A 120839-nucleotide genomic window follows, 5' to 3' on the forward strand; every position below is an offset into this window, starting at 1 on the left:
AGAAATAAATTATCAAAGGGTCGTATTGTAATAAATCAAATTTTATGGGTAAAAAAAAACTTAAAAAAACGAAATTTGCCGGTATGATTTCAACCCATGTGTGGTATTTATAAATGGTAACTCAAGTAGTACTTTATTTTAAAAGGGGTTTTTAATTGAATTTCGAGAATTAGGTTTTGCGCTGCGAAAATTCTTTTATTTCCTTTTTTTAAAACATTTTTTCTTAATTTAACTAAAGGGAAATTTAAAAACTTTTTTTTTTTTTCGTGCCAATTAAAATTTTTTTTTAATGTTTAAAATATTTTTTGTCAATTTTTTGGTTTCCTCTGCGTCACTTTAGAAAAAAAATTTTGGAACGTAAAACGGTTATATAAATCTAGTACAAAAAGGGATTATAATATAGGGGAAAGGGAAATTTTACTCTAGTTTAGATTAAATGACTGATAGTGAAAAGAACAAGCAATAATAAAAAGGCAGCTCTGAAAAACGGCGCTTAAATTCAAGTGGATATTATGGAAAAGAATGTTAAGAAATCTCAGACATGGGACACAAAATTTAAAGTCGATATATAGTGGATATTGTTTTATGGTTGGCAAGGTATTGTTTTTCTTTTTAATAATTTTTATGTTATATCTCTTTCCCTTTATTGAAATCGTTTTTTATTTTATCATAATGTGCCGATAATACGTATTAACACGTAAGTTATTTTTATGAATGAATATTTCGTTGTAAAACTACATGTATAACTTGAAGTTCGATAAATGTTCCTCATTTTTTTTATAAAAAGGGAAATATTTCATTTACGCTATCCCAATTGAAAGGCGAATTATGTATTGAAAATTTTGCGACATTTATTGAATTTTACTTAAACATTAATAAGTAAATACACATCTAATTAGTAGTTTGTTCGTTGCATTATCTTTATTTTAGCATCAATATAACTAAGTTTGCTCAAATATTATTAAAATTATTATTATGAACATCATTTTTGATTGATGATGTAGATCTTGAAAAATGATGGTGGTTTTGATTTGTGTATGTCAACACATGCATCATCAAAACTTTTAACTTTGTCAGCCTAAAAGGTAGAATCGTTTCTTACCTTAAATGGTATCTACAATTTTCGTAATAAACGAGTCAAGTTATTAAAGAACATTGGCGATACTTTTGCTGATGTTAAAGAAGTACAAGTATTCTAAGTTCGAAACATTTTAACAATCATGGAAAAATTATGTTATCCATCATACATACCCTACACAAACACTTCACATCATGTAAACTGATACTGGTATATTAAAAATATTATCAGTCAAGATTATTTATGAATTGTTTTGACAGGCGTAGTTATGTTTAACTAAACAATAAAATGAACTAATAAAATGATGCACTATCATCATTTATAGAAATGTTAACATTACTGAAAGTGTCATCATCAAATATATCACTTAAATTTCGAATTCGTAAATTTTGTATCATTTTGCAAAACAATTAGCTAACCCCATCGATTAATAGATAATGCTGAAATTTGAAAAAAAGAAAGAAAACAACAATGTTCATCATCACTTGTTTGCAAAACAAATACGGACGATTTCTTAAAGGCACATAATGCCTCAGAAACGAATACATTTTACTGCTTTAAAAAGGGAAAACATAAACTGTATTACATTTAAATAATGGTTTTAGATCATGTTAAACGGTTATTACCTGAAGAAACTAGCGCTACATGTGAAATAATTTGTCATAAAAATGGTAAATAAAGTAGAATTTTGACTTACTTACAAAAAACTAAATCACTATAACTGTACTCATTGCCAAAAATAAACAGAAGAAAAAAATGGATCAGGTAATAGGCCAACGAATAGCTCTTTGGAACAATAAAATTTCACCCAAAATAACAAGCTTTTGAGAAAATAAAAAAGAAGCATTTCTGAAGCATTATGGGCCTTTAACAAACGCAAGTCATGTAATGAATTTCCTGATAGTTTTATATTACCAAGTCAGCAACACCAGGACGCGATTATTGCGTGTATGGCAGAAGACATATTTAGTTTACTAAATCAAAAAAAAAAAAAAATAAATAAAAAAATAAAAAAATAAAATAAAAAAAAACAAAAAAAAAAAAAACGAGACTAAACGATACAAATCATAAGGTCAAGTCGGTCTTTTTGATTTTGAAATTTGAACACATGTTTTTTTGCAGTGTAAGTGTCTTAGTGATATAAAGTAACAACAAGACATCATAAGTCGTGGGAATTTTTCTATCATCTTCTTAAACAGCTGAGCGATGCAATAATAACAACTGACATTCTGAACCGTTATGACAAAGAACTTATTATGTCCTAAATAAGAAATCTTAATATGCACGTCTAAATATTGATAACTGAATTAATAAAATTAATTAATTTAGTCATTTCTGAATTAGTAACTTTTGTTACACGTATGTTCTGAGCTGAGTAGTTTCCCTAAATTATACAGTTGCAATTTATTTACATATGGAAACAGGATATTGTACTAAATGCAACATGTATCAATAACTCATTATTCACTGGTTGAGAAGTTATTGTTTACCTCAATATTATTGTATTTGTTTATCCATCAAATTTAGATCAATTATGCAATCTTGTCAATAAATAAATAAATCAATATAAATCAAAATAGAAATGAGAATTTAGCTAAAGTTATTAATTGGTCTATTTATAAGAGAAGCTCTAACAGTTCATTATCTATAAGTATGTCTTTGTTTCTATATACTTGCTTTACACATACTGTCATATCAATAATTTTTATATAAATTTTGGAACTACATACTATTCTGTTTTCATGCATTGCAAATATGATATATCCGCTATCATAACTATAAGATGAGCATGTATTTGTTTCTATTTCTTGATGTGACTTGGGTTTAAAAAGGGCCCAATTTTTAAAAAAATTAGGGCGTTAAATTTGCCCCATTTATGTCGCTACGATCTAGAAAAACAAAATTCCCTTTCAAACCCTTGACTTTTTTCAGAGGGGAAATTTTTTTTAAGTATCTAACAATTTTATTTAAAATTTTTTCTTTTTAAGGAATTTAAAAAAAGAACTTTTAAAAATTTTAATATAAATTTTTTTCAATCGGATGAGCCCGGGGGAAAAAACTGTTTTTCTTAAATTTTCTCAAGATGAATTTTTTTAAAACATGTTTTTAAAATTGGCAAAAAAATTCACATTTATTTTTCATGCCTGATCCTCACATTAAACCTTACATTAAATCTTTGTAGTGGTATTGCTGACATGATTGAGTTCATTAAATCACGAAAAAAAAATATCAAAAATGCCATTAAGAGGTCATGCCTGCACACATTTATCAGATAAACTTCTTTCAACACAAGATGCACTTGACGATAACAAAACGGAAAAGAAAAACAAAAGGTCTAATTAAATTGAATGCAAGACTTCTGTCGACAAATGTATTGTTTGACTGCCGTTTAAACATGATCCAAATTCGCGATAAGTGCAATACTAACCTAAATACAATGCTTGAAATAGAATGTTGTCGGACCTGGCCCGGCTTTCACTAACGTTCTCAAACTGAGATATATCTCAATTAAGATTGTCTCAGTATTGACTGAGATTCTTACTCACCTGAGAAATATCTCAAGTTGGCTTTCACTAAACTTTTTCTCAACATTTGAGAATTTTCTCAACTGAGGACTGTTGTTTTTTTTTCGCAAGACATAAGCGGCTATCTTAGTGTACATTGTTGATGGGCTTCTATGACTAAAACATAGAGTGTTCCTTTTTGTTACGTAGTAATATCATGTATTTATTAATATAATTGCTGTTTTGATGTAAGATGACGCAACAGGAAATGTTTTGTATATTTATTACATTAAGATATATATATATTTTTTTTGTTTTATTTAAAAAGAACAACAACAAGAAATAATGACAAAAACAACAAAAAGCAATTGCAAATTATTGAATATTTGAATGCTTATGAAAATGAGTTATCAAGAATGAATGTACATCAAAAGAAAACAAAATCATTTTCAGTATGATAATTGTGACGTCATAATTTCATGACGTCATGAATTAGAGCGCATGATGTCACCCACAATAATCAGTCAATATATTACTAAATATATGAAAATTGTAGGAATTTTTTAATTGCCAAAAAGGTCAATTATGTTTTATTTATCAAAATAACCCATGCAAAAGGTCAAAAAATACCCCTGAGAATAATAAATTTAGCTTCACTGAGACATAATCTGAGACAGCCAAACCTTGTCTCAATATATCTGAGAAAAATCTCAAATCTTAAGTTGAGATTTTTCTCAATATTTTTTAGTGAAAGCCAAACTGAGAAAAATCTCAATCTCAATTTCTGATTTGAGAAAAATCTCAGATTTGAGCTGAGATTTTCTCTTTGAGAATGTTAGTGAAAGCCGGGCCAGGTCTGTTTATCCTGTTTAACGTCTTTGATGCACAGTCTCTGTTACGTCATTAGATCATTGTATCAAGCATACGTTGCTTTTATTTGTCGGTTTCAAAAAGCCTACTCCCTTTAAGATTGTATTATTAAAACGTGACAAATGCAATGATGTGCACGTGTGTAAGACTATTTCTGGCCTAATGCTATTTTTCAGTACATACACGAGATTTTCATATTGTTTTACACATATTTTGTGAAAGTTTTTTTTTAAGTATACTTTTTGCGCACAGGAATTTCATACATGTACATATTTAAAGACATAATGATAATTATGTTCCCTAATTAAATATACAACTGTTTATCACAATTAAATGACTTCACGCTAGTACATGTAGTAATATAATTTATCGGATAATTATCGAACATGCTATCGCCTAGATAGGGGAGCTCGGTATAGTTTCTATTATAAGTCAAACATATATTCAATGAAATTAAGGCTAACCTATGCAGCATCTGTCCTTTTTGCACGCAGGAATAAATATATTTTTATGAATTTTAACAAAAATTCTTCTTATCTGGTTTATCTGTGTGTAATTTTCTTTAAAAAAGCGAAATATGAAGGGGTCAAGAACTTCAAACTAAACATCTTGATCTATAACTTGACCTATAAAATCTGAGCTATATATACCTATACTGACATGTTCTTCATATTTACATTTCAGTTGCAATTCCGACGCTGTTTCTATTTCTGCAAGGTAGACCATATGAGGATGGATTTTTCTGCGACGACAGGCGTCTTAGTTACCCATACAAACCTGATACAATTTCTACAACAGAGTTGATCTTAGCCGGTTGTCTAACGGCAATAGCTGTAGTAAGTAGTTATTAATTTTGATATTCAAATAATGACTTAAACATTCTCTTCAAAGCAGTTTTACTTTTTTTTTCAAGATTTTTTTCTTCTCAAATTTAATTTTCGCATGTGGCGTGTTAGATATACAGTAGTAGTAATTAGTAATTGCACTTAGATTTAAAACAAGCACATAAATAATTTGTTAACTGCATAATTGTAAATGCTTAAAATTTTAAACTTCAGATATCCCCAAATATCTGTTTTAAAGAATTCCACGGGTGATAATGCAAAGACTGAAAATTCTTCACTAATAGCCCCATGTCTCTATGTCTTTGCTATCGTAGTCAAAATGGAAGCTTCCATAATCGCGACGAATGAGTTACAGAACATTCAACACGGTTTATACTAATATGATGTCATACTATTTACTTCATACCCTTGTTCATTGAACAATCATTTCTTTTTCGCTACAGATAATATTCACAGAAGTCTTGAATCATCTAGATAAGAAATGCCGGCGACCATGCCAGCCTGTCGATGAAATAACTTTTTGCATTAAGTTGTGTGTTTTCCCTTTGTGGGCTTTGTTTATGGAGCTTGGGGGAAAGAGGTTTTTAAAAAAACCAGTGGGCATACTCAGACCTTTTTCTTCCCCTTTTTGTAACCCCAAAGTTAAACCCAAACTTTATGCCCGGGGTAACTCATTTAAATCTTTACTGTATAAATTTTTTAATGTCTTGTTTACGAACGTTATTTTTTTTATTGATATTAATTAATTTCATATTTGAATAATCAACAAACATTTCTAAATAAATCTGTCACCCACGTGTGAACGTGAACTATCACCCAGTGACGATTTAAATTATTGGCATCCATACAACTTCACAATCTTTTAATTGTATGTGTGACGTAAAAATTTGAAAAAAAATTGTACAAATGTAGTTATTTTACCTTTTGTTTTAGATTAAGTAGTAGATATTTTATGAGAAATGAGATCACCATTAAAACCTTATCGAATGCCCTTTCCACTATGTAAATGTTCAATGATATACTTTGTATTAGATAATCATATGTTGAATTCTGCTGAGACAGGTAGGTGCAAGCGGACGTGGACGGTAGCTTGTAATTACCACTACCGTAAATAAACAGGCTCAATCAAACTGAGCATGCAACAATTTCAATTTTGCCGTGTTTGGATGTCTTAAGAGATCCTGTTTATCTCTATTGTATAATTGTGAGCTTTGCTAGTACCTTCATCTTTCCAAATGTTTCAAAAAATCAATTTTTTTTTTTAAAACAAAATTTTTTTGGGGTTTTTCAACTAACCCCTTTTTTGTGGGTATATATCGACTCACTGAAAGGGAAATGATTATGGTGAAAATATTTTTGCGGCAAAGCCGACAATCTTTTCCCTTTTCCGGTCACAGCTTTTCCTTACTTTCGACATTTTTTTGTGAAAAGTATTTATTTTTTTTAATTAATTAATGTTATTCAAAGGGTCAGACATTTTTTTTTTGGCTATATTGCTTCTATTTTATAAAACCCTAGGTTTTTTGTACTACAATTTAAATCAAACATTATATTTTTAATAAAACAAACCCAACGTATTTTTTTTTTGGGACAACCCAAAATTATGCTTTAAAATTTCCCATATTTCAAAATAAAAAACAAATTATAACGTTATATTTTGGGAGAAAAATATCAAAAAAAACTTACTCTTATTCTGACAGCATCATCATTTAGAAATAAACTAATGAATTCTTTCTTTTGTTTTGTACAGATATATATTCAAGCACGCCTGCAAATAAAATTTTCCCGGATTCTTAAGATCTTTCTCCAAAGCGGGTTGATATTCGCTTCCTTAATTTGCGGCATTGGTCGTGTCACGGACAACAAACATCACCCATCTGATGTCATAGCAGGTTTTGTTTTAGGCATCACCGTTGCTGTATTTGTGGTAAGCATTATAAAGTTTTAAACGAATTTCTCTACTTTATCATACGGATTTAGGATAAAAAACTACTGAGTTGCCTTACCTTATCATTACGCACGTATCTTGGAAACTAGCCTGCACGATCCGCTCAAAGAATATAACAGCAAACCTAGAAGTATACAAATTGATTCTCGATATTTATATTTGCAGTGTTAAACAGCTGGACGAAATATCTTCAATATTTCCTGTGAAAATGATGACGACCTCTCTACAAAGTTCCCGCAGAATCACGTGATTGTTGTCTTGCTTATGACCAGACATCAAGATGCGGAACCAAAACATCCCCTTCCCTTTACTGCCAAAATGAAGTTATATCCAACGTTTAATATAGCGGACTAGATACATTGACGCCTTCACTTAAACCAGTTCCAAGTAAAAACACTCCAACAATTGTCTATACAAGTTAAACCAATTCGGATTTAGAGGATTTTTGAGAACTTTCATTATTGACACTACAAGAGTGTTTGATATTTATTTAAATGCAGCTGAATTTAAAGGTTGTATTACTCTTAGTTTAACCTTTATAACATTGATTGAATATATGTTAAACATTCAAAAGGAATTCAATTGTGCGAACAGTTTCTTCTATGTAAACTATATTAATTGTGAAGAAGATATTGCTGTATTAATGGCTACAAGAGAAGAAAAAGAAATAAGGATAAACTGTGTTTTGTGTAGATGTATAAAATCGCATTTGAGTTGTGCAATTGCATAAACAAATAACATATACATTTCTTTTGTCAAAAACCCTGCATTTTTTTGCATTTTATTTTTTTTAGTCATATTCTGTTTTATATGTGTTTCGATGAAGATTGCGATTTTTAGAAAAGTACTAAATTTATATAGTTGAGAAATCATAAATCAAAAATTTTTTTTACCAATATACCAAATTTTACAATATTTTGGGTATAGAAATTTGATTTCATTTGAGTAGTACTCCCCAGTATTCGAAAATTTAAACAAAATTATTCATTTTTGAAGTCCTGTAATGACTGCTGTGTTACATGTAATGTTTTCATAAAAAATAATTAAATATTTTTAGTAAAAAAAACAATTTAAACCAAATTTTTTTTTAAATGAAAACCTTTTTACAAAGACAAATGTTTTTAGAATTGGAGGCCTTATACAAAGACAGATATATTTTTCTAAAACAAAGACAAATGGTTTTAAAAGTTGAGGCCTTATACAAAGTCAATCGACTGTCATTTTACAACGTCTTGGCGATTGACGTCACCAACGTCCTTGAAAATGTCTTTTTTTCTGTCTCTCCCTTACTTGTTTTCTATTTCTCTATTATTCTTTCTTAATCATTTAAGCTAATCAAAAAATGTGCTGTGGCTTTCTGGAACTTTTCCCTTGATAGCCATAATCTTTTCTACGTTTTAAACAGTTTCTCGTCTTATATGTGACAAATCTTTCCTATTGATCGATTTTCGAGACATTCCGACGACATAGTTTTAACGCGAGTATTTCATCAACATGTGACGTTTGAATTGTGATTGTAAATATAAATATGGTTTAAATGAAGTCATTTATACTGACAACGTCAAAGATATGGTACATGACGTTTTGGCGTATTTTGAAATCTAAATGTTCTATATTGTAAAATACACGCAGCATAAAGCGCCTGATGTCAAGACGAATTTACGCACTGCGCCGGGTGTGCGTTACCATGGTTTTTGAATTCGCTGTTACGGACAAGCTATTTGCGTTATCAGATTAGCTATAGTATCAGTTAACAGGTATTGTTTTCCGATTAAGTTTGATATATAACAATATGATGTCTGACATTAAAACCTTGTCAGACTGTAAGTGATGCTTGCGACTCGGATGACACATCTATTCCAACATCTAAAACTGTCTATGTGTACAGAATCTGATAAAGTTCAAACTGAGATATACGAGTATAAGCAAGTTGTAAAGGATAAAACACTTTTACTAAAACTTTCATTCTTTGCATAATTTTCACCACGGATTTTCCGTTGTAATTATTAGAACAAACACAGAAGCTTTATTTTATTTGTTTAGGTTCCGTTACCTTTCATTAGATATTAGAAACAACAGCAACCCAAATTCTAAGCAGGTTTGAAATTATGTAAATTATAAAATAACATCAAAGCAATCTATTTATAAATAACACATACTTGTATATACATGTATATGATGCACACAAACATGTTTATTGGGTTTATAAATGTTTATCCTCCACAATTGATCAGAAGTGAGATACTGAAACTGCTTTGCCCGTCGGTCTGTAAATCGTTCTGTGTGGAATCTTTCTGCAGAAGCATGAGAAGACCCTACTGTTTTAATGTGGAGAAAATCTTTTTAAATTAGTGACTAATGAAAAAATATTAAAAAATATTGCCTGTTTTTGTTCGGTCGTACACTAAACACGGAGTGCTCTTTTTTATTAATAAACACCCAAACATGTTTTTATTTCATATTTTTGTAAGGCATATCAGCAAATGTCAACATATAATTTTTATACAAAGGTTATATCTAAGTCAGAAGCGTGCATCACTCATTGTACAGATAGATATCAGTTGCAAATATTTAGATTATCTTGTCACCAAGACATGCATATGTTGATCAATATACGATCACAAACTGGCGGGATGATAGAATTATGTGAGATATCAGATTTGATGTAAATCAGGTAATGAAAAGCAAAGTATACGTTCTTCACACTTAAAACCTTCAAAATATCGGAGAATCACTTCGCTTTTACAAGCTTTAAACCGTACTAAAACTTATATTCTATTCAGAACGTCTCTGAAATTTGACTTTTTTTCCTATTTGATAGGTCTTACTGTCGTGCAAGACTCCAACTTTGCCGTTGTATGCGTTTGCCGGAGTTCCATTGTGTCAACTGATAATAAAGATTTTACATTACTTACAGCCGGATATGAATATGCTAAGTCAAACCGAGCATGTTGTCATGAGGTCGACCACTAAGGTTTCTATTTAAACATGTGTATATCAGATTATATGCACTTCTCATTAATTACACTGTAACATTCAAAACAACTCTAAAACACTCCTTTCTGATTCACCAGTAACAATGAAATTTTCTTAAAACATTCATTGAAAATTAGCTTAGATATATAGCTACCTCTGTATATGTATTTAAAGGTACTCCACTGAGGTACGACCGAATGTCACAAAAAAAAAGTAAAATTTCACGAACCGATAATTTTTTGTTACCTGCATGTTAGGGACATTCAAACAGAATCAGTGATACATTGATATGTGTTCTTTGGATTGGCAAGTCGTTTGAAATACATATTTCCTCCAATTTTGTGGGAAAAGCGTTTAAACACCTTTCAGTTTGCAAATCTGAATAAAAACAACGGTCACGTGATGATTCTCGGGATGACTAAAAAGCGAAACGGAGAATTTTTTGTGTATCGGCAGCAACGAAAGTGCGAAAGTGGAATATACCAACAATCCATAAATTTAAAAGCAAATTATGGGTTTGTTTGTTAAATTTCTTGTTGTTCACATATTTTCTTGTGAGAAAAATCGTTCAAAAGCTATTTCAATATATTTAAAGCATTACATTGTTGTCATCATGTTTTTTTTTCTCCATTACAATGATGAATTTAGCTAAACGTACGGAGTTGGAAACTGACATACACAAATTTTACAAATATTCTATGTTAATTTGAGAGCTTTCGTGTAATTATTAAATATTATGTATTAACTTTGTAATGGTTAAAATAGCATGATATCTAGGCTAAGAAAATTTACTTTGTCAATCAGTGTAATGGGTCCTATTTCAAAGATCACTTTGGTTTATCTGACACCCGTTCAGGAAAAAAAACTTCGTAATACCTTTTATACAACGAACATGAACTTGAGTATTGTAAGAATAAAAAAAATCACACGCACACACAGAATGATATTCCAGAGATTTCTCTTTAACTCTGATCAAAGCACTGAAAGCACTGGCTAAATAGAGAACGAATCCGGCCTCATTATAGGACATTTAGGCTTCAACTTTATTAGTTAATATTTCTTATGTATGTCTAGTGCATATAATTAAAATTCTATAAGAAAAAATCGATCTCCTTTGCTAGATAGATCTGAAATTTAATATTTAATCATTTTACAAATACATGTACATACTTGCATATTTATCCGCATTGGATGTAAACTTTGTTGATGAGAAGATTACTACGTTTTGATCTAGACATTCAAAACTATAGGTAATTGATACCTGTTTCATGCACATGGTAAACATTATCAAGAAGGTCGGAAAAGAGTTACAATCTGGCTCTATTAATATTATTATTATCATTACTGATTTAGCAGATATCCTGATAAATTTAATTTCTTTCTTATTGTAATTAAGGCCTCCGTACTAGTGATGGTCAATTGAGCTGTGCTTTAATGTTACCAATATATTGAAGCTTCCGGTGGAAAGAAATTGAGAGCGTTATAAAAGTAAAAAAAAGGAAAACTGGAATAAAGACAATCAAGGCGATGGCAACGTTCACAGGACGCAGCCCCCGACACAGTCAAGCTTCCACAGCAGGGTTAATGCCGTGACTAGTGAAATAAACTTAAAACTGATTATATAGTTGTTGTTATTTAAACCCTAACTTTCTTTCAAATTAAACGAAACAAACAAAATTATGATACTTGCAAGACAAATGTGAAGGCCAGGTAAGTAAAAGTAACTTTAAGAATTCAGTAAGGCATTATTAACCTCACCTCATACAACAACCATTGCTTAAAACTACTATGTTTATAATACTTCCAACTCATAGACGGTATACAAACTTGGGAAAGGCAATGCATATCTTAACCATTGTTTTTACTCCTTATAGCCTGTTTATCATGGCATACTCATTGTTAATAGTTTTGTAAATATTTTGATAAAAAAGGTCAGGTTCATTTCCCGACTATTTTGAAAACCCGAGTGACTGGTTTCAAAAACTGCAATGGCTATATATTGATCGGATGCATTTCATGCATAAATTAGTTAGGAAGAAGAACCCTGCTTTTCTTGCTTTATAGCACTAAAACCTTTACTTTTCCCTACTTTTGTCTCTTCTTTCTTCTGTTTTTCATATTTTTTTTGTTTAGTCTTTTTATTTACCACTTGAAAGCCTGAAATTCAATTTTTTATTGATAATTTAGCTGTGGTCCTTTGTTGCTTGGTCGTGTGGGTGTTGCATTCATTGAATGTTACCATTCTTTTTGTATTTCTGATCGAAGATCAGGAAATACAAAGCTAACATTCAATCTCTGACACAGCGGTTTCACGACAAACCTAACAACAAGCAGTTCTTAAAACAGCTGAAAACTAGCGATTTAAAAGAAAGAAATATTTTCATTTTGTTACAAGTATCCAACAAATTACAACACATTCAAAGTTTAAAAGTAGCTTTGGGTTATAGAATTGTCAATGAATGCGCATTCACAAATTTCGCGGATGAATATCATTTTAATCAATGAAAATGCTATTTAAAGCGATTTCAAGAGCGTATTTCACAAATATATCTGACTGTCGAGTAGTGGAATATATACATGTCGGACTGTTTCGGCGAGAAGATTTTTGTTAAATTATTTACATCAATGTTAAACAACAGGTTTATCTTGAACAAAAAACCTCGAAATTAACCCGAAATGCAATGGAAAATCTAAATTTAGTATTACTTGATTTTATTCAGGCATTGTTCGTATATCTTCTCCGTGGTGCAAGGGTAACGCGCTCGTTTAGTGTGTCTGGGGTTCAAATCCAATTCAAGGCAATTATTTTTTTATAAAGTTTCTTTGTTAAGAAAATAGCCACGATATGCAATGATAAAGTGTGGCTGTCATAAAAATGAACATAAATGATTTTTGATGCAACTCTAGTCATGCAAAACTCCATATGTATCAAACTCTAGTACCAAGCAAGAAGAATTATAGTACATAAAAATAAACTTATACAGGAAAATGATAAAGTTATACAGTGCAATTTAGATTGCAAAGGTCAGAAAATACCACAGAGCTTGCTGCCTTTTGATTTATCTTGTTTTTCGTATGTATGTTCTGGAGATTAGGTGGGTGGTTCTCGTTTAAGATTTATAAGATTGTGTATTAAAAGCCTTTGTAAATTGTTTCGGAAATACTGGATATCGTTTTGAAAATTTATAGAGCTACTTAAGTATTTTATACACATGAACGAAAAATTTCACAGTAACAGGAATTTAAAATAATTCCTAAGTATTTCGGTTATAGTGATTATACCGTAATCAAACGTTAAAGGTCTCCTAAGAAATGTTCTTTGGAATTAAGTACTAAGTGTAAGCACTAGAACATTAACCACCAGATTGCTTGCAAAATATTTATCGGCAGGATAAATTGGTTCACAAAACATGATTTTTCACAGTCATGATCAAATGAACAGACTGTCATTTTCTTCCTGTTACCGAAAGATACGAACAGACTGTCATTTTCTTCCTGTTACCGAAAAATACACACCAGTAAGATTTTAAGTAGAAGACACGTCACTGACAGAATGTTCTTAATATTTGAATAGAAAAGAATTTGCTAAAGCCAATTTATGAAAGAGAAATCGGGGATGCTACTTATTAAATTATTTGCCCATAAAAGAGGTTTTATTTTACTCGTTTAGATTATAATCAAAAACAAAAGTCTCAAAAAGCAAAGGTTAGCTGATATTAAGATGTAAACCGCGACATATAAAATTAATTTACCTGAGAAACTGGAGTGAAAATGTGTTAGTTTATCCGGGTTTTTCTTCAGTGCCTTCAGCACTTTGATCTTATCTGTAGTACAAGTAAACTATATCGTTTTCACTGAAAAATCATTAAATTCTAAACAAGTTTCTAATAGAATCATAAACATTCATTGTATCATAGTTTGAAGACTTTTCTGTTGAAAACGTGTCAGAGTTAAATCGAATTCATATACATGCACAGTGCGTAACTGGAGTGCAGGTAATAGTTCCCAACACTCCAGAGCATGCCCATTGATGTACTCAATCTTTTTTTTGTGTGTGTGGGGGGTGCTTTTTGTGGAATAACGATAGAAATGCCACATTCAGAAGCTGGTTCATAGGTTTTTTTCTGGGGTTTCATAACAACAGGGAACGTGCATTTAATTTTGCCTATTGTATGAATATGATGTAATTGTGTGTGGAACGTGTATGTACGATCCTATCAAGATAGCCTACGAAACGTCACTCATTACATACACAGATGCCCGTTTGTGACAGAAACAATTTTGCAAAGGGGGCACCTGAGTTCTTACTCCCTCAGTAAAACTGAAGAGTCGCCAAAATGACCTACACAGTTCTGTGTGACGTAACCCCCACTCCATCCCAAAAACAAACAGACATGTCATTAACTGTATTTGATTTAAATACGTTATAGATAGCGTTAAATACTTTTATAAGTGTGATTACACTGTGCTCGTTATAGTATATATAACACCGATGCATTATGTTTGTCTTAGAATATTGAAATTGAAACTGAAATGTCAATGTACATGTATATAATATCTTTCCGTTTTGTCTAGCAAATGTCCGCTTCGCTGGCGTTTGATTTTTCAAGACAACGAAATTGCTACCTTGATTATCTTTTATACAGTTTTTCTTCGTTATACTCAAGTTATATAAACATGATAGGTTAGAGTGTTGAGAAAAAATCAATAGACTTTTTTACCCCCGTTTACTCTGTTGTTCCAAAAATGTCCGTTACGTATTTTAGTTATACCCGATGAATTGTGGGTAACTTCTGTACATGTCTGGGAAAACCAACTTTCATTTTTGCATCAAAAGCTAATGTGAAAATGCATTTTCTAGCATAATTGTTGTTAGAGGGTTGGTTAAAGTGTAAGTTATTGTTATTTTAGTCATACTATTGTGATTTGTGAGGAAATTTGTTTACATTTTTTTTGGACACCAAATTACCTGTCAGACCTCAGTGTAGCCCCTTTAATATTAATCTGTTATTCAGCATATTTCCAAAAATCTAAAATATAGAATTTCAAATATGCAAATGACGTTATAGCACTCGAAAATGTTATAAAGATAATCCTTATCATGTGATTGCTGTTACACTGAGGTGAAACACGCTTTGACAAAAAAAAGGGTTTTAATTTTCTTGATGCAATTTTAAGATTTTTCGTTCTCTTATCTTAGATGACACTCTCGGAATTTGCAATTAGGTATTTTCTTAATGTGATAAAAATGTTTATTTGTTCCAGATATTTCAGATACTTCGAATTGCCTATTTGAAAGCGTATAAAATTCTTTCAATGACAAACATAAGCTAATATAATACTTTTGATCACAACTTAATTACTTGAATATTTGAATTGATGAAAGTAATAAATATCGCTGTATTTTCTAGTCTAAGAATTCTATCTAAGTCTATACCTGTCAATAACCATACTACATTGTGAGGAATTTATGTGGAAGATTTGCCATTGTCTATTAAGACTAACAAAACAGTGGACTACTCTATTAGTCTTCCGTGTATACTTTAATAAAAGACTTTTTCTTTCTTTTCGAAATGTAAATATAACAGATATCCTAAAACAAATGGTTGACAACTTATATATACAGTTATTTATGGTATATAGAGGATGTTCTAGTTTTTCCGACGAATATAAATACGAGATTTATTTTCATCGAGTTGCATGGAAATAAGTATTTCACGAGAGGCGGAAACCACGACTGATACATATATTATATGCCCCATATAGACACCAGTAAAAGTACGGAATACATTTTCACTGCAAAGAAAAATAAATTTGTACAGTGAAAATATAGGATATAAAAAATGCAATTTATTTCATCAATATTTCCCTGATAAGTTAATTTCATTGATAAGTTAATTATCAATAATTACATTACTTATTTTAGAATCGATACTTTAGCTACATGATATTTTCGAACACAAATTGTTGACGTTAAAAAGGACCTCAGATTATCACCGATATTGAACAATTAACTGACTTGTGATCAACAAATCATTTGTGTGGTTATCAGCAAGTTACAGACTATTTATTTATAGAAGGTTATATCTATGTCAGAAGCGTGTAACACCCATTCTGTAGATTTATATCAGTTGCAAATATTTAGATTATCTCGTCAATATAGACATAGATACGTTATTCATTTTACGATCGCAAACTACTGAGATGATTGAATTATGTAACTTTCAAGATTTTAGATTTTTTTTGAAAGCTAAAAATACTTGAATTAATTATCTTATGCTATTGTAGATACATCTACAAATACAATTATAGTTTTCATGTCATATTGCATTTAGTAGTATAATAAGGAATATTTATTATTTCAATTTTCAATCAATAGGGAGGTTTCCAATTTAATACTATAGTTTCTGTTAAATTTAGATCTTTTTGGCTCTAGACTAGCTGAAAAAGGTAGCAAAATAACACTATAAACAATTTGCAGTTGTTTTATCTATGAACAAGTATGTAAAGACTGAAGATAAACAAACAAACATAATTGTTTGTATCTTGTTTTGAATATTTTGTGTTTGATATCATAAAACTTATTTTAAGAAATTGATTGTATCACGCTCGTCAAGTCAAAACAGCACGCCTAGTGTTACACATCTGCAGTTTGATGCTTTCATAACTTGACTATTTTTTATCATTACATCTTTTTTCGGTTTCAATCTCAGTCGGTTTATCCTTTTTTCTCAGCTCCGCAAAACGTTTGTCTGTCAAAATGTTTTCAAGATAAGGTGATATCATTGTTCAAATTCGTACAATTTTTTTTTTGTAAAGACAGACGTATATATTTAGATTGTGTCATCAACACAAACAGTTTTGATGATCATCATATGATCTAAACCTGTTGAGATGATAAAACAGTATTTGTAATCAGTTTTTATTTTTTAAACATTTTCTTATATCTTAATGTCGATTTCATAAAGTGAAGCATCTATTTTAGCTATTGGTATCTGCATTTTGACTTTGTGTGTGTGTGTGTTTTTTACACTAGAAATACATCTTTGAAATATATATTTAATATTGTAACTGATATTCTCCAATCATCAGGTAATATCAAAGTAAGAAGCTGGTAACACGAGTTTGAGTTTGGATGGATGTAAAACTATATAATCGTTATTGTTATTTATGCTGCTTTTAAGTATGCACTGCTTTGAATAGGTTTGAATTCATAACATAAGATTCGAGTCTGCAGTTCTTTTGTTATTTTGCTGTGATTAATGCTTCCGAGGGATCACTTTGTTTCCAGATTTTTTTTACTTTACTGACAATCTAGAGTGCACACTTGAATCGCTGGTGAAGTTCTCTTGCTTCTCTATTCTACTTCATATGTAGGTGTCTGTTATTGTTGTTTCAAGTATTTATAAAACAATAGGTTATGAGGAGAGTTTATTAAGAACGAATCAAGTATACGATATTGTTATTTTTCTTTTTCAAAACCCATTTCAGAATTGCAATAAATAACCACGCAATACAGAAATTACGATAAAAAACAACAATTACAGCCCGGAAGAAAACGCGATTCAATGTAAAATGTATCTGCAAAACATAAAAAAAAGAAAACCAACAAAAATAACTCCCTGCAATCCAATGAGATCAGGCATATCTGTAGAAGTAAAAGTTTCCTCGTCTCTGTAAAAAAATGATATCTTTGCAAATTTGGCCAAGATCAAAATGTGGTATTTTCAACATAAATTGACACATACGTTGAAAGAAAAGGGGAGATATCTTTCATTGTAGAAGATAGTCTTGTTGATAACTTTTGGAAGGAAAAACAAAATACCGAAGTTACATTTTATAAATTTAGTTTACAATCTGTAGGATATGTATTGACATAAAGGTAGGAGTTTAAAAAATCGTTAAACGATATGCACACCTTTTTAAGCATTTTAATTTGCACTTTACTATGACATGATATTATACTATAACGAGATGTGTCAAAATAAAAAACACGCAATCCAAAAACCCATGTAATTATAAAATGTTATGTTGAAATACATATGATATGACTCGAAATCAACAGAAAATAGAACTGGCACTGGAAAAATCTGGAAAAGTCTGATCCCATGAAAATTGCTCATTCGGGTTGATTGAGACTGTACATGGGGGTTATAAAAAAAGCAACATCCCTTACCCACCCCCTCTATCACTGGCAGTGGCACAATTTGTGGGACAGCACGATGGTGGTTATAATCCTTATCCTGCTGCAACTGAAAGCGATTAACATTAGCCACCAGTATGGGACAAGGACACTATGCTCATCAGTTAAGTCTGCATAGGCTCTATACTATTTGTTAATAACCCTGTTATTTCTAAAATTATCATGGACACAAAGTGCCAGGGATATTACCTTTTCAATGTACTTTTTCCAAATGGTATTTGGATATGGCTTTCCTTTCTTTAATTGCTTACACCTTCAAATTAAATTTGGTATAAATCTACATAGATCTTGAGTTTTATTCAGAATAGTTTATCTAAATTTATATTTAATCATTTGCTACATTATATAGCAGATTTCTTCATGTATCAGAAGTGCGTTTTTTGCAAACGAAGGTTTTGTATCCTTCTTATTTTGTTCTTGACATACTTTTTCTAGTGAAGTTCAACAGATAATTGCCAGAATACTTCACAAATTAGCTAAACCTATCATTCTGGTATGCCTTGTAAGTAACTTATCATATTTCGCCCCATTCTACCTACTGCAAATAAACGTTCTTGACATTCGTCAATATAGTAACTTAAAAGACAAGTGATTTTTTATCTGTACAAATGACATAATTATGAAATGTAAATTACATCCTAACCTGGCATTTGGGGTATTACATTGATGTCGCATGTACTGGCAAACGAACGTTCATGTTAGCATTGTTGAAATCATACAACAGTCAAATCAATTTTATTTGACATCTTCAGATATAATTGATATACATTATACTAGAAGTAAAGCATGACATATAATTGTAATTTATAATTTAATATTAAAAGCTTTATACATGTACATGCATATAAGGCAGAAAAATGTTTTTTTTTACTAAAAATTTCTTTGCTTCTTCATAGACACGTGCATATATTAGTTTTATTGTTTGATATTCTTATTAAAACTAAATGAATTTGTTTATAAAAGCCAAAATAGAATAGGATATATTTTGACTTGTACATGGTACATAATCATAGAAAAATATACACTACATTGATCAAAACAATACATTTACAATGAAACAATTATCATATCTTACAACAAAGCAATATCAGATAAACATTTATATGCCGTTAATTGTTATCTAAAAGGTGATTTCAAATCAATCAAAATAGATATCATGTTGTTGATAATGAAAAGTTGTGTACGTAACTAGATGTACATTGCACGACAGATGGTTCAAATAAACATTAAAAACGAAATTCTTAAAGAAAGCCAAACATGGCATCAGTTATCATGGAACCTTCAATGTGACACGTTAGTATTTTTACATAAAAAGCGGCGCTTTACAATTTACAACCGACGGAACTAAATAAAAGTGGAATTTTGAAAGGGGATCCGAGGTTATGAAGCCTAAATTTCACATAATAAAACATTTTTAACCATTGTAAATCTGTGTGATATACATGGTAAGAAGTGGGATAAAAAGATGAATTTTTCTAAGCACAATGATTCATGTATCTGCGTCAAACATACTGGATAGATTTATCATTTAAAATAATATGAAGATTACATACTACTGGATAGATTTATCATTTAAAAATAATATGAAGATTACATACTACTGGATAGATTTATCATTTAAAATAATATGAAGATTACATACTACTGGATAGATTTATCATTTAAAAATAATATGAAGATTACATACTACTGGATAGATTTATCATTTAAAAATAATATGAAGATTACATACTACTGGATAGATTTATCATTTAAAAATAATATGAAGATTACATACTACTGGATAGATTTATCATTTAAAAATAATATGAAGATTACATACTTAATTAACAGTGACATTTCTGTATAACAGTTCCTGCTTTTTTACATTAGAGCTCAAATAAGACAAAAAGTAGAACCTATATTTGTAAAGGTGCATTGACTTTCTATAATTTTAAAATTTAGTGTTTTACTTCATGTTTGGTTAAAGCAGTATTTATTTCATATAATGCAAATATATACAAATATGATACAACACACATTTTATAAAACAGGATTTAAAAGGAAGTCAAAGACTTAATATGTAGATTTCACTCCTGTAAATTGTAAAAGTAAAGCAAATTATAATGTAAAAACACGTACAAGTACACCGGTTACTAACATGAAATAACTACATAATTACACATAGAAATTCTTCATATTTTATCACCCTCAAAAGCAAACATTGATTGAGAAAAACTTATGTTTATTTAAACGAAATACGAAATACTGCACGCGGGTCAATATTATATAATATCATCTCAGGTCAACAAATGTTACCATTTTGATATTTGATATTTTGATTTTAGTATAATTGCAGTTCAGTCCCGTGGGAAACAAACTGTTTAATATTATTATCTGAGGGAAGTTTTTGAATAAACAATTACATTACAAACTTCAATGAATACATATTACATATTTTAGAGTTAATGAGTAAATCAGACATTTATCAGAACCTTTCAAATATACCAAAGCGTAAGTACAGACTTACTTGAAAAATGTATAATTTATTGAAATCAAATATTAAACCCCTTTGGAATGCCAGTGATCTTAAAGTGGAAAATTATGAAATGTATTCCTTTCTTAATTTCCCATATTAAATCATACTGGAAATAATTTTCTCGATGTCCCATCCCCTGTAACGCTCGATAGATAACCTTCAAACTGTGAGCAGTCTTCCATTTTACTATTACATAATGCTTTTTTTTTCATAAAATCATTCATTTATTAAAATCCTTACATGAGCCAGTTAACGAAAGAGGAAACAAAGTCATAAAAGTGAGAAATTATTAATAATTTTATTGTAGTCTTTATTTACAGATGATCATTCAAAGACAGATTGACTCTGTTCATACGTTTTGATACACGATAAATTAATAATCATAAGTATTGTTAAAATATAGTTTATTGTTTGTTTCATAACTGTGGTGGGGTAGGGGTCTACAGCATTGATGGTATAGTAGCAGATTTTGTGCCAACTTCTATATCTGTATAGAACATCTAGACGAAGCTGATACATTGATACTCAAGGCGTTTTTTTGCATATTGATGGGTCAATAAGATTGCAAAAGGAATTCCATTAGATCGCCGGAAATATCCATTACTTAGATTGCTGCTGACCAACTATCAATACTGATATCATTGAACAATTGGAACAATTGGAACTCAAAAAGTATAAACACGAAAATCCTGTACATTTTTAGAAACATTTAAATATCTATTAAACCTTAATATTTTGTCGAGAAAAATATTTATTTTAATGCCAATTTTGGTTGAATGCGTAACAATAGTGGGTAAAAAACTGGTCAAATCTAGAAAAGTAAAAGGTCAACATACGACTGCTATCCAGTGAAATCATGGCTAATTCAAATAGGATTGTTTGCTTTCGGTTTTACGTCACACCGACACAGTATATGTCATATGGCGACGTTCCAGCTTTACTGGTGGAGGAAGACCACAGGTGCCATTCCGTGCATTATTTCAGGCACGAACGGACACCTGACTAGAACCACCGGCGTTCCGTAAGCTAGCTGGATTCAAATAGGAGGTGAATTCAAATACTGTCTATTATTGTATACAGTAATCAAGTTATTTCTTGAAAAATGATAGGATATTCTGTCTAAATTTAGGATTGAAAGTGAAGTAAATCAATGGATTAAAGACGTTATTCAGAAGAGGCAACATTAGAATAAACTGAAGAGCAGAATCGAAATTATATTCTATGTCTGTGTTTAAAACTGACCTGATGACAACACGTATATAGAGATAGGGCATGTGGCAAAGAATATACGAGACTGTGACCGTAAACATCATCATTGTTAGCTTTGTTTCAGATGGATTCTTAGCTGTTGTAAACTTTTGAAACCCCCTCTTGGTTGATTGAACAATATTTGTGTTAAATATTGTCGATATCTCTTGTTGTTTCTTTTCTTGGTTATCGGCGCTGTCACTTTCAGTACTATCGATGCCACTATCTGCGTTTGAATAACTGTCTTTGACGTCTGTTTCATTTACATCAGTTTTCAAGGGACAGGGTTTCATATCGACTTTCTTACAGATGTTTGTATTCTTCAATTTCCATTTGTTCATTGACTTTCTCCGTATTTTAAGGTCAAAGATGATCTTCGAATACGTTATAAAAAAGGTTATTAGTACCACCATGAATATAAGGCAATCTACAAAATAAAATGCAAGTCCAATTTGTTTAATAACACCAACATCAGTGTCGATAGAACAGTAAAATGTCTGAATTGAAGCATTTTCGTAAGGCAACGTAACGTTTACCTTAAGAATTTTTTGAGTTGCCAAAAGTCTTGTTGACCAAATAAGCGTGAAAACAACCAAACTGCTTCCGATATATTTGATTTTGGAAACTGCAATCTGCCTACCAAACGGTCTGCAAATCTTTCTGTATCTATCAATTGCGATTGTCCACGAGAGTAAGAGAGAAAGGGCCCCACTCCACATAATACCAAAATGCGTAAGCTTGCAAAGAATATCTAAAGTATAACCAATATTCTGTATCTTCTCGTAAATTAACGGAAAACCAAAAACACAGGTAGTTGCATCCGCTGACGCTGTATACTGAATAAATAAACTCGATACAGTGCGTTTTGTATGATTCCTGTAGAATAACACAGTCAAAATATTACCGATTAAGCCGACTATTAATAAAATCCCGACCACTATCGTAACAGGGAGAATGCGCTCATAAATTTGCTTTTGAGTCCGTAAAAACAGCTCATCTGACGTGTTAACGTTGACACTCATCTGTAAGAGAAGAAAATTACCGAGGTCAAAATAACATAAAGATTTGTAAAATGCTCGTAGCAGAGTAAATAGCTTTAAATGTAAAAAATATTGATAAATTTCTGCAATAAAATATTTAACCAAAAGGTGAGATCCTTTTATGAATGGCTATCCTATGAATACCACTCATTTTTGTCTGCACTTCTTTTAATTAAAGACGCTCACATAATATATCCTTAGGTTATGTAAGTGTACGTTGCATACTAAAACTAACCAGTTATCATTTAACATTACTTCAAAAGAGTCTAAAAATCCATGAAGTACTTTCCATTGTAAGTAAAAAAACCGACAATTTATAGTTTTGTTCAAATCCCGAATAATGAGCAATACTTTATGATCAGAAAATATCATAACACTTTTTAAATCTCACAGAATGACCATTCTTGCAAAGAATTAAGTTAAAAAAACTACTATTCCACCATTAATTATTGTGTAAATGCGTGAATCATCTAGGAAAGATTTGCAAACAGATTTTCTGTAAAACTGTATATAAGCCTGCCAAACTTTAAAAAATCCATTCCGTATTTAATTTCTATTCTAGATTAATGAAAAAGTAAAACCTACCGTTCTATCCTTTATCCAGAAAAAATGAAATCATAAGAACACCAAAGTATTCCTATTTTGAAAGTAACAGAATGTTTTTGTATATACAATTTGCAATTTATATTTGCTTCTTCAACCGTTGCATACCTTGTTGTTAGTTTTGTTATGATAAATGCTTTCGGGGGATCACTTTGTTTCCAGATTTTTTCTTACAAATTCAATTTTAGATAAAGGTTTGCGCACGTTTCCGAATAGATTAAACAAACATAACATTCAAAGGAAATGAAACGCAGTGGGTTGACATTAAGTATTTTGTTGTGCTGTTTAAACACAAAATTGATTTCAATAAATTTTCAATTTCATTTTATTTGCAATAACTTAAAATAATTTAGTTTCAAAAGTTGGTAAAATAATTAAAACAAAAAAGAAGCATTGAATGGAATGGAAACAAATTACTGTGATGCATGGTATACTAAATATGAAGAACATACTATTGTTGGTAAGCTGATAAACAAGCAAATTTAACAATTGGAACTTGATGGTATTAATCGATCAGGCCCGTCTTTAACTAACGTTTTCAAACTGAGACATATCTCAAATTAGGAACTGGGATCCTTACATGTGAAAAATGCAAAGTAAGTTTTCACTGAACTTTTTCAACACTTAAGTTTTTTTGACTTTCTGTTTTTTCAGGTTTGAAATAAATTAAAATATATTGCTTTACGAAAGAAATCAAGGAAGTAAAATTGATATTTTACATAATTATTTGCTAAAGAAACTGACATGTTTCTTTAGCAAAACAGACCATTTGTTCTGTCACAATAACCAAACATACCGGAAATATACCACTGAAATTTCCATTCAGCTTCACTGAAACATTAATTGAGACATCTAAACCCTTGTCAAAATATATCTGTTTGAAATAAAGTCTCAAATTGTAATTCAACTCATTCTATACTGTAACAGTAGCATTGTTTATTTTTTCGAACGCAACCACAGAAAAATAGGTTTAAATGCCACCAGAAAAATAGGTTTAAATGGTAATTTACTTTTACAAACGTTTCTAACACAAAAGACGTTTTGTACCTTTTAATATTGCAGGCATGCTAAATTATCGAATTTGCAAACTTTGAAATCGATAAAAGTATAAGCTACTATAGAAGATAAAACTGCAATACAGTGTTTGGGGATATATATGACTATATGCCTATCCAGTTACGGTCAAGGGAAGCACAAAAGCATCAATAAGAAACTACACTACTTGAAGTATTGGCCGAACATCATCCACCTGTCTGCCCGAAAATAATCCTCCATCTTGAAAATTCTATACTCTAACCGGAACGTATGCGCACGTACTTGAATTATATATCTGACATGTAAAGTTTCCGTCAAATCGCATTTTATGATTTTCGCTTTTGAAAATTTATCACATTTAATAACTGAACCGTTAATGAAATAACTAATTAAAAATGATATTAAAATGGGTAGAACAGATCCAATACTAGCGTAATATAATTAACATGCTGCGCCCAGCCGTCCTAGCTATCTACGTGTATAATTGTAAATTTCTTACGTTCAACTCTAATGCTTAATGCGCCTGCTCTTAGAATCATTAAAGATATTATTATAAATATTAAAATTGAAATCACTCACATCATGCGTTGCAGTATGAAATAAAATATGATCGAATTTATAGACATGAAGAAAGAGTTTTTATCAATGTATACCAGAGTTTTTGTGATCAGTTTGACATCATTTGCTTATTAGACTTGTTAAAACTATAAACATTTTATTATTCAATTGCAAATATAAATGAGTAAATAGATGAAATAGGTATATGATAAAGTAAATACATCAACTTTTTTATAAATGAAAATATAAATAAACATAAAGGGTAAATCCCTCTAGAATATTGACTTCAACAGTATCTATGAATCCTGAAGTTTCGCTTTCATTTAGTATATTCATAAATGATCATTTATAATGCAGCAACGGGAAATCACTATCAAATTTTAAACACTGAATGTATCGCAAATCTAAGCCGCCATAGAAACCAGTTCATGTGTTAACTTTTAACGCTTGTCGTTCATTGGATATTTTTATTACATGTATTATTTAGATATATTTGATTCTCTATTTACTTTTATTTTGCATCTTTATTTAATTTAATTAATTTAGTCTTAAGTCCCCCGAACAACTATTTCTTCTATTCCTCAAGAACATCTGTATTTGGTACCGTTTCCAAAAGTATATTCATTGGCCATATATTGGCCATATATTTTACACTGTCCTTTGCTTCATTTGCTTCATTGCAATTAGAATAATTACAGTGATTTAGTATTTTGTACGGAAGTCATAATACTACTATATTAACATTTTTATACTTTTCCCGGGCACTAGGGAATTACATGTATTCCCGGGGCACTTTAAAGGGGGGGTTTAAAATTTTAAGTTTTTTTAAACAGGGGCAAAACTCTTTATCAATAATTAAAGTATATTGTAACAACTATTTTTGACATTTGAAAACGATAAGCGTTATAATTACTAGGCATAGTGTTCCTTTAAATCGATGATCAAGGGCTCTCTTAACGGTTGTGTTAGAATCACATATTTTAATTACATTACTTTATTGTCGCAAAATCAATTATGAACTATTATTATGAATGTATGATTGATAAGACGTATAGTACACAAAAAATTGTAAGACCTTTTAATGTTATTATAACAGCTTTGTTATTTTTCAAATTATTTACATAAATGCAAAACATTTATCTTTTTTGAAATTAAGATCGCTGTTTCTACGATTGGTTTTTAAAACGAATTCGAATATAACATCACTCACTGACATACATATGTAATTACAATGCAAATGGCAACCGTCTGGCTACTCCAAATTTTATGGATTATTCAATTTCTTTGCGTTGTATTCAAGCATTGCAAACAAATACATTTTCTCCGCTTCTTTACTTATTAGACAATTAGACAATAGAAAAATAATGCACTTTAAATCTTGAGTTATGTAAATTTAGGCGTGTATATATTTTCTCAAGTTTTCTATTATGGTGAGATGGGCTTAATTTGTAAGGTGATTTCTATTGATCTCTATATTATTTCTATCATAATATTCCTTCCATTATCTGTCTCTTTTTCCTAGTAATGTTTTTTTTCTATTTATCAAACTGTTTAATTGTTTGAAGATAAATACTAAGTCTGATATATTTCCGTCGACACTCCAATTTTTGCATTTATCAGCTTGCTCATTCCCGGAAAGACTTTTTGACTAAGAACCCATACTAGTGCTGCTTTACAAACTCGGAACAATTCTTTAAGTACAGTCTGATTTTTAAAGTAACTTGATTTAATTTGCTGTAGAATACTCAAACGTTTTGTAAATATTTCTGTTTTGTCATACCTTTTGCTTTTACTATTTCTATGGCTTTATTGATTGCAGTCATTCCGTGTGAATAAATAGATACGTATTTTTTATTTTATGCCCAACAGGGTGATCATATAGCTGCAGCTTTGTTCGTCTTTCTGCCCGTCCGCTTTTCTTGTCCGGGACATTACTGAAACAACAACAACATGAAACTTTGTAGATATATAGGTCTCATTAAGTAGATAAGCAACACAAGAACCGTAACTCTACTTTGCCTATTTTTGGAGTGATTGCCCTTTGTTTATTTTAATACCTTGAACTTTGTCCGGACATATCTCTAACATTTTAAGATATATCAGCATGAAACTTTGTAGATCTCATTGGGTAAAAGTGCAGTGCAATATAAACATGTCCTGTCTTCTGTCTAGAGTTATTGTCATTTGTTCATTTATTCACTTTAAACATTGGATAGATGAGCAGTGAAAAGAACCGTGACTTTGCATTGCTTTATCTTTGAGTTATTGCCTTTTGCAATGTTTTCACTTTGAACTTTGTCGGGAACTTGACTGTAAAACTACAACAGCTTTCAACAGGAAAATAAATCGGTAGATAGATCTCATTAAGTTAAAGTGCAGTGCAAAGAACATTAACTCTGTCCTATCTAAGTTTGGAGTTATTGCACTTTGAACTTTGTCCGGGACATAACTCTGAAACTACAAAAGGTATACTTTTCTGTGTCTTAAACCTATTCGGGGACAATCACCTAGTACAACCGGCTCTTGTTTATTTTGATTCCCTTGATTATATTTCCAATATTTGTCGTATTCAATTATTCTCGCACCTGTTGCACCAGAATTTGGGTCTTTACTGCCATCTGTATAAGTGTGAAAATGGTCCGCTTAGAATTAAGGTACTTACTTACATTAAGGCCTTAGCTGATATAACTATGCAAGTTCTTTAAATAGTATGTGCAGTTATACTAAAACGATTTATATTCTAAAATTAATGTAATTACTTCCAATGTAAATGTTTATAATATAATTATGAAAGTGTGCACATTGTATAATGCGTTTCAAACGACATTTTATTATCAAGCAAACGTTTCTGAAAACAAAAGACTAACTTTTTGTACGTTTAATTTTTGTAGGCATGCTTAATTATCGAATTTTCAAACTGTGAAATCCATAAAAGTATGCGCTAATATAGAAGATAGATAAAACTGCAGTACAGTGTCTGATGATATATATGACTAGATGCCGATCAATTCCGGTCAAGCGAAGCACAAAAACATCAATAAGAAACTACACTACTTGTAGAATTGGCCGAACACAAATCACCCACCTGTCTTACCAAAAATAATCCTCAATATTGAAAAATCTATACTGTAAACGGAGCGCGATATAAAACCTTTAAGTATGCGCACGTACTTGAAGTTCATATATGACACGTAAAGTTTCCGTTAAATCGCATTTTACGTTTCGGTGTTTCGCTATTGAACATTTATCATCATATATCACGTTTCAAACGACATTTTATTATCAAGCAAAATTCACTATCACATTCGCTTAAATTAAAGAATATTTGCTCGTTGCCTTATTTCTGCTTTTTTAGATATGCCTTTGATGAATTTGCTATAAATACTTTTCTCCATATAGGTAACATAAAAAACAACACTTAATCACATTAACCATTTCGTTAGTCATCGTGAAAGCTTTTTTTAAAACCTGTCATTATAAAATGAAAATATTTTCCCTCTAAATAAATGATTTATATATTAATCAAGTTTTATAATTGATGTTGTTGTTTTTTTCCAAATATATTACAACTATTCATACACCTCATATAATGCAGTCATCTCCATAGTTTACAATCTAATCTAAATATTTGCAAGCGATATAATTTTACACGCTTCTGACACACTGACACAGATATGACCTGTTATATAACTATGTTGATACACGCAGGACACATTTCCGAATAAGATCAAGATAAAGCGTGTAGTATCAATGAACCAGTAGGTTCTATAACAAATATAACGATTTAAATTAAAAAAACAACAAAAAAACAAAACAAAAAAAACAAAACAGAAAAGCAAACTTTACTTACTTAAATGGGAACCAAAAAAAAGCAAAAAAAAAAAAAGGAGACGAGAAAACGCAGCTTTTCGCAAACAGAATGCTCAGCAGTTCCAAGTGATATCAACTTTGATACGTTTAACATATTTTGTATTTTAATATGTAAGTAATTTGTAGTTGTTTTTATTGTAACAAAACAGTAGTGTTATATTTCCTGTTTTGCTGATAATGTTTTGGCCAATACGATGTTGAGAGGATATTGTGGCAAAAAATTATTATAAATTATTCACTTGAATCCTTTCTTTGTGTGTGAAAAGAACTTAGGATTGTTTATATCAAACCACCTATTAGCCCCGCAGTAGTTTCAGATTCATCAAGGGAATTCTGATTCGTTCATACTATAAACAACCTGCTACAAGCTTGACCATCACTGGCTATGCTCAATTTCCCATTCGTGCCTATTCGGGTTCCCATTTGTGCCTGAAATAAACCACGACGGACCATCCTAGGACTTCTTTCATAACCATTTAGTGACGTTTAACAGTAATTTAGTTTTGATAGTTGTCAGAATACATCACTAATTAGCTGAAACTGTCATTCTGATATGCTTTGTCAGAAACTCTTCCTACTACATCTCATTGTACAGAATAATCAAGCAATCTAGTTACATAATAGAGTCAATGACATATATCTGTATCCATGACATAAATTAACATCTTTATCTGGCATTTGGTATTTTACTGATGTCCCATGGTCTAACTGGCATTGTTGAAATCATAGAGTAAAAGAAACCATATTATCTGACAATTTAAGATATTATTTATATTCGTAATACATACGTATACCCGGTGAGGATGTAAAAAATGACATGATATTGTACATTTATTATTGAATACGAAAAAGATTATTTATCAGACAGCAAAACGTTGCAAGCACCGGCTTATGCAGCATTCATAATTTAACATGTGGACCTGTGCAATTTTGATTTTTCAAACATTCGCAGATGTTTTCATATAACGTTATCACGGAAGCTTTAATGTGACACGTTAGTGCCATTGCAGGTACCCTATATATACATTTATCTAGTTTTATTTAATTATTTAGTCTCAATTATATACATAACATATATAACACCTATTAGAAAAACTGTATACAAACATGCATGCAACCATACAGAAAGAATTTAAGACTTTACAAATTGTTTAAAATATAAAGATACATCTTCATAATAAATCACTCATAATCATTGCCAATCTGTCTCATTTACATGAAACAGAGTGGAAGAAAAAAAGAAAATTTATCTATATAAATCTACGTCTAAAATAGGTAAAATGGACACAGGTATCATTTTAAATAAATTAATATAAAAATACATATTTATTTGACAGATCAACGTAATTTCTTTAAAATGTTCACATTTTACAGTTCAGCTCAATAAGACAAAAAATAGAGCGTATTTGTGTGAAGGTGTAACAGACTTTCCATTTCAAAATAATGTTTTGAAAGTCATATTTTATCACTCTGAAAAGCAAACAATGATTGACAAAAACTATGTTTATTTTAGCGGACTATAAAATAGTGCACTAGAGTCAAAAGCTATAATATCACTTTAGGTCACCAATGTTTCCATTTTTATATTTGATATCTTGATTTTGTTATTGAAGTTCAATCCTGCGGGAAACAAACTGCTCAATATTATCTGAAAGACTTTTATTAATCAACATTTGTAAACATTAAAAATTTAAATGAATATATATGACATGTTGTTAAGTAAATAAAGGAGTAAATCACTTATTTTTCAGAACGTTACTCTACAGAGTGAAATACTCGATAAAGATAAATATTTTTTTAAGACCATTATGCTCCCGAAATACTTTCGTTTTTATTTCCAAAAAGGTTTAATTTTGTGTGTTCTTTTATAATTTCCTGGCAAATTACCTGAACCATCTGTTTTCTTTACTTTTTTGTTTTGCTTTTTTTGGCAATTAGTACAGTTATAGTGAGGAAGCATTTTGTATGGACGTCAAAATACTAACTGTTTTACATTTTGCTTTTACATTACACATAAGTCTTGAATTTTTTTTTATGAATGTATAGATCAGTTTGACATTATTTGCTTATAAGATCTTTAAATTTATTTTTGATATCATTTTTTTTTTTTATTTTAATGGGCCTCTTTATAAATTTTAAAGACCCCGAAATAGAATCATTTTATTTCTAAAAAAAAAACAACAACAACAAAAACAAAAAAAACAACAGCTTACTTATTTCCGGTTCAGTTAACTCATTTGCTAATATATTAAACCATCCTTTGTTGCTTCTTTTTGCTTCTTTTGCAATTGGAATGATTATAATAGTGCTAGTATTTGTATGGAACGCAAAAAACTACAATGCCTACCTTTATGCCATATTACTGCACGTTAAGTGGTACTTTTTAGCTCATGTTACATGTAACATATTCTAAATCCATTATGTAAGTGGTATTAAACACACATTGTTGACCTTTGTAAACAATATATAGAAGGCCATGGTTTTAGATGCATTATGTCCTTCCTGGTCTCTCACTCTCTCTCTCTCCCTCTCTCTCTCTGGTCGTATTACAAAAATAAAAACTACAAAAAAACCACGTCAAATGGAAGCAGATTTGTTTCCCTTTGCTTTTGTATGGAGTATTTTCATTGGTCCGAGGTATTCATGTGACCAATGCAAATACTCAATTTGAAAACAATCTGCTGCGCCATTTTACTTTCATTTTGGATCGAGAATTTGACATGTAGGAAAAAAGGTGCGTTATAGTTTTATATGATGCTTTGATTGGACAATTATTACAAATAATAATTTGATTTTATCATATTTAAATACGCAATACAAATACTGTGAATTCAGTGTGTTTTAGTCGTGTGAGTTACACCGAAACAGTGCAATGAGATCTCTTCCGAGGTTCATTTGTTAATAGTTTGGGCTTGAATATTACTTGCTACGTATAATCAGCGATGGTGCTAGTGTTGTTTTCTTAAAGAGTATTTATTTATCTAAGATTTGACACCAAGATTGGTGAAAATTTGATGAATATATGCGCTGAAAATCGAGATGCTAGGGATTTTTCTATACAAAATGAAAGTAGAGTAAAATACCTTTATAATTTTTTAGAGTCATAATTTTTGTCAATACTTATGATGTTTTGATGATGTTTAAGGGTTTTGGGTTGTATAGGAGGAACGGGGGTATAGTGTAAGTCATGGCCACACGACGTTTGCCTGTGTATTTAAGGATATTTTCAATCAATTACATAAGCATGCAATGATAGTGAACAGCCTGTTATGAACTTTGTACATTTGTACGTTGAATTCATCAATTTCATCAATTTGATTAACGAATATTCACAGAGGTTTCAAATAAAGAACAAGGTTATTAGAAGATTGGATATCAGCAGATATTGATCTCGACTTTGAAAAGAAATTAACTATAGCCTAATTTTTGTTGTTTGTGAAAAAGTTAATGCTTTATCTAAATGTAACTGGTCACTTAGTTGCAATAATATTAATTACTTTATTGTTTGTAAGCACTCTCTGGCATCATATGGAAATGACGAAATTTTTTAAAGCAGTATATTCTGCTACATGCATTTTCGTTATAGGTTATGCTACATAAAACCTTTTTTCGATTTAATAGGATTAAAGTATCACATAGAGTGATTTCTTATATCGAAAGTTTGTCTCGATGTTTATTTATTAATAGTTGCTTATGTTGCAGGACCAGATATTCAAAACATGTAGTGTGGATAAATGTCCGGTAAGTATATGCTGGACTTCATCGGACATGCTTTTTATCTCTCATGAACATACTTAATGAACGCTATTTTTCAATCAAATATACTCAATACAATCAAATGCATTTACTACAGTTTAGATAATGTGAAGTACGAATCTTACAGATGTTAAGGTTTTGTGCAAGACGGAGCAAACAAGAATGCCACATGATTTTCCTAAATGAATTCTGTGTAATATTACATTTGATACAGTATTTACCTGTTCGACAGTTTAACCGCTGCGAATGAACTGAAGTACAAACCAATTTGGCATGGAATGAGAGAAGAAAAACTTTCTGGTTAATTAATGATTCAATTTAGCAGCATTTATGTCTTTTCATTAGGAATTAACATGTGTTAAACACAATAAGATTTAAAACAAAACGAGGTTTTTGTTTGAAATGATGTCATATTGGTGTGTTCAACATTTACTGTATCAGCAAGTATGATCAACTTAATGTAACCTTTTGCTATAAATATGCATTATATAAATCAGTAAATCAGTTTATATTGCCTAGTAAATAAAGACTTTGACTTTAGTCATTCGCTCTGTCATGTGAACAGTTATACGGTTGATACGACTCTCAATATTTAAAAGAGCCAACTGGATTTAATCAGGTTTATTCAAATGATGATAATTATATAACTTCGCATCTCTTTGCTTTTGACATAACGTGATTATGCCTGACTTGAGTAAGAAAGACTTTATTTACGAGTCGTCGGTTTAAAGAATATAACGGATATATATGAACTCGTATCAGTGCCATCATTGCGGCGTTGAAAGGTTAAACGGTTGAAGTCATATCAAAATTCCCCTGCTTACTAACCGTATTAACATAAAACCTTTACTTATTGTAAAATACCTTATATAATATTTTCAAAGAGAGTAAAGCGTGCTCAAACATCTATAAATTAAATTAAATCAATATTTCGATCACGTACTAGTTTAATTTAATGATAATACAATGTTTTATATAGTTGTACCGACACCCGTAATCTGTTTTGTGTAAATTATAAATTTCAAAGATCAATAGCATAAAATATGATGTTCATTTAAATTTAAAAATACATTTAATATTCATTGCTTTTGCTTATGAGTTTCAGCTTTTTAACATTAACTATCAAGAATCAGAAATAAAAAATCTTCATGAATTTGGAGATATTGTGATGAGAGAAGATAAATTTACGGAAACTACGAAATCATCTTATCTCGAAAAATCATTAACATACAAAAAAACTAAGATACATACTTTCCTTATATATCTATGTTGATCTAAATATCTAATCTAAATATTTGCAACCGATATCATTTTACAGAATTGGTGTTACACGCTTCTGACACAGTTATAACTTGTTATATAGATATATTGATAACCACAAGATTTTACTACATTACAGCATTAAAATACAATGTATGCAAGAAAAATCCATATAAAGCGTATAGTATCAATTAATTAGTAGGGCCCGATGCGAAAAGTAACTATTTAAACCAAGAAGAAGAAACACACCAGAAAATGTTAATTTAAGAAAAAAAAGGAAAACGAAGAAAAGCGAGAGACAAGAAAGCACAGCTTATCTTAGCAGTTCAAAATGGTATCAACTTTGATACGTTTAAAATAATTTGTTTTGTAGTACGCAAGTTATCGTTCACGTCCTCTAGCACCGGCTTATGTCATATGTATTGATACATGTTTTTAATGATTGCACGTTTTGTAATGTGCGCTACCTTGTAAAATTGGAATTAACGGTAAGTATTTCCTTATCATTCCCCCTCTTACCCCACGTTTAGCCCGGCCCCCTTCCCATGCACCCTTATCCTTACACACCTTGTCCCTTTAACTCCTGTATTAGCCCATTTTAGGTCTTATCATTTCACTTATTACATGTCCCTCTCCTCCTTTTACCGCTCTTGTGTCCTTTCCCGTTTCGGTGCCTTTTAGAAGCCCTGCTGGTATGGCTATATTGTGTTGGGAGCTGCGTTCTGTAAGCGTCACCTTCGCATTTTTAATCTTTGTCCTTCTTTATTTTTGAACACGAAACGTCCGCACCCATTGGAACTGCATTATCTTAAATTTCGCCTCTTGCTTGGCTTCGTTGAACCCTTATAAATATTCTTACTGCTCAGACTTCTTAAGGACATCGAGTACTTTTACTTTAGGACATTGAGTACTTTTAAAATGGTCATTTGGATCACTTTTATATGTGTCGACATGAGCATTTCTGTGTTTTTCTTATTTCATCTTTTGTAACCATAACAACTGTTTGAATTTCGCTTGCTGGGGACTCATTCTATTTACAGTCTCGTTGACTTAAAACATGTTGGGGCTAAGAGTTAGGTTTTATAAATTATCTACCGATTTAAACTCTCTGGTTATTATAATTATATATTGACCTCCTTAGATTTGTGTAAAGTATAAACATATATAACAAAACAGAACGTACACGTTATCCTTTAACCTGCTAAAGGTTTTTTCATGAAGTTTTCCTAATTCACTTTTTACTGTCCATTTTCAATTTTGGAAATATCAGGATAAGATTTTGTCAAACAACAGTCAGATAAACATTCTGTCCTTGCTCTTAAATGGTGGAAAAAGGCTAATCACTTTCGGTTTCTACAGTGCTAGGATATTGACCACAATCATGATTTCCCCCAATTATGACGTTTCAAGTACTTGTAGAGTGCTAAAGTTGTTGTTTTCTGTTGATTTCGATTAATAGAAAATGTTTTATTCAAAATATGATTTTATAATGACATGGTTTCTTTTATAGCGTGTATATTTATTGTCTCAGGTTATAAGTATAAGATAATATTTCGAGAGAAAAAGATCTTGAATGCGTATCAATAATGGGTTAAAAACTGGTCCACTGTAGAAAAATAGCGGTCAACATACGAGTTTTTCCAATGAAGTCACGCATGTTTCCAAAAGAAGGTGAATTAAAATAATTTTTATGACCGTAAATCCTGTTTTTTTTCAATGTCTTAATTTTCGCTATTATTTTCGAATCAGTTGCGTTGCGAATTTTTGATGCCGTGTAAATTGTAGAACATATCACATATTTTACAAAATTGTGTTGTCCCAATTGTGATGATGTTTGATATTGAAAACAATTATCGATTTTTTTCAAATGTTATGATATCGATATCAAAAATTTTACAAACAATAGCCAAATATGACAAAGGTCTCAAAAAACTTTCATTATCAAGCAATAATGAAGATATATTAAATAAATTTAAAAAAACAACTACCACTTAATGTGACATTATAAAACGTATATGTACCATGAATACGTTCGACATAGTATGGAAATTTACGTAATTGCTACATCCTACCCTATTAAATAACGGGAAAAAAAGAAATTTAAACATCGCTACATTATATTTCTGACCCTGCCGTTGCGAATTCATCTAAATCCTGAAATTAATTGGGACAGGTTTTAAATGTACTTATACCCGCTATACACAAGTTAAGTCATTTCTTGAAAAACTGATTGAACTTCTGCTTCTTAATTTCAGCGACTGAAAATGGAAGCTAAAACTCAAGATTAAAGACCGCGCTAATTCAAGATGAGCAACATCATAAAATTAAACCTGAATGGCCAGAACTCCGAGATTTGATTCAATGTTTGTTTTGCAAAACCATCCCTGATTACAAACACGTGACATAGAGATCTAGGGTATCGCTACAAAGATATACTTACAAGAACTGTGACGTCAAACATCGCATCAGTGTAACCTATTCTTTCAGATGGGTATCTCTTAGGTTGCTGAACTCTGAAATTTCCCTCTTGGACACTATGAACAAGTTGTTTTCAGATATAATTGTCGAAATTCCTTGTTGCTTCGTTTTTTGGTTATCGGTGCTGTTACTTTTGATTCCGTTGATGTCGCTATCTGCATTTGATAAGCTGCCTTTGCCTTCTGTTTCATTTACATCCGTTTTCAAAGGACAGTGTTTCATATCACCATTCTTACAGATGTTTATTGTAGTCAATTTCCATTTGTTCATTGTCTTTCTTCGTCTATAAAGGTCGTAGATGATCTTTGAATATATGTTAATAGATAAGTTATCAGGACTACCATACAAATAAGGATATCTAGATGATAAAATGCGTGTCCAATTTGTTTAATTATACCATCATCATTGTCTGAAGAACAGTAAAAGGTCTGAATTGAAGCATTTTCGTAAGGCAACGTAACGTTCACCGTGACGATTTTGTAAGTTGCCAAAAGTCTTGATGACCATAAAAGCGTAAATATAACTAAAACCGCTTGCAATATATTTGATTTTTGAAACTCCAATTTGCCAATCAAACGTTCTGCAAATCTTCCGGTATCTATCAATTGCGATTGTCCACGAAAGTAAGAGAGAAAAGGCACCACTCCACAGGAGACTAAAATGCGTAAGCTTGCAAAGAATATCTGACGTAACCCCAATATTCATTATCTTCTCGTAAATTAATGGAAAATCAAGCACACAGGTAGCTGCATCCGATGTCGCTGTATATTGAATTAGTACACTCGATACGGTGCGCTTTGTTTGATTCATGTAGAATAACAAAACCAAAATATTACCGATCGCACGAGTATTAATAAAATCCCAACCACTATCGTAACGGGAAGGATGCGCTCATAATTTTGCTTCTGAATCCGTAAAAATAGCTCATCATAAGTGTAAACGTTGGGATTCATCTGTTAGAGAAGAAGAAAATATAACAAGGTCAGTATTATATAAAGAATTATAAAATACTCGTAGCAGAATAAATAGCACTAACACGTAATAACATAACTAAATTTCTGCAATAAAATATTTACCCAAACACGAGCATATTATATTTGTCAAGATACAAATACTTGCAATGAATACCATTTCCTCCGATATTTGTTTTAGCACTTTAATTAAAACGCTCACACAATATATATCCTGGGTTTTTAAGTGTACTTTGCATACTATTAGTGACCAGTTATCATTAGCATTTTTCAACCGACTTAAATTTCCATGATGTGCTTCCTACTTTATGTGAAAACCGACAATTACAGTATACACCTTTTCCAAATTTCGAATAATGAAGAGCCGTTAATGATAAGAAAATTATCGGAACAAATGAAGTGTATGAATTAAAAACCACACAGAATGACTTATTCACGAAGCTGAAAATAAATTAAATAAAAACAACAAACACGACATACCACTAAATTCCAATTATTTTAGATATTTTTACACCATTATATAGATATAATTTGCAAAACATATTGTAATGATGCTGGATAGCCTCTGAAAACTTGAGAAAAATTAAGTTTCCAATTCCGTATTTAATTTCTTTAAAATAATATCAATAAAAAAAGCAAAACCTACCTTTCTGTCAGCTTACACGAAGAAGAATTTAAATCATAACAATATTCAAATGATTTCTATTATAAACAATAACAGATTGGTATTTTGTATATTTTATTATCTTGAATGTGCATTCCTAAACTGCGTCTTCAACCGTTGCATTGCTTATATCAAATGCAAGTTGTAATGTTACGTAAAATGATAATCCAAATAGAGTAACAATAATTATCACATTCAAAGGGAAATAAACGCAAGGGATTGTCATAATGTATTCTGTTATGTTGTTCAAACAAAAACATAGATATCAATAACTTTTCAATTAATTTATTCACAAACATTCAATAGTGACAATAGATATTATGATGAGTTAAAAAATTAAGCAAACATGGAGTGGAAACAGATTACATCGTTTCACGGTATTGGCATAACAATACAAAATATGAATAGGACTTTACTATAGATTTATGTTTGTAATCTTATATACCAGCACATATGACAATGGAGACATGATGACTTTTAGTCGTTCATAAGATGATATGGTCTACATTCGAGACAATATTTAGTTACCTTAGGCGCCGGCTTTTCTCTTAAGTTATAAGACGTTCTGAACATTCGGGAAAACATTAACATTAAATTTAAGTTATTGTTCTCCAATTTCAGTTGACTGAGACTTCAATGTTCCAGGCCTTGAGAATCATTATCCTTTTGTTATCAACACATTGACATTTTTTTCAACGAAGACTGTGTTTTTCTAAAGTCATACGCGACTATCATCAAATGGGCATAATTTGTATTAATCATTTCAACTGTGTGAATGTCGGTGGTGCATTATGGGCACACACTATTTTTTAAAGTAAATGCAATAAATTTCGCAAAATAGATAGTTTCAGTATACACACTGAAACGCTATGATTTGATGATGTCACAAAGCATAGTACATACTTTCACCGCAAATGGATGAGTCAACATCGCTACCCCACTAACATGACTATATTTCGTTTTTGCATGAATGAAAAGAAAGACAGAATCCGTAAAGAAAGCCCAACACGACAAAACTGAAAATATTACACGTTAGTTCAATCTGTCTCTATTTCATTGTGCCTGTTCAAAGCAAATTAAAACCTCTACCTTAGAAATAAATAAAAAAATGTTCTGCTTTATCTAAGAAATCAATAATTGTTTTCAGGAAAAATGGACATTTTTAAGCAAATCGCAGAACATACTAATTTTCTTTTTTTTTCAAACAAGGACAGTATATGTTGATCGATCTATTACACTTACCAAACATAAAGGAAATATCTGAGAATTACCATTTAGTTTCACTGAGACCTTAACCGAGACTGCCAAATCTTTGTGTAACAACTTGAGATTTGTCTAATAGACTTTTAGTTAAAGCCAATGTATTATATCTAATATTACATCTGATACACGAATTCACCTGTCCGACAGTTTTACTGCCGTGTATAAACGGAAATAAAAAACACTTTGGCATATAATGTGAGAAGAACACTTTCTGGTTATTAATTATTAAATAAAGCAACATTTTTATTGAGAATCAACATGTGTTAAACATTAACAGAATAAAAGCGAAACACGTGTTGTTTGTTTGAAATGTTGTCAAAGGGGTGTTCTTAACATTTCATGCTGAACTAAGTTCGATCAACCTATGCAACTTTTTACTATCAATATGTATTATTTCAATATTAATCAGATCAAATTACACCAAGAAAAAGTCATTGAATTCAGTCATTCTCTCTGTCATGTTGTAAATAAAATGTTTAATAGTCTATACATTTTAACTAATTAAAACTATTTCGTCGAAATTGTAGCAATGTCTTTAGCTTTTAATGGAGAAAGGCTACACGTGTTCGCTTTATACTGTGTATTTGATTTGTGTTTATATGCATTTTTACAACAACAATAACCAGGGGGCCGTTTTATCAACGTGTCGTAGTCTACGACAATTTTTTGTCGGTGCCGTACGTCTGCGACAACGTCGTACGACCGTTTTATGAAACGTGTCGCAGACGTTGTGTTTCTGCGACGTCGCAGCCGTTGTCGTAGACAATAATTCTTGCGAGACACAGTCTAGCCAGTGCGTGTTTTGACGTCACATATGAAATCAAAGTACTTAAAGTACTGATGGAATTTACATGACTATTATCAAACGGATAAATTTACATGATTATTAGAAAATGGATAAATATTTTTTAATGTCATTAAAAGAACAAATTTAGTTAGAAATACAGCATATTTTTTCTGCACTCGATTCAACCCTTAAAATACTAAATCACGCTACGGTTCCACCATTAATGCCGGGTCTGTACTGAATGCTAAAGGCACATTATGTCTCAGTCTAAGCAAGTTTCTGAACACGGGTTTAATAACCTTTAAAATAACTTTAAGCATGCAGCCGCTTATGACTTGAAGCGGTGATGTAAAATTATTAACCAAAGATGTCAACAAAGTAGTATTTGACTTTTATACAAAATACTATATAACTATCACAACTAAATTGCCAAAAATTAACAGACGCAAAAGATGGAAACGACCGATCAGCGACTTTTGGAAATTAAAACAGAAAACTAAAAATCAAAAGCATTTTTAAGAAACGCCAAAAAGTATGTTTATAGTACTTAAATAGTAAATTAAAATTTAAATAGCACCGGGCTTTTCAAGTGTATTGTGTGGCGATCAATCGGAATGTCACGGCTATTATCTATAATAACATCGGAGTTAATACGGATTGAAAGTAGTTACACCACGAAAGGAATACGCACATTTCAACTGATTTTAACGAGATAAGGTGCAGAGTACCCGTGACTATATAAGCTACCCACAGTATACAAAAACTAAAAAGAATAATAACCTGAAAGCATTCGAGTATAGCCATTTTTCATAGTATTTCCGAGAAATACGGTACAGACTCGAATATATGAACAAGCGAATAACTAGTCCCTTGTTTTTCTAGTTGTTTGAAACAAAAAATATAATATACATGTATAGTATAGATATACATTGCCAATGCATCGAAATAATAAATTGCTTGTTTTGATTTTTTGTTTATTTTCGTTTTTAATTGAAACGGAACACGCTGTTTTGTATTCTGTTCCAATTTGCAATCTTAATGAATATTTCTATTTAAGTGTCATGTATATTTATTTGTTAGTGTTTTTTCAGAATTATATTAATTGTTTAAAGGTATTTATACATATATTTCATGTAGTATTCTAAAAAATCCCCTACTCCCGGCATTGTAAATACAGTTCGGGTACTATATTTTTTCAAGTCTTAAAAAGAATTGAAATACATAAATGGAGAGGTCACGAGACCTCTTCACAGTGTTCAGACCTATTGCTGGCGGCATCCATTTTTGCGTATCTGATTGTAGTGAATGAATCTCATTAGGAGCAGTCTACAAAAATGGTTTTGCGCATGCTCCGTTTGAAAATTCGACTTAACTGTAACGAAAAATAAACATCGAAGTAAACAAATCGGTACGTAGAAAAAACGGAAAATTTCATTTACGTCAGTTAAAGCTACGTGGATGTGTCATTCCGTTTTAATCTTTTTAATAGTATAAATCAATTACCGTATTGTTTTCTGAATAGCGTTTTACTATTTCATATTCCGATAAATAGTAACAGTGAACATAACAGGTACAATATCACCATTCAATATGACCAAGAGAACCGTGTACCGAAATTTTGCTGCTCTTTAAACTTTTGAATATGTACGACTTAATAACGCAACGGAGATTTTTTTTTGCGCAAATGGCACAAATTTTACTCAAGATTTTCCTCAAATATCAATTGTTGTTGGAGGCATGCAGCTTTATATACTGTTTATTCCGATCAAATGATATAAACATTTTTATGTAAATTTTGGAAAATGTAGAACAAATGTTTCCGTATACTAACCAAAACATTAACCGAAAATGTGCTTCTTGAATTTTACAAGACACTTTTATTTTTTGATACTACTTTTAATATAAATATATACACGTGTTTATCATTTATTTTAAATTTAGTTTGATGGCATAACACAAATGATTTTCTTTGTAGAAAAAGTATCGCTTAAAATATCTCCGGCATATAATCTTTCAAAACATTTTTAAAAAATGAAGTGTAAAACAAACTTTCATTATGACACTATATAATAATAAAGTCTATTTTGTTAAATAATTGTAATTAATAACCATTCATTGTGTCTTTATGCAAAAAATATCCCCAAATATTTTCGAATTACACAAATCTCTCACAGCAGCAAAAAGACCTCTCGCATGCTTCTTTTTAAAGAAGCAAACTTGTCATGCAGTTTTTGCAGACTTACATTTTTGTTTTGCCTGTATTTCTAAAGAAAGTAGTTGTGAATGTGAAAGTATTAAAATTGTTACTGTAGCAAAATTTTGACTTTCATACAAATTACTAAATCATTAACACCGTTCTTGATTTGCAAAAATTAACAGAAGCAAACGTTAGTTCAGGTTAATGATAATGGAAATAAAAATAATAAAGAAAAAAAAAATATATATATATAAATTAAAAGCTTTACAAAAGAAAAGCATTTCTAGGGCTTTATGGGCCTTTATGAAAGGATTTTTGCGCGTTAGAAACAATTGTAGCTGCTTTTTTTAGAAACGCCAAAACTATGTTTAAAGTACTAGCTATCATGATAAAACCGATGATTTGTACATATGATTTACTTAAATGGCACCCAATGTACTTTTTTGTAGTATGAAGTGTGGCGCACATTTTTACCCATTTTCCGAGGAATTCAGTACACACAAGATTTCAAACTAGTTCTGTTCCTTCTCGTTGTTTGAAATAAATATATATAATTAATCTTATAGATTAGCCATTGCTAAAGTATTGAAATAATGAATTGATGTTTTGACATATTTTCGTTAAGTTATATTAAGCGCACTGCTTTTAAGTTGAAACGCCATACGCTGTTTTTGTTGTAATTTATATGAAATAATTCACTTTAAAATGTAGCTTTTTTGTTGTTGTTTTAGTTATTGCGTTTTTTTTTACGGAAAGCGGATTAATTTTTCTCATAGATTAGCCTGGGTTCCAATCTGTCGATTTTTATGTGCTTCTTGTTGGTAAATTGACATAATTGAGCCGCGTCATGACAAAACCAACATAGTGAGATTGCGACGAGCATGGCTCCTGACCAGCCTGCACCTCCGCGCAGTCTGATCATGATCCATGCTGTTCGCTTACAAACCATATAACAAGTAGAGAAACTGAGAGCGAACAGCATGGATCCTAATCAGACTACGCGGATGTTATGTTGGTTTTGTCATGACGCGGCTCATAAATTGATACTATCAAAACAGTATTAAATAGCGCGTACGTTATGAATAAGCAAAAAATATATCAACGCATGAATCACAGGCTACTCATACATATATATACGTATATATCATGTAATTGTAGTATTCTAAATAACTCCCCATCCGGAATTGCAATTTACGTAGTTACAGTTCGGATTCAAGATTTAAAATGAATAATTAATACACCATGCAAATTGTGCAGACTGTGCAGACTGAATTATTATATGTACACTGTATATTGCAGTTTATCATAAAATTTGATAATTTAAACATTTAAAGTGCTTTTCATCCACGGTAACTCTTAGTTAATGTCGCCTTGTCTTGTTGATCTTTTTTATATTCTATTGACTTTTTTTTTCTCTTTTTAAAATTGTTTATCCGGAGTCATGACCACGGTAACTTTCCTGTGTCCTTTATTTTATACCGTATGGGTTTCTTCAAAGAAATATCTAAATTTATGTAAAATCCAGTTAAAATATTATGATTTTTCCAATATTAATGTGAAATAAAAAAGAGTTAATTCATTTTTTATTCTATTTTCCGAAGAAATCTTCGGAACTCATTATAAATAGAATAGAGTATGACCGTAAAGGCATATTTGCTCCAAACGAACGATATTTTAGACATTTTTATAGGGTGTAAGATTAGTATATATATTCTGTCTCTTTCTTATACTTAGAGCGCATGTATAAAGTCCCTTTATAAACGATTGACATTAAAAGAAAACAAATTGAAATATGTTGTTTTTTTTTTATTCTGAAAAAGTTATTTTATAAAAATTAATGTGCTGAGCATGTATACATGTAAACAGTGATCGCCAGTCTTGACGTTACAGTTACGTCGTACGACAGCCCTAACCCTGTCGTAGAGCTGCGACATTTTTTACGACGTCGTAGGCTACGACAAACGTTAATAAAACGGTCTTAACGTTCTGCGACATGTCTGCGACAAAAAACTAGCCTACGACATGTCGTAGAGCGTTAATAAAACGGCCCCCAGGTTCATAGGCCGGGAGCTCGTAGAAAATTCTCTTTACGCAACCAAAATCGCTAATGCACCCAATCTAAATAGCACAGTCATGAACAGTTCGCGTAAGCAATGCACATTAACAGTGTGTGCCTAGAAAGCCAAAATGTCAAAGAAGTAATATATAAGCATGATATATAACATCTCATAAATATGGATTAATCTAGCTTTATTCAACTGATGATTTATGATTTAGCACTGCTTTGTTTTTCGCATAATGTGTTTATGCCTGAAAGCAATGAAAGGAATTTTATTTAAGAGTTGGATTACAGGATTACATCATTGATCGTATACTATGTTAGACATTTTTTACATTAGACTCAAAGAATTAAAGGTTACAATAAAAATATTACAACGTCATTAACCTTACTTCATTTTAAGAAACTTAAATATCATATTTCTATATCAAACGGTGTTTATGCAATAGAAAAGGGGTTTTATTACGATGTTGTCGAAATAGTAAACGATTGAAGTAATATCAAACCTTCCCTGCTTACTAATCATATAAACATAAAATCTTGACTAATTGAATGCAATACCTGATCTAATATTTTCGAGGTAAGTAAAACGTGCCCTAATATCTGTAAAATTATATCCACATTTTTATTACGTTTTATTTTAATTTCACAATAATACAATATAATACTTTTGTATCAGTGCCTATAATCTGAGTAACAACAGAAAATGCTTTGCATTCATTTTATTTCTTATAAATTGGAAAGATCATTTGCATTAAACTTCATGATCATACAAAAAATGAAAGTGACGTTCAAAAATATTGTGATAGGGGAAGATAAATTTATTACGAGTATGATATATTCTTATCTCGAGGAGACATTGACAGACAATGGTACTAATGTACTTGACTGATATAACGTCTGCAGATGCTTAACAAATGTATGAGGTCATACTACAACAAATAAAAGACATTCCGTGATTAAGTAGGAAATTGGTTAACTATAAAATTGATAGTACAGGCCAGATACAATTGAAATACCCCTTGATATATTTTGCAGTACTTAATACTTCAACCTTTTTTGATACGTCTACAATTATTGTGATCCCTGGCATGTACAAGGTTTGTCGGACCGTATATGTCACACGTGTGGGACATATTCAGCCGAATTAATCACAGCTGTGTTTATGTGCCATATATGTTTCTGCAACTTGGTAGTAAATGCCTGACTGTATATGTATACACCTTTTACACAATTAACTAACATTATCATCGCCATTTTAACCTACCTTCATCAACGTTTATAAGACATCATCATCAACATCATCAACAGCAACATCATTATTTTCAATGAGTCGAAATCGTGTGCGCCATATTTTGAACATTATTATACAATTATTGACTAGTGTGCCATTGAATACGATGTGGTATTCACCGGCAGATGACATATTGACCGAGGCGATAGCCAAAGTCAATTTGACTTTCTGCCGGTGAATATCACCATCATATTCAATAGCACATTAGTCAATAACTGTTTTATTATATGAAAATGCTATCAGAATTTAAAAAAAAGAGTACAACTTTATACATGTACAATTTTGCCTGTTTCGTTGAAGCTTGGGAAAAAGACGCACGTGAAAGGCGTACAACAACTTTGCAACGCTGCGCATACAAAGGTAATTAAAGTTTATACTCATCATTGCGGTGTTACCTTTAACTGTAATTGTAAAGTAATGATATTTTAATCGAGAAATATACCATAAAGAAATAAACGCAACAATTATATTTAAATATCATTCTTTAAATATGACTCTCAGCCTATTGTTAGACTTAGAAAATCCAATACAACCAGTGAATATGATACCACACCAAGCGAATATGATTCTGTAAAAAGTTCTGTTGACTACTGTTTGGGCCAATGAGATTGCAGCTATATTGAGATCATATAATAATATTATGTTTTGACTTGAAGACAACATATCGACTTTGTATGCCCTCACTCTGAGGCGAAGGAGGGATTTAAACGTTTTACTTGTCCGTGCACCTGTGCCTGAATATGTGTCTTTGTCCGTCCTAGGGTCTTTGATAATCCATAAATACTTACGTTAGGGGTCATGAAATATTACATGAACGTTGGTCAGCATAACTTTATGGTACATCTGGGATTTCGCATGTCAATTCGGGCAGTCATACCAGAGTAATTACCCTTGACATAGTAAAATCGGAAAATGTCAACTTGTGTCGCGTGTAGCATCAACAATATTTTAACTAGGATCATGGTCATGAAACTTGAAAATATTTCTTACGCGCACAAGGCGTGATTTTGACATTTACCTTACAAAAGCCGTGATAGCATTAAATAATTTAAAAAAAAATTGATTATTTACGCCGTAATTTAGATATAAGCAAAATCAACACTTTTTAATCACGAAAAGAACGAGTTTTGAACATTGTCGTAAATCATTTCTTTCACGATCCAAACCAGATGTATAATTTTACAATGTCCGTGAAGTATGCGGGCTAATGGGCTAGCACTCTAGCGGTCTAACAGTATGAACTGAGCGGGATAGCAGTTTAGCGGGCTAACAGTGTGAACATGGCGGGATAGCAGCCTAGCGGGCTAACAGTGTGAACTGGGCGGGCTAACAGTCTAGCGGGCTTACAGTGTGAACTGGGCGGGCTAGCAGTCTAGCGGGCTAACAGTGTGAACTTGGCGGGCTAGCAGTCTAGCGGGCTAGCAGTGTGAACTGGGTGGGCTGGCGGGCCAGCGGGATAAAATCTAAAACTTTATAGATTGAACATAAAAATGTTATGATACATTACCTGACAGTGTGAAGTGGACGGGCTAACAGTCTAGCGGGATAGCAGTGTGAATTGGGCGGGCTGGCGGGCCAGCGGGCTAAAATCTTAAACTTTATTGATTGAACATAAAAACGTTATGATACATTACCTGGCAGTGTAAAATGGGCGGGCTAGCAGTGTAGCGGGCTAGCAGCGTAAACTAAGCGGACTGGCGGGCCAGCGGGATAAAATCTAATACTTTATTGCTTCAACATAAAACCTCGTGATACATTTCCTAACAGTGTGAATAGGACAGACTGACAGTGTAGCGGGCTAGCAGTGTGAACTGTGCGGGCTGGCGGGAAAGCGGTCTAAAATCTAAAACTTTATTGATTGAACATAGAAATGTTATGATACATTACCTGGCAGTGTGTTATGATACATTACCTGCAGTGTGAAGTGGGCGGGCTAACAGTGTAGCGGGCTAGTAGTGTGAAATGGGCGGGCTGGCTGGTCAGCGGGTTAAAATCTAAAACTTTATTGATTGAACTTAAAAATATTATGATACATTACCTGGCAGTGTGAAGTGGGCGGGATAGCAGTGTAGCGGGATAGCAGTGTGAACTGGGCTGGCTAGCGGGCCAGCGGGCTAAAATCTAAAACTTTATTGATTGAAAATAAAAACGTTATGATGCATTACCTGGCAGTGTGAAATGGGCGGGCTAGCAGTGTAGCGGGCTAGCAGTGTGAACTGGGCGGGCTGGCGGGCCAGCGGGCTTTAAACTAAAACTTTATTGATTCAATATTTAAACCGCATAATACATTTCCTAGCAGTATGAATTGGACGGGCTGACAGTGTAGCGGGCTAGGAGTGTGAACTGGGCGGGCTGGCGGGCCAACGGATAAAAATCTAAAACTTTATTGATTCAACAATAAAACCCTATGATACATTTCCTAACAGTGTGAATTGGACGGGCTGACAGTGTAGCGGGATAGCAGTGTGAACTGGGCGGGCTGGCGGGCCAACGGGTTAAAATCTAAAACTTTATTGATTCAATATTAAATCCCAATGATACATTTCCTAACAGTGTGAATTGGACGGGCTGACAGTGTAGCGGGCTAGTAGTGTGAATCGGACGGGCTGACAGTGTATCGGGCTAGCTGTGTGAACTGGGCGGGCTGGCGGGCCAGCGGACTAAAATTTAAAACTTTATTGATTCAACAATAAAACCCTATGGTACATTTCCTAACAGTGTGAATTGGACGGGCTGACAGTGTAGCGGGATAGCAGTGTGAACTGGGCGGGCTGGCGGGCCAACGGGTTAAAATCTAAAACTTTATTGATTCAATATCAAATCCCAATGATACATTTCCTAACAGTGTGAATTGGACGGGCTGACAGTGTAGCGGGCTAGCAGTGTGAATCGGACGGGCTGACATTGTATCGGGCTAGCAGTGTGAACTGGGCGGGTTGGCGGGCCAGCGGGCTAAAATTTAAAACTTTATTGATTGAACATAAAAATGTTATGATACATTACCTGGCAGTGTGAAGTGGGCGGGCTAACAGTGTAGCGGGCTAGCAGTGTAAACTGGGCGGGTTGGCGGGCCAGCAGGCTAAAATCTAAAACTTTACTGATTGAACATAAAAAACGTTATCATAATGATACATTTCCTGGCAGTGTGAAGTGGGCAGGCTAGCAGTGTAGCGTGCTAGCAGTGTGAACTGGGGCGGGCTGGCGGGCTAGCAGTGTGAACTGGGCGGGCTGGCGGGTCAGCGGGCTAAAATCTAAAACTTTATTGATTGAACATTAAAACCTCATGATACATTTCTTAGCAGTGTGAATTGGACGGGCTGACAGTGTAGCGGGCTAGCAGTGTGAACTGGGCGGGATGGTGGGCCAACGGGTTTAAATCTAAAACTTTATTGATTGAACATAAAAACGTTATGATACATTACCTTGCAGTATGAAGTGGGCGGGCTAATAGTGTAGCGGGCTAGCAGTGTGAACTGGGCGGGCTGGCGGGCCAGAGGGCTAAAATCTAATACTTTATTGATTCAACATTTAAACCCCATGATAGATTTCCTAACAGTGTGAATTGGACGGACTGACAGTGTAGCGGGCTAGCAGTGTGAACTTGGCGGGATGGCGGGCCAGCGGGCTAAAATCTAAAACTTTATTGATTGAACATTAAATGTTATAATACATTACCTGGCAGTGTGAAGTGGGCGGGCTGACAGTGTAGCGGGCTAGCAGTGTGAACTGGGCGGGCTGGCGGGCCAGCGGGCTAATATCTAAAACTTCACTGATTCAACATGAAAACGTTATGATACATTACCTGGAAGTGTGAAATGGGCGAGCTAACAGTGTAGCGGGCTGGCAGTGTGACCTGGGCTGGCTGGCGGGCCAGCGGGAAAACTTTAATATTTAATTCAATCACATTAAAAACACATGATACATTTCCTAGCAGTGTGAAGTGGGCGGGCTTACAGTAAAGTGGGCTAGCAGTGTGAACTGGACGGGCTGGCGGGCCAGCGGGTTAAAATTTAAAACTTAACTACATGTAATTGAACATGAGAACGTTATAATACATTACCGGGCAGTGTGAAGTGGGCGGGCTGACAGTGTGGCGGGCTAGCAGTGTGACCTGGGCGGGCTGGCGGGTCAGCGGGATAAACTTTAATACTTAATTGAATCTACATAAAAGCCACATTATTCATTTCCTAGCTGTGTGAACTAGGCGGGCTTACAGTGTAGCGGGCTCGGAGTGAACTGGGCGGGCTGGCGGGCCAGCGTGCTAAACTCTAATACTTAATTGAATCAAATTAAAACCTCATGATAAATTTCCTAGCAGTGTGAAGTGGGCGGGCTAACAGTGTAGCGGGCTAGCAGTGTGAACTGGGCGGGGCTGGCGGGCCAGCGGGATAAACTCTAAAACTTTAATGAATGAATATGAAAACGTTATGATACATTCCCTGGCAGTGTGAAATGGACGGGCTAACAGTGTGGCGGGCTAGCAGTGTGAACTCGGCGGGCTGGCGGGCCAGCGGGCTAAATTTTATAACTTTATTGAATCAACATTAAAACCATTTGATTCATTTCCTAGCAGTGTGAAGTGGGCGGGCTGACAATGTAGCGGGCTAGCAGTGTGAACTGGGCGGGCTGGCGTGGCAGCGGGCTAAACTTTAAACTTAATTGAATCAACATAAAAACCTTATGATACATTTTCTAGCAGTATAAGCTCGGTGAACTTACAGTGTAGCGTGTTAGCAGTCTAGTGGTCTATATTCCATACTTAATTATTTTAACACTAAAGCGTTATGATGCATGTGTTAGCAGTGTGAACTCGGCGGGCTAACAATGCTTGTTTCATATAGTATACACGATCCTTGAGAGTACACTCAGTATTGATATTTAAGTGATGCATGGTATACAGAAAAAAACGATATTAACTAAAACAGAAAAAAAAAACACTACAACATAAGATTTTAGTAGTATGGCAGTTGAATGTAGAACCTCATGTAGTGAAGCAGAAGATGCACCAGAGGTACATACAAAGGTGTATACTTCGTGCAATGACAGAAGCTTGTCCATAAGCATAAGGACATCTAGGAATCTAGCGATTTATTTAGGAGCGGATCTGTGGTCTGGTGGTTAAATACATACATTTGTATATATAATCAAGGGGTTTGAGTTCGATCCCCCGTTCCTCCCTAACATTACCAACAGTCTTTTTGATGGGACTTTAAAGCGAGGTCCCGTGTATCGGTACATTACACCTGACACTTAAAAGATCCAGGTATGCTTCTGAAATGGGCCATCTTCTGTACTTCCTGCACTATATTACGAATGTCAAATTGTGAAAAACCACAAAGCGACGGCATACTTATACCGACAGATGTATCATCAGAGTTTCCTCACTATGTGGGGATTTTACATGCAATTGGCTGGGCTTGAAGTATAACAGTTTTGGTTTCAGTACTTCATGGAGCAATTGCTGTGTGATATTTTATAGATATATTTTGCGAGTAAAATACAAATCGTTAAGAATCGCTCAATACAAATCGTATGCAAAAGTTTCTGAAATGTGGTAAGACTATTAACATCTCTGGTGTCAATAGATACATTGAATTATAACCAAATCAAAGGCAGGGGCGTAGCTAGCGTTACGCACCTACGCACGTGCGTAACATTGATCCAGGAAAACGAAAACTCAAATTTACGAAAAACGGTGAGAAAACTAAAGGGTATAGACGTGGGTGGTGTTGGAGTGTTTTGAGGCATGGTTCCAACATTTATATAAATCTAGCTCTAATTATATCATTGATTCGAATATAGATATACATCGGTAGATCTAATAAGTTCCAATAATAATATAACGTAAAGAGTATTAATCCATAAAGAACTACATGAAGCATAATACGGTTCTAACGGAGGTAATGCTTGCTCGAAATACACTTCGTCCGACATACAGAACGAGTTACTGTATGTGGCAAGATTAACAGCAAAACAATTGTGGAGACCTGCAACGCCGCTCCATTCTTTGGCTGTAACGCCGACGAGGCCAATGATGCGGCGCCCATGGAGCAAATAGCTAATGTTCTCAGGAACAGATAAACTTTATAGAGTTTCACTGTCCATTAATGTGTTCGTTAAAACGTTTGCATTGGGAGTGCCAGAAAGATCAATCAAACGACGTCGCTTGTTAAAACCACGTTTTATTCTTTCGAGAAAACGGACAATTATGCCTCAGAAATGAATATATTGTTACTTTTTTAAGAAGGAGAAACATGATCAAGATCAAGTTTTAAAGCTGCACGCCTCCAAATGAGCAAAACTATTTCGATAAAATCAAACCTGAGAAAAGTGTACATGCAGTAAGATTTTAGGAAAGGTATACAGTAAAGATTCAAAATTCTAGTAAAACTTTACATGTAATGTGCTATTAATGACCGAATTTTTAAGTATGTATAACTAAAATTTAATGTTATTGCGTTACGAACGCAGTAAGGGCTATTTTTGCATATTTTGACCTGTTTATAGTAATTTACATAGGTTGTAAGTGGCATTGATAATGTCTAAATTGCATTATTTTGGTAACTTTACAATATTAAAGCGTTAAATACATTTTCAAATTTTCATGAAATTTACTAGTAGCATGAATTTGGAGGTGTGCTGCTTTAAAACATTTAAATAATAGTTTCAGAGCTTGTTAAATGCTTCTAACGAAGAAAGTAGCGCTTAATGCGAAACTATTTGTCATAAAAGTAGCAAAATGTAAACAAAGTAGTATTTTGACTTCCATACAAAATACTAAATCCCTTTAACTGTTACACAGTAGTAATCGCAAAAAATGCACAAGAAGAAAAATATGTACCTATATAACAGTAAAAACGTTTTTCTTGTGTTTGTTGTCGTTGTTTTCTTTTTCAGTGACGCTCCTAAAGTATAACCTCAAAGGCCCAGTATGCCCCAGAATTCTTTTATTTTTATGTCTCAAAGGCATTTTTTTACTTTTAAGTACTACTCTTTTATAATTTCTTTCATCAGTTACTTATTGGCAAATTATAAAGTCCCACACAAATATATCTGAAAGATGTATCCGTGTGTGATCATTATTAAATTTGATTGAACTCTTTGAAAAAGAAAATTGATATTACTTTTATTTAACTGTATTTATTTATACAAATTTGAATACGATTTATTGTGTAATAAAAATGAAACTTACATAAGTTGGCATGACTTAAAAATATCTTAAACTCTCATCAAAGGTTTGCAACTTTTTCTTTTAATCGTTTTACATCATATTTTTACATCAATGACAACTCATGTGAGAGCCTATACATGTTATGTATATATCATAGTATCTGTAATAATAAGATAATTTTCTATGCGTTTTATTGTAATGGCATTATGTATGTCGACTCTCTTATAAATTAAAAAAGGGGGAAAAAAACAAACAAATAACAAAAATTTACTGTATATATAAAAAAATGAGTATGCTAGATATCACACTGAGAAATGAAAATTTGCAATATTTCACAAATGCGAAGGACACTTTTCAGTGTGATATTTAGCATATTAGCCTAAAAAGAAATCAGTTTGCCGTATAAGAAAATGACGGCCATGAACGACCGTTTTCATCAAAGCTCGAGAAACAGAGGTGATACCAGAAGTTCGACTGCTACGAGAACATTGAGCAGACAAAAGTAATTTAAGATAATACTCATCGCTACGTAGTAACTGATAACATTTTTAGATTTTAGTAAGTAACGATATTTCAATGGAGAAAAAACAATCTAAAAATGAAGAAAACACATTATTTTCTGTAAATCGGTGCGAGACTTCACTGTTGCAGTCTCCGTTTATTATAGAATCTGGGCTGTTAGATATACCGACAGAGTTTTATCCAAATGTTAACAAGTGTCTGCATTTCCTTCCAGCAATGCCAGTGCTGATCGTTCATTCATCAGCTGGAAAAGGCTAAAGACTTTCTAGCGCTCAAAGATGACCACTGGTCATCTCTCTGGCTTAGGACTTTTGCAGATCCATAGAGACAGGGTGATCTAGGCTGACGTTGTTGTAGATAAATTTGTGTTTGTCACTTTTATATGCTGACTAGTAAAAGCGTACACGTCATTTGTTTGCGTCTGTTTATTCAATGTATATCCTTATATAACGTTTATCAAATACCTTGAAATATTATTATACGACCTAGCAATTATATCTAAGACGTCACATATTAACACAACTCATATCATTACATAAAATGTTCTTATAATGATAATATTTAATTCCTTCTGACTTCAATTTGTAATTTTATGGACCTCAATCGGCATGAAAATGCATAATTTTAACATGAGCTTCCGGGGGCTTCGCAGCATAGGTTCTATAAAATTGAAAATATAATACGATAACAAACTCGTATTTTCTTGTATTTTCTTGCCAACGCCCGTATTGAAAAAATGAAAATCAGAATTCTGATCACAGAGAAGCAACTGTTGCCATCGGCGCAGAAACTTTTTATTAATAAAAAGACGACAAAAACTCTTATGGTTGATATTTTATTTTTAACCCTTAATGACGTTTTCGGGAGTTTTCATATAGGCATATAGGCAAAATTAAAACTGTTCAATAAAATTTCTTTAAACTTGGCATGTTGTTAAAATATGAAAACAGAAACATATTTAGCAAAAAGAATTTTGGGTCACCGTTCTCGTTTTTGAGTTATATCAATAGGCGACAAAAAGAGCCGGTTGATCAGGTTCCACAATGTTCGGTGCCTGGACAGTAGAATCATACTAGTTGGGCAGTAAACAGTGTAGATTCTTGGCAGACGGCGCAAATGCGCACCGACTGATGTGGATCTACGATGTTCGCAAAGGCTGTGTTTACTCGGTCAAAGCACTTAAATTAAGTGTAAAGGATTAGGAGTTTTAAAAATGTCTACATTTTGCTATTAAAACAAAAGATGCCAGTTCCATAACCATCCCTGGTTGGTTGAGACCATGGTTTAAATTTAATACGGAATATTTGACAGGAGTGACCCCAGAAAAATCTCTGCCCCTGGACTGAGAGTCCGGTATATTAACCAGTTCGCCAGAAGTTGGCTCGAGTACAAAGGTTTTGGTTTAAATCCTTTTGTAAGTCGATAACTGTGCCTGTTTCTTTGCCATGATGAAAAAACGCCGACTTCAGTTAATGAATCATGAACACGCCAGCCCTCCCACTTCACACTTCTTAGAAATGTATCATGAGGTTTTCATATTGTCACATTTCTAAGAAATATATATCATCAGGTTTTCATGTTGATACAATTAAGTATTAAAGTTTAGCTCGCTGGCCCGCAAGCCCGCCCAGTTCACACTGCTAGTCTGCTACACTGTTAGCCCGCCCACTTCACACTGCCAGGTAATGTATCATAACGTTTTTATGTTCAATCAATAAAGTTTTAGATTTTAGCCCGCTGGCCCGCCAAGTTCACACTGCTAGCCCGCCCACTTCACACTGCTAGTAAATGTATCATAACGTTTTTATGTTGAATCAATAAAGTTTTAGATTTTAGCCCGCTGGCCCGCCAGCCCGCCCAGTTCACACTGCTAGCCCGCTACACTGTCAGCCCGTCCTATTCACACTGTTAGGAAATGTATCATGAGGTTTTAATGTTGAATCAATAAAATTTTAGATTTTAGCCCGCTGGCCCGCCAGCCCGCCCAGTTCACACTGCTAGCCCGCTACACTGCTAGCCCGCTACACTGCTAGCCCGCCCACTTCACACTGCCAGGTAATGTATCATAACGTTTTTATGTTGAATCAATAAAGTTTTAGAGTTTAGCCCGCTGGTCCGCCAGCCCGCCCAGTTCACACTGCTAGCCCGCTACACTGTCAGCCCGTCCAATTCACATTGCTAGGTTATGTATCATAACATTTTTATGTTCAATCAATAAAGTTTTAAATTTTAGCCCGCTGGCCCACCAGCCCGCCCAGTTTTCACTGTTAACCCGCTACACTGTTAGCCCGCCTAGTTCACACTGCCAGGTAATGTATCATAATATTTTTATGTTCAATCAATAAAGTTTTAGATTTTAACCCGCTGGCCCGCCAGCCCCCCCCCCCCAGTCCACACTGCTTACCCGCTACACTGCTTTAGTCCGCCCATTTCACACTGCTAGCCCCGCTACACTGTTAGCCCGCCCACTTCACACTGCTAGGAAATGTATCTTAACGTTTTTATGTTCAATCAATAAAGTTTTAGATTTAAGCCCGCTGGCCCGCCAGCCCGCACAGTTCACACTGTTATCACGCTACACTGTCAGCCCGTCCTATTCACACTATTAGGAAATATATCATGAGGTTTTAATGTTGAATCAATAAAGTTTTAGATTTCATCCCGCTGTACCGCTGGCTCGCCAGCCCGCCCAGTTCACACTGCTAGCCCGCTACACTGCTAGCCCGCCCACTTCACACTGCCAGGTAATGTACATCATAACGTTTTTATGTTCAATCAATAAAGTTTTAGATTTCAGCCCGCTGGCCCACAAGACCGCTCAGTTCACACTGCTAGCCCGGTACACTGTTAGCCTGCCCTTTTCACACTGCCAGGTAATGTATCGTAACGTTTTTAAGTTCAATCAATAAAGTTTTAAATTTCAGCCCGTTGGCCCGCCAGCCCGTCCAGTTCACACTGCTAGCCCGCTACACTGTCAGCCCGTCTAACTACACTGCTAAGAAATGTATCATGAGGTTTTAATGTTGAATCAATAAAGTTTAAGATTTTAGCCTGCTGGCCCGCCAGCCCGCCCAGTTCACACTGCTAGCCCGCTACACTGTCAGCCCGTCCAATTCACACTGCAAGGAAATGTATCATGACGTTTTTATGTTCAATCAATAAAGTTTTAGATTTTAGCTCGCTGACCCTCCAGCCCGCCCAGGTCACACTGCTAGCCCGCCCACTTCACACTGCCAGGTAATGTACCATAACGCTTTTATGTTCAATCAATAAAGTTTTAGAATTTAGCCTGCTGCCCGCCAGCCCGCCCAGTTCACACTGCCAGCCCGCCCAGTTCACACTGCTAGCCCGCTACACTGTCAGCCCGTCCAATTCACACTGCTAGGAAATGTATCATAACATTTTTATGTTCAATCATTAAAGTTTTAGATTTTAGCCCGCTGGCCCGCCAGCCCGCCAAGCTCACACTGCTAGACCGCTACACTGTTAACCCGCCAGTTCACACTGCCAGGAAATGTATCATAACATTTTTATGTTCAATCAATAAAGTTTTAGATTTAGCCCTCTGACCCGCCAGCCCGTCAAGTTCACACTGCTAGCCCGCTACACTGTTAGCCCGCCCAGTTCACACTGCTAGCCCGCTTCACTGCTAGCCAGCCCACTTCACACTGCCAGGTAATGTATCATAAACGTTTTTATGTTCAATCAATAAAAGTTTTAGATTTTAGCCCGCTGGCCGCCAGCACGTCGAGTTCACACTACTAGCCCGCTACACTGCTAGCCTGCCCACTTCACACTGCCAGGTAATATATCATAACGTTTTTTATGTTCAATCTATAAAGTTTTAGATTTTAGCCTGCTGGCCCGACAGCCCGCCCAATTTACACTGCTAGTCCGCTACACTGTCAGCCCGTCCAATTCACATTGCTAGGAAATGTATCATAATGTTTTTATGTTCAAATCAATTAAGTTTTAGATTTTATCCCGCTGGCCCGCTAGCCCACCCAGTTCACACTGTTAGCCCACTACACTGTCAACCCGTCCTATTCACACTGTAAGGAAATGTATCATGAGGTTTAATGTAAATCAATAAAGTTTCAGATTTTAGCCCGCTGGTCCGCTGGCCCGCAAGCCCGTTCACACTGCTATCCCGCTTCACTGCTAGCTCGCCCACTTCACACTGCCAGGTAATGTATCATAACGTTTTTATGTTCAATCATAAAGTTTTAGATTTTAGCCCGCTGGCCCGCCAGCCCGCCCAGTTCACACTGCTATCCCGCTACACTGTTAGCCTGCCCACTTCACACTGCCAGGTAATGTATCGTAACGTTTTTATGTTCAATGAATAAAGTTTTAGATTTAAGGCCGTTGGCCCCTTGGCCCGCCAGCCCGCCCAGTTCACACTGCCAGGTAATGTATCATAACGTTTTCATGTTGAATCAATAAAGTTTTAGAGTTTTTACCCGCTGGCCCGCCAGCCCGCCCAGTTCACACTGTTAGCCCGCTACACTGTCAGCCCGTCCAATTCACACTGCTAGGAAATGTATCATGAGGTTTTAATGTTGAATCAATAAAGTTTTAGATTTTAGCCCGCTGGCCCTCCAGCCCGCCCAGTTCACACTGCTAGCCCGCTACACTACTAGCCCGCCCACTTCACACTGCCAGGTAATGTATCATAACGTTTTATGTTCAATCAATAAAGTTTTAGACTTTAGCCTGCTGGCCGCCAGCCCGCCCAGTTCACACTGCTACCCCGCTACATTGTCAGCCCGTCGAATTCACACTGCTAGGTAATGTATCATAACATTTTTATGTTCAATCAATAAAGTTTAAGATTTTAGCCCGCTGGCCCGCCAGCCCGACCAGTTCACACTGCTATCCCGCTACACTGTTAGCCCGCCCACTCCACATTGCCAGGTAATGTATCATAACATTTTTATGTTCAATCAATATAAAGTTTTAAAATTTTAGCCGCTGGCCCGCCAGCCCGCCCAGTTCACACTGCTAGCCCGCTACACTGTTAGCCCGCCCAGTTCATACTGCCAGGTAATGTATCATAACATTTTTATGTTCAATCAATAAAGTTTTAGATGTTAGCCCGCTGGCCTGCCAGCCCGCCCAGTTCACACTGTTATCCCGGTTCACTGCTAGCCTGCCCAGTTCACCACTGTTAACCCGCTTGACTGCTAGCCCGCCCAGTTCACACTGTTAACCCGCTAGACTGCTAGCCCGCCCAGTTCACACTGTTAGCCCGCCAGACTGTCAGCCCGTTTGCCCGCGTACTTCACGAACATAATTTTACAGTGGTTTGCACAACGGGAGATAGTAAAAAAGGTAAAAAGTGAAGGTCTTGTTTATTATAGTGTCACCCCTACTGAAAAGGCCAGCAATTTCTGACTTATGAGACACCTTTTGCTTGCATACCATGCACCTCCGAACTCCTAACACTATGTCAGGCGCCAGGCGGATAAAAATCGGTAACCATTCATTTTAATTACCTGGCGGTAGCGGTCATTTCGGAACGAGTCTCACAAGAAACATTAATTCTTCAATAAACACCCTGTGCAATTCCAACCTTCGACCTCTCGATCCGGATTTATCGTTAGGGATAGTTCCTTATGTTGCTGGTGCTTTATGTAGTCCCTGACTATAGCGGCCATTTAGCCCTACATTATGCAGGATTTCTTCTTCTTTTTTTTCTAAAAATTAACAGCAATGTGTTTTTTCTTCAAATTGTTGCATAAAATATATATGACCATAAATATATAATTATTATATGTGACTGACAAAGTAAGACAAAATTCTGTCTGTACTTTAAGTTAGCTTACACCACTAAATCGGTAAATCGGTACACTATTCACTTCTCCCGTATTCATTATGAGTGCAATGTTTTAGTTTTCAAAAAAATATTCTTATGTAAGTTTTACATACATAATATCAGATTAAATTCTTTCTGCAAAAATTATAAACATTTGATTTAAAATTATATTTATAAAATGATCATGACCTTTTACAATATTTGCATTGTTCAATAAATTTGTCAGTGTAGAAATGGCTTTCGCATGAACGCACAAAAAGTAGGACGTTTAATTGCACATTCAACTGCAATTGTTATTGTAAAATTTCATCGGAATAGGAAGTGAAAAGCAAAACTGTTTGTTTAACCTAGTTTAGATAATTATATTATCTGTTCAAGTTCAAATTTTAAAGGATATCCATGTAAGTACTTTATCATATTTTTCGTGTTGTATATTATGTAAAATTCATATTATGTAATGAATGCTGTTTTTTAAATTCATAAAACATCGAACATGTATATATTAGATTTAGCGTACTTGTTTGTGATTCAATATTGATTTGTTTTCAAATGAAACCGGTATTATTCTTATATCTTTGTTTGATTGTGTATTTCAGTAAATGAGCAAACTTATTCTATGGCAGTTTAGTTGTTGTTGTTATGCTCTTGAATATGTAGTCATTTTGTTCCAGACAGAAGTATATTTTAGACGTTGCACTGCTGTTTTAGTTTTTAACAAAATTGCCATTGTAATCATATGTATATTGATGATTACATCGTAAATATAGTGCACGCTTATTAAGACTAGTGTAGCGTTAAATGATTTTCGTTATTATACCCCCACCACAAAATGTGTGTTTAGGGGGGGGGAGGGGGCTATAATGGATTCGGTTAGTCGCGTCGGTCGGTCCGTACGTCCGTCCGTCTCCATTTTCGTGTCCGCTCTATTAATCCTATACCAATTGAAGGATTTTCTTCAAACTTGGCTCAAATGTTCATCCAACTAGGGGATGTGCATGTCGAACCCTTGTTGCCAGTGAGTCAGCTCAAGGTCAAATCAAAATTGAAGGTCAAATATAAATCAATCAAATATTAGACAGAATGTTGTGTCCGCTGTGTTAGTCCTTCAATAATTGAAAGATTTTATTCAATCTTGGCTCAAATATTCACCTCAACAAGATTATCTGTAGAACCCATGTTACCCCTTTGCCGGATTAAGGTCAAGGTCACACTTGAAGGTAAATAATTGACTAAGAAAATTTTAGCATGTATTTGAATGTTTCTGAAAGAAAAAATGTTTTTGCTTGGAACTTTAAATATATGTAAATGTCACCATTTAGATATGCAGGTCAAGTTTTATAACTCTGTATTACATTTTGACAAAGTTATGCCCCTTTTTAAGTCTTCAAATTTGCATACGCTCTATAAATCCTTTACTAATAGAAGAATTTTCTTTAAACTCAAATGTTAACCTCAACAAGGTTATCTGCAAAAACTCTACAATGGCATTGAATTATGACACAAGTTATGCCTCTTTTAGGCTTAGAAATGTTCTGATATAACCATAAATACTTAACTGTTCTAAAACTAGAACAGACATTCACTTGAAACTATATAATACATAAACGGTCACAAGTAAGCTCAGTATGCAAAGTTTTTCCACTGTTAATTACATTTTAACATAATTATGCTTTTTAACTCTTGTTTGTTTTAGTACATTGGGAAAATGAAAGTTTTTTGTAACTGTTTCGAACCTGATTTGCCAATATATATTTATACTATTACCTGTACAATTTGTTTTTTTTTTTCACCAGAGATCATTACTTTTTGTGTGTATGTACTTGTGCTACAAAAGTTATTCCCTTAACCGCCTTTCAAAGTCGTCTTCTGTCAAGGACATTGGTAGGGTATGAATTGCATTCAGCGACAGTTCTAGTTTAAAGTTTAAACAATTTGTAAGCCAGAGCGATGAGGTATTGAAACATTAATCGCATTTTTCGACCCTATCCGTCAATCTTAAGACAGGGACCTTGAAACAATAGTAAGAATAAACAAAATAAGTACGGTTTTAGGTCTAACCTACACTAAGAAACTAACAATGAAAACAAAGATCAATTTAATGCTGGGAGCTTTATACTTCTTATATTGAAAAAAGTCTACCTAAATTAAGTAAATTTACACATAAAAAAAGAATAATGTTTAGATTCCTTTTATAATGGTTGTATAACCGTAAGTACAAAATGTTTACATGTTGATATTTTTTTCAGGTTTGGTAATAATTGCCTATCAGTGGGCATTTTTTAAATTATGATTGTCAGACACTTTTCATAATCATTACTTTTAGTGAAATAGGCTTCTTTTCCCTTTGGATGACAAATATATACATTCTTTATACATTATCAAATATTACACATTGAATTTTATTTTTGTTTGTATCGAAAACTACGTAGTAAAAACTGCGTTTAATACGTATTATATCCGAGGTTTTTAATAAATAAAACCCGAGGCGTTCCGATTGTTGAAGATTCCTTACTTTAAAAAAAAACCTGAAACAATTGGAAGCATTTTATTTCTATAACTGTATGTTTCAGGTAGAAGAAAATCCAAAGGCTTCCAAATGTAAAATTTTCATTAGGGTTTGTAATGTTTGAATCAAATTAGTTATTTACCTGGTAGTCGCTGTCGATTGTAAATGTTAACGTAAGGAAGGTTATTAATTGTTTAGATTAAGCAGATAGCTTTCATCTTTCATCAGGCACAAATGGCAACTGATTCGTCAAAAGCAACTCATGTGAAGCGACGGTTAATTGTTACTGCAATTGATATAGGGACAACATTCAGCGGCTGGGCATATTCTACACTTAATGAACCTGAGAAGGTTTATGCAAATCAGACATGGTTTGCTGGCGATGGGTCCCTTGCGTCCCTAAAGACGTCATCTTGTCTTCTCTTTTCACCGGAAAAAGAGTTTAAATATTTTGGTTATGAAGCAGAAACAGAATTTGTACGCCTAGTTGGGGACAATGAGCAGCATGGCTGGTATTATTTTCGAAGATTCAAAATGGCATTGTTTAACGACCAGGCAAGATTTTTTTCAAAACATTTATATTTTAACGTAAACATTTTCTGTCATCTTTGGTCATACAGATCTGTGTTCATATGATAAACAAGATTGTACATAATAAGTCGATCTCAAAGGCTCAAAAACAAGCATTCATAGCATTTATTTAAATACAAAACTTGCTTTATAGACACAGTATCATAAACTATACTCTACATAACAAATGGATCAACCTTTTTGTTTTTGGATTTACAGTAGTTTTTGACCATACCTAATAATTATGCATTAAAAAAACAATGGAATATATATTAAGGAGCCTTAAATTGAAGTTCATGATGTTTAAATCTACACAAACTTTGGAATTCTTTTTGCCTAAAAACATAAAGCAATGAAACTATATAAATGTAAGTCTGGAATATATCAAGAATAAACTTTTTAATATGCGGAACTTTTCTTCTAACAGAAATTGAATCGATATACTACAATCGAGGACATATCAGGAAGAAAAATGCCAGCACTAGTGGTATTTGCTAATGCTATAAAGTTTCTAAAGGACAACTTTACGGAAACAATTCGGAATAGGGTACCTAGTTTAAGAACACTGATGTGACTTACGTTCTAACTGTTCCTGCTATTTGGGATGACATGGCTAAAAGATTTATGCGAGAAGCAGCGGTTGAGGTATTTCTTTATTTTGGATGAATTAGATGCTTTGCGGTGCTGAAGTAGCTTTTTTGTATTTGTAACTTTGTTAAAAGTCTGAGAAACATCAACATTTTTACATGATTTATCTATCAAAATCATAAATAGGTATAATCAATAAAAATTAAAATATTCATTCGTCTGCTGTATTTCATATTGAAACGCTTTGTCATTGAATCGCTCTATTTCTTTATCCTGTTTTTTTCTCTAATGGGTTTCGAGGCGTTGGTGCTTGGTTTGGTAAGGTTTGTATTCAGTAAACGTCATTTTTCCTTGAACACCTATGCTATCATATTTGATGAGTTTAACATGCATAGATAATTAAAATTATAATTGTTAAACATGATTTATTCTAATCGTTTCTCAAATTGTAAAATTAGGTTGTTGATTGTAGAAGACATACACTTTTATGCTCCCGGAAGGCGCTTTGTCCGTCCGTCTTATTCTTGTCCGGGACATAACTTTGAAACAACAAGGTATCAACGTGAAACTTTGTAGGTAGATAGATCTCATTAGGTAGAAGTGATGTGCAAAAGAAACATAACTCTCCCTTACTTTATTTTGGACTTATTTCCCTTTGTTCATTTTTAGACTTTGAGCTTTGACCGAGACATTACTCTAAAACTATAGAGGTACAATGTATAAACATGAAATTTTGTAGGTAGATAGATCTCATTGAGTAGAATGGCAGTGCAAAAATACTTGCCTAAGTTTTGAGTTATTGCCCTTTGTTCATTTTTACACTTTGATCTTTGTCTAGGACATAACTCTAAAACTTTAAGAGATATCAACATGAAACTTTGTAAGTAGTTAGTTCTCCAGTGCAAAAGAACCATAAATCTGTCTTGCCTAATTTGGAGTTTTTAATCCTTTGTTAATATTTTCACTTTTTACTTTGTCCGCGACATAACTCTGAAACCATAAGAGATATCACCATAGGAAACCATAAGAGATATCACCATAGGAATATTGAACTCATTGAATAGAAGTGCTGCTTTGTTTAATTTTGGAGTTATTGCCCTTTGTTCATTTTTTACACTTTGAACTTTGTACTTTTGTCTGTGACATAACTCTGACACTACAAAATATACTTTCCTGTGTCCAGAAGCTATTCGGGGAGCATTACCCGGTTTAACCGGTTCTTGTTTACTGAGGGACAATACGCCATTTATATGTATTGGCACGACAATTTCACGTGAAATGTTACATAACCATCGCATCCACCGCTCTTAGTGAATTTTTAAGGGCGTTAATGTATCTCTGTACTTAAAACTATACGGAGCCAGCAACATTTTAAATCAACAGAGAAAAATAGAATCCTTTAAAAAGAACGCTTTAAACGTCAAAATTCATAATGTTGCGGGCTCTTTAGGTTTAGCCTGTTCATATATGGAAGTGATTACTGCAATCTATCATCCACGCCCCTAACATCCGCTTATTATAAGAATAATTCAACGTTTTCAGCAGTTTACTTGTTTGGACTAAGATTAATTGTTCCCTGTAATAAAAGTTGCGTAACCAATGTACACGTTTTCATTGCAGATGTAAACTTTAATACTCGACAATGTTTTCAAAACGTATTACTGTTCTTGCAATTCAGGCTGGGATTCCAAATGATCAGCTAGTAATAGCACTCGAGCCCGAGGCAGCGTCAGTCTGGTGTCAGGGAATAAAAACAGAAATCCAACGTTGCAATGAAACGAACGCCTTTGGAATTTCAGCTGTGGGCACACGTTATATGATTGTTGATTTAGGAGGTAAAATAGTTTTAAATTGATAAGAATGTAAAGTATAATGCTGATAAAGAAAGAATTATAGTTTCTGAAACAAAAAAAAAACAAAACAATACGAGATGATGTTATAAAACCATTTTGACAGTCTGTATTCCACTATTATATCGATTTCTCGTGTTTCTTGATTTTTCCTATTATCGGCCTGTTATTTTTCATTTCATTAAAGTTTTAGATTTTAGCCCGCTGGCCCGCCAGCCCGCCAAGCTCACACTGCTAGACCGCTACACTGTTAACCCGCCCAGTTCACACTGCCAGGAAATGTATCATAACATTTTTATGTTCAATCAATAAAGTTTTAGATTTTAGCCCTCTGACCCGCCAGCCCGTCAAGTTCACACTGCTAGCCCGCTACACTGTTAGCCCGCCCAGTTCACACTGCTAGCCCGCTTCACTGCTAGCCAGCCCACTTCACACTGCCAGGTAATGTATCATAACGTTTTTATGTTCAATCAATAAAGTTTTAGATTTTAGCCCGCTGGCCCGCCAGCACGTCGAGTTCACACTACTAGCCCGCTACACTGCTAGCCTGCCCACTTCACACTGCCAGGTAATATATCATAACGTTTTTATGTTCAATCTATAAAGTTTTAGATTTTAGCCTGCTGGCCCGACAGCCCGCCCAATTTACACTGCTAGTCCGCTACACTGTCAGCCCGTCCAATTCACATTGCTAGGAAATGTATCATAATGTTTTTATGTTCAATCAATTAAGTTTTAGATTTTATCCCGCTGGCCCGCTAGCCCACCCAGTTCACACTGTTAGCCCACTACACTGTCAACCCGTCCTATTCACACTGTAAGGAAATGTATCATGAGGTTTAATGTAAATCAATAAAGTTTCAGATTTTAGCCCGCTGGTCCGCTGGCCCGCAAGCCCGGTTCACACTGCTATCCCGCTTCACTGCTAGCTCGCCCACTTCACACTGCCAGGTAATGTATCATAACGTTTTTATGTTCAATCAATAAAGTTTTAGATTTTAGCCCGCTGGCCCGCCAGCCCGCCCAGTTCACACTGCTATCCCGCTACACTGTTAGCCTGCCCACTTCACACTGCCAGGTAATGTATCGTAACGTTTTTATGTTCAATGAATAAAGTTTTAGATTTAAGGCCGTTGGCCCCTTGGCCCGCCAGCCCGCCCAGTTCACACTGCCAGGTAATGTATCATAACGTTTTCATGTTGAATCAATAAAGTTTTAGAGTTTTACCCGCTGGCCCGCCAGCCCGCCCAGTTCACACTGTTAGCCCGCTACACTGTCAGCCCGTCCAATTCACACTGCTAGGAAATGTATCATGAGGTTTTAATGTTGAATCAATAAAGTTTTAGATTTTAGCCCGCTGGCCCTCCAGCCCGCCCAGTTCACACTGCTAGCCCGCTACACTACTAGCCCGCCCACTTCACACTGCCAGGTAATGTATCATAACGTTTTTATGTTCAATCAATAAAGTTTTAGACTTTAGCCTGCTGGCCGCCAGCCCGCCCAGTTCACACTGCTACCCCGCTACATTGTCAGCCCGTCGAATTCACACTGCTAGGTAATGTATCATAACATTTTTATGTTCAATCAATAAAGTTTAAGATTTTAGCCCGCTGGCCCGCCAGCCCGACCAGTTCACACTGCTATCCCGCTACACTGTTAGCCCGCCCACTCCACATTGCCAGGTAATGTATCATAACATTTTTATGTTCAATCAATAAAGTTTTAAATTTTAGCCCGCTGGCCCGCCAGCCCGCCCAGTTCACACTGCTAGCCCGCTACACTGTTAGCCCGCCCAGTTCATACTGCCAGGTAATGTATCATAACATTTTTATGTTCAATCAATAAAGTTTTAGATGTTAGCCCGCTGGCCTGCCAGCCCGCCCAGTTCACACTGTTATCCCGGTTCACTGCTAGCCTGCCCAGTTCACACTGTTAACCCGCTTGACTGCTAGCCCGCCCAGTTCACACTGTTAACCCGCTAGACTGCTAGCCCGCCCAGTTCACACTGTTAGCCCGCCAGACTGTCAGCCCGTTTGCCCGCGTACTTCACGAACATAATTTTACAGTGGTTTGCACAACGGGAGATAGTAAAAAGGTAAAAAGTGAAGGTCTTGTTTATTATAGTGTCACCCCTACTGAAAAGGCCAGCAATTTCTGACTTATGAGACACCTTTTGCTTGCATACCATGCACCTCCGAACTCCTAACACTATGTCAGGCGCCAGGCGGATAAAAATCGGTAACCATTCATTTTAATTACCTGGCGGTAGCGGTCATTTCGGAACGAGTCTCACAAGAAACATTAATTCTTCAATAAACACCCTGTGCAATTCCAACCTTCGACCTCTCGATCCGGATTTATCGTTAGGGATAGTTCCTTATGTTGCTGGTGCTTTATGTAGTCCCTGACTATAGCGGCCATTTAGCCCTACATTATGCAGGATTTCTTCTTCTTTTTTTTCTAAAAATTAACAGCAATTTGTTTTTTCTTCAAATTGTTGCATAAAATATATATGACCATAAATATATAATTATTATATGTGACTGACAAAGTAAGACAAAATTCTGTCTGTACTTTAAGTTAGCTTACACCACTAAATCGGTAAATCGGTACACTATTCACTTCTCCCGTATTCATTATGAGTGCAATGTTTTAGTTTTCAAAAAAATATTCTTATGTAAGTTTTACATACATAATATCAGATTAAATTCTTTCTGCAAAAATTATAAACATTTGATTTAAAATTATATTTATAAAATGATCATGACCTTTTACAATATTTGCATTGTTCAATAAATTTGTCATTGTAGAAATGGCTTTCGCATGAACGCACAAAAAGTAGGACGTTTAATTGCACATTCACCTGCAATTGTTATTGTAAAATTTCATCGGAATAGGAAGTGAAAAGCAAAACTGTTTGTTTAACCTAGTTTAGATAATTATATTATCTGTTCAAGTTCAAATTTTAAAGGATATCCATGTAAGTACTTTATCATATTTTTCGTGTTGTATATTATGTAAAATTCATATTATGTAATGAATGCTGTTTTTTTAAATTCATAAAACATCGAACATGTATATATTAGATTTAGCGTACTTGTTTGTGATTCAATATTGATTTGTTTTCAAATGAAACCGGTATTATTCTTATATCTTTGTTTGATTGTGTATTTCAGTAAATGAGCAAACTTATTCTATGGCAGTTTAGTTGTTGTTGTTATGCTCTTGAATATGTAGTCATTTTGTTCCAGACAGAAGTATATTTTAGACGTTGCACTGCTGTTTTAGTTTTTAACAAAATTGCCATTGTAATCATATGTATATTGATGATTACATCGTAAATATAGTGCACGCTTATTAAGACTAGTGTAGCGTTAAATGATTTTCGTTATTATACCCCCACCACAAAATGTGTGTTTAGGGGGGGGAGGGGGCTATAATGGATTCGGTTAGTCGCGTCGGTCGGTCCGTACGTCCGTCCGTCTCCATTTTCGTGTCCGCTCTATTAATCCTATACCAATTGAAGGATTTTCTTCAAACTTGGCTCAAATGTTCATCCAACTAGGGGATGTGCATGTCGAACCCTTGTTGCCAGTGAGTCAGCTCAAGGTCAAATCAAAATTGAAGGTCAAATATAAATCAATCAAATATTAGACAGAATGTTGTGTCCGCTGTGTTAGTCCTTCAATAATTGAAAGATTTTATTCAATCTTGGCTCAAATATTCACCTCAACAAGATTATCTGTAGAACCCATGTTACCCCTTTGCCGGATTAAGGTCAAGGTCACACTTGAAGGTAAATAATTGACTAAGAAAATTTTAGCATGTATTTGAATGTTTCTGAAAGAAAAAAATGTTTTTGCTTGGAACTTTAAATATATGTAAATGTCACCATTTAGATATGCAGGTCAAGTTTTATAACTCTGTATTACATTTTGACAAAGTTATGCCCCTTTTTAAGTCTTCAAATTTGCATACGCTCTATAAATCCTTTACTAATAGAAGAATTTTCTTTAAACTCAAATGTTAACCTCAACAAGGTTATCTGCAAAAACTCTACAATGGCATTGAATTATGACACAAGTTATGCCTCTTTTAGGCTTAGAAATGTTCTGATATAACCATAAATACTTAACTGTTCTAAAACTAGAACAGACATTCACTTGAAACTATATAATACATAAACGGTCACAAGTAAGCTCAGTATGCAAAGTTTTTCCACTGTTAATTACATTTTAACATAATTATGCTTTTTAACTCTTGTTTGTTTTAGTACATTGGGAAAATGAAAGTTTTTTGTAACTGTTTCGAACCTGATTTGCCAATATATATTTATACTATTACCTGTACAATTTGTTTTTTTTTTCACCAGAGATCATTACTTTTTTGTGTATGTACTTGTGCTACAAAAGTTATTCCCTTAACCGCCTTTCAAAGTCGTCTTCTGTCAAGGACATTGGTAGGGTATGAATTGCATTCAGCGACAGTTCTAGTTTAAAGTTAAACAATTTGTAAGCCAGAGCGATGAGGTATTGAAACATTAATCGCATTTTTCGACCCTATCCGTCAATCTTAAGACAGGGACCTTGAAACAATAGTAAGAATAAACAAAATAAGTACGGTTTTTAGGTCTAACCTACACTAAGAAACTAACAATGAAAACAAAGATCAATTTAATGCTGGGAGCTTTATACTTCTTATATTGAAAAAAGTCTACCTAAATTAAGTAAATTTACACATAAAAATAGAATAATGTTTAGATTCCTTTTATAATGGTTGTATAACCGTAAGTACAAAATGTTTACATGTTGATATTTTTTTCAGGTTTGGTAATAATTGCCTATCAGTGGGCATTTTTAAATTATGATTGTCAGACACTTTTCATAATCATACTTTTAGTGAAATAGGCTTCTTTTCCCTTTGGATGACAAATATATACATTCTTTATACATTATCAAATATTACACATTGAATTTTATTTTTGTTTGTATCGAAAACTACGTAGTAAAAACTGCGTTTAATACGTATTATATCCGAGGTTTTTAATAAATAAAACCCGAGGCGTTCCGATTGTTGAAGATTCCTTCCTTTAAAAAAAAACCTGAAACAATTGGAAGCATTTTATTTCTATAACTGTATGTTTCAGGTAGAAGAAAACCCAAAGGCTTCCAAATGTAAAATTTTCATTAGGGTATGTAATGTTTAAATCAAATTAGTTATTTACCTGGTAGTCGCTGTCGATTGTAAATGTTAACGTAAGGAAGGTTATTAATTGTTTAGATTAAGCAGATAGCTTTCATCTTTCATCAGGCACAAATGGCAACTGATTCGTCAAAAGCAACTCATGTGAAGCGACGGTTAATTGTTACTGCAATTGATATAGGGACAACATTCAGCGGCTGGGCATATTCTACACTTAATGAACCTGAGAAGGTTTATGCAAATCAGACATGGTTTGCTGGCGATGGGTCCCTTGCGTCCCTAAAGACGTCATCTTGTCTTCTCTTTTCACCGGAAAAAGAGTTTAAATATTTTGGTTATGAAGCAGAAACAGAATTTGTACGCCTAGTTGGGGACAATGAGCAGCATGGCTGGTATTATTTTCGAAGATTCAAAATGGCATTGTTTAACGACCAGGCAAGATATTTTTCAAAACATTTATATTTTAACGTAAACATTTTCTGTCATCTTTGGTCATACAGATCTGTGTTCATATGATAAACAAGATTGTACATAATAAGTCGATCTCAAAGGCTCAAAAACAAGCATTCATAGCATTTATTTAAATACAAAACTTGCTTTATAGACACAGTATCATAAACTATACTCTACATAACAAATGGATCAACCTTTTTGTTTTTGGATTTACAGTAGTTTTTGACCATACCTAATAATTATGCATTAAAAAAACAATGGAATATATATTAAGGAGCCTTAAATTGAAGTTCATGATGTTTAAATCTACACAAACTTTGGAATTCTTTTTGCCTAAAAACATAAAGCAATGAAACTATATAAATGTAAGTCTGGAATATATCAAGAATAAACTTTTTAATATGCGGAACTTTTCTTCTAACAGAAATTGAATCGATATACTACAATCGAGGACATATCAGGAAGAAAAATGCCAGCACTAGTGGTATTTGCTAATGCTATAAAGTTTCTAAAGGACAACTTTACGGAAACAATTCGGAATAGGGTACCTAGTTTTAAGAACACTGATGTGACTTACGTTCTAACTGTTCCTGCTATTTGGGATGACATGGCTAAAAGATTTATGCGAGAAGCAGCGGTTGAGGTATTTCTTTATTTTGGATGAATTAGATGCTTTGCGGTGCTGAAGTAGCTTTTTTGTATTTGTAACTTTGTTAAAAGTCTGAGAAACATCAACATTTTTACATGATTTATCTATCAAAATCATAAATAGGTATAATCAATAAAAATTAAAATATTCATTCGTCTGCTGTATTTCATATTGAAACGCTTTGTCATTGAATCGCTCTATTTCTTTATCCTGTTTTTTTCTCTAATGGGTTTCGAGGCGTTGGTGCTTGGTTTGGTAAGGTTTGTATTCAGTAAACGTCATTTTTCCTTGAACACCTATGCTATCATATTTGATGAGTTTAACATGCATAGATAATTAAAATTATATTTGTTAAACATGATTTATTCTAATCGTTTCTCAAATTGTAAAATTAGGTTGTTGATTGTAGAAGACATACACTTTTATGCTCCCGGAAGGCGCTTTGTCCGTCCGTCTTATTCTTGTCCGGGACATAACTTTGAAACAACAAGGTATCAACGTGAAACTTTGTAGGTAGATAGATCTCATTAGGTAGAAGTGCTGTGCAAAAGAAACATAACTCTCCCTTACTTTATTTTGGACTTATTTCCCTTTGTTCATTTTTAGACTTTGAGCTTTGACCGAGACATTACTCTAAAACTATAGAGGTACAATGTATAAACATGAAATTTTGTAGGTAGATAGATCTCATTGAGTAGAATGGCAGTGCAAAAATACTTGCCTAAGTTTTGAGTTATTGCCCTTTGTTCATTTTTACACTTTGATCTTTGTCTAGGACATAACTCTAAAACTTTAAGAGATATCAACATGAAACTTTGTAAGTAGTTAGTTCTCCAGTGCAAAAGAACCATAAAATCTGTCTTGCCTAATTTGGAGTTTTTAATCCTTTGTTAATATTTTCACTTTTTACTTTGTCCGCGACATAACTCTGAAACCATAAGAGATATCACCATAGGAAACCATAAGAGATATCACCATAGGAATATTGAACTCATTGAATAGAAGTGCTGCTTTGTTTAATTTTGGAGTTATTGCCCTTTGTTCATTTTTTACACTTTGAACTTTGTACTTTTGTCTGTGACATAACTCTGACACTACAAAATATACTTTCCTGTGTCCAGAAGCTATTCGGGGAGCATTACCCGGTTTAACCGGTTCTTGTTTACTGAGGGACAATACGCCATTTATATGTATTGGCACGACAATTTCACGTGAAATGTTACATAACCATCGCATCCACCGCTCTTAGTGAATTTTTAAGGGCGTTAATGTATCTCTGTACTTACAACTATGCGGAGCCAGCAACATTTTAAATCAACAGAGAAAAATAGAATCCTTTAAAAAGAACGCTTTAAACGTCAAAATTCATAATGTTGCGGGCTCTTTAGGTTTAGCCTGTTCATAGATGGAAGTGATTACTGCAATCTATCATCCACGCCCCTAACATCCGCTTATTATAAGAATAATTCAACGTTTTCAGCAGTTTACTTGTTTGGACTAAGATTAATTGTTCCCTGTAATAAAAGTTGCGTAACCAATGTACACGTTTTCATTGCAGATGTAAACTTTAATACTCGACAATGTTTTCAAAACGTATTACTGTTCTTGCAATTCAGGCTGGGATTCCAAATGATCAGCTAGTAATAGCACTCGAGCCCGAGGCAGCGTCAGTCTGGTGTCAGGGAATAAAAACAGAAATCCAACGTTGCAATGAAACGAACGCCTTTGGAATTTCAGCTGTGGGCACACGTTATATGATTGTTGATTTAGGAGGTAAAATAGTTTTAAATTGATAAGAATGTAAAGTATAATGCTGATAAAGAAAGAATTATAGTTTCTGAAACAAAAAAAAAACAAAACAATACGAGATGATGTTATAAAACCATTTTGACAGTCTGTATTCCACTATTATATCGATTTCTCGTGTTTCTTGATTTTTCCTATTATCGGCCTGTTATTTTTCATTTGTATTGTTTGGTTTTATTAACCTGTCAATTACATACTGATTGCACGGTCGATGCACACAGTATATTAATCTTCGGTAGATGTTCGGTAAGTTCCGTGAGATGTACGCTGTACGATGGAATTTAATTTAATTTATATCTCTAAACTAAGTGTACTCAGCGTTATAGTGCAATAGGGTAAATCACGAGTTTATAATCTAATTGCCACATGTGTTTTAAGTTCGAGGCCGCGTTGGTCCATGTTTTTTTTTCTTCTTATTAATACTTTCAACATTATTAAATCTATTTATGATTATTTTATGTTGTTCGTTTTTTATTATGTTTTACTTAATTTTGTTATGTATATACTCTTTTTAAATAACATGTTTTTAAGAATTCATGTTTAAAATTGAAACGGATTAAAATCAATAAATGTCTTTTCAATGCCGTAAAACACACTTCAAATCTGTTCCATTAAAATATACTGCAAAAATAAAGAAAGAGTACTAAAAAAATGGCAACAGTAAGGATCGAACCACAGACCTCTCAATTATCAGGCATTCTCTTTACCGACTGTCCTATTGTGAATTAACGAAAACTTTCACATTAAACTGGCGTGACTTACAATCCATGACTAATATACTCCACATTGATTCTCGTAAACTACACGGACCAAACCGAAGTGGGATCGAATATTTAAATGAGTCCTGTAATGTATTCTTAATTGACAGGTCAATAAAATCAGACTATATGTATACACACTGCATGTGCTGACATGACAATGTGACTTTGGGCTTAATTAATGGCCGCCGGATTGCTCGGATAAAGTACTTAAATCGAGGCAAGCTTAGTTACATTAAATGATAAATCTAAGTATATCTCATAATAGCCGAATCTGTGTATGAAAATATGTATGGTCCAGTTTTTTATTACTTTGTAGTAGTTGAAAAAAGGTTTTCACTGTTGAGTACAATGGGCGGACATGCTATCCATTACCATACATGAATACCTTCACACCTCTTGTAAGTTACTTAACGGACGATTTACAAAGGCTTTATGAATTTCTGAGATAGTTTTGTTTTTTACACCAGTTAAGTGTAATTGTCTGTAATTTTTATAAAGCATTATATATTGTTTAATATCAATTTAAGAATTCATATGAAATTTATATCAGTAGTATTATAATTATTATTATAATAATCATTATTATCTTTATAACTATTACAGTCAACCATCGTTATCTCGACATCGCTTTTCTCGATATTTCGTTATCTCGATTAAATTCTAAAAGTCCCGTTTTTTCCCCCTTCTTTACTATATTGAAAATATTTCTTTATCTCGATATTTTTATTTCGATTTTTTCAGTATCTCGATTTGATATTTCAGCCCCAACAGTTATTTTCACACTATAATCCTTTGTTTATCTCGACAAATAATTATTCGTCTACCCCCTCCCGCAACAGGTGTGAAAAACACCAAGCGGACGGTTATCGCTTAAAGCGCGTGTTGTAATAATTAATGATGATATGTTTGTAACAATTAAGTCAAGGTGTTTTGAAGTAATTGTTAATTAGCGTGTTGATTGACTTATGTCGAAAATGAGTGAATTTCATCAAATAATCGGTAAGTTAAATAAACGTGCTAACTATTCTTAAATTGTGTGCTTTTATAAATGTGCTATTACTCTCACAAAATGATTGCTATGAAATGTTTTCATGTAATTTATATGTGTTATTATGCAATGTTTAAATACTAAATAGATAAAGTTAGAAAACAACTTGTATGTTTTAGTGGTGATTAACTGAGTAAACCTCACTATGTGTCAATCACATAGCACCTAAATGCTGTTTTTCCGCTGGTAAACATCCGCTAAATTATGTAACGAACTGTTAGTTTTTATTATAAGGATTGACACAAGATAATGAAACGTCGTACTTATTTGAAGGTATGCGCATCTCTTCTGTAAAAATTAGTTTTTGACAGGTTCAAACCCTCAAACGTTTTTCTCGACATTTCGTTATCTCGGTATTTTTTTGACGGTCCCGAAGACTTTGAGATAACGAGAGTCGACTGTATTATTATTTTTATTATTATGGTTATTATTGTTTTTTATTATATTATTATTATTATTATTATCATCATTATTATTATTATTTATTATTATTACTATTACTATTATTATTATTATTATTATTATTTCCATATATTAACTGAAATCAAAACTTGTTCAAAAAATGTTCACAAAGGTTTGTCATTACCAAATTATTAATATATGCACTTTCAGCATGAATAATAGACTGACATGTTCAAAATAAGCATATCACAAAGACAACAAAATATGTGTGTAAGATTACTGTTTCTTGTTTCAAGATCTTGCAGTTTACCAGGAATACATTGCTCTTATTTGTGAACTGAATATTTTTGCAATGGTTAAAGTCTGATGACTGAAGTCGTCATTATAAACACCCCAATTGCATGCCCTTTCCTCCATTTGGTGACTATATTGCTCTTGTGGCACACTGCACCATTATTCTGGTGTCAGACACATATGTCTGGTCAAACAAACAAACTTAAATTTTAATAATGACCCTCAAATTGTCCATACAAACCATGCCTGGCAGTTTTCCAGATACTTTATGCAGTACTCTAGTTGAATTGGTTTAAACATATTTTATATTCGATATATTTACATTATGATGAACAATATTTACAAATACTTTTGGGATTGGGCAGAAAGTTATGAAAGCTTATGAGTGTCCTGCCACATTTAAGAAAATAAATAAAATAATAAAATGAGAGGGCCCAGATGGCCCTAGATCGCTCCCTTGACCAATCAACCACATCCGAACAATGTCTTAGACAAGCATCTAGTCCAAGTTTGATGACAATCGAGTCAAAAATGTGACCTCTAGTGTGTTAACAAGGTCTTTTTTTCATATTTGGGCAGTGTGACCTAGTTTTGATCACAGGTAACAATTAATTTCCACGATATTTGGATAACAACAGTAACCACTAGAGAGTTCATAAGATTTTCTATCTTTAGCACCTGTGACCTAGTTTTTCATCAGAGATACCAGAGATACCCATATTCGATGTCCCCCAAGCAATTAACTATACAAGCATCCTTACCAAGTTTGATCGAGTCAATTGAGTCATAGTGTTACAATTAGAGTATTAACAAGTGTTTTCCATATTTGGGCAGTGTGACCTAGTGTTTGATCTTAGGTGATAATCAAACTTGACCTAACAATCATTAAGACAATCTTCCTGATCAATTTCGGTGATATTTGGATCCTAATTGCAGCCACTAGAGTGTTAACAAGATTTTCCCCTTTTTAGCACCTGCTACATAGATTTTGACAGGAGACGGCCTATATTCGAATTTGAAATAGAATTGATCAAACACTTTCCTGACAAATTTCCAAAATATTTGAATGAAAACTGCAGCCACACGAGTGTTAACAAGATCTTTCTATTTTTAGCTCCTGTAAACTTGTTTTCGATCGGAGATGACCTATATTCAAACTTGACCTAGACAACATCAAAACAACTTTCCTGACAATTTCCAAAATATTTGGATCAAAACTGCAGCCACTAGAGTGTTAACAAGCCTTTTCTATTTTTAACTCTTGTGACCTAGTTATTAAACCGAGATGACCCATCTCCGGACTTGATCTAGAAATCATCAAAACAACCTACCTAACAAATTTCCAGAATATTTGAATTAAAACTGCAGCCACTAGAGTGTTAACAAGATTTTTTTGGAAAACTGCCAGGCATGGTTTGTATGGACAATTTGAGGGTCATTATGACCATATTTTCATCGGAGATGACCCATAATTCGAACTGGACCTAGAAATCACCAAAACAACCTTTCTGACTGATTTCAGGGAATTCTAGATCAAAACTGCAGCAACTAGTGTGTCAACAAGCTTTTTCTATTTTTAGCTCGTGTGACCTATTTTTTGACCGAAGATGACCCATCTTCGAACGTGACCTGTATTTAGTTGAGACAAACGTTCTGACAAAGTTTGTTGACGATGCAATCAAAACTGTGACTGCTAGAATGATAACAACCAATTTGTTGACGAAGAACGATGACGGACGCCTGACATAGCCCCATTACTATACCTCACCTTGACAAGTTCGTGGTCAGGTGAGCTTATCCATTAAATTAAAGAAATTCTGCTACCTTTTATTCCAACATTTTTGTTGGACATAAGGACTGGATCTGCAAAAAAAAGAGAAAAACCCATTTATGTATGTCTAAATGAGATGAGATAGACAATAAAATCGTTAAAAATTTCATTTTGTTCTGTTTTGTTAATAGATGTTTAACTTCGTTTAGCATTTTTTTACAAAACAAGGATTTTTACCTTTTTCGAAGTCCTTGCATTGTGCAGTAAACACATACATTACGATTTCATGAATGGCTAAATTAGAAAGATAGTTCGTCCTTCAGTGATAGAAATGAGAATACAGATGGCACTATAGATGAATCTTTCATTGAGCAATTTGGTTTGATGCGCTCTTATTTCGACAAGCATTTCTAATCATTGAAAAGAGAATTGAGAGAAGAATTACACTCTTCTTTGACTTCCACACTCAAGCGTTTCAATGACGTTTCGTCATCCAATGACTTCAAATATCGGAGTAACAAGGAACAGTTTATTTTCAATCTTCACGTTATTGAGGATTTGGACGACGTTAGAGAGGCTACTAAAAGGGGCGAGCAGAATAAAGTCCTAAATAATCTGAAGCCTTTAAAAAGAAGGTATTTTATAGAAATATTATCAGAATTGCTGATAAATCTGCAGGTGGCTGGGACACAGTCAACGAGTAAGAGTCAGACGACCTGGCCAGTGACAGTGACGATGATAAACATCTTAAAAGGGCAGAGAACAGAGTGCTTTCCAAACTTAAATATCTACACCTATCCCAGTGTTTGCTGATCTTAGTGGAACTTCTACTTCTTTTGGTGTTCCTCCTTCAAATACCAACTACATACCTAATGTTCGTGGCTCACGACGCTTCAACAGGGTTATCCAATGTTTGTCACGTAGCGGATTGGGGCATACTCGACCTGATTGTCCCTTTTAATATTCTGGACCAGGTGTCGCCTCAATTTCCGTTTCCGGAACCTTAGGTTCCCCTTGGCAACTCGGACAACAACCTCAAGTCCTGCAGATCATGCAGGTCAAGCAAGATCAACAGTCAAAGGCCGCCATTTCAAAGCAGTGATGAGAAAGATGAGTATTCTTATCTAGATCTGATTTACAATAATGATAAAGACTTTAAAAACATTTTGTGTTTGGCTTTCTCTAGGGATTCTGTATTTATCTATTTTGTAAAAACACAGATATTTAAATATCAACATTTTTCCACTCAAAGTAGTATTAATAAATGTAGTGATTCTTCTAATGTTAAAGGTAGATTGCGTGATCATTAAAATTTTTGGGAAGATACCTGAAAGGCACCTGCTCTTATTTTGGATGTAATAAAAAACGGCTACAAAATTCCGTTGATAGAAGTTCAAAAAAGTTATTTCATGAAAAATAATAAGTCCGCTCCTTAAAATTCAAAATTTGTCTCTGAAGCCGTGGCAAAATTAGTGAGTTCCGGTTCTATTTGATAGTTAGTTTTGTGTCTTATATTGTTAGTGCTTTGTCTGTAGCTGTACATAGCCAAGGTAAAAAGCGTCTTATTTTGGATTAAGTGTTTTCAACAAATATGTCTGGAAAGAACATTTTAATTTTGAAGACTGGAAAGTTGCATGAGAATATCTTTATAAAAACAGTTATCTGTTTATTTGATAAACTTCTGCTTACATCCATTTCTCATCAGAGTTTTTTTTAGGTTTTTCTTGGTCAGAGAACAATGTTAAAACTATTATGTTTTCAATGTTTCACCGGTTGGTCTTTCATCGTCTCCCTTTATTTTTACCAAATGTTTAAGTTATGTTGTTAAATACATCCGGGAAAACGGGTCAGGTAAGTGTTATTCTAGGTGATGGCTAGGGTGTAAATATACTTTAAAAGATGCTGATTTTGTTAAAATAGTGCTTTTACAGGCTGGTTTTGTTTTAAATTTGCAAAAGACAGTTCTGGTTCTTACTCAAATTCTCGAATGTTATAATTTGGAATTTGCAAAAAATACAATAAGTATCCCTAGCAGACGATAAGTCAGTGTTGGAAATCTTTTGCATGCCTATTCAGTAAAATTACCTTTTTTGACTGGCAGAAAAATCGCTAGAATAACAGGGAAGATTGTTTCAATGATGCCAGTTATGGGAAATGTTTGCAAACTGATGAAAAACATCTTCACAGAGATATAAAATCTAGGTCATCTTTTTCACTGGTTGTTTTCAAGAGCTTTCTTTTTGGGAAAATCAGTTCAAGGAAACACCTGTGAACTATCTCTTTACTCACAATGGGTCAGATTCTGTAAATATATTTCAGATGCAAGAAGTATGGCATGTGGGGCTTTTATCAAAGGCAAAAATGATCAAATCTGTCATAAAAATCGGTCGATTAATGAACAAAAAGACAGTTCTACCTGAAGGGAACTGTCTGCGTTATAATTTTCAATTGAACGTTTTATGCCTAAACTAAAAGACAAGCAAGTGCTTCGTTGTTCAGATAATCAAAATTGTGTACGAATTGTAGAAAACGGTAGTACAAAATCTTGTTTGCACGAGATTTGTATTAAAATATTTAATCTATGTTTGAAAGAAAATATTTGTTGTTAATTGAATGGGTTTCAAGAAGCCAAAACGAAATTGCTGACTGTATAAGCAAATCTTGTGATGTAGATGACTAGGGCGTTTCCGATGATTTTTGTTTTGTTTCATGGATGATTTATTGGGCACTCATACGGTTGACAGATTTGCCAAATTTTACAACAATTAAAAGCTTCGAATAAATTCTAGGCTTTCGATCCCTAAAACGGAGGCTGTGAGTGATCTTTCCTGTTCTTTGTCTTGGGAAAATAATAGGTTTGTTCCCCCTAAAAGTATTGTTTCACGGGTTATATATTACTTGGAGAAGTGCAAAGCTAAAGGACTTTAATTATTTCGGATTGGCCTTCGGCGCCACTTTGGCCAATGTTGTTTTGAGACAACAGTATTAAGCCAATATTCTTGATATTTTAATAATTTTATCTGGGCAGAATACAATATAAAAACAAGAACACTATTCTTGGTCCGGATTTCCATAGTTAAGCCCTTGTTTTAAGGCTAAATTGTACCAATAGTGATGGTTAATATGTTATCAATTTTCGCCGATCTGACGGCGTTAGTAAAGTTTTTGCCGAAATAAGGGCGTAATGTTGTTGCCAACCAGACGGCTTTATTTAATTTATGCCGACTGAACTGTTTAAGTTTTTTTTTTTGACGAACTGGTGGTCTATTCAGAGAGCTTATTTTTATAGCCGACCTGATGGCGTTAACTTTTGCCGACCTGATGGCTTTATTAAGACAACTTCTATAATTTGTGTATATATTATCATGTTTGTGTTTATTGAACATATTTAAAACATACATATATTTATGATATCAATATGAGTATTTATATTTCAAGTATTTATTATATTTCATTCTCTTCTTATACGTTTTGCAGATCTAATTGCACTGAAGTTAGAGACAAGGAATTACCCGAATCCGTAGTTGTCTTTCCTGGCTGATCATATTCCAGATATAAATCGTCAATCTAAAGCCCCTCATACCAGTAAAAATTATCAATGAACTTATAAAGCTTTGGAGTCGTTGGGCATATAAAATAGAATTTCATCACTTTCGGCTTCGGAATCTGATATCTGCCTTTATTTGATTTCGTTAATTCAAAAAGGTAAATCTTTCTCAAGCGTTGACGAAGCATTTTACGGAATAAAATGGGCTAATGAATAAACAGGCTTTTCTAACAATCCGTGTAAGTCGTTCTACGATACTTCACTCAGGGAAGCAGCTCATAGATATCTTGATCACTCTGTTACAAAACAAGGAACCGATCTCTCCTTATGTGTTAAGACAATTAGCCTGTGCTTTTGGTTGTTTAAATGTTAATCTTGATTAGTTGGGAAATTTAACTATGTGTTTATTGTCTATGTGTTTTACCGTTTTTTAGAACTTGTTAATATTAAGCGTTCAGATATACATGAATGTTTGTATACAGATCATATTAAAGTTTTATTTCTTCAAAGTAAAACTGATGTTTATATTGATGGCGACCGTTCTTTGATTGCAAAACGGGTTGTGATACTTGCCCGGTTAATATGTTGCAAATATACATCAATAGTGCAAATATTAAAGATGATTGTAATAGATATATTTTTCGTGCGCTTACTTTTTGTAAAAAAGATAATTACAGTCAAGAGGTTTTGCCTAACATGCTAGAGTCAAATGGTTTAAACAATAAGCTTTTTGGGCTGCATATTTTAAGACCTGGTGGTGCCACGACAGCCTCTTATATGGGTATCCCTGATCGTTTATTTAAGCGGCATGGTCGAAAAAATATTTTTTCATAGTTAACTGTAAGGATTTGTTTAAGGTACATCACGATGCAAAAACGTATTATTTCTTCGTTATTTAGAAAGGGCAATCTTGAATTTATCAGTGTTTTGATTACAGTTTTTAGAGCATGTTAAATGTTCATTATCTGAAGATGTTACTTTTATGGTCTATCACTTTCTGGAAAGTTCATCAGTAACAAAATTTATGAAAGCATTTCTATGGTTTAATGGGTTTTTAATTATTTTTCAGGTTTTATTTTACAAGTATGCTGTAGATTTTTTTATTTCTTTATTATTTTGTTTAAATGCTCTCATAAACATTTGTTTTTCTCTTCAGAATCGTGTTGTTGCAAGCTCAATTTATATGAGATATCCTTTAAGTGATAAAAAATCTTTCTTTATGACTTACTTGTCATATGCATGAATTTTTTACAACCTTATGCTACTTCATTGTTTAAATAATTGTGAATGGATTGTATTGCTGATAAATGATAATAATGTTTATACATGTATGCTTGTTTGATAAGTTTATCATAAAATTATTTAGCTGAATTTGATATACAAAATTTGTGTTCGATATGGTATTGTATAACACAATGCACAAGATAATTCCTGAATAGCAATTTGAGTTTTGTTGTCTTTTCTCACAATTGATTTACCTTATAAGATGGTAAATAATTTATTTCCGGTTGAGAGAAACGAATTAGGAAATAAAAGAATTTATTTTCATACTATAATCCTTTCGTCGGTAATAGGCAGAGGTGTTGTATAAATAATAATAATTATCTTTATTAACCTGCTTTTACTCGCATAAGTTCATCTGGATTTTTGCTCATATCAAAACCTGTTAGCAATCATAACAGTTATTACAAGTACCTGACTCTGAAATTTAATATTTTTTATTATACCCCCGCACATCAAAGTTGTAAGGGGGTATACTGGAAACAGCTTGTCCGTCCGGCCATCAATAACTCCGGCCGTCTATCGGTTTTTCCTTGTCCGCCCAATACCTTAAGATTCCTTTGACCCACGGTCTTCATATTTATCATGGGGGTTAATCAAAAATACGAAGATGACCTCTTGATTTTTAGGTCACTGGGTCAAGGGTCAAGGTCACAGGGGCCTTGATTAAAAAAAGCTTGTCGTCCTAAAAATATAAGATTCCTTTGACAAACAGTCTTGTAATTTGGCATGAATGTTACTAATGATTAGAACATAAAGGGACCTGAAAAAGTTTGTCCGCCAAGAAACTTCAGATTCTTTTGACCCACATTTTTCATATTTAGCATAGAGGTAAGTCATGACGAGCAGATGACCCCCTGTTAGAAACGTACTGATTTCTAAGTACTTCAGATTTGTGAACGTTGATAATGGCGTCAATACGTTACGCTTCTTTACGCGACGTCCACGTCATCATTTTGTTTGTTTTGTTATTGAGAATCTCGTCAGTTTAAAGCTTGAATTTGATGTATTGAGACAAGTTAAAATCGGTATGTTTTATTTAACAAAATAATGCAATTGTTTTAAGAGATAATTTACAAGATTTAAATTTAAAGGTACAAAAGTTCTAATTAGATTTATTGAGTTATTCATATACAATTTATTGATGATGTGAATGTGTTTATGCATTTATTGCACAGTACATCTTGTAAATGAATATTTTTAGAGAATCACTTATCCACGCTTATCAATGTTAATCAAGGAAATAAAAGTTAAAGGCGCATACACGTTTAGATTTATTTGAAGTAGAACTCAAATTCCCGAACACCCCTTATTGATTTAGAGGTCATTGGGTCAAAAGTCAAGGTCACAGGGGCCTGGACTGTAAAAAGCTTGTCCGCGAATTAACTTATTAAGATTTCTTTGACTTACAATCTTCATATTTAGCATTAACGTTATTCATGATTAGTAGATGACCCCAACTGATTTTGAAGTCAAAGGGTCAAGGTCACAGGGGTCTTGACTAAACAAAAGCTTGTCCGCCGAATAACTAAAACTTCGTTCGATCGACAGTCTTCATATTTTGCATGGAGGTTAGTCATAATTGGTAGATGACCCTATCGAATTTGTGGTCACACGGTCAAAGGCCAGGGTCACGGCGACCTTTACTAAAAGCTTGTCCGCCCAATAACCTAAGAATCCTTTGACCTACAGTCTTTATATTTAGCACGGAAGTTAGTAAAGATTTGTAGATGACTCCGATTGATTTTCAGGTCACTTGATCAAAAGGTCAAGGTCACAGAGACCTTGACTAAGAAAAACTTGTCTGCCCAATAACTTAAAATTCTTTTGACCCACAGTATTCATATTTGGCATATAAGTTAGTCATGATTAGAACATTATCCTAGTTATTTTTAGCTCACTGAATCAAAGGTCAAGGTCTCAGGGACCTTAACTAAATAAAGTTTGTCCGCCAATTAATTTATGATTCCTTTGACACAAAGTCTTTATGTCTGGCATGGAGGTTATTTATGATTAGTAGATGTCCCCTATTGAGCTTGACGTCTTTGGGTCAGAATTCAAGTTCAGAGGGGCTTTTAACTCAAAACGCTTGTCTGTTCAATTGCGTAACAATGCTTTGGTCAACAGTCTTCATATTTGGCATTGACGTTGGTTATGATTGGTAGATGACCTATATTGATTTTGAACACTAGATCAAAGGTAAAGGTCAGAAGGGCCATGACTTAAAAAAGCTGGTCCACCCAATAACTATTCGCAATCTTTATATTCCCATTTTTATTTGAAGGGTACTAGGTCAAAGGTCATGGTCACAGGGGCATTAACTAAACAAAGTTTGTCCGCCCAATATCATAAGAATCCTCTAACCCACAGTCTTCATATTTAACATGGTGGCTGATCATGACCATAAAGTGACCCTTATTGATTTTGAGACTGCAATGTCAAAAGTCAAAGTTACATGAACCTTAAGTTAAAAAAGCTTTTCCGCTCATTGCTTAAGGTGACAACAGACACTTTCCGTGGTACTCACATAAATGTCATTTAAACCAACTTATTTTAGTAATAATTATTGTTTATTAAATATTTGTGCATTAAATGACGTTGATCATCATAAAAAATAACATATTTGGTAAAATGCCTTTGTAAATGATTGATTTTTAATAAAAATCCTAAAATTTCAAATCGTCATATCAAAGTCATTTTTTATTATTTGTCATCAAACTTTTGGAAAATAAACATACTTATAATATCTGGGGAACTGTGTCTCAAATTTTTTCTATCTTTTCTCAAAAAAATATTTCGCAACGTCAAACATTGTATGCGACTTTTTTCACCATACATATTACGATATTAAAGATAATTAAGTCGCTGATTGAGCAAACAAAAATCCCTGACACGGTTCCCTCCGTAAAGGAATTTCCTTTCATGTGCTTTAAACCGCATGTTAATTGCTTGATTATTACAAAAATTATCTCGATTCAAAGTTAGTCCGACCCCCCATCAAACGAAGTGTCATAAATCGGCTGTTCTCTCTCGGACCCCCTCCGTGGTCGAGGGGTTAGAGTCGATGACTTCTAATCCAGTTACCTCTCTGGCGTGGGTTCGATCCCCGGGAGATGCTTTGGTAGTTTAGCGCAGAGGAAGGTAGTCTAGTACTGGTGTAACTCTCCAGGAACGATGGTTAGGAAACTACCCGCCTATATGACTGAAATACTGTTGAAAAAGGCGTAAAATGAAACAAACAAACAAACAAACTCTCTCGGACCCCTACGTTTCACGCTAAATAATTGCAATATACACAAATATCGCACCAGAGAGGGTCACAAGTTGCGTTAAAATACTCTAACAACATTTTTGTCCGTCTGGTATCTGTCGCACATGTCACGTGACTATCGGTAAAATTTGAGGCGCTCGGTGGGGAGTAATGGAACGTGTTTGCGCACCGCGAGCGGGGTATTTAATTGTGGCACCTGTGAAGTTTATTATTATTATCATCAGGATTATTATTATATTAAATCCGTGTCACTCTGTCTGTGTATTCGTGTATGAAATTCAGTTAAAATATAAATTAAAATAATAAAAAACTGAGCTTCTGACGGTCTTTTAAAGTTCATGGTAGTTGTACAAATAAGAACGGGATATTATATGTTTTTTCCTTCAAATTGATATAAATGCTTAACATATTTTAATAGAAGGTATTACTCGATCATTATAATCTGACCTTCTTGACTTCTATTATGATGAATATGCCGTGCACGGCATAGATATCCAGTTTCTCCTGGAATATACAATAAATTCCATACTTTATCCCAGATTTATTTGTACTGTGTTCGATTTACTGGCGAACAATTTAATCGAAGCATTCACTGATAATATATATAAATATCTTTTTTGTATTGATCCATAGAGAAATAATCATCCTTAAAGAATCTAAAATGGTTTAGAAATTTGTCAGGGACACCTTACCACAAGTCATAAAGTGGTTCACATAAAAAATATTGTCTATTTTTGTTGTTGTTTTACTTGACATTGTTAGAAAACGAGGTTGAATGTAAAGCAAGCCCTTGAATCCGTACAAAAGTCCATAAACTCAATGTAATATCTATCAGCACCCAATTGTATAAACGTTGGTTAAATTAACCCTGGGTTAAACGCTAACCCTGGGTTAAATTTAACCAACTTTGGTTAACTAACCAATTTGGTTAGTCTCTTGTATAAACCGGGATAACCAAAAGGTTAACTAACCAAAATGGTTAAAGTTAACCGCTGGTTAAACTAACCAATACTAATCCCGACATGCAATAAATTCTATATCCGGTCATGTTGTTTTCGCGGAATATGTCAAAATTGACACATGGTTTACGCTCCCATCTTTATTACAATCGAAAATTTTGATAGTAGAGTTAAAATCGGTTCAAATTTTCAATTAAGATGTTAATTGTCACCACACTAATTACATATTATCATTAAACAAATGTACAGAATATAACTTTTACGTAGGATGAACTTGTTTATGACCTCGGAACTGGTGTTTAGGTACGAATAACTTGCATGGTTGCTATGGGCTTTGTTTACAAATTAAAATGTACTGCAAATGAGCAAATATTCGCTGATATAATGTTATAAATCAAAATCATCCGTCAACTGGGACAGAAAATGGTTAGAATGTAACTAATTTCATACAAGAACCACTCAATGCAGAAGTATTGACGCATATATTTTCTATCAGATTCGTACCTAAAACGTTCGAACCCAAATTATTTTGTGTAACAGCAGATGCAATTTTTGAATGATTTTGCCCCAAACTACTCTCTGTAGTTTCACTATATAATGTATGAAACTTCTGTTTCAGTTACTAAATACCATATCAATCACTTTGGAAAATCTTGTTGCATTTGCCAAAGCTATGTTTCATGATAGAAGAGCTTTTAAATTACTGAAAGTTTACCATATTATAGCAAAATAAATAATAAGATAAAAGTCTACTTATTGTTAATTACCCCCCCCCCCCACAAAAAAAAATAAAAATAAAAAACAAAACAACAACAAAACAAACAAACAAAATATATGAAAAACACATAAATGAAAACAAAATCATTTTGCTTTCTTGTGACTGTATGGCTGACATCCTTTATTTTAAACATTCAACATGTTTTAATTTTAATTCTCACTAGTCACAACACTCAAATGCAAAATTGACTTGGTTCCCAGCAGTAAATTTACTAAACAGAGGAGAAACTAAATGAAAAATAATTATAAAAAAAAATGTCATCTTGAATATACCATAATTAATTAATTTATGAACAATTAAAAGTGATTTTTACTTTACCTCTACTTCAATTTTGAATTATTTTTATTGATGTTGTTTAGGAATTCTTAGATCTTATATATTTATTACTTATACATGGATCTTGTAAATAAAAATACTTAACACTTAATGAATGATTGGAACCTGTCACTGGCCAACATTATACTAATCCAGTACCTTTAGGAATAGGCTATATGTCATTGAAGTAGGTAAACCAGGGTCTCAAATATATATACATAATGTAATGAATAGTGTATGACTGTTACCATAAAACAATAAGTTATATAATATAGTTTAATAAGTGCATAGTCTATAACTGGTTAAAAATGAAAAAGTGTCCAAATATGTTTTCTAGAGTTCTATATATTGTTAAGATATTATAATTTTGTAAAATATTTTCATATACATTGAAAGTCTGAATAAATTATTTAATAAATAAAATACATCATCATTGAACAATGGAATAATGGTCTAAATCTCTCTCTCCCTTCCCTCTATTTATTGCTTATTTATTAACCCCCTCCCTCCCCATCTAAGAAATATCAAGAGTAACAATGGGGATGAGATATTGAATATCTCCACATGGCCATTTCCAAGGCTATAATGCTAAATATGCTTTAATAATGCTTTCATTCATCTGAGTTCAATCATAAATATTTACTTTCATAGTTTACATTGTGTAAAGAAGAAGTATTTTAGAGACAAAGCAGTTTAATTCAATATAATAATAATACAAGAAATGGACAAAAGTACATGTAATTGTAAAATCAAAATGTATTTCTGTTTGAGTACATATAGAATATAAAAATTAATGTTAAGAATTGCCTTTTTCCCATTCAGTACTATATTGTGTCACATTAAAGCAGACCTAAAGCAGCTTCCTATCCAAAATATTTTCAATACTTTATTAGTGAGAACAAATATCCTGTTGTTCAGTTTAATTCTGAAGAATGTGTCAGTGTGGTTATAAAATATATGAGACTAAATTTAGTTAATTTGAGAAAAGACCTTTATTGGGGAAAACATTGAGGCTATTTTTGGACATTTTAAAAGTTGAAAGTTAAAAGGTTGATAAAATAACTTTATAATTAAATATATGACTTGTTGTGTTAATTCATGATCATGAAGCCTGTAAAACTTTCTTTAAAAACTAAATAAAAACAGTTTGATTTTCATCAGAAGATGACATTGTTTCTTTTCCCTGCTACTAGAAATAAACAAGCCCTTTATCAACCTTTGATGAGAAGACAAATTGCCTAAGTCATCATTTTGGAAATTTTGCTGATAAAAATTAGGAAAAAGCAAGTTTTTCAACAGGGAAATCTTCCTAAATTATTGAAAAAAAAATTATTGTACTCTACCAAAAAAAACAACAACACACTGTGACACATATATCTTTAACAAAACCGGAATGAACTTAATCAATAACTAACTTTATTGCATTTGATATTTCCAAATTTCAGTTTGATTATGAATTTTATTAAAGATTGGGAAAAAATAAGCATGATTATATGTCTTACAGTATTTTCATTTTGGAATCTGCTTGATAGAGCTAAAATAATTATCAATGTATCTGGAAACTATTTAAATACACATTAAAAAAACTTTTTGACTAATTTTACACAAGATGAGCCAAAATATTTTAAGGACACAAGCTTAGCAAAAAATGTACATTGTCCTAGGATTTTAAGAAAAGTAAAATTCAAGTTTTTAGTAATATTTTTTATGACAGTTGTGAACAACTGATGATTGATTTTTCAGTATCATCACCATATTTCACTATATTTCTACTGTATGACTAATGCAGTAAAGCTACAGTCTCACTTACATCCCGGCAGAGCCCCGTAGACAACTTGGGTACAACCGTAACTCTGCCGGCAACATCCTGGATGATCCGGGAACATTCGACCCCGGATAGAATAAAATATTTAATATCACTGGGGTGGTTCGGGATGATCCGGGAAGAATAGCTTTGCAGGCTTTATCCTAAGCTCTGCTCTGTAAGTGTGACCACAACAATAATTTCACCCCGGATTATCCCGGTAACTTACCGGGATGGTCCTGGGCTCTGCCGGGAGTAAGTGAGACCGCAGCTTAAGGACTTTTTGCATATTTTGACCTCTTTCTAGTGTGGTGGACGATATGTTACACTTTTGCATGTTGCGTTGTTGTTAATCGCCTTTTTTTCCTGGGCGCTACAAAACATGCCAGACTGTGGCACGTTGTCCCCATGTCTCTTGGCTTATAACGAGGGAATGACTTCTTACTGTGTTATCACATGGCTTAATTGAGTCGTTGTCGCCAGCAACAAAGCAGATTTAAGCCTCAATAAGCTAATTTTTCAATTTGAGCCAAGCGACAATGTGTCATGGTGCCACATACTGCGAAACAACCTGCCATGATTTGGCTTGTTTTTGCTAGTGACATGACAACAAGATATCAAGGCCTGAGCAATCTTGACTTTTTCGTTTAGGAAAAATAATTGTTAAAAAGCAGAACAGTGCATGAAATATGGAATGAACAAAATACATTCTTTTATATGACTTCGTTCCTTTGTTTTGCCAATTTTCATATCAGATAATGGTTTTATACACAAAACACAACAAAAACACAAAAAGTCATGCAAACTGTTTAACTGACAGTGGCACAAAAAGTTAAATGCATTATCATACCTTCTTCATCATGATAAGTTCAGCAAGAGAATTCTCTAAGGTGATATATCCTTTCAGTCTGTAAATCTTTAATAAGTCATGTGGTTATTGACAATTACACGAAAACGCACACATATGTGTTGATCGAAATAAAATTCACTGATCAATCACAAAGTATACAGCCTCATGTTTGTCTTTCAAGGGATCTCCCGCTGCGTACTGGTCTAGTCCTATAACATAAGACGTTTCCGTTCATACGTTGGAGTGTACGTAGTATGAACGGAAACGTCTTATGTTATAGGACTACGTACTGGTCCAGAATGACTTCGTAATTTTATCTATAATTGTCCTTCAAGTTTATTCTCAGTATTAACCTAAGCATGATCTTCATTCAATCGGTTTAAAATGACATTTTGTATCATGACTTATCCGAATTATCGACACTGACAGCTGATTTTTAAAACTGTTTATTTCCGGCTCTGGAAAAGTTTGTTTCCGTTTCCCGTCACAACGCAACATAAAGAAATATCGTTGCCATCATATACAACCGATTATAGTCTATTTCGAAGCAAAAATGAACAAAAGTTGAGACGAAGCGTACAAACGGCAGCCATTTTATTTCTGGTTAACATTTGGTTAAAATTTAACCCACCTCCTATACGTGGGTTAATTTAACCAGAAATTTACGCTGGTTAAATTTAACAAAACTTTTATACAATCGGTTAACCAAAGTTTAACCCAAAAGTTAACCTAACCATGGATTTAACCCAGTGGTTAAAGTTAACCAACGTTTATACAATTGGGTGCAGATAAACAGGACAAATTACTTTCACACATTATGGATACTTTAGCAACTACATTTTTAATAAACCCCATGGCCGTGCGATTAGCCGCTATGCTTAATTATTTATGTTTCATACATTTTGTAACGTACATTGGCAGACAATTTCTTTATTTATCAAAAAGTCTAAATAAAAGGTAGACGATACAATTTTGATATATTCGTAAAACATGTACGATATTTGTACGATATATTAATTACGAGTAGTATGGACAAGTATGGACCGGTAATTCACGGATATATGGACCTACCGATTTCCCTAGTTTGATGCCTCAACAGGGGCGGAGCGTTATCGATAATTGACAGGTTACGCGAATAGCAGATAAAAAATGGTGTCGGTACCGTTTTTTAAAAGTTTAAAACAATTTTTTTGGACTAGCTGCTTCCAAAATTAAATCACGAATGTGTTCAGAAAAGGTTGATAAATCTAATAAGCAAAAAATCTCATTTTAGGTATTTTCAGTGATAATTGACTCCGTTGTCACCTTAAGAATGCTTTGGTCAGCAGTCTTCATATTTGGTTTCGTGGTTGGTTATGACTAGTAGATGACGCCTTTCGATATTAAGGTGACTGTGTCAAAGGTCGAGGTCACTTTCGGATTTTACAACAATAAGTTTGTTTCCTCAAATGCTAAAGAATGCCTGTTATAAGTGTTTTGGTTTTGACATTTTCACATTTGAAACATTAATTATGTTCTCATATATTCATCATAAAACACCCCTAGGCAAAGCTACATGAATGGGGTATTTAAGTCTTGCAGTGGCTGTTTCAGTTGTGAGGTCAAAGGTTTAGTTCACTTTGGTCTTTGCCACAAAAAAATGTAAAATACATAATTTAGCAATGCACTGGCTTTTTACCCTCAGATTTGGCGTGGAAGTTATCCTTGAGCTTTAAATGACCACTTATTCTGACCAATTGGTATGCGGGGTATTCATGCAATGACAGTGGTAGTTCTAGTTATATCAGAACGTATTTACAGATTTTTAAGGCAGATGTTCTTGTAATCATGCATATGATAACAGGATCAGAATTAAGAATTTCTAACAGGAATAAAAAATGGATTGTGTTAATTCAACAAATATTTATACTTTTTTGTTTTTGTTTAATGAAAACACTTATGCAGTGCACGAGTGAGTAAGTTCAGCAAATTGTATCAAGAGTTAAGATATTTTGCTATTTTATGTATGGACATTATCTTCTTCTAAGATCAAGATACCTACAAGAACAACAAATATCTTTAAATCTAGCTATTGAGGTAAAGTATTTTGCCTGTCACTAAATTCTGTATCTCTTAGTGTCAATGACTCTGACCATTTTTCAAACAACCCCGAGGTAAACAAAATCCCCAAGGAACACCAAATACTACAAAATCGAAAATGTATTAGTTTCATTGTTTATTAACGTTACTGGATTGTGCGCGAAACCGACCAAGCAGGTTTTGTCCGGGAGCGGCGTCCTGTAAACGTTGCCATTGCCTTGTTGACCTTTTTTCAAGTTATTTGTTTGCAGAATTCAACATTTATATGATATTTTTAATTTAATTTAAATCGACCACATAATTAATGAATAAAATAACCTTCATGAAACAAGTCTTATGCACCGTATTCAGTTTATCTGACGGAAATAAAAGGTGTATGTATGCCTGATGTAAATAATCTGTTTGTTTGAATTATTATTTTTAGGAGGCACAGCGGACATCACTGTTCATGAAAAAAGGCCAAACAATACTTTGCTTGAGATACATGAACCGATAGGTGGGCCATGGGGAGGGACAGAAGTTGACAAAAACTTCATTAGACTGTTTCAAATGATCTTTGGTGCGTCTGAATGGGAGGAATACAAACAAAACGAGTTAGAAGATATACTTTACATGTATAGGGATTTCGAAGCGAAGAAACGAACTGTACAGTTAACATTATCAAAACAGATGATTCTAAAAGTGCCACCGAGTTTAAAAGAATACTACGAGCGGAATGGAAAGAGATCAATTGCCGAAATTGAGCATCTATTTGACAGAAATATAGTATGGCAGAAAGACAAATTGAGGATCGATGCATCACTTATCAAGAAATGCTTTGAGGGACCGGTCCATGAGATCATTTATAATGTGGAGAAGCTATTATCAAAGAAAGGGATGAAAAACGTCAGTAAAATAATTCTTGTTGGTGGTTTCTCTGAAAGCCAATATGTACAAGAGAGCTTTAAAGCGAAATTTGCTAACAAGCAAGTTATCGTACCGGCTGAATGTGGACTTGCTGTTTTAAAAGGGGCTGTTCTTTTCGGGCAAAATCAATCAATAGTTACCGCACGAATTTCACGATTTACATACGGTCTGGAAATTTCTATTCCATTTGATGCTACAAAACATCCCGAGGAAAAGATGATTGATTCAGATGTCGGTACACTTTGCATGGATTCATTTTGGAAAGCAGTTGAGATCGGAGAAGAGATAAAAGATGGACAAGAGGTAGCACGAATCGGGAAAGCAGTAGATGATTGTCAAAATCACATTAAAATGCGCATTTTCAAATCAAACAAACAGAACCCGATTTTTACAACAGATGAAGGATGTGAGCTGATTGGAGAAATTGCAGTTCCGATGGATTGTACATTAAAGGCTGTTGACAATGCCGTTGATGAAATCTTCATTTTTGGGGGCACAGAGTTGAAATTTAAAACCAAACACAGATTGCGTGGAGATATACATGAACTTAATATTGACCTTTAATTGACTACACAAAGACTGAAAAAGGTTGGAACAGAACTGTGTTCTGTGATTAAAACAACACTTAAACGCACATGACTTGTTATATAAAGTTGTTACAATTGATGACTTGTGAGAGTCGAAGTATGATAAAATTGAATATTTTCTTATTCACTATTTAATATCTGGAACAAATATTTTTACACACGTTTGTACACAAAAATTTCAAATATACCAGTCCAGTTTATAGTTGGTCTTATTTTTGAATAAAAAAGTATGATCGCAATAGTTTTCATTCTAAAAATTTTGCCAAACAATATTCCTGAAAGGTTTTTATCGTTGATATAGAATGATATACATGTATATGTATTGATGGTACACGAACAAAAGCACAAACGTGTGTTTTTGTTTCACATAAAAGCCTAGTTTCGTGCTAAAGAAAGTTGAATTTTTTCCAGTAATAAATGGCGTATGATTTTGAGTTATTTAGAGGTTAATACGTGGTTGCTGTACACCATTATGCGATTATGGCATGACGAAGTGAATAATGACCTGAGGGTCGCAGGCCCGAAGTTCATTATGAACTCGAGGGCCATTATCGCATAATGGCGAGCATCAACGTCTTTAGTACCCATATCCGAAATTTAACTTCGCCACTAATATTGGTTGTCGCCCTTTATACGAAGCAGTCAGTTTTTAATGTAAGCAAATATATGTCATACTGTACAGTTTAACACTCCGATTGACTTAGAAAGCAAGACGACACAAAATGAATATAAGAAAATGTTGTTTTATGGTTGTTTTTATCGATAAATACAGAATCCTACTCTTAATTTTTTGTGACAAATTTTTATGAAGTTTTGAGCCTTCAAGAACGGTTTCTGAGACTATTTGGTCTAAGGGCGAACAATCCGACCTTTTCGTACAGTCAGTCTAAAATCATTTTTGTAATTTCTGAGGATCACGTATTGTCTTGATTTATAAATCTTCAATGATAAGCTTTGCTGATTGTGATTAATTATGTCATTTAAACTTTAAAGAAATGTGTGCAATTGACTTCAGTTCATTCAACGCCAGCAGCCATATTGAAATTCATTGAGAGTTGATAACGTCAGTCTGCACGTGCGCTCATTCACTCACCCATTATGGAAAATTAATGCCGAGTAGCAAGGTGGCCAATCTTGCATAATGACGTAGATCTTGCCTGAATGGCCCTGAAATACCCTAGATTTTGTTACTCAATTCGCCATATTGAAATAACTAGTATATCATTTATCACCTAAGAAAATTTAATCGTTGTAAAAATAGATTGTGACAGTGTTAAATCTATAATATTAAATGTAATGCTGATATTCAAATCTAGTTTGCATAATCATAAACAAACTCACATGTAATACAGAAAACCGACAAAATTCTTAACAAACAAAGTTTATAAATATACTTAACTAGGAAGCAACCTTTAAAAACAGTTGGTGATAAAAACCTTCATAAAATCATCGAGCTATTTATAAAAGCTTTGTCTCAACGGTCTGATTCAAAGAAGTGATACATGTGTGTAGTTAAAATCAAGAACCACACATTTGTGTGATTTATGTTCATATTATTGTTATAACAAATGTGCGATTTAAAATCATCAGGATAATTTAACATGTTGCATTCCCAAGCGCAAATGATTGGCATTTGTTTTCACACCACGTTACAGTACGTCGGACACTAACGCCGTTAGGTTATAATGGACACACACAGAAATTGTGTAATAACTAATACTGAAGAATGTACACAAAAGGCGAATAGTTTGATTATTCATTGTGTAAAATTGGTTGTGTATGGTTTGACTTATATTTAAGCATTTATTTAATATTTAATTTTTGTGTTTTTTTTTTTCTCTCTCACAAAATAAGTTAGTATAAGTTTAGACCACAGAAGATTGTATAGCAGTTTCTTTTTGTCTGACTATAATGTTATTAAAGCTCGTCTGTGGCCTGATGGTTTATGATTTGACTTCATAGATCTAGCCCCTCTGTATGTTCGATACTGGGCAGTAGTAGGCTCATTCCCAATTAAGTACGACATTTGATGTCGCTTTTGTCTGGCTGGATATATTTTGACCATGTAATGATCAATCATAAAATTCTATGTATTTTTTATAAGGATGACCAAAACAGTAAATTAATAATGCAAGTTTAATGACACATCGAACTGTTTTATATGATGAAATACTCTTTATCTTTTTTGGGGTTTAAAATTCACCATGCCGGCATCACCATGCATCGTTATTTAACATTTATAATAACTGCATATTTGGTTTATTTCATGTAAAAATGTTTAGTTTCAATAGGCACATGTTCTATCTTACAAAAATTTAACATTTTCCTTTACTATCCATGGAATGTAAAAAATCGTACTAATGTATAGGCTATGTCGCCAAATTCAGCCAAACTCACTGGATAATATTTCTTGGTGTGACCTTTTTGAAGTATGAAATCACTTAAAAAGTGTTAGTTTTGACCATTTATTCTAGTTATGCTAACTATTTGTCCACAATGATACGGATTTTAAGATTTTCAATACTTTTGTTTCCAAACCCACTCGACATTATTGAACGAATGACCGTGATTTTTGAGCGATAACGTAAAGGTCGATTCTTTGAACACACGCGTCCGTCAGATATGCATAGTGATCTAAGTGCCATATATAGATTAAGAACAGTATGATAATAGTTTAACAAATTGTAGTTATCTCAAGTAATTCAGAGACAAAAATCACAGTAAATATAAATATTCATATGAAAAATAACGTACGAGGTATAATGTTCGGGATAAATGTTTTTCAGAATACTGAAACCCCTTGCGTTTCTCTGTGTTTTATTCGTCTTTGGATTCATTTTACACAAAACTAGTTGCCCGGATGTTGTGAAAGTAAACGACCGCCATATTTACAAAAATGTGATACTATGAAGCTTTATTTTGAATGCACTTAGAAGGTAAGTTAAAATTGTCATTATTGTGACAAAGGTAAATAATTATAATAGTTATAGTTTTGTATGCAGGAAGGTTGTTTAAGCTGTACATCATCATAATACATGTAATGTTTCATGCAACATTTGTGTAGGGGAGACTGGGGTACTCTGGGACATGGGGCACTGTGGGACTATGGGATTTTTTGATACCTTTTGTTCTTTGATTTAAACCTGATTCATGCTGATGATTGATCTTGTCAAGCTTCTTTCCCTACAAAAGTTTCATGGCGGCAAATTGAGTAAAAATCAGTCTGGCGAGTACTATGTTCTTTTTACCTTTCAAAGTGAAATTCTAGAAAAGACACATATTGTTTTCAAAATCTTCTATATTGAATACTCATTTGTATCATATTAGTAATGGATAATGTGCTAAACATTGCCTATATTTTCTGATTTGAAATAAATCTTGCTTTGGTTGTCTTTTTAAATTATTGTCACATAAAAATTGTGGGGTTAGTTGGGGTACTCTGGGACAGTGGATTCCATACACTCTGGGAAGTGTACCACATTCTGTTTCAGATCACAAGTACAGACTATTGTTATATTAGGGACTATGGGATTTTTTGATACCTTTTCTTCTTTGATTTAAACCTGATTCATGCTGATGATTGATCTTGTCAAGCTTCTTTCCCTACAAAAGTTTCATGGCGGCAAATTGAGTAAAAATCAGTCTGGCGAGTACTATGTACTTTTTACCTTTCAAAGTGAAATTCTAGAAAAGACACATATTGTTTTCAAAATCTTCTATATTGAATACTCATTTGTATCATATTAGTAATGGATAATGTGCTAAACATTGCCTATATTTTCTGATTTGAAATAAATCTTGCTTTGGTTGTCTTTTTAAATTATTGTCACATAAAAGTTGTGGGGTTAGTTGGGGTACTCTGGGACAGTGGATTCCATACACTCTGGGAAGTGTACCACATTCTGTTTCAGATCACAAGTACAGACTATTGTTATATTAGGTACATTAGAGTTACATTATATGCAGGGTAGACTTTGATTATATAGTATTAATAAATGAATTATCTTCATGTTTTGGCAAAACAAAATTTTGGACAAGAACTTCTAAAAGGTTGAACTGACCTTGACCTTTAAATGACCTTGACCGTCATGGCCAAGTTATTGAATTTAATTTTGATTGTCATATTTTTTTTTATTATGGAAGAATTTGATTCATATGTGGACATAACAACACTTGTGATCAAACAGACATATGGAATAATTTAGATAATTTTATGTTCTTGACCTTTAAATGACAATGAACGTCAAATGAATTAATGAATTTAGATTATATTTTCCCAACTTTGTCAATCATTTATGGAAATGATTCATGCTTGGACAAAACAAGTGTGACCATACGCACCTATCAAAATTGAAATAAAAATATAGAATTTTCAACAGAATTCCTAAAGAAAGCCAAACATGGCAAAATTGAAAATGTTGCAGGCCCAGTTTGATTGAGCCTGTTCATAAACAGTAATGGAATGTGCAATTGACTGCCCACAACCCCGCCCCCACAGGCTAAAGCAGAATTCCACATTTAACATGCACTGGAAAAATTTAGATTTTTGAAACAACTGCAGATTCTCATTTCCAGTAATTTTGTACTTTCAATGTAATTATACATATTGTCCTAAGTACCCAAGCATGTCCCACTGTACCATATATGGTGTCCCAGAGTGACCCTAACTCGGGGCACTCTGGGACATTTTAATGACCGTATTCTAATGCATATCTCTAAGTCAACTTAATTATTTTAGGTTCAGTTAGTTATCTGTTACATCCAGTACATATTGTCCTTTTCATCCACGAAAGAAAGCATCAGTCCTTAAGATATGTTAAGTAGGAGATTGAAAATTATGATTTTTGTCCTAGAGTGCCCCAGTCTCCCCTATTTTGACAACATATTTTGTCTTGTTCGTAACATGTTTTTTTCCCGTATGTTACTATATTGTTATGGCTTCTCTAAAAGAGAAAGAAAGCGCTTCCAGGTGGACAGTGGTTGAAAGCAGAACGAGAAAGAGTCAAAAAGGTCTCGAATACCTAAAAGAGAAAAGAATTTAGAGAACATTAGCTAGATTATATCGCAGGATAGAAACTCCTGAAAACAAAAATAAGAATAAAAGAAGAAATTGAAAACTTCTCAAAAAAGACTTCAGCGCTATACAGCTAAGAAAGACGTCACGACACCGAGGAGTAAAAGTGTTAAGTTATTGAAAATTTATGGGTTGAAAGCAGACGATGTGCCTAAAATAAGAAAGAGGTTGTTCTTTTGTGAATGTTTAAGTTGCGAAATAAAACAAAGTAAGGTAGACAATAGACAGAATTTGAAAGATATTGTGCACAGAATAGCACCCGAAAAGATCATGAAGAAATACAGAATGAAAACTCAGCTAGAAAAATCTACTAGCCTTGATAAGAAGAAGTCAAGTACCACTAAAGATATAGCAGTGAAGAAAAGGTCAAGAAAGAGTGAACATAAAATGCGTGTCACAGAAAACATTCTCATTTCTTGAGCGAGATGACAATTCCAGAATATTACCTGGAAAGAATGACTGTACAAAAGTTTAAAGTACGTAGCAAGGTTAAAATTCAGAAAAGTGTACTGAATGACTACATCTATAACTTGCATCTGAAATTTGTTGCTGAATATGGATTTAAAGTAGCATAACGCCAGACCACAGCACATACAAGTATCGTTAGTGAACTTTGCCTCGAGGAGTGTTTGTCTTTGCTCGAAACATCGGAACTTTTGTTATCTGATTCGTGCTCTCAAATGTCTCAATGTGAATAGTTGTACAATCCCAGGTAAGTTTGTTGAAATGTACGGCCAGAAACCAGATTTGTTAAACAAGATGTTGCAGACTATTCCTGATAACGAAGATGTGAATTACCAACAGTGGCAGCTATTACAACTTAAGAACGGAAAAGAGAGGCAAAGGGTTGTTGAAGTGAGTTTGTCAAAGAGCGACTCCATTGAAAAGACGACTGAAGTATTGAAAGAATTCGAATCACATATTCATCGAGTGAAAGAGCAAAAAAAAAATGCAATCAAAGTTATGAAAGATAAATTACCCGATAGTCATGTTCTCATCCAAATGGATTTTAGTGAGAATTACACTATGTTATACTCTTGAGGAGATTCAATCAGTATATTGGAATAGCTCAATGGTAAATTTGCACCCAGCAGTCATTTACTTTAGAGGAGAAGGAAGTGATTTGACAACATGAAAGGTATGTTTATGTCTCAGAGGTTCTCAGTCATAATGCGTCGATGGTAATATCTATAATCGACAAATTGATGAAGGTAGTTAAATCTTTGGTACCTGATTTAGAAAATGTCCAATTTTGGACAGACTCATCCTCCTCCCAATATAGAAATAAAACAATATTTGATATGGTGAGCAGGTTTCCAAATCTCTATAGTGACTTTGCCTCATGGCAATAATTTGAAATTGGGCATGGCAATTGACCCTGGGACAACGAATAGAAATGCGGACAGTGCTGTAAAGCAGGGAAAAATTATACAAGATGCATCCGACCTTTATTCATGGGGTACATTGAATCAGAAAGGTATTAAATATAAATTGGTAAACAGAGGAAACGTATGAAACAAAGAAAGAAACAACAGTTACTGAAGAAAGAAACAATGAAATACAATAAGTTAAAGGTTCGTAGATGTTTCATTCTGTCGTGGGTACTGAAGATGGACAAATTGCTGTTAAAACACAACGTTAGTGTGTGCGTAATAATTGCTTTATGGCCAAATTTAATGTACATTCTAAATGCAGTTGGAAAATTAAGGCTATTACAACTAGGTCAGTAAAGCAAGATGAAACATGTTCAAAGATAAAATTAAATTTAAGAAGATTCTGGAATAAATGAACTACAAACAGAAAAAGATAAGAGATATGATAAAAATGAGACCCCAAGTGTCTCAGACACAAATGAAAGAGATACTTTGCCTGAACGTCTGGTAGTTTCAGTTGGAGACTTTGTTGTTGTCAATATTACGATGACCGCTTTTTTTAAATCAGCGACAACGGCAAGTCAGCTCGTGTGAGCTTCATGCTTTTTGTTTGTTTGTGTCGGGTTTTACGTCACTCCGACACAGTATAGGTCATATCGCGACGTTCCAGCTTTTCTGGTGGAGGAAGACCTCAGGTGCCCTTCCTTGCATTATTTCAGGCACGAACGGGCACCTGAGTAGAACCACCGACGTTCCGTAAGCTAGCTGGATAGCTTCCTCACATGAAAGAATCCAAAGTTCCTGTCGAGATTCGAACCCACAGCGGTGAGGGGCAAGTGATTTGAAGTCAACGACCTTAACCACTCGGCCACGGACGCCCCTTGAGCTTCATGCAACAATGTGAAAAGGTAAAAGCAAAATTTAAGTGGCCGTTAAGTCACTACGTTGACGATATAGAGTATGATGAGGTCCCGCGTATGGTAGAAGAGCCAGTACCAACTAGCAAGGCTAGTCGAATGTTTACTTTCCAAGATTATGTACTTAGCATGTTAGAAAATTAACGAGATCAGTTTTCTGAACATTAAAACTTGCTGACAAATGCATCGTGAAATAGTAACATTCGGGACAATCACGTGGTAATAACGTTTCTGACAGGCTAATATATGTTATTGCACTTAATTGAAAATTCTGTTTCGTCATAAGTTGTTTTGCAATGATTATTTCATTATTTTCTTAATTCAACGACTGAAATACAGTATAGTTATACTTTCGTTTGAGAAAGTAGTTTTATTTAAAGTACGGGACAAAAATGAAAATGTTTGAAAATGTCTATTTCTTTGGTTTTTTGTTACAGTTTAGCAAACAATATGTTTAAAAGTGTTGTTTATCAACAGTTTGGTAAATGAAGTTCTTGTTCGCTTTTTTGTTATATATAATTATGTGTATATGATAAAATATCATACTTTATTACATGAGAATGTTTAAAATTGTGTACACAAGTTTGTCAAGGATAATGATTTTTGGTCTTAAACACAAACTTGTCTTTTTATGTGTATTCCTAAAATTGTTCGAGAAAATTAAGATAAAAGATGCAGTACTTATGTACAGACGTTAAACTTTATAATGCTTTCAATAACTGCTTTTTGTAAATGTGTTATCAAAGTCTTAAATATTTTAGGTTATTAGAAACATAATGCATCATAAACAAATAACTGTTTACTCTTTTTCTAGGGCAAAGATAAAATTTCTAACGTATAAATAATGATTGAGAACAAATTGAAGCTGAATGGAATTGTATTGTATTGTTTTAGATACAATAATCTAAGACAATGAATTATATTTTTCAATAATACATGTAATATATAGAATCTTTTAGAGAGCTGTCCGAAATACTTGTGACTTTATGACAGATTTATCATTTACTACATAATTCTATCTGATGATAACTGACGATAATTGTACTAAAGGCTTCATTGTATAATTTATATTTTATAGCTATTTCCGACGCGTAAAATTGAAAATTAAACTGAAATCGAACAAGCCTGCGAAATATGTTTGAAATTAGATTTCCATTGTCATTCAAATCTAAGCGTGAACTAAATGTTTGCTAAATTAGTTTAAACACTCTCTCTCTCTCTCTCCCCCCCCCTCTCTCTCTCTCTCTCTCTCTCTCTCTCTCTCTCTCTCTCTCTCTCTCTCTGAAACTCTCTCTCTCTCTCTCTTTCTGAAACGATCTTTGTGTTTTAAAGAGTTTTTTTAAGATCAAATTTGTGCGAACACATTCATGATTAGATGTAAATTATTTAAAAGAACTGAATGACATTATTTTATCGTATATCTTTTTCATTTTCAAAAATGTAATGGACGTAAGAAATTTCTTGACTTTCTTTTCACAAAGAATGACCGAGATACTTTAAGAAATGTAGGTGAAAATTTATATATTTGTTTTTATTTAAACCATTCACTTCATTTAAATCTTAAAATGCAATTAAAACGTGATATTGTTTATATGCACAAAATTGCAGTCTTCACGTAAACATTGCTCCACATAAAATGATCCGTAGACAATTAATAATATCCTTATTAAATAAGGTTCATGATATTCCTTTGAATTTTGATAAAACAGATAAAATGGAGACAGATAACATAACAGCTACAGACACATGAAATGGAGAAAGTTATTATCCATTCAAAACTGGTAACCTTCTAGATATGCAATTAAATTCTGACTAGCGCGTTTCAACTAAGATTAAAGGTGTGAGAAAATATGTTGTTTATTTTCATTGGCGGTTTAGAAGGTTGTTGTCGATTAAAAAAAAAGGAATTGCTCTTATATCAACATTATTGTAAACGTTATTACTGTACATGCTATAAACATTCTTGAGTATATCTAAGAGAATATAAGATTACATGTATATTATATTTTGAATACTAAGTGTTAAATACTGAATTTAATTTAATATGTCCCAAAATAAATTTATGCGCGCAACATCTCAAAGACTAATAAAAGGACTGTGAACATAATTCGAAATTTACACATCTGACAAAGTGCCATATAAATTTACATGTTTGTACCCACGCGTACTTGTGTTACTGTTTTATTAAGATAATAAAATAATAAAACTTTTCAAATGATGTATAGGTTAATTACATTTAATACTTTTATTGATATATTTCACCATGTTAATCATTGTTTTACACACCGGACTTATTTCAGGATTATTTGCGATCGTTCGGAATTTTGTAAGCTTTCGTTTATTAGAAAATGACACAATAGTTATTTAGAATATTGAATGCTGTTTGATTGATTAAGGGTAAATTTTTTATTTTTCTGGAATGTTAAACACATGTGGAATGTCAAAAATGATGAAGAAAATAATTGTTTTTATACTGCATATCTAATTACCCGGAACTCTTGACTTCACATAAAACTTCAGTTAAATACAGACAAAACTATTTATCATCTTTAGAGGAATTACCGGAATAACTGACTCAAAAGCGAACAATGCCATCATCAGACGGAACTGATAAGCCGGCTGCTCATAAGCAGCACTGGTACAAAGGTTTAGTTTCCGTTGGCAGCCTAAGGATCAATAATGGTCGTTTTTAAAAATGTGTAAGCGGGAAAGTGTAAAATAATAAAATAAACAATCTGGAAAATGAGTAATCTATCGGAAGCATAAATAACATGTGTCCATGTGTGTATTTGCAACCTTAGCATATGCCCTTAGAAATATTGTTTTATATTAAATCTTTATACAATATGTAACCAAAACAACAAGAAAACACTTGTAAATTTTTCGTCTGAAAACATTCTAATATAATTTTTACACTAATCGGAAATGTTACATCAATCAATAAATCAACACAATAAAATAAGTACATTCTTAATTCTATTTAGAAAAGTATTGTTAAATAAAGGAGCATTATATGAATTACATAAAACGTCAAATCGGGCCTAATTGCTAATTATTTCAGATTTCTCTGTGAATTTAATTAAAAACATTTGCAGATTTTTAAAAAAAAAATCTTTTAAGTTTAAATATATATATATAGATAAAGAAGAATAAGTTAAGTAGATAAAAATGACTGAGTTAATGATAAATTGCAAAGTATCAAACAATGATCTAAGATGTACAGCTCAAAATAGTAAAGTAATATTCTGTAACAAGTCTAAGTCGTAAATGAAGAATATCGCTTCTGGATGGTATCTTCATAAAACATATAAAATGTAATCATTTTGTCAATATCACAAATAATACAGTGGGTTTCGTCTAAAATTGTTTGTTTGTCATTTATATTTATTTATTTGTTTATTTATTTATTTGTTCATTTTATCAATATAGTTTGTAGAAGCCTTTCTGAAGCTTATAGTCATACATTGTTCTTTTGTTCTTTTGTGATGTTCGAAAGTCGTGGCTGCGCCATTGAAATTATGTTATAAATATAAATTGTATCTATTGTTTGGCAAGCTGTCAACTATTTGTCTCTTTGACATCAACCTTTTAAACGGAAATAAATAGACATACAATTAATTATTTAAATAGATTGCACCTATAACTGATGGTAGGGTAGAAAATCTTTAAATTAACACAAAACTAGCATTCATTACTTTACATTGCTTTTATTTTGTGCTATATGTATTCTTAATATTATAAATATAGTTTGACAAGGTATGCATATAAAAAATAAAATATAAAAGAAATCGGTTTCGTGAAAATAGTTAAATGCACAAATCTTGCAAATGGTCAAATAAGTCACTGTCAACTTCAATTAAAATCTATACCTGTTAGGTTTTTATCTAAACCGAGCTACGAAAAGAGATGAAAAGCGATTATTATCTAGTCTATTAGCCAAAACGTTGCCAACAGCAATTTTAATTATGTCAGTGAATTATATTTATATCAACTCCGATGAAAAGTAAACAGAGAAACAGACAATTGCCAGATGTTAATTGAGCCTAACGATGCAGATTCTAGTTTTGAGGGATTCCGTTTTTCTCTATTTATATTATATCATATTATTATTGTAGGGCAGATTGGAAAACTATGAATGCTATGCTTTAATTTAAATTTTTAATTACAATTTAATATAAATATAAGATAAAAGAAGATCTAATGCATTTATCTTTGCACCTAACAGTCTTATTATTGTCGTAGGATATGGTATTTAAATACATTGTTTTTTAAGTTGTTGTTCTGGAAGTTACACGTCCCTTGTGGCTGAGGGGTTGCCTTAAATGGGCGAGGCATAATAATTGTATCCACCGTTTTCCCTGCGTGATCGTAAGAGGCGACTTAATTCGAACTGGAATCTATGCCTCTCTAAGCACCAGCATGAGAGGTAGTTTTGCCCTGAAGTTTGTTACACCCAAGGTTAGCCAATATATCTATTCTGTTTCGGCGCCATATGACCTTTACTGATGTAGAAATTATTCTGCCTTCACAATTGGAAAGAATCCTTCAATGACCCCGCAATTTAGCAATAGAAAGACTAAATAATGTGAGAACAATCAAAGAACTCAACGTTTGTTGAAACATCGTGATTACATTATATCTAAGAACTCCAACTCACTAAATACTTAACGTATCGTTGTAAACAAACAATATCTTAAATTCCATTAACATGCCAATAATACATTTTGCTGTCTGACATCTGTCCTAATTAAAGTTTGTTTTATTCCGAATCCGTCAGTCAGATTGCCACATTACACACATCATAGCATTCCTTGCATACACTGCCAGTCAAATAAATATTGCTGCACGTGCTGCACTTAATATGTCTTGTCAAATTATCTAAATGTAGTTAGTTTGCCTTTGTTTATCTGTGTTTATTGCAACCAAACCAACAAAAAAGTTCGTACATGTGAACAAGCCAGATGAGATAAAATTAAAGCTTGAAATTGTACCTTTACACATGTGTACAGACAAATTTTACTGACTATGTTTTATTCAGACTTAAAAATCATGTTACACAATTATTTATGGTTTTATATCATATATATAGTGCTCAAATGAAAATTTATTAATATTGTAAGTTCCAAAAGCATTATTTGTAAAGATATTACCGATTTTACATTTAATGTTAATAAAGGGAGGTAATTTGAAATTTATTTTCTTTAAAGTCTAAGTCAAAGTTGTCATATGATTACATTTAATGTGGACAAATATTTACACATTTTACATATATTCTTTGACGTTCAAAAAATTGTTTTAGAAGCATAATTATTTACATTTATAAAATTTCACTTATGATAACAACCTTAATTAACAATTAATTAATCAACATATAGGATCTTTAAGTTACTTGTGCTTTTGTTCTTTAAAATAATTATAAATTATTCGGAGTCACACTTATATGAGAGCTTAAACCTATTTATTTGGATGTATACGGCATTCATTTTCATTCATAGTACAGAGTTCCTTTACATTCGATATATTTTGTGAAATATAAAATATGGTAAAAATTATCAATAAGAAAGGACGGCGTTCCATGAACGCAGCCCCCACATGACCTCGCAACAAGGACCGGCGGGCCATGAGCCCAGGAGGACCCCCCCCCCCCCCAAAAAAAAAACAAAAAAAAACAGGACAATGCACAAAGCAGTGCACGCACGGGATAATCACTTTAATAATACACAAAAGAAAATAAAAGCAACTGACAAGGAAATCAAATACAATTGAACGATTAATAGGCCCACAAAGTAAAGGGGCACAGGGTAAGGGGACTTGATGGAAGGAAGGGGGAGGGGGGGGGCAAAAATAAAAAAATAAAACTAGGGACAAAAGGGAAGATACTTACCGTAGACGAAAATACAACAACAAGAAGGGACATAAAAGTGTCACCAGAATAGAACTAAACAACACAGACATACATCTGAGGAACAAAGAGGATCGCCGCCTTTGAACGTTCGGCAAGTACTGCTGGGGTGTTTTAAACGGTTAATGGCGTACCAAACCTCACTCTTAGCCACACCATGTTCTTATAAACGAGACAGCATAAATAAAATGAATCCCCGCCAAGTGAAATTCGAACAGTTGTTATGGTTACAAAAGGTGAAATAAGTAAAACACCGAAATGATCATGTAGAAACATATAACAGAAAACTCAGGACCATAACAAAAATACTCAATGTCTTAAAGGAAGACAGATCAACAAGAAAATCACATACAAGGGCCCGACAAAGCAAGGCAGAAGACGATGATAAAGATGCTTATTTTATTTTCTCACAATACAAGTACCTGTTCGTTCTGAAATAAAACATACCTCTCCATTGAACATCTACTGTTTAATCATATGGATTATTAATTCCAGCACTTAAATGTTTTGTAAAACATTTATTTTTTTTCTTTCTCAAAAGACGTATCATCAATAGAGTTTAATATCAAAATAATGTATTTAACGCGGCTCTGTACGAACCACACCTACATTTAATCGCATGCAAATTACCTCACTTTGTTTAGTATTCTGACTTAGGTTTGAAAATAGAAAGTCTTCATCAGTCTTAACGCGGCGTGATTGACAAACATTTGATATAATTGATTCTCTGTAATCATATTATAAGATCATAAAAATATAAAGAATTGATATAATGTTGTTTTATTTCAATCTGCTATATGTCGAAAGTTAATAAGAGATTCACATGATCCCTAAACTACGCAAAAAAACCGGCAAAATTGAATGTGAATGCTGTGCTTGAACAAATATAACATTTTTGATTGTATGTAACATTTAAATTGCTTCCACACTAAAGGAACAACACTGATGTGCCAATGAAAAGCAGAAAAATGGAATATCTAAAAAACACAAATTTGCAAGTTGAAAATGCTGCAGCAGCTAGCCTGCTCATAAATTGCAAGCTAACGCCATCAACCCCTAGCACCGTCGTAAGTAGAATAGTTGTTTTTTAATATTGAATTAAGTTTGATAAATTGCATATCTAATTTGGTATCAAATGATAACTGTTTATGTTATTACGTTTTTTGGGTTTTTTTTCACTTGATTCTGTCCCACTTTAATTTATCCCTTTTAAAAATCAATGTCAATAATTAAGATTTCTACTGTTCACAGACATACTTTAAATTGCCTTTAATGTATTTTTATTGAGATTCTTCATACTTTCAATGGTAAATTTGGTACCTAGAAATAATATCACATTCCCGTTGCAATTTAATCTTCAACCGGATTTAATTATATAAGAATTCGCCCTTTCTTTTGTCAATGCTTTATCTTATTAAGACGTCGGGCTAAAATACGTTGTTAACCTTAAAGACAAATAAGCTGGTTTCATATTACCATATTTCATTAAATGACTAATTTATCGAAATAAAAGTGAGACCTAAAAGACAATCTTAATTGTAACTGGATATTTGAATCGGTGGTAAGCTTAAAAGTTCAACACATTACCACTTTTATATACATCTCATAACATTTATACTGAGCAAGTGATAGCATACGCTTTGTTTCAAATGATTATATCTACTTCTTCTGCCAGAGTGATCAAAGGTTTATGTTATTTCAAAAGTATTTTTCAAAAGGATAACAAACCCTTAAGGGTTGTTTAACTTGAGTTAATTGGCAAATGCCAAAAAATATGGATTTTTAATGCTTTTATATTTCACTTATTTACAGGTAGGTAAAGAATTGAACAGCCGTATATATGTTTTCCAATAAACAAATTAAATATTGAAATGTTAAGTAACAAAAACCTTCATAGACAGACGAATATTTCAAGACACCTTAACATAATCACAATCATCATGAAGATTGCATTCGACTTTTGAACATATTTACATTGTTTTATGTCTAACCAAATAATTGTTTCATGTAATTTAAACGTCATGAGCTATATTCACGAAAACATACTGTTAATCATTGTTTTGCATGACTAATGTTAAGAACTTGCATTAAAAGATTTTTATATCATTATTCACTGTCAGGGTATCTTATCTTATAACACAAATAAATCATCTTCGAGGAATGTGAATAATATCAGGAAAAACATCTTTTAAAAATTGTCGTATTGGCTGTAATAGAAACAAATCTTTTTGCCAAAGTCAAGTAAATAAACATTTTTAATTAACAAATATGAAGATGGCTTAAGCTTTTATTAACACCAGATGGATAAATTTATAGAAGAAACGTCAAATACTGATCTGAAAGTTGAATTAACTGTGACGTAGAATATTTCACTGTCTCCCTCAGATTAAACATATTATTTATTACAATAGTAACCGTTCTAAAACGCAGGTAAAATAACTGTCGCAATCGACAAAGTAATATTTACAGTAACTTTTGCTTTGCTTAATGACGGTAAATATTTCCTTTATATCCTTGCCATCTGACTTCTTGTTCTGTTGTTGTTAATATTATCTTGGTTAAAGGTGAGACATTTAATTGTACCAAAGCTAAATCGGTCTGAACAAATATGAAAAAGTATTTAATTTAACGAAATAAAAAATAAACTACCAAGCCAAATGGACATTTTTTGAATGTGCAAAATCAATAATATCACATTTAATGACAGACCTCAGTAACTTTTTATGATAAACGTTTAAATGACAAAGATTAAAAACGTTTGATCGGGAAGATTAAAAAACCAAAACCTAAAGACATTAACGGGTGGTATTAATGTTCTTGTCAATACGAAATAGCTATAGGAATTCATTAATCTACACAGTGCAACATTTGTAAAATATAATAAAATCAAAATTGGTAACATTTGACATTGTTTTACCTTGATACATATTTAATGCAGTAAAGTGTTACACTTCATTGATATTTCGAAACTGCAGCATTAAAAAACAACATCAATTTTTGTTCTAAAAGTTTTTCTTCAATTACAGCACTAAGCTTTAAGCACGATTTGACAAAAATAGTTATATAAAAGTGCCAAAAGGCAGGTATATGTACTGTAATATTTGATGCAATTATTTTAAGACCGACTGAATGATATTTTGAAAATTAAACACTATCGATGCAAGTGTATTATAAGATACATTGTATATTAAATTTTTACTTAATGTTGATCATAAAGAAGACGAGCAATTTATTATTACTTCGTACGTTTGTTAAAGTTTTATTCAAAGAAATTAATATTAGGTAACATTTGAACAAACAGAAACATCCTTATTTAACAAAAATATTCCAATTCAATAGATAATTATATGATAACGAATATATGTATACTCCTTTAAGCATCTGACTTAATCATTTGAAAATCGTGTTTTGCATGGAAATCGGGCGATCTTAACAACATTCTGCGGTTTTGCAATACCTCATTCGATTCGTATCAATAAATGTCAACATAAATAAATAAGAAATAAAATATGAAATTTGATTTATGTGATTTATTAAGAAAATTGTATGCTGAAATATTTTTTCATGACAAATGTAAAGATTTAAAAGAAAATGTTTCGGTATTATAAATATCACTTTAATTATCATGGTTATGTAGCATTTTTCTATGTGTTAAATATTTACCCAAACAGATTTCTGAGAAAATTGGTATGTTATCATTGAATGTTCTGTCACGTTTCTGACACGAGCGTCAACTAGGTTTAAAAAATCACAGATGCTTGATCAAGTTATTTCACAATATTAAGAATCTAACGTAACCTTAGCTAGTTGTTAACAATTTATCTTTACAATATACTTATGAAATATTCTTGACAAAGTCAATGGCAAGCCAAAAATTATATAGCATGTATAAAACAAACTGTTGTCAACGTCTAAACAAATAAATATTTGCAAATGTTGAAACAAACGCATGGGAATAAACCGGATTTTTGTTCTATATACATTTCAAATGAACTAATTGCCTGACATCTTAAAGACATCTCTAAGTTTAATGTTCACAATACTACCAATGGGTATTGTGTTCGATATGTCACATACAACATGTTTTTAATAAAAAGACATAACATATTTATCTTGGCAATAAATTTCTTCATTAAACCTTTAACTGAACACTCAATTTCTTTTTGATTTAAGTATTTGGTAAACTTATCGCATTTTCAAGGTTGATATACATTTTTTAACCTGATTTCATAGAAGACTCAAAATGTGTTATTTAAGAGGAGAATTATTTGCATTTCACATATTAGCTCAAAAACATTAATCTAGATCAAAAAGATAAATTTATATAAAACTTATAGAAAAGTTATCACATATAATCACTAAATAGTTTGTCACGTTATTAGCATTAAAAGAGATAAAAAAAGGGGATGGACATTAAACAGATGCTGGGGCACGTGCCAATACTAACGTAGTATAGATAATGATATAAAATTCGTTCATACTTTTCTGCTTCATGACATGTGTTTAAAAAACTGTATTATTTTTACGGCCACTTTGCAAATTAATGAAACGTCTGCTTACACATTATTTCGAATCATGGGTACTTGTATTTTACAAACAATGGGCGTGTTTTAAATTATTTACAAATTATCAAATACACGCTTTATTTAGCCCTAGTCGCATTACTTATAAAATCCCCATCGTAAACGTTATGTTTGATATTCTTGAGAATCCGTTGTACTTAACCATAATTTTATGGTTTGTTTCGTGCGTCGAACTGTGGAATATTTGTTTTTGTTTTGTTGTCTTTTACGGCCCACCAACATTACTTCGGTCATATGGAGTTTGGCTAACTTATGGTGTTACAAAAGTAGAATAAAATACGAGTGTGATCCACTGTGGAATAATATTTGATCTACTTTACGGATATGAAGCATTAATTCCGTTTCGGTGTATATGATTGTATTTTGTGATCAGTTTGACATCATTTATTTATTGGATCTTTCAAATGAAAAGATTGTTTTATTTCATTGCAAAAATAAAGTAAATGAAAGAAAATAGTATTCACAACAACAGTAAGTATGCAACCTTCAGTCTCGCTTCGACTGAGTTTGTTCTATGAGATCATGGAACTGCAATGCATCATGCAACGCAGCATACTTAGGGCTTAATCAGTATTAAATCTTAAACAGAAAATTTATCGGAATTATTAGTCTCGTAGACCCATATAAATATTTCTATACAAATCTAAGATCATGTGTCCACGGAAAAACCAGTTCAGGTTTTATCCTATAGTAACTTCTTTTGTCGTTGATTGGCGTTAAATAGACACTGCGGGTTTTTCTTCATGACATAACTCTTCAATGACGCCAAATGACTTCTCCCTTTCTATTTCCTGAACACACGCGTATTGTTTTATTACTTACATAAATGATAACATTCTTAAATATTGTGCATATGTTGATTGTTATAAAGACATGAAATATGTCGCTAAGATTATTTTCAATTCAAAGTTTATAATCAGACAAGTATTTCAGGGTATTTTGCTCCGGAAACGTTTTTTGTTCTGTTAACATACAATATTCATGTGTGTTGAATAACAGAGACATTCTATTGTAAAACACTTCTAAAACTACTCTATAAGCAGCCAAATTGTAATGTTTATAAACTTTGTTACAATATTTCAGAAGATATTTCTTCATACCTTTTAAAGATTGATACAGTATTGTCTTATTTATATTTAACTCTACTATGATAATTATCTGATTATAAGCATGATGTCTAAGGTGATAAATAATATATAAGTTAGCGAGAGGTAATTATACAATAAATGCTTCAAAATCAAGCAATGTATGCGCAATTTACAAGTTTTATATTTTTTTTGCAAAACGGGAAATTGGTGGTCTTGAAACAAAATTATACCAGATCATTTTAATTTAGTTAACAATAATTTCAAAGTATAAACCTATCAAATGTGAAACCTGATCCGAACCTCTACACACAATCATTTTTGATATGTTATATTCAATTATATCTTACCTTCTGACAAAAATGAAATTAATAAAATATTATCTTGTTATTATACCAGCTTTAAAAATATAAAGTATGATATTAATCATTTGGATGTTCGCCTGTTTAGAAAGATAAGTTGTCTTTAAAGGAATTGATGTGTATAATTTTCATGGTACTTGTTTTTGTAGCTCTGTTTTACCCATTTTCATACAATCCATATTCATGGGTAAAAGTGTTTGATGACTATAAAAGACCGGTACATGTAATGCCGATATTTTCATCGAGTTTTCATAATAATGCAAGACAACTAGCTTTCACTGTATAGACTTACATACTGCAACAAAAGTTACATTAACGTAATTAGACAGTGATATGGTAGGAACCTGTTAAAGTGATTACTGCATTACGCACCTACATCACACAAATCAGAAAATAATAACTTTGTTTCAACTGTTTTGTTCAAAGACGTGGTGGTATAAAAATATGAACCACACATCTATGATTAATTTTACGTACGATTTATGTTCATAGTTTTGTTATAACAACTCAGAGGTAGAAGATGTTAAAATGGTATCCATTTAGATAAGTCAACGTATTACATAACCAATTGCAAATGGTTTGCATATTCTATCACACTTCGGTAAAGTATTTTGAACCATAAAAATGAAAGTTCATTTACGATGCTTGAAATATAAATGTGCACAAATTCAAACAGTTGCAAAACAATTAACCAATGCATTTTATCAGATGATTTATTGTGTTTTTTTTCTCACTATTATCTACGTTTTTATTTTTCAATTTAATGCGCTTTTTTTTCTTTTAAAATCTACGATCCTAGTCTCTCTAGTTGTATTACAAAAACAAATGCAAAAAATTCACATGCTATTTCATTATTTTATTGTCAAAAAGTAGATAATGAATAATTGTTAAGCATGCATCACTTATAATAAATAATGTACACAACAAAGTGTATGACTTTTTATGTAATAAAATATAAACAGTTCTTCTTTTAAATTTTACTCACTGCAAAGCATTAAACCATGTAAACAAGATCTATAACTACATACAATTATTCCGTAACAAATCAATGTGAGCCAGTATCTGCACCGTCAGACAAAAATAGGAAAAAAGTTGAAAATTAGTAAAACTGCTTCTCTAAACTTCCTTAAACGGACAAGAAAAACATATCAGTCACTGACATAATTTAATTACAATGTTACTGGCAACTATTTCGCTTATAAACAAGCTGCAATTCGCGCAAAGTAATAACTTTAAGGTTTGTAAATAACTAGCATATCTTTTCAAGCATGTCTGACCGTTCCAAGGCGGTACCCCTGGGTGGAAAGCTGAGAAAAATAAAAATAATCGAGGTATATTTATCGAGTTTTTGATTCAAACACATAAGCCCAAAATGTAAGTGATAAGACTGTAAAAATCTATGTGCATGTTTTACATAAAATTGATCTATCCACTATTTAAGGGGTTGAATCATTTTATTTCCCATTTAAACAAACATGATAAATGGATTTACATAGAAATTCTAAAAGTTTCCAAAAAGGTTGAATATTATTATGTAGTGTTCCGAATGTAATTCAGGTAATTAACTAAAGCTAGATTTGTTGTTTGTTAATTAAAAATGATCATGCTTTTATAAAATGCCAAATGTCGATGTGAGCTGCATTAAATGTTAATTAATGTTTCTAAACACTTTGTGCCATAATCTGACAATGGAGTAATCTTTCAAAGCAAGCTATTCGGCTAAATATATTTCTTTTATAGGTTGAGCTTTAAGTAAGTATGTTCATATGACTTTATTATCTGATCCAACCGTAGGAGACACACATGAAGCGATTTCGTACATTGAGGTTTGTCTTTCTGATAAAAGCATGTTAAGCTGATGCTAGACTTCATTAGACATTTATTGTTATCTCTTATGAACATATTCAATGAAAGCAAAACATGTGTCGCATACTTTATTTTTGTACTCAATGTTATCAAATTCATTAAATACAGTTTAGACAATGCGTAGTACAGATGTTAAGGTGTTGTGTTATATAGAGCACAAAAAAAGCCACATAACATTCCTGAATGAATACTGTCTGATATCAAATCTGATACACTATTCACCTGTCCGACAATTTAACCGCTGTGAATGAACTGAAGTACAAAACACTTTGGCATAGAATGTGAGAAGATCAGCTTTCTGATTAACTAATGATTCCATTCAACAACATTTACTCTTTTTTTATTGGGAATCAACATGTGCTGAACATAATAGTAATTAAAACAAAGCGAGGTTTTTGTTTGAAATGCAATCATATGGGTGTTCTCAACATTTACTTCCCCGACAAGTATGATCAACCTATGTTATATATACATGTATTAATCCCTTGTAAACAGTAAAAATTACCAAGTACATAAAGACTGTGGGTTTAGCCATTCACTCTGTTATGGTATGAATAAAATGTTTGATAGTCCATATACATTTTTAACTAAACAATTTCGTCGAATAAGTCGCAGTTTCTGAGGAAGACTACAGGTATTCGCTTTATTCATGTATATTTGTTTTTATTCATACGGCTGTTAAAACAATAACCACGCTCATAAGCTACGGGTTCGTAGAAATAAGACATTATGCAATATAATTAATGAAATACAACCTATTAAAATAGCATGCTGTATCCACATAAGCAATGTACATAAACAGTGTGTGCCTGACATCAAATGAATCTAAGCAGTTATATAGTAGCATGATATGTAACATGATTGTGAATTACTGTCATAAATATGGACCTAGCTTTATGCAAATGATGATTTATACATTCGCACCACTTTGTTTTTGACATAATGTGTTTACGCCTGAAAGAAATGAAAAGGATTTCTTTAACGAGTTGGTTTAAAGAATTATATCAAGGATCACATAAAGATTCTAGGCATTTTAACATAAGACTGAAAGATCGAAAGATTGTAATAAAACTTTCATAATGTTGTGAGATTTATATATTCTACTACCTAGTCACAATAAAAATAGGATTAATTACAAAGGTTAAATGATTGAAGTAATATCAAAGCACCCCTGCTTTCTAACTGTAGTAACACAAAACCTTGACTAATTACAAATAATACTATATGTAATATATCTGAGAGAGGTAAAGCATGCCCCAACATCCGTAAAATTACAACATTACTATCACGTCCTATGTTAATATCATGATAATAAAATGTTCTACGTTTGTACCAGCACCCCAAATCCAAGTTATAACAGAAAGTGATTTGCAATCGAGATATGGAAATGATTTACAAAATTATGACAGTTGCAGATACTTACATAAAAAGAAAGTGGCGTTAAAAAACATTAAATATTCATTTCCTTTTCTCATCCTGCTAATGGGGTTAATCTTTTTAAAATCATTTGTTAAGAATCTGGAATATATTTTCGTCATGAATTGACAGATATTGTAATTAGGGAAGATAAATTTGTAAACTTGACTAATATGTCTTTTTAAGATATGTTTTCACAATTTAAAAAAAAATCCAAAGGCGCCACACTAGCTCAAACAAATTAAAAGCAGTATTGCAAGCTATTTTTTAGGTTACTCGTTGGATGTTAAATCACAATCCCAACTGAAGCTACTGGATCGTAGTTTAAACGGTAAATAATATACAAAATGTATAGCCAAAATGAACATATGATTTGACAAATTATTTAGATAAAGAATCAACAAAGATTAATAGACAAATCGGTGTGTTTTATGTCCATACGCGAACAAGATGTCTTTATTATCCTTTGTACAAACCTATGATCATATGTTTGTGTTTATACTACCGGCGCACGTATATACTAATATGTACCTGCAGTAATAATTTGTAACTACTAAACGTTAGTATACTAGAATTTTTTTATAAATTTAAAGATTTATTAAACAGAAATTTCACGTACCTAATAATGATTCATTCTTGATTGACAAACCTTCTCACAATTAATCATTTACACATTGCATAAAGGTTTAATTTTATGAAGCTATGAACAAAACGAGTGTTACATTAATTGAAACTCTCTCTAATTAAGCGTTTTGATACAGAACACACAAAATGTTATATCAAATTTGTGCGTACGTCGGAATGCTTAAACATTATGATTAACATGTCACATGTCAAAAATAATTCAATCATATATTTGATTTATATTCATTTAAATTTTACAACACTGAATTTCATGGTGACAAATTATAAAATATTTGAAAACATTCGTGTAGATATTCATCAAATATTAATTTATCCGCCGAATGTTGTTACAAAGAATATAATATAATGAATTACACATTTGCCACCTAGGTTCTATTCAATTTATCTAATTTATTTGCATATCACATATCCATTACGATGACATTTAACGTTAAACTAACAATGTAGTAGCACATCTTAAACTTACAAAATCATCATCGCTAGCAATTAAAAGCAGTCTTTAAACGATCGTAGTTTTACCTACTTAGCTCTTAAAAAAATTAAGCGAAAATAAGGAATGTGTCAGCATGTTTTTATAAAGATGACTGAATATTACTTTTGTAATTCAAGTTTTATATCATTCTATATTTGTGCCGAATTCAATGGTTGAAAATTAATTGTGATTGATGGCTTTAATGCTAATTATGTTAAACTATTATCAAACTAACTTGAAAGTCACTTTATTTTCATTATCATTTTTAACTTAAAAACAGCATCGACATGATAAATTTATATTAGTTAGTTTTTATAATGATCTTGTCTGTTTTTTGTTTCTATTGACAACATTTTGGAAATTTGTGTTACACAAATTGTACCTAAATTACCAACGATGTTTTAATATTTTCCAATTCATCTTATCAACAGCTTTTAAATAATACCTTATCGAATCTTCCCTTTCAAAACATTTTTTACACTAGATGATGCGGTTTACCTTTATTTGCTTGAATATAACAATTTTATTTTAATCAAGCATTAAGATAAATACAATAAATCAAATACAAAATGTACATATTTCACAAATGTTGTAAACAGATCGAGCCTATACAACAAATCACACATTTGCCACCCATGTTTTTTTAATTCAATATCTGATTAAAATGCAAATTTAATATGCTTGGGGTGATATTTGATACATTGAGTATGAAACTGTCATGTTGATATTATAACTTAAACGTTGTTGTGCATAGAAAATGTAATTAGTATTTTACAATCTTATTTTACTGAGACTTTTTACAAATTTTTATTCAAAATGTGGCTTTACTTAAAATTTGTATTCAAATGCCTTAATTGGCACATCATTATTTGAAACAAATGTTAGAGATAAAAAAGAAACTAGAAAATGGTATTATTGCTGTAAAAAATTACATTTTACTTGTCTTTCTTTTGTGACAATAAACGATCTCTTAGTGTCATATATTTTGACACTGATCTTATAGGATAATTTATCTGGTGGTTCAAATGTATACTAGCTATAAATTTCTCTTTGTAGAATATTGTAACTTCCATAAATCAGTCATTTGATGAACAGGGTAGTTACTGTAGTAAATTGATTGACCTATTCCTTTGAATGCATAATTACATAGACAAGAAATCAAGGGTAAATAATAGTGTATGTAATGAACGTAAGAAATTTCCTGATTTTCATATCACAAAGAATGACCGAGGTACTTTAAAAAATGTAGGTGAAAATTGATATACATGTTTTTTTACGCAAGACATTCACCTCATCAAAATCTAAAAATGCAATAAAAAATTATATGTACAAAATTGTAGTATCCACGTAAATATTGCTCCCATAAAATGATCCATAGACAATATATAATATCCGTACTAAATTAGTTTTTCATGATGTTACTTTGATTTTTGATAAAACAGATAAAATGGAGACAGGTAACATACAAGGTACAGACACATGAAAAGGTGAAAGTTATAATCCATACAGAAATGAAAACCTACTATATATACCAATCAAATTAAGACTAGCGCGTTTCAACTAAGATTAAAGGTGTGAGAATATATGTTGTGTAATTTAATTGGTTGTTTAGAAGGTTGTCGTCGATTTAAAAAAAGAAGTGTGCTTCAATCGACTTTATTGAACGATTTTTCTGTACCAGCCATAAACATTCTTGTGCATATCAAATGATTAAATAGAAATTGAAATATATTGGTTAAGCTACTGTTAAAAAACTAAACTTAGACATTTAATACAATACATGTTAATATTCTAATGTCCAAAGATAAATTGCTTTACTAATTGTCTTTCAAACTAGTCATATTAATATCTTTTGTTTCATTATCCCGACTTTTCAAAGAATAGGGAAAGCTATTGACTCTCCCGGTAACACATTTGTCAATGTTCAGCTTGCAAGTTGAAATCTCGAAAACTACTGACGAAAATTGGTTAAAACTTCAAACACTCTTTGATGTCATAAATAGGATTTTACTGTCTAAAGCCCATATCTATATTGTGGATTCGACAAAATTATGGCCTTTTTGCACTTAGAACATTTTTACGTTTCCAGGCTCTTGTTTTGGTTTTCTAGAAAGGATAACTATGAGCATTATAGTGTTAAATAAATGGTTGTTTCATAACTTTTAACACATCATGGAAGTAACTCTAAATGTGAAATTATATGTCATAAAACTAGCACAATATAAATAAAGTAGTATTTTGACTTTCAAACAATATACTAAATCTTCATATTTTTTACTAACATCCCTTGTTTTTTTCATTCATAATGCGCTTAAAACGTTGACGCAAAAGAGGTTGTCAACACGACAGTTGTTTACCGTCCGACCATATATGTCGGATATTTGTCGGATATGTTTGATATAAATACTCATTTAAGCGTTTCTCTATCGTTTGTAATTCTAATATTACTATAATATTTTATAATCCGTGTTTTAATATTGGATAAATATAAATCATTCTAAAAGGCAATACATTGATAGCAATTAAACAAACATAAGCGTGTTAATATTTGTTTACCTACATGATTGGATAAGTTCAGCATGTATGAGTATTAAATTTTCAACACCTAATGTGTTGGAATCTATTATTCTAAATGGCAAGAAAATACAAATGCATAAAACTTTAACGAACTGTCTACAGCTGACTAGATCATTGAAAATATAAGTAGATGAACATTTTTAAAATTAAGGGGCCACAGTTTCTATTGACTGATTATAATAGCCCATTACATGTTAACAAAATGCAATCAATACAGTGAAAACAATCTCATACAAGATAAAGCTTCCATAACTTTTGAGAACATCTTAAAAACTATTTGAAATGCGATTAGATAATAATTCTGCGATAATTCCCTCAGCAAATTTATCAGATCAGGTGTATATATTTATTGCCTTCATAAGATAGATTTTGTGGATATAATTTCAATGATATGAACTTTAAACATCTGACAATGTTATATATGTATTTTCCTTTTTTGTACTCACGTATAGTGTTTTATTATGGTAAATAAAATAATAAAACTTTTAAACTGGTGTATCAGGTTAATTAAATTGTGATACTTTTATTGTATAACCTTTCACAATGTTTGTTAATAGTTTAAAGACAACAGGATAATGTCAGGATTACTTGGATCATCATGAAATATCGGTGGTTTTCGTTTATTCCATCTTTAAGCTAAGTAAATAACACAAAAGTATGTTTAAAAATATTAAGGGCACTTTTTGATCCTATAATGTTAAACATATGGTGGATTTGTCAAAAAATGATATTTTTAATTAAACAAAAATTATTG

At 32.8% G+C, this 120839-nt stretch overlaps 1 protein-coding gene and 1 long non-coding RNA gene across 2 annotated transcripts; both read left to right on the plus strand.

The window, feature by feature from the left end:
* The first annotated feature begins 63167 nt into the window (after positions 1–63167).
* On the plus strand, positions 63168–65124 carry LOC132732455 (uncharacterized). Its single transcript, XR_009626049.1, has 2 exons — positions 63168–63257; positions 64879–65124. It is a non-coding gene; the product is annotated as an uncharacterized LOC132732455 (long non-coding RNA).
* A 2808-nt stretch (positions 65125–67932) lies between these two features.
* On the plus strand, positions 67933–94044 carry LOC132732456 (heat shock 70 kDa protein 12B-like). Its single transcript, XM_060718873.1, has 5 exons — positions 67933–68030; positions 70361–70687; positions 71130–71348; positions 72971–73127; positions 92745–94044. The coding sequence occupies exons 2-5, from the start codon at positions 70367–70369 to the stop codon at positions 93788–93790; spliced, it is 1743 nt and encodes a 580-aa protein (XP_060574856.1). The 5' UTR covers positions 67933–68030; positions 70361–70366; the 3' UTR covers positions 93791–94044.
* Positions 94045–120839: the final 26795 nt, after the last annotated feature.

This window comes from Ruditapes philippinarum, unplaced genomic scaffold (assembly GCF_026571515.1).
Source record: "Ruditapes philippinarum isolate M1 unplaced genomic scaffold, ASM2657151v2 ctg3127_1_1_1_1, whole genome shotgun sequence".
NCBI lineage: Eukaryota > Metazoa > Mollusca > Bivalvia > Venerida > Veneridae > Ruditapes > Ruditapes philippinarum.

Coding starts and splice junctions, on each gene's coding strand:
- LOC132732456 (XM_060718873.1), top strand. CDS start 70,367: ATGGCAACTGATTCGTCAAAAGCAACTCATGTGAAGCGACGGTTAATT. Junction 71,349..72,970: donor TGCGAGAAGCAGCGGTTGAG/GTATTTCTTTAT, acceptor CTTGCAATTCAG/GCTGGGATTCCAAATGATCA. Junction 73,128..92,744: donor TATGATTGTTGATTTAGGAG/GTAAAATAGTTT, acceptor TATTATTTTTAG/GAGGCACAGCGGACATCACT.